The sequence below is a fragment of the Lactuca sativa genome, chromosome 6 (assembly GCF_002870075.4).
Source record: "Lactuca sativa cultivar Salinas chromosome 6, Lsat_Salinas_v11, whole genome shotgun sequence".
Taxonomy (NCBI): domain Eukaryota; kingdom Viridiplantae; phylum Streptophyta; class Magnoliopsida; order Asterales; family Asteraceae; genus Lactuca; species Lactuca sativa.
Window position 1 is genome coordinate 163871332 of NC_056628.2, and position 144179 is coordinate 164015510.

A 144179-nucleotide genomic window follows, 5' to 3' on the forward strand; every position below is an offset into this window, starting at 1 on the left:
TAACAATAGGGACCTTTTAAACCAAAATGTGAAAGTTTGTGGGGCTACGTGACATTTTCCCCAGATTAAACTAGAGAATAGGTTACTATGGAAACACGTGTACAAGTAGTAGACTACGACGATAATGTTTCATGGGAAAAAGTATCTAAGGTACTAAGCACTCTTTTGAAAACCGGATCGGACCGGCCGGTTCGACCAGTTCAACCGGTGCAGGTTCCGGTTCTTTAGCCTCTAAAAACCGGTGGTGCATCAAACCGTAAAAAACCGGCGGTTTTTTGTGAACCGCGGTCGGACAAGGCTGGTTGAACCGGCTTTGGAACCGATTTTTACCCTTTTTTTTCTTTGAACTAATATCAGACAAATGCATTCCCTGATTCCCAATTCCCAAATCGCAAAGACGCAGACGCACAATCGCACACCCAAAGCCCAAACTCCAAACTCGAAACGATAAACCTAATGTTAGATGTCGATTGATTCCAATCATTCCATTCCCTTTTGTTTCTAGTTCTACAATCATAGTGTGCATGTATCCAGTCTCCATCGTCACCTTCGTCCGATCGCAACTCTCCATCCTCTCCATCAACTCCGATTTTTGCTACTGTGCTACACCACTGACGAGGCAACGAGCAATCCATTCCGATGAGTAGAGAAATTACTAATTAGAAGCTTGAATTTCTTGGTTAGTTGATTTCATTCTTTTTTTTTTCTAGGATATTATTCACTATTTCTTACTTTCTTACCCTTTATGCAACTTAACATCTTAATGTCGAAATTCTACACCAAAACACATATATTACGTTGATTTTGGTTGTTAACTTCATATAATTTATGTTGGGAACTAAATTAGTGACATTCATGATCTTTTGAAATATCAGATATGTCAAAGCAATTGGAAGTTGAAAGAATTAAAATTTGTGTTTGTATATGTAGATCAGATTTTTCATTGTCTATTTCTTAATGTTAGATTGTTAGTATTACATTGCCATTTCTTTGTTTCTTAAAGTTAATTGTTAGTATCACTCTAGCATTCAATTTAGGATTTTTTAGATTGTGCATTTATCAGATTTAAGATTAGATTGTGCACTTATCAAATTTTAGATTAGATTTTTTATTAGATTGTGCTCAACTATAACATTGGTTGTTTGTATTTGTGTTTTAGATTATGAGTACTCTTGGTTCAAGTTCCAATCCAAGTTCTAATCCATCTGAAGCACAATCGAATACTGTACCATCTGGTTCACAAGCTTCTACTCAACTAAATCTTCGATAAAAAAAGGATCCAGCTTGGAGGCATATTACTGAATTACGAGATGGAGCGGGAAAAAAGTCATATTTTTGTACCTTTTGTAAAAAAACATACAATGGTGGAGGTATCAATAGAATGAAATAACACCTTCCTGGAGTGCCACGTAGTATTGCAGCATGTCCGAGTTGTCCCGGAGATATAAAATACCAAAAAAGCAAAAGAGAAACATGCCGGTGTGCTCGGTGATACTTCGGGGATGAATGTACATAACTTGTATGATGTTGATGATGATGATGATGAGGTTCAAGTACTCACCCAACAAACAACTCAAAAAAAAGATGGAAAAAGAAAAGCTCCTACCTCCCAAACACAAACTGTGCCACCTTTTTCCAAACGGGGTATACATGATGTTGGTGAATATCTGAGTCCAATGTGGCGAGTTATGCGTGTTTGGTCCAGATCACAGTTACTTGGAGTGCTGTCCAAGTTCTAGAGTCCTTGAGTCATAAGGAAACGTATATTAGGAAAGTGTAGATGTTCCTATAACAGAATCCTAGTTATATTCTATTGTGTTTTGTGTAGTATATAATGAGATAGGATCCTGTAATAAAATTGGAGTTTTTGAGATAGTTTTCTTCAATAATAAAGTTTGCGAGTTTATGCAATTACCTCTTTAATTGGTATCAGAACAAGTGAAACCTGAGATAGTTTCTGTGAAGGAGAAGGAGAACTCGTGAAGGCGAACCAAGACGGAAATCGCTACCTGTTCAGAATTCTCGTATAGAATCCAAGCAGGAAGTTAAATCACGACATCAATTGAAATTCTCATGCATTAAAGATTTCCTATTCGATTATTTTGACCTGTTCACAACTAGTGTGGTGAAATCGACGATTTCTGCGTTAGTGAAATTGGCGATTGCTTGAAGCCCTCGTGTAAAGAAATTGTTCAGAGTTATCGTGTGGAGAAGAATCGCTATTGTTCGATTTCTCGTGTTGAGAATCTGAACAGCAAGAAGCATCACGAAAGCAATTACCTCTTTAATTGGAAGAAATACAAACGTGTTTTTTTCTTCCTAACCACATGAGGCCTATTTGGGTTTTTTCTTTTTTTAATTGGCCCAAAATTTGATTTGTCAATTACAAATCGTGATTTCAATTTTTGCTTATATTAGAAACAAATCAATTTTTCTGATTTGTGGGGAGGAATCAGAAATTGAACCGAGATGTCGGGAGGAGAATCTTCCCAACCACCGGCTAAGGAACATATGTCGTTCACGTTCCAATGTCCGACTTTGACATCGACGGACTACACAATTTGGAGGATGCGCATGGAGGTGCTACTCAGGATTCATGGCATTTGGGATGTAATTGATCCCGGACTAGATGATGTGAAGAAAAACAACATCGTGAAAGGATTGTTGTTTCAATCGATTCCGGAGGATTTAATCCTTCAAATCGGTAATTTGAAAACCGGAAAAGAGATGTGGGAAGCGATTAAAACTCGTAACCTAGGAGCTGATCGTGTGAAGGAAGCCGACTCCAAACTCTAATCACGGAATTCGAAAATTTAAAGATGAGTGATACTAGTACGATAGACGAGTTCGCTGCTAAATTATCCGGGATTGCTTCGAAATCCGCTTCACTAGGAGAGGTCATGACCGAACAAAAGCTTGCGAAGAAGTTTCTTACGAGCCTCCCTAGGCGGTTTGTCCACATAATTGCAGCCCTTGAACAAGTTTTGGACCTTAAAACGATTGGCTTTGAAGACGTGGTTGGTCGCTTAAAAGCTTATGAAGAAAGAATCAAGGGTGAAGAAAAAGTAATCGAGACTCAAAATAAATTACTTTATTCCAAAACCGAATCATCCAACAGAAACACTGATTCATCAAGAGGTAGAGGTCGGGGTTCAAATAACCGAGGAAGAGGACGAGGTGGTGGACGTGGCGGTGGACGTGGTCGGGGTAATACCCAAAATCACGGTCACTCGGAATCCTCTAAAAATCATGAAGATCAAAAGCAAAAAGGAAAACAACGCGAGCAAAGAGATCTCTCAAATATTCAATGTTACCGGTGTGACAAGTATGGTCACTTTGCTTCAAGATGCCCGGACCGAATAAAAAATCATGAGGCTAACCTTAATCAGACACACGAAGGAGATACAAATCATGAAGAAGGAATGTTCTTTATGATGAATACAATTCAAGAAACGGTGTTCTTGAATGAAGACAAATATATCCCTCCAAAAGTTGAAGCAAATGCCGATGAAGACGGAATTTGGTACTTAGATAATGGTGCGAGTAACCACATGACCGGAAACTACTCTTATTTTTCTGAATTAAATAAAAACATAATGGGTAGAGTGAGATTTGGAGATGGATCGTGTGTTAGCATTAAAGGAAAAGGGTCAATTTTGTTCGAAGGGAAAAGTGGTGAGCAAAAATTAATGAAAGATATTTATTATATCCCATCACTTCGTAGCAATGTTACTAGCCTCGGGCAATCTACAATAGCCGGTTGTGATATTCGGATGCGAGGTGATTTCCTAACCATGCGAGATGGAGACGGAAGATTACTTATGAAAGTCCCGAGAAGTGCAAACCGACTCTACAAAATAAAGTTAAAAGTTGGAAAACCACATTGCTTACAAGCCAAGTTTAATGATGAAGCTTGGTTATGGCACGCGCGACTTGGCCACATTAATTTTGGTGCGATAAACTTGATGCACAAGCTAGCTAAAGGGGTACCGGCAATCCAACATCAAGACAAAATTTGTGAATCTTGCATGTTTGGAAAACAAACAAAGCAGTCGTTTGCAAAGAAAGCTAATTATAGAGCTACAAATATTCTCGAGATGGTGCATGGAGATATTTGTGGACCGGTTGATCCCCCCACCCAAGCGGGTAATATTTATATTCTAGTTCTTATTGATGATTATTCTAGATATATGTGGTCTTTTCTTTTGAAGCACAAAAGTGATGCATCCGGGATTATTAAAAGATTCAAGATATCAATTGAAAAACAAACCGGTAAAGAGATCAAGACTTTCCATATGGATAGAGGTGGAGAATTCACATCAACCGAGTTGAATCGTTTTTGTGATGAAGAAGGGATTTCACGTATGTTAACGGCTCCTTATGCACCTCAACAAAACGGTATAGTCGAACGGAGAAATCGGACGCTACTCGAGATGACATGGTGCCTAATGAAAGCAAAAGATATTCCAAACCACTTTTGGGGCGAAGCGGTACGACATGCAACGTTTATCATAAATCGTACACCTACTCGAACATTGATAGGTGCTACACCATTCGAGAAATTTTATGGTGAAAAACCAAATCTTGAAGACTTGAAAGTATTTGGTTGTGTTGCATATGAAAGAGTAGTCTCTAAACACTTGAAGAAGCTTGATGATAGGTCACGACCGTTGGTATATTTTGGAAAGGAACCCAATTCGGGAGGATTTCGGTTATATAATCCGCGAGAAAATAAAATTATTATTAGTGCCCATGTAATTTGTGATGAAAATAAGACATGGCAATGGAATAATGAACCCAAAAATCAAGATGGAAATGGACCGGGTACATTTACGGTCTTGTGGAGTAATGGTCAAGCAACCCAAGATAATGGTGGTTCGAGCCCAACTGCAACAAAAACCGAACAGTTCACTGATCTGGCACAAACCGCCCAAACTAATGACACTTATAGTGATGATAGCATCCCATCACAACCTGTTGATGATCAAAATAATGATGCAAGTTTTGTCCCACTTCGGCGGTCCACTCGAACTTCAGTGTTGCCAAGAAGATTAAATGACTACGAGCTAGATGTGGATCATTTAATGTTGTCATTCGATGAAGAACCGAAGAACTTTAAGGAAGCCAAAGTGAACAAAAATTGGCTCGATGCAATGAAGGCCGAAATTGACTCCATCGAGAAAAATAATACTTGGAAATTAGTTCCTCTGCCTAAAGATGTTAAGCCTATCGGGTTAAGATGGTTGTATAAAATTAAAAGAAATACAAATGGAGTGATTACAAGGTACAAAGCGCGTCTAGTGGCAAAAGGCTATGTACAAGAGCAAGGCATTGATTTTGATGAAGTATTCACGCCAGTAGCTCGACTCGAGACAATAAGATTATTGATTGCTCTCGCGGCCGGGAACGGATGGAAGATTCATCACTTAGATGTAAAAACTGCATTTTTATATGGAGATTTAAAGGAAGAAGTGTACGTTTGCCAACCGGAAGGTTTCGTGAAGCAAGGTGAAGAAACAAAAGTCTACAAATTGGCAAAAGCTTTATACGGTCTCCGAGAGCATGGAATTTGAAGCTTAATAACACGTTGAAAAATATGGGTTTTAAACGGCGCATGCAAGAAAATGCGGTTTATAGAAAGGTTGCAAATGGAGAGTACATAATAGTTGCAGTTTATGTAGATGATTTGTTCGTAACGGGAACAAGCTTAGAGTTTATAAACCAATTCAAGAGACTAATGGCATTACAGTTTGAAATGTCAGACCTTGGTGAACTAACTTGCTACTTGGGTATTGAAGTATTGCAAGAAAATGGTTGTGTAAAGGTGAAGCAAGAGAGTTATGCTATGAAGATTCTAAAAGCGGCAGGCATGCAAGAGTGTAATGCAACTCAATGTCCGATGGAGCCAGGACTAAAGTTGTCAAAAGCTGAAGATGAACCAGAAGTTGAAGCTACCTATTATCGGAAAATAGTAGGTTGCTTACGATATCTCTTACACACGCGTCCAGATTTAGCATATTCGGTTGGAGTAGTTAGTCGTTATATGCAAAGCCCAAGAGAATCTCATGCACGCGCTATTAAGCAAATTCTTCGTTACTTGCGTGGTACTCCATCTTTTGGGATTGTATACAAACGAAGTAAAAATATGAGCTTGATAGGTTACAGTGATAGTAGTCACAATGTGGATATTGATGATGGCAGAAGTACAATAGGGCATGTCTTCTACCTTTGTGACTCACCTATCACTTGGTGCTCCCAAAAGCAAGATACAGTAGCATTGTCATCATGTGAAGCAGAGTTCATGGCAGCTACTGCAGCTGCGTGTCAGGCAGTTTGGTTAAGGGAGTTATTGGCTGAGCTGACAAGAATGAAGAAACAGAAGGTGCTAATTTGCATAGACAACAAATCAGCAATAACATTGTCAAAGAATCCTATCTTTCATGGAAGAAGCAAGCACATTCACACTCGATTCCACTTCATTCGAGAACGTGTTGAAAATGAGCAAGTGATTGTTGAGCATGTTTCAGGAGATAAGCAACGAGCAGATCCACTTACAAAGGCCTTAGCTCGAATAAGGTTCGCAGAGATGAGAGCGTTGCTTGGCATGCAAGAATTACCCTTGACTCAGAAATTCAGGGGGTGATTGTTGGTGAATATCTTAGTCCAATGTGGCGAGTTATGCGTGTTTGGTCCAGATCACAGTTACTTGGAGTGCTGTCCAAGTTCTAGAGTCCTTGAGTCATAAGGAAACGTATATTAGGAAAGTGTAGATGTTCCTATAACAGAATCCTAGTTATATTCTATTGTGTTTTGTGTAGTATATAATGAGATAGGATCCTGTAATAAAATTGGAGTTTTTGAGATAGTTTTCTTCAATAATAAAGTTTGCGAGTTTATGCAATTACCTCTTTACATGATCCATCTCAACCATCAATTAAAGCAGCATTGCAAAGTAAGGAAAGATGGCATGAAACGGATTTATCTCTTGCTATGTGGTTTTATGATTCTTGCATACCTATGAATGTTGTGAATTCTCCCCCTTTTCAAATAGCAATGAGTAAAGTCGCTGGTATAGGTCATGGATACACAAGGCCTTCATATCATGCTATGCGTGTGACGTTGAAAGATGTGAAACAATCTGTACAACTTATAGTTGATTCTATAGACGTTATTGGGCAGAAAATGGTTGTACAATTATGGGAGATGGGTGGCGTGATACAAGACAACGACCCCTTATCAATTTTATGGTGTATTGTGCAGAAGGGATTTCCTTCATCAAATCAGTTGATGCATTGGATATTGAGGGTAATGCCTAAGTGCTATGCAGCTTATTTAGTAAGATTGTTGGTCGTTAGAATGTAGTTCATTTAGTCACTGATAATGCTGCAAACTATAACGCTGCAGGAAGATTGTTATGTGAGAAATATCCGTCTATTGTATGGTCTCCTTGTGCATCTCATTGTATGAAGTTGATTATGAAGGATATGTCAGAGATGCCTCAAGTTGCTGATTTGGTTACACTTGCATCGAGGGTTACAATTTTTGTTTATAACCATAAATGGCCATTAAATTGGTTAAGAAAAAGACCAGGTTGGACTGAGATTATTCGTCCGGGTGCCACTTGTTTTGGTACTGCATTTATCGCATTGAAGAGTTTGTGTGATCACAAACATGATTTGCAAGCTATGGTCACCTCCCCAGATTATAAAAAAGTGATTAGACTTGAAAAAGCAAAAAAAAGTTAAGCTTATCATATTGAATGAAAACTTTCGAAAGAATTGTGGTATCGTAGTAAAAGTGATGACTCCAATGTTGAGACTTTTACGGATTTGTGATTCGGATGAGAAGTCGGCTTTAGGTATAATTTTTTTTTATATTCTTTAATGATGTTTACAAATATATTATCATATTATTATTATTAATGATGTTTTTTATAGGTTATGTATACGAAGGGATGTATAGGGCAAAAAAAGGAATTAAGAAACTTTTTCGCAACAAAGAAAAGAGTTGTACGATCCTTACACTAATATCATTAAAAATCGTTGGGATAGGATGTTGCGTAAGAGTCTTCATGTTGCGGCTTATTGGTTGAATCCGGTCTTTCAATATGATCAAGAAAGTTTTTGTAAGAAACCAGAGGTGGTTGCGGGGGTTATCGATATGATTGAGCGTTACAGTAGTGTTGGTACTGTCAATGGTCTAACTCTTATGGACCAACTAAAGTTGTTTCGTGAGCATGAAGGTAGTTTTGGTAGAACACTTGCTTTTGCTTCTCGTAATGCTACTCGTCCAGGTACATTTTTAAAATTTTTTATTAATAGTGAATTTTAGTAAAAAGATTATAATATTATTTTGTTATTTTTCAATTAGATGAATGGTGGAAATTACATGGTAAAGATGCTCCGGAATTGCAAAAATTTGCAATTCGAATTTTAAGCGAAACAGCTTCTTCTTCCTTGTGTGAGCGGAATTGGAGTGTCTTTGAGAGAATCCACACTAAAAGAAGGAATCGGTTGGAGCATCAAAGGCTTAATGACCTTGTTTATGTTCATTATAACTTGCGTCTACAAAATAGGTAACTTATACTTTCAAACTTTTTTCCCTTTCTTTATTTATGTTTAAAAGTATACTAATATTTTTTTCTAGGCTCAAGGATCACAAAAAGTCTTATGACCCAATTGATTATGAAAGCATTGATAAAACCGAGTTTTGGGTGGTTGATGAAATACCGGAAGGTGAACTAAGTTATACCGAATTGGAGAATATGGTTGAAGATGAGCCACCAAACTACAATGAATCGACAATGTTTGAATCCCAAGTTTCTCAAGGTTATTATTATTATTATTATTATTTTTATTCTATCAATATTATTGTTATTCTTGTTTTTTATTTGAGTTTAAGTTTTGCTAAAATTGAACTTCTGTTTGATATTGAAGATGATGATGAAGTTTCTTTAGAACAAATTGATATGGATTCCTTTAGATGAAGATTAGAAAGTGATTAAAGTTTGGATTTTGATACATTTCATGGTATTTTGATGTTGTGAACTTTGTTTTTTCAAAACTTGAATCAAGATGAGATGAATTATTTTTAGACAAAATTGCAAAAATGGTCCCTATGGTATGCATTTTTTGGGGGTTTTAGTCCAAACCACGACTTTTTTGGATTGGTAGTCTTTTTGAGCTAGTTTACATGTAGTTTTGGTCCCTGTCCAAACTAAAAAGACTATTATACCCTTAATGAATTTATTTTTCATTTTTCTTTCACTTTTTAAAATTATTATTATTATTAAATATAAAACTGGCCTCTCTCTCTCTCTCTCTCTCTCTCTCTCTCTCTTAAATCGAACAAACACTAGATACAAGTCCAGATTAGAAAAGGAAATCAAACATCAAAAATTTATGTTCCAGATCTACCATAGATGAACCTGGTTTATGTTCGATCTAGGGTTTCTTAAAAATAAAGGGGATCAAAATCAAAGTTATGCGAACGATTTTAGATCTAAAATCGATTTTAGTGTTCGTCTTCTTGAATCAGTTTAATTTATGGGTTCGTGTTCCTGGAGTTCTAGGTTTTTTGTAGTTTGTTTTGCCCTGCCAATATGCACCTCGAAAGCCATCATTGACTGCTCAATATTCGAAGAACACATTAGGCGCTGGGTTGAAGGTGGGGGTAATGGAGTGTGGAGGTGTATATCAGGCGTCTTCTCCAAGGACATGTGGTTGATCTCAATCTTCTTTTCTGGCGACCTGTGGTTCCTCTAGCCCACTCTCTCTCTCTCTCTCCCTCTCTCTCTTTTACCCTCACTCCTGAATATGCACCATTTATACATCATCGGTGGTGTGTGGCGTTCTTCAGGTTTCAGATTTGAGGTTTGGATATTGATTGAAACCTTTTCGTTGAAAACAAGACTTTTTCCACCTCCATTTATTGACAGATTTTTTCAAGGTTGGTAGTGAGGGTAATTTTGGCATAAACATCTTGTTTGTGGTATATACAAATGTTTTGAATGTTCTAGCTTGATGAATGTGTTATCAAGAACACCAGGTCGGATTTTTTTATGTGAATTCAGGGCTTTTGGGGAATGATTAAGAAATTGGCTTTTGGGGTCAGAGTAAATTGATAAGTTCTTCAATGGTGATACAACATATTTCTACAATGGTGATACAACATATTGTGGAGATTCCATCAATTCACACCTGGAAAATCGATTTCAGTTCTAGAAACAAACCTGGAAAATCGGTTGTTCATCCGGTTAAGCAAGGAAATATGTGGGATTAGGGTGGAGGAGATAGAGGTGGTTGGCAGCGGATGGTGGTGGCGGTAAACAGTGATGGACGGTGGAGATTGGGGTAGAGGTGTTCTTGAGAATGTGCGTATGTGTTCTTGATAGTGTGAAGTGTGTGTTTTAGAGAGAGAGAGAGAGTGTGTGTGTGTGTTGGGCCCCATAATTTTTATTAATAAAACTTTAAATTAAATAGAAAAAACCATAAAAAAGTGTTTCAGAAGGGCATTTTAGTCTTTTCAGTTTGGATAGGGACCAAAAACATAACGAAACTAGCTCAAAAGGACCACCAATCCAAAAAAAATCGTGGTTTGGACTAAAACCCCAAAAAAATGCATACCACAGGGACTATTTTTGCAGTTTTGTCTTATTTTTATGATACTTTGTATGTTTGATACTTAATGTTGAATTGAACGCACTTATTATTATCGGTAATGTTGTTTTGTAGTTTATTTTTGTATTTTTTTTATTATTTTTTAATTTAAAATACAATAATGATGTAAAAATGACGTCATTTGGTTCGTCCGGTTTTTTGGACCGGTCCGACCGGTTGAACCGGTTGACCCATCGAACCCGTATGGCGGCCGGTTCGATGTCCGGTCCGCTTTTCAAAACATTGGTACTAAGAAACATGGTTTAAAAAACTCATAAATTTATTATCTATTAATTTTTAGACAAAATTAGGTTTATAAAAAATTTGGTTGTTATGGTTTTGGATGGTTGTTGTGGTTTTAATTTCTTGTACGGTTGGTCATTGATCCATATAAAAAAAATTATATCTTTTCTATTATTTCATCTTTTTCTTTAACTAAATTTATTGAGAAGAAAAAGATAAAACAAAATCAGCCCTCGTACCTATTATTGTTCTTATTTTCTCTTTCTTAGCCCTATGACCCACCTGCATATATAGAGGAAGAGGCAGGGAGATCAAAATCGGAACTTCACTCTTAGATGTTGAAATCGAAATCGGATTCTTCATCCTCACCTAATTTTCATTTGTCACTTGTTTCTCGGGATATTTCCAATCTCAAGTTGAGCTAGAATCTTTGTCAAAACAACCCACAAGCCTTCAAAACAAAGACTTATAAAGTTATCTTGTCGAGTTTGAGTATAGTTTAACACCTATGAGTTGAACGAAGAGAAAGTTTATTCGATGCTCAAACGAGAATAAAAAGAACCAAATAGCACCACACCTTTTTAGCCTCCAAACATCGGGACTTGGCAAAGGCAACAAATGGCTAGCTCCGGTGGAAAATGCATGAAATTGGTCGTAAAGATGTACAGATGCCGAATCGAATTTTTCATATCCCCTTTTAATCATTAAATCAAATTCATTACTTCTTGAGCTATCACTTGTAACGGCCCGACTCTCAGGTGATAATTTTATGGCTTTAATTTTCATAAATTGCAAGGTCTACTCGACAAGTTGGATGCCCTGACTCGTCGAGTAGAAGCGGATTGGGCCACATGTTTAAGTGACCTACTCGTCGAGTCCAAGATAGGACTCGACGAGTAGGAGTTAGAGAATGAAACCCTAATTTTCGAGGTTTTGCACCCTATTTAAAGGATCATAAGCCTCCTTTAGTCCCCTTACAACCTCTTAAGAGTCCAGCAAATCCTAAGACGATTGTGTGCTTCATTCTTGTGTGTTTCAAGCTTTGAAAGGTGGATATTAGTGAGGAGAGCTTGGAGAGCAAGTGGCTAGAAGCAAGGAACGTGTGGGGATCTGAAATCTACCTCAGTTAGCATCTTTTGGAAGGTATCAAGTCGTTTCCTTGACCTCATTTCATTCTAGATCTCATTGGGTTAAAGATTTGGATTTTTCTAGCATATGAAGAAGGTATTCTTGGGTATAGGCTAAGATTTGAAGTTGTAACTTCAGATCTGAACTCTCTTTGATCTCTAAGTCCATAAAGCTTTTAGCTTTAGCAAATATGAGCCTCTCCTTAAGTGTAAATGTGACAACCTGAAATTTATTCCGTCGCTGTAACCCATTTCCGTTAATAGAATATTTTTATTATTATTATTGTTATTAAAATTTCCGTTAACATTTGGGTTAGACAAATCAATTAATGTTTTATTTTATTTTAGTGTCGAAATGAAATAAATAAAAACACGTGTAATACCCTCAAAATTATGTGAGAAAAATTTTAGTTTACGACTAAGCCGGATTACGACCATTTAATCGGGTAAAATTTTAAATTCCGTTTAACGACGGTATGGGGTGGATCCCCACCTGGCCGCCAACTCAAGCCCTATATAAGGGTTGAGTGGCTTTCACTTGAACCTTTTCTCACTCCTAGAAGCTTTCTCTCTCTACTCTCTCTCTCTCTCTCTCTCTCTCTCTAAAAGTGGGTTTTGGCCAAGAAACACCCCATTCAAGCTCCAAATTCATAAGTAATCATTCCTAGCTTGTTGTTTTGCTTTGTGTTCATGCAAATTCGGGATTTAACCACCCAAAATACCTTAAAAACTAGAGTTTACGGTTGGGGAACACCTCCCAAAACCGTAAACTCCTATAAGGGGGTTTTGAAGCCCCAAAATCCCTCAAAAACCTTTCTAATGTTTATCTCTGACTTAGAAACTTGCATGCATGAAATTAGAAACCCAAAATCGTGCCTTTAAGGGAGTAAGCATGAGTTTACGGTCCATGAACATTCATGAACCGTAAACAGCAAAACTGTAAACACCAAAAAGGGTGGTTTGGTGTCCCTAACTCCTTCCTTAGCATGTTTAAAGGACTAGAAACTTGTATGAATGAGCCTAGGACCACAAAATACAAAGGAAATGTTGTGCCCAAGGGTTTACGGTTGTAAACCCTAGTGTTTACGACCGTAAACTCCCAAGGAGTGGTCCAAGGACCGCAAACTCCAAGGGAGTACCCCTTTTGAACCCTAATCACTTCACAAGCCTTGGATTTGATCTTAGAACCCTTCCTAATGATACAAGAGACCTTAAAGCACACAAATACACCCCTCCCATGAGTTTACGACCGTGAACTCATGTGGGAATTGGTCCCTCAACCATAAACTCACCTAAGGTGGGTATTTGAGGAGTAAACTCCATAGTGAGGCCATATACACTTTAGAAGCAACCCCTAGCATTCCTTGCACTTGTAACAAAGTGTTTTCATGCACTAAAGGGCCTTTACTTACTAAATTAGTGATAAAATGACTAATTAAACCCATCATGTGCCACTATATGTTACATAGGATCCGTGGGCGTGTTCAAGTCCTCACTTGACACCTAGCATCCTACCCGACATTCCATCCACTCCACTCACTGCAGGTGAGTTCATACCCCTTAATTAACCTTTAAAATGTTTTTAAATATTTTATGGGGGGAATACAAGTTGAATCCAACAATATATAGTATCAATCACATGTGATTTGTAGCTTACAATCATAAGGGATAAGTGTACTTTTAACCGGTTTGCCATCAAAACTGATTTCAATGTTTTCAAACTCATTTTCATGTTAATTTGTTATAAAAACTCTTTTAAAACTTCTTATATTTCTAAGATATATCCACACCAATATGTTTATATAAGTAAGACTTGAAGGACTTAGGACTGATAGCTCGCCTTATTACCTGTTCTTGTTTGACTGGGGTCTTAGGGTATATTGTTATCTGTCCGACTGTCGTTGAATTCTTAGTTATATATTGTATGTATTCGTGTTGGATATGAATACCTTCACTCAGTTTAATACTTTCGAGTATCCAAGAATGACTGCAACATACCAGTTAACTATAATAGGTATAGTTAAGGTTTACCACTCCTCACTACCATTACCATGATACTTACCACGGTTAGTACTGTTATGAGTCTTTACATGTTAAGTACTACACAAGAAGAATACTATATACTATACAAAAGAACATTAAACACATGGTACCGAGAAGCACACTATACACTAATACAAGAGAACATACTAAAACAGAATGTGATACACTATTTCTCCATACGGCACTTTACTGTACCTTCACCGTGTAACCTTAGTCTCCTGGAGGGAGAGCGGGCTCTACATGTATAGATCTATACCGGGCGGATACTCATACATCCTGACTGCTAGCTACAGTCCGAGCCGACTAGGCCCAGGGGTGATAACATGCTACCACACTACATATGACCTGGAGGGTCATGATACATTCAATCGCCTATCCGCATGGTTACATACATATTCACATTCGGAACCCTAATCTAACAAATTACGAATTAAAGGTAAAGTAGACTCCCCGAGGTGTATTAAATACATATCGCTACCTAGAGTCTGCGGTTAATTACCATCCAGTTGGCAATAACACTACTAGAATAATACATTATTTTCCCATTTACTTGGTTCAAATGAAGTCCAAATTATATTTTTATAATTATGAGTCAAATTGGGAAAACTTTTACACCCTCAGAGGATCAAACTTACCACTAACCAAGTCTTGGCAGAAGACTACTTTTATTAGAAAATATAGGATTTTCTAGAGATTCACACTATTTTCAAACTTAATAATAACTTTCATGTTATACGATTGTAAACATTTTCATACAAGAAATGACACTAAATTCTTATGAACTCACCAGCTTTATGTTGATACTCGTTTTCAAAATAACTTGTATTCTCAGGTCGGCAATAGACAGGTACAAAAGCAGTTTTTAAGAAGACGGAGCGCATACCAGACTCCTCTTTATTTTGATTATACTTTTTGGTGTCTATAAATTGTACAGAACACGCATGTATTACAATTACTATATAAAATGAAGTGGATGTTGTTGCTTGTTTTTACTATTATGCATTGTTATGATACTGTACATGACGTCCTCCACCCCAAAACGTATTCCGCCGTTCTCGGTTTTGGGGTGTGACAGTAAAACTCCATTGCAAGCTTGGTTTTGACATTATGAGCCTTGCATGCACGTAAAGTTTGCAACTTTACGTGATAAACATGCCTTGGGAAGCGGGATTTGCAATATGGGACCTTAAAATGGCTTAAAAAGTGTCTGAATGGTTAATGGACTGAAGGGACTTGGCGAGTTGCAAGATCAACTCGGCAAGTCCGATGAAGATTATCGTGCAAGGAATTCTGCATGGACTCGGCAAGTCAGTGGGGTGACTTGGCGAGCCAACTTGGGTTTTCCCGACATTTGGACATGCTTGGACTCGGCGAGTTCCAGGGAAACTCGATGAGTCAGTTGGGGGTTTTCACGACTACTCGGGTTCTGGAAGGACTCGACGAGTCAGTGACTGCACTCGACGAGTCGGGTCAACATGGATTGTTGACCTTGATCATTGACTTTGACTTTGACCAAGGGTTTACCATTTGACTTCTCGGGCATTTTGGGAAGTTGTAAATTCATGATTATAGTTCCATGGTAAATATAGGTGGAGGAGTTTGTGGCGGTAATCCGAGAGTTTGAGCTTATCTTTCGAGTCGACAGTGCGAGGTGAGTTATCCTCACTATACTCAAGGGTCTAAGGCACCAATGCCGACCCTTTTCGGATTGTTATCCTGATATGTTATGCTATTATGATCTCTTAGATTGTTATTTTGGTAGAAAGGATGTTATATGTTGTTATGATCTATTAGATTGGTATTCTGGTATATAGGATGTTACATGTTGTTATGATCTGTTAGATCGGTATCCCAGTAGATAGGATGATATATTCTGTTATGAATCGTTTGATCAATATCCTGGTAGATGGGATGTTATATTTTGTTATGATCCGTTAGATCAGTATCCTCGTAGATAGGAAGTCATATGTTGCTATGATCCGTTTGTAGCACCCGGTTCCTGGTATGTATTTCATTCAAGTATTTTTGCAATTTGGACTGAGACTTGGCGAGTAGATGGCCCAACTCGTCGAGTAGTAACAGTAGGACCCGGGGGTTAAGTGGCGGACTCGTCGAGTCGGCAGCAAGACTCGACGAGTAGGCTCTGGCTGGACAAAACCCTAATATGAGGGTTTGCACCCTATTTAAACGACCTTATACAACCTCCATTGCCCCTTTATGCTCCTAGAACACTCCATTTCGAACCCTAACTGTGTTGTGAAAGATCTAAGGGCTTTTTGGTGGTTTTAGTGTTTTGTGGTGGCAAGAAGGAAGGAAAAACCAAGAGGAATCAAGAGAAGACCAGAAAGAGGCAAGCTTGTGCATCATCTACAATCCTTGGAAGGTATAAAGTCGACACCTTTGCTTCTTCTTCCATTAGATCCCTTTTTGGGGAGATTTATAAGCCATTTTTTTGTGACCAACCATGATTGCAAGCATGGTTGGGGGTTGAGGCTTCAGATCCAGGCTCCTTAAGGAGTTAGAAGGAAGAAATGGATTGCCTTTGCACCCATGGAAAGGCCCATGCAACTCAAGAGCTTCTTTTAGGACCATTTTAGCTCAAAGTCCCATACATGCACGTAAAGTTCGTAACTTTACGTGCTAGATCGATCTTAGGAGCCTAGATCTATCATTTGGACAAGTGTTGTACATCAGAAATCGAGAAATGAGACTTGGACAACCTCGACTCGGCGAGTTGTTCTTGGGACTCGGCGAGTCCGAGGCTTGACTCCCTTTTTGTTAAGGTTCAAAGGAACCCAATTGATTGTCAGAAGGGTTTTAGAGGGTCCAAGGGAGTGACCCAACGTTTTGGACTTAGCCATAGACCTGGAGTTCATAGGACTCGACGAGTGCATGAGCAGACTCGGCGAGTCCAAGGCAATCTCCCAGCAAATGAAGATGAACTCGACGAGTTGTTCATACAACTCGGCGAGTCAAGGTCAGGACTTGTTCAACAGTTGAAGGTGAACCCAGCGAGTTATTCATACAACTCAGTGAGTCGGATGAAGGATCATTCGAGGTTCGTAAAAAAAGAGAACTCGTCGAGTCATTGCTAAACTCGGCGAGTAGAAGCGTGAATGAGGGCAGTTGAAAGGATAGGGACTCGACGAGTTGGCGGCCCAACTTAGTGAGTCAGGTCAACTGAAAGTTGACTTTGACTTTGACTTGGTCAAGGGTAAAATAGTCATTTACCCTAAGAGTAGTTATCAGTGTCTGATTAAGTGTTTTATGGATTTATAGTCGGAGGATCACCAGAGCAGCAGTCAGACATCTGCCGATTACCTTTTCAGCAGTCAGCCTTACGAGGTGAGTTACCTTCCAGTAGCGGTGGGTCTAACGCACCAATGTCGGCCTACCAGTAGGAGTTGTATGTTAGATGACTGTCTTTGTAATATTCATCTAGGTTTGCTACTACTTGATATGTTATGTGCTAGTATGATACGATGTTATATTCTAGTAGCAGTAGGAGATACAGTCCTCAAGATTTCCGGTCGATAGGGCCAAAGGGGGTAGTCATACCCAGTCATGCTAGATAGAATATGATTATACGTTACATGTTATGTGGTAGTAGTAGAGGGGTGAAATAGTCCCCAATATCCGGTCGAGAGGACCGAAGGGGAGGCCAACACCTAGATATGCTAGGTAGTATCCGATCGAGAGGACCGAAAGGGAGGCCAACACCCATATATGCCAGGCCGTATCTGGTCGAGAGGACCGAAGGGGAGGCCAGCACCCAGATACGTCAGGCAGTATCCGGCCGAGAGGACCAAAGGGGTAGGTCGGGCACCCAGATATGCCTGCCAGTATATGCATGTTATGTGATTATATGGTATGTGTTATGTTGGGGGAACTCACCAAGCTTCGTGCTTACAATTCTCAGTTTTGGTTCAGGTACCTCTTCAGCGAAGGGGAAGGAGCTGGCGCGGTAGCTACACATCATACACACACACATTGAATTTCCGCATTGTGAGACTCTTGGGATTGTACTCTGACATTGTTACATGTATGATTGGTTTCAGACATGAGATATTAGTTTTATGAAATGATATGTCTTCACTATGTTTTCTTATGGAAGTTTTATAATTCAATTAAATAAAATAAGAAATGAAAATGAAATTTTTGGGCTCGAAAATTTGGATGTTACACCGTTAGATTAGTATCTTGGTAGCTAGGATGTTGTTATGTTGTTATGATCTGTTAGATTAGTTTGTCTGTCTTTAGACTGTTATCTGTTATATGTGCACATGTTTGTTTGGCGGATGAGGCTTATTTGCTTTATGCGAAAGCCAATAGACCTGGGCATTCCAACTTGTTGGTTATGGGTCGTGAGTATTCCATCCTGATGATGATTGGACTCATAGTATGTGGGCATTACAACCTGTTGGTTGTGGGCCTGGGGTATTCCATCCCGATGGATGATTGGACCCGTAGTATGTCGGCATTCCAATCGGATGGTTGAGGGTCTGGGGAATACCATCCTGATGGATGATTGGACCCATAGTATGTTGTTTGTCATTATATGTGTATTGTTGTGTGTATGGGTATTTTGGGGGCAACTCACTAAGCTTTCGGCCTTACAGTTCCAGTTTATTGTTTCAGGTTCAACGGATGGCCGCGGGAAGGCGAATGTGTGATCGTATATTTCCTCGATTGATGATTATGATTTCTGGGAACTCTAATGTTTAACTATTTTGAAAACAAATTGTAATAACTAAATGGTTTTAAATGATTTAAAAAGTTTTAAATTGGCTCGAATTTTGTGGATGTTACATCACTAACATGACTTTAATAGTTTAATGGGAGTGTGATTGTCACAAAACAACCACATTTCTCATAAATATCAGAAAATGTCCTCGCAATTCGTGAAAATGCCTCCGAATTCATGAGATCACTTTTTAAGCGTGACAAAATGCGATTTAATTGTATTTTAATTATACATCTACAAGTCGTGGGGCTAATTTAATACTTGCCTTGAGGGTAGTACTTATTGAAGAGACCTATGGTTTGTTTCGAAGAACATTATATCTTTTGTAAACTTGTTCACGATTTTCTGACCACCATCTCCCCGCTTCTTTCTCTTTGAATCTCCTTTTATTGTAAATACAATCACAAACATTACAAGCTTCATGATATACATGCATATATATATATATATATATATATATATATATATATATATATATATATACATATATATATATACATATATATATACATATATATATATACATATATATATATACATATATATATATATACATATATATATATATATAAGTATTTCTGTCATCTTATTCATCTATATTTTATAAAGATGTATTGGTTTGCACATTGTGTTGGCACTTCTACACAACACCAATGGTGAGACCATAAAAGTGAGCCCAAAATGTGATTTTCACTACATAAGATTCGAGACATTTTGACTTCTAGAAAACAAGATTTACCTTTGAATGGGTTAGTGGAAAGTATCCTAAATCCTTGAGGTGGTCAAAAATATCAACCCTTCGGCACGAATCCTAACTGGGTCCATGACTTTTAGAAACCAACTCTAGTCTGGTGTGGTTTTCGTTAACACCTTATTTTTAGGGAAAATTGTAGGATTTTGCAATGTAATTTACCTGCACTACTAATATAGGCCATGCACTTTATTGTTACTATAATACCGGCAATGTAATTCATGTCCACTACCAATATGGAGGATGTACTTTTTTTACACATAATAGCAACCCATTTAAATCATTTACCTATAATAGCAACATGCTTATATAAATTTACCGATAGTAGCAACATACTCTATCTTATTTATTTATAAAAGCAACACACTTATTTTTTTCTTACCTATAATAGAGATGTACCAATATGAACAATGTAACTTTTTAGTTACAAATTGCTCGTATTAGTAAAGAAATAAAAGTAGATTGCTATATGGGTAAGAAACTGTAAGTATGTTGTTATGTGTAAAGAAATGTATGTATGTTGTTGTAATGAATTGCATGTCGCTATTATCGATAAAATAACTTCATTGCTATTATGGGTAAAAAAAACTTAATTAAAGTGCCATTTATGGATAAAAACATAATGACAAAAGAGCAAAGTAGATTACAATTTCCTACAATTCCCCCGATTTTAAAGATATGCATGACTTTATGTGTATACCTTAGTGTTGGTACATTTGTTATTATTTTTTAAGAGTGTGTGTGTGTGTGTGTATATATATATACACCTGAAGCGCACTCTTTTGAGATCTCTAGTTCAATCACGGAGAGTCCGTAGGGTTATATACACGCCATGCTGATGTTGTTCAATCCATTCTTGCTTGTAGAATGATACACCAAAGTTCTCTCCCCATGGAGACACAAAATCCTTGCTTTCATCAGCTTCTGTCACATCATTGTTTATTCCCATTTTTACCCCTACTGCATTCAAATACTTATCCTTAGTATGGGTATAAAAGAGTTGTCATGTTGTAAGATTCATCTGGATATTTCTATACGACTGTTTGATATGCAGTTTACATCTCTATTTACCTTCCCATCTCTATTGTGTTTAAAGGATACACACAAATTTAAAGAATTTGACACACAATTCAATAGTAGAATGATATACCAGAGTTCTCTGTGTTGGAAGGGACATGAAACTTATCGGTCGTGCTATTAATTTTTGCTTCTAATGTTTGTACAAAATCAAGATTTACTGCAACCTCAGCCATGTTTGGGTGATGCTTTACATTATTGTGCAAATATACCTCTGCAATCAGAACAAACTCTTTTAAACGTTCGGGATACTTAATAGACAACATGAGTATATGAAATCCTTATATTGTAATTAATGTTCTCCAAAGATGGGATAAACAAAAACATTTTAATAAAATCCAAGAGCTTAATTGAAATACCAAGATTGTTTCCATTAGAGGAGAAGATAAACATACCAAGCATTCTTCCAAATATTGTTTTCCCTGCATCTTGTAACGACCTATTGATTTTCTCTTGTATGGTCATTACAGACTCAAGAGTGACCACAACCTCAGCCATGGTAGGACGCTGCTTTGGATTACCACGCAAACATATCTCAACAACCTGAACAAATTTCTTCAAACATTTTTGGGATATTTCGCCCTTAATACCCGAATCAATTATATGCTTTAAGTTTCCTTCTTTAATACTTTCTTGACCCCATCTTGCTAAATTTTGTTGCTCTTCATCAAGACTCCTATCCAACGCAGGCATCATATAAATCACTTCCAACAATACTACCCTAAAGAATACACATCATACTTCCTTGTCAATCTTCCAGTGAAGGAATAATCAGGATCTAGATACCCAAAAGTTCCTTTCACAAGTGTGTTTACATATGTCGATGGCTGATTCGTTGGGCCTATTTTGGACAACTCAAAGTCTGAAATTCTAGCAGCCCAACTTTAAGTTAACAAAATATTTGAGCTCTTGACATCGCGATGTGTAACTCCGACATCAATTCCTGTACCAGTGTGGAGGTAGTCTAATCCACGAGCAGCTCCGATGCAGATCTTGAGTCGTTGAAGCCATGAAAGAGGGGTGCCGAGTTTATGAAGGTCGTCTTCAAGTGTTCCATTGGGCATATATTCATAGATGAGGATCATTTATTTTTCGTAATTACATTAACCAAACAGAGACACAAGGTGACAGTGATGCAATTTGGAAAGAGTCTCAACTTCTGCCCAGAACTCTGATGCCCCTTGACTTGACATGGAATCCAACCGTTTAATGGCAGCAAGAACAACAGTTGGTCCGTTGATGATGTTACCTTTGTAAACTTTTCCAAAACCCCCACACCCAATTACTAATGATTCATCAAAGTTATTGGTTGCTAAGAGAATTTCAGGAAATTCAAAGTGGCGGCATGGTTGTGACGATCCTTTGGAGGAGGAGGTGGAGGGATGAGTTTAATTGCCATCGATTGTAGCAGCTAACATGATTATTGATGGAGATGAATCAAAGCAGAAAAGTAGAAATTGTGTGAGATGATATTGGGTTTCTTAGTCAACTAAAATATGGTAATCTTCCTGGAAATCGAGATGAAGCATTGAAGCCCAGTGTGACTGTGCTTATGACATTTTGGTATTTTTTTTGTATATATAACTAGTCGGATGCCTGATGGGTTTAAATCCCGTCCCTTCCAAACTTAAATAAATTTGTACATGATTGGTCCCTGCCTCCATAAATATTTTTCAAATTAAATCCAATAATTACCAAATAGCCCTTGCTCACGAATTTCTTTATATTTTAAGTCCTAATGTTACAATATAGACCCCAAATTCTGGAATGATATCATTTAACTCTTTATGGATAACACTGATAAATTATTATGGATTTAAGGCTAAAATAAAATAAAATATAAAATACAACTCGGGTTTTAGGGCTTATTATTTAGTATTTATTTATATTTATTATTATTATTATTATTATTATTATTATTAACGGAATGTTACAAATTAATGCATGGAATTTGTGGTCATAAAGGGCATTTTGGGAAATCTAAGGATAACCACATGATGATTTATATATTAGAAGTGAACGACATGCATAAAAATGAATTGACACTCTAGAAATGATATTAAAACATAAACATGAAGGATCTCTTGAGCAATAAGTGGTTCTAGTGATTGTTTTAGCCTAAAGGGCGATTTGGGAAACATATAATAGAATTGAGGATTCCATGGTTATTTTATGTACTTGCAATGAGATTAATGAATGTTTTATGTGCTTGACAACATTTATTTGAATGTTCAATAAGTTGGGAACAAGCCTTGTGAGCTTTGGAATGTTCAAGTGAAAAATGGACTAGTTTACCCTTCTTTTAAACGCTTGAGGATCATCATGATCTTAAGGTTTCAATGAACACTTAATGGGTAAAGTGGTGTGCTTTAAGATGATAAAACTCCTCCTAAACATGTGTGAGAACCTATACAAATGGTACAAAGTGATTTGGAAAGGGGCCTTCAAGAACTATGCAAGTATAATGTTATTTTGAGAAAAATCGAGTTTTGGGTATGTCCAGAAATGAAAACACGGACCGTATAAAATGCATGTTGTAATTTACACGGCTCGCGTAAATCCCGGATTCAAAGATTTTCTTGTTTTCTTCATAACTTTTGCATACAGACTCGGATTTACACATGGGTTTCGCCTACATTCATATTATGGGGAATAGTATGAAGGAATAAAATTTAATATTTGAACCTTTGAGGGGTATTTTGGTCATTTTATTGAGTTATGTCCATATATGGTGTAGGTAGTGTTTGAAGAGGATTGCTATATGGAAAGGAACTAGAAGAACACTAGCTAACCTATGTGTGATTGAGGTGAGTACATGTGTAACGCCTGGTTCCTGGTATGTATTTTTAATATAAGTTTTGCATTTTTACACCGGGACTCGACAAGTTGGAGGCCCCAACTCATCGAGTAGATGCAAATTTTGGACGCGGGTGGAAGATTCTACTCTCCGAGTCAGAAGCCCCGACTCGACGAGTAGATCTGTCCGGATGAAACCCTAAATTTTAGGGTTTACACCTTATTTAAACAACTTATAGGGTCTTCACTCTAGCCTCTATCACCCTCATACCCTCTTCACAAAACCCTAATCGATTGTTGAGTATTCTTGAGTTTGTTGTGCCATTTTTTTTGTGATTTTGAAGCTTGGGAAGGAAGAAGAAGCTTGGGGATGCTAGAGGAGTCAAGTGGATCCAAGAATTTTGCTTCATTTCCAGCTTATTTGAGGTATAAAGCTGATACCTTGACTATTCATTTCTTAGATCTCTATTTAGGGCTATTTTTTTACATTTTCTAAGTCTTAGTGAAGCCATGTTCGGGATTGTGTGTATCTATGAGGTTATACTTCAGATCTTGAACCTTTGAGGGTTCCCATGGCATAAAGGTGCCAACTTTATGACCATGGGAGTCCCATGCACCTTGTAGACTTGATTTTTGGGTCTTTTGAGCTTGAAGACCCATGCATGGACGTAAAGTCGTGACTTTATGTGCTATATCGATCCTATGAGGTCAGATCTATGTTCTGGATGCATTAAGCCCGACTGAAATCGACTAGATAGACTTGGACTTTGGGGGACTCGGAGAGTTGGGTCAAGGTTCCCCAACCTTTTCTATTTCTGAGCAATCTGGTTGAGTCTAGAAAAGGACTCAACAATATGGACGTGAATATGGACTTGAAGATCAGAGAACTCGACGAGTTCATGGATGAACTCTACAACTTCATCCATGACCCGACTGTATGAAGAAGAACTCGGCGAGTCCAGGACTAAATGTTCCAACTTGCATAAAGCAGGACTCGACAAGTTCAAGGATGAACTCGGCGAGTCATGAGCAAAATGTACCAATTATGTATGAAGGGGAACTCAACGAGTTCTTGAAAGACTCGACGAGTGGGATCGAAGTTCCAATGTAGATGTAAAATTGTAAAAGTCGAATATAGTGTATTGTATAGTTTCGCATTTTATGTTATTTTACTAAGTCATCTTTATGCGAAGTTAAATGTCTAGACTTAGTATATTTTTTGTACACTCATGTTCCCTATAAATAGGGATTGAGGTTAGAAGTAGAAGGAGACTTTTCGTAACAAATATCTCTTTTCTGCTTATGTTGTAATCAGTCTTTATCAATATGAGAGCTGATTAATACTTACTCTTCGTGTTCTAAATCTTCAATTACTAAAATCAAACTTTGCTTTCTAAAATCTTGATAACAATTCTCATCAATTGGTATCAGAGCAGGATTCAAACTGCTTCGATCTGATTTTCGTGTTAGAATCGTTTGCTTTTTGAGTTGCAACTTTACTCAAAATTTTCCGTGCATTTTGGTTTTGAAAATCACATTTGATCTTCAGATTTGAATTGATTATGTCTTTGAATTGTTAAGTCGAGTAATCGATTAGTGATTTGTGATCAATTCAATTGATCAAATTCTCTATTTCATCAAGTTTTTCAAGCTTTCTAAAAATTTCTGTGTTCATCAATGGCGAACTTCAACATGAATACAATGACTTCCTTCTCTCACTTGCTTGGTTCTTCAACCAAAATTCCGATGTTAATTCCAGAATACTATGATCAGTGGGCTGATAGAATGGAAGATTACTTAAATGGAATTGATGAAGAACTTTGGAATTGTATCAATGGAATAGTGCAAGCTCGTGTTAATGTTCAACCAATTGGTTCATCTACTACATCTACTGAAGTTGCTGATCAAGAAAAACGGTTGAAGAATAATGAAAAGAGGTGCATGAGGGAACTAAGAGGTGCTTTACCTCCTGTGGTTTACAATTACATCCGTAGTTGTAAAACAGCCAAGGAGATATGGAACACTCTAAAAGAGAAGAATTTACAATTACATTCGTGCTATTAGACATTCCAAACTTTACAATTACATCCGTAGTTATAATCCATTTTCACTTTTGTCTCCCCTTTTTCAACATTATTATATTTTGATATTTTTTTTCTTCTATTATCAACCCGAAATTTTTAAGATTGTCACATGTTTTCTAAAAAGTTGTTAAAATCAATCAATTTTCTTTATTCTTTCTAATTTTTGTGTATCATATTCTTCTATCCTTTATTTATTTATTTTTTTTTATATTTTTTTAACTTTTATTTTTTGTTTTTCCTAAAAAAAATACCAGTGTAATGCACAAACCTTTTCCTAGTTACATATAAAAAAACCATATCTCATAATAATTATATTTTTAACTGATAATAATAATTATAATTATAATGTGCTTAAAACAATAGTTTTGTGTTTGATTTATCTCTTCCATCGGATACCTTAACATACGCACACAAAATCCAGTAACCCAAAAACTACTTTAAACTTCTATTATATTCTATTAAATTAAAATAATAATTTCACGATAAACGACATACAACGATTAAAATATGTTTTTGTGGAATTATCATTGCCACGTATCAAGATTCCATTGATCCACTATACATCTGGTCCACAGCCCACTAAAATGGTCCATAAAAAAAATACCAAACCGCCTCAAGTAGTTGACTTGTTCCGTGTTTGGCGCGTAAACGCGTAAACCAAACCGACATAGATGCTATTATATATACACTCTCCCAACATACAATTTCGATCACAAATCAAATCTATTTGTGATTTCCCGATGGCTGATCTTTATCTGAAAAGGGTCGTAAGCTCTTCACGAATCTTTAGTTATATTCTTTATTTTGATATTTTGATTTGGAGGATTTGTTTCTTTGATCGATGGTTATGATTATAAAGTCGTCATGGCAAATCTTAATCCACAACGGTTTGCAGGTTCATATACGCTCTCTAATTTAGATTTGATCGGTCAATAGTTTCGATCTCAAAGATCAGATCTTTATCAAAAGTTGTCCAGGTTCTTCCTCTCTTATGCTGTTCTAAGTGGGTTCAGGTTCTTTTTCATAGCATCTTCAATGAGGAGATGCTGGTTATAAATAAAATTTTATCTGCAAATCTACTTGCTGTGGCAGATCGATAGGGTTATTGGTCCAGATCTGCAAGAAATTAAAGATTAGATATTATCATCCAAGCTGTTGACGACGACAATTCTTCGATCATGGTGATGGAAGATACATGAGGTTATTGGTTGATAGGTGGGATAAGTTATGACAAATATTGTTAGCCTTCTTCAATTTTCTACCTTGGATGATAATTTGATTCTGATCTGAATCTGAATTAAGGCTCTGTTTTGCCAGATCCATAGGGTTTTTGGTCTGTAGGTGGGGAGAAACTGTCAACAGATGTTATTATTGGCTTATGGTTTCAGGTTCTTCTACTGGTAGCATCATCTTTTGATAACAATAAAGTTTTTAGGGGCTGGAAATTAAGATCCGATAACAACATCTTTTAAAGAAGTCGTTATATCAGATTCTAGATTTTGATGATCAATTCATGTTGGGTGGAGTAAGATTTAATTGATAGTTGGTTGCTGTTATTCTGCCTTCTCAATTTGGTTTTGGTAAATATCACAATCAAGAAAGGTTAATTAGATCCTTTATTTATTGTGTGTGTAGTGTTATTTTGCTGGTTATTGGGAAGCTGCCATCTGCTCATCATGATTTGACTATTGAATTAGTTCATAAGGTTTGTTGGTAAATGAAAAGCAACATCCTTTATGGAATTTTCTCAATTTTCGTCTGTAAGCTGCCTGATAATATGGGGAAGAGATCTGCTTTTGCTCTTTGTCGATAGGTACTAAAAAGATTCTGATTGTTGTTGATGGAGTCTAAGATTGATGCCAAATAATAGGATTCTGCTTTGTCAATGTAGGTTTGTTTGGTGCCAAAAATCATGATCTAGGCATCTTGATGACCATCTATCTAGCTGGGTTTTCTTCAAATTTTATGATCATATTCTTTTTAAAGTTATTGGTATTCCCTAGTTCTATCATGATGGGAGTTATTTTGTGTTGCTCTCTTGTTGATAGGTCTAAGAAAGCTTGGATATGGATTGGAACAGATGATTTACACTTTCAGTTGATTAGTATTTTTTCATGTTCTATGATCTTTTTTTTCCCTTAGTTCCTAAATGGTCGTCTTCGATTTTATGTTCCAGAAATAAGAGGATTGTAGTTCTGTCGATGTAGGTTTTGATGGGTGCCAAATACAATGGTGCAGGCATCTTCTTTGATCTTTCTGCTGGTTTTTCTTTGATTCTTCTCATCATTTTCATTTTGAAGCTTACTAGTTTTCATCTTTCCAACATGACAAGAGTTTTGTCTTGTTATCTTGCTGATAGGTCCAAGGAAACTTAAACATGGATTGACTACGTTGTGTAATTTGCAGAAAGAACAACACATGAATTGATGACCTTTTCAGTTCGATAAGTCTCATGTGGTCCCATAAAACTTTTCATCCTTTTCTAGTTCTTGCAATGACTGACATCCTTAATTTATAGGTTCCAGAAATACTAAAATTGTGTTTTGTGTATGTAGGTCTGTTGTGCGTCAAACACCATGGTCGAGAGTCCCTTGTGATAATTTTTCTTGTTTTCCTACAATTTTTAAGATCATTTTCTTTTCTAGCTATAACACGATTGGTGTTCCATCCTTTGTTGATAATAAGAATCTTTTGTCTTGTTCTCTTGCTGATAGGTCTGAGAAAGCTCATACATACACATATAAGCCTTGTTCATCCTGGTTTGTTTCCAGCTAGGTCTATTCTGTCGATCCTTTTGTGTAATCTTGCTTTTGTAAATTTTGTAGCAAAGAGGCTACCCTTGGTAAAACATTTGTTTAGTGAAAATTACAAACCCTGTTTCATATTTATGTGTTATTTTGTGATGAAGGTCCTGTAGGTTTTGTTGAAAGGAGCGATACATGGTTAGCATTTGCTCTTCACGAATCTTCAATTATATTCAGTATTTTGGTATTTTGATCTAGAGGATGTTTGTTGCATCGATATAGTTATGATTATAAAGCCATTATGGCAAATCTTCATCTACAACGGTTTCCAGGTTCATTCCCTTGTATCATCTATGTTCTCTAATTTAGATTTGAGAGATAGTAGATATGCTGGATTCCTATCAGGCGTTTCAAGGTTCTTCATATCACTCGTATGTTGGTATAAGAGGTTTCAGGTTCTTTTTCTAGTATCTTCTATTTTTGGGTATGTCCATAGGCCGGATAAGTTATGATTGGGTATTATTATCTGAAGAGATGCAGGTTATAATTAAAATTTTGACTGCGAATCTACTTGATTGATAGGGTTATTGGTCCATATCTGCAAGAAATTATGATTAGATATTATTATCCAAGCGACAAATCCAGGTTCTTTTTGTATGCCCATATATTCGATCATGGTAATATTTGAATAGCAAAGCTAAGCAGATACGTGATCAGGTTATTGGTTGATCTTAGGTGGGTATATTATGACAAAAGATTGGTTGATCAGGTTCTTCAATTTTCTAGCTTGGAATTGGATGATAATTTGATTTTGATATGAAGGCTTTGTTGTGGCACATCTTTAGAGTTATTGGTCTGTAGGTGGGGGGAAACTGTCAGCAGAGATATTATTGGCTTATGGTTTCAGGTTCTTCTACTGGTAGCATCTTCTTTTGACAATAATACAGCTTTGATTGCAAAGCCTGGTGTGGCATAATTAATGGCATGGCTATGTTTTTTAGAGGCCGGAAATTCGGATCTGATAACATCTTCCAAAGAAAGAACTCATAATATCAGATTCTTGATTTTGATGATCAGTTCAGTTGTAAATGTGGGGTGGAGTAAGATTTAATTGATAGTTGGTTTCTGTTTTTCTGCCTTCTCAATTTGGTTTTGGTATATATCACAATCAAGAGAAGGTTAATTAGATCATTTATTGTGTGTGTAGTGTCATTTTGCTGGTTATTGGGAGGCTGCTTTCTGCTCATCATGTTTTGACTATAGGATGGTTATATATATCTCTCTCTCTCTCTCTCTCTCTTCTTTTGTCTGGATTAGTTCATTCTATTTGTTGGTAAATGAAAAGCAACATCTTCTATGGGTTTCTTCCTGAGTTTTCTGGATTTTGATCATCACCATATCTCATTGCTGGTTTCTATAGGCTGCTGATATATTTTTCGTAATTGGGGGAAGAGATCTGCTTGTTTTCTTTGTTGATGCGTACCACAGAGATTCTGATTGTTGTTGATGGAGTCTTAAGATTGATGCCAAATAATAGGATTCTGCTTTGTCTATGTAGGTTTGTTGAGTTGGGTGCCAAATATCATGATCCAGGCGTATTGTCTTGATGACCATTTATTTTGATGGGTTTTCTCTACATCTTATGGTCATATATTTTTTTAACATTACTGGTATTCTGTAGTTCTGTCATCATGATGAGAGTTTTTTTCGTCTTGCTGTCTTGTTGATAGGTCTAAGAAAGCATGTATGTGGATTGGAAGAGATGATTTACACTTGAAGTTGATTAGTACTTTTTCATGTCCTTCTTGGTTCCTAAATGGCAATCTTCGGTTTTATGTTCCTGAAATAATAGGGTTGTAGTTGTGTTTATGTAGGTTTGATTGGTGCCAAATACAATGGTGCAGGCATCTTCTTATTTGATCATTCTGCTGGTTTTTCTTTGTTTCCTATGATCATTTTCATTTTGAACCTTAGTAGAATTCATCTTTCCATCATGACAAGAATTTTGTCTTGTTATCTCTGCTGATAGGTCCAAGGAAACTTGAAGGTGGGTTCAGCCTTTGCGCTTCCTGGTTTGTTGTCACCCATGGCTAGCTGTTATGTGAATCCTTGTTGCGCATATATGGAATAAAAATAATACTATCATATCTGATTCGCATATCAGTTTGTGGTAAAGATTAAAAAAAAGTTTGTGCATTTTTGTAGCATAGTCAGTCGTCTTACTGTCTGATTTAATTTGGAAAGCTCAATCATTCATGGTGTAATTTGCAGAAAGAACAACTCATGGATGAAGCTTGCAGTTCAATAAGTCTCATCATGTGGTCCCCTAAAAACTTTTCATCCTTTTCTAGTTCTTTCAATGACTGACATCCTTAATTTATAGGTTCCAGAAATACTAAAATTGTGTTTTGTGTATGTAGGTTTGTTGTGTGCCTAACACCATGGTCCAGTCCCTTGATGACCATTTTGCTGGTTTTTTCCTATAATTTTTAACATCGTTTTCTTTTCTAGCTATAACATTATTGGTATTCCATCCTTTGTTGATAATAAGAATTGTTTGTCTTGTTCTCTTTCTGATAGGTCTAATAAGAAAGCTCATATGCAAATAGGCCTTGTCCATCCTGGTTTGTTTCCAGCTACTAGGTCTCTTCTGTCAATCCCTTTTTGTAATCTTGCTAATTTTGTCAATCTTTTTAGTAAAGAGGCTAGCCTTGGTAAAGCACTTGTGAAGTAAAAATTACAAGCCCTGTGATGAAAGTCGTGTAGATTAGAGCAATGGGGTTTCATTGGTGTATAATCGCCTCATTGTCCAGTCTAGTTTGTAAGGCTTAATGATTGTACATGGTTCTATTTGTAGGTTTTGTTGAAAGGAGCAATACATGGTTGACATTTGCAGTTCGATTAGTATTTTGTCTTGTCCTAATTTTTTTTTTTCATTCTCATAAAAAGAGTCTTCATTTATGTCTGAGAACTAAGAGGATTGTAGCTTTGTCTGTGTAGGTTGTTTTGGTGCCAAATACTATGGTTCAGGCATTTTGATGACCATTCTTCTCTGGTTTTTCTTTGATCCTATCTGCCAACTTCCCATTCTTTCCTAGTAGTTCCTTTATCAACCAACATCCTTAATTACTTGGTTCCTGAAATAATAGAATATATCTTGTCTGTGTAGGTTTGTTGGGTTCCAAAATGCCATGGTCCAGGCATCTTGATGGCTATTTTTCTGGTTTTTTCTTGATGTCTTATTAGCATTTTTTGTTTTTGCATTATTGGTATTCTGTAGTTCCATCATGATGTGAGTATTTTGTCTTTTTCTCTTGCTGATAGGTTCAAGAAAGCTTGTACGTGGATTGGGCCTTTGTCCTTCCTTGGTGGCTTTTCCATGAATCCTTTCTGTGATCTTTTAATTGTAAAAAGCAAAAGCCTCGTACAAATTTCAGATGATACTTTGTGAAAAGATGAGGTTTATTAAATCTATGGGTTTCTTAGTTGCATAATTGCGTCATCGTCTGATCTAGTTTGGAAGGCTTGATGATTTGACCTATTTCTACATGCAGGTTTTGCTCAAACAATAAACAACACATGGTTGGCATTTGCAGCTGATTAGTATTTTTTTGTGTCCCAAAATCTTCGTATCTTTCTCTTAGCTCCTATATTGACCGTCTATAATTTTATGTCCTAAAAATAGGAGGATTATTGTTGTCTATGTAGGTTTGCTGGTTGTCAAAAGCTATATTAATCCTGGCCCTTTTGATTTTCCTTTGATTCTTACAATCCTTCTCATTTTATACATTTCTGGGTTTGAGTATTCCCATCATGACATGAATTCTTTGTCTTGTTATCTTGCGGATAGGTCCAAGGAATGATGTGCGTGGATTGGACCCTTATTGTTCCCGGTTTGTTGTCATCTGTGGCTTTTCTTTGAATCCTTTCTGTTAGATTGCTTTTGTATAGTAAAAAAGAAAGGCATCTTTTTGGTTTTATATGTGATATGACATGTTCATGTATGTAGGTTTCACAGAAAGAACAACCAATGATTAACCATTTACTTGGCTGGGTTCTCTTCACATCTTATGATCATATTCTTTTTTAAATTACTAGTATTCCGTAGTTCTATCATGATGGGAGTTATTATTTTGTCTTGCTCTCTTGTTGTTAGGTCTAAGAAAGCTTGTATGTGGGTTGGAACAGATGATTTACACTTGCAGCTGATTAGTATTTCTTCATGTCCTATGATCTATCTTTTTTCTTAGTTCCTAAATGGCAATCTTCAATTTTATGTTCCAGAAATAAGAGGGTTGTAGTTCTGTCTATGTAGGTTTGATCGGTGGCATATTAAACGGTGCAAGCATCTTCTTTGATCATTCTACTGGTTTTTCTTTGATTCTTATCATCATTTTCATTTTCAACCTTCGTAGTATCCATCTTTTCATCATGACAAGAATTTTGTCTTGTTATCTTGCTGATAGGTCTAAGGAAACTTGAACGTCGGTTCAGCCTTTGTGCTTCCTGGTTTATTGTCACCCATGGCTTTTTTTGTGAATCCTTGTTGCGAACGGAATAAAAATAATACTATCATATCAGATTTGCATAATAGTTAGTGATAAAGATAAAAAGAAGTTCAATGCACATTTTTGTAGCATAGTCAGTCATCTTACTGTCTGATTTAGTTTGGAAAGCTCAATCATTTGCGATGTAATTTGCAGAAAGAACAACTCATGGATGAACCTTGCAGTTTAGTATGTCTCATGTGGTCCCCTAAAAACTTTTTCAACCTTTTCTAGTTCTTACAATGAGTGATATCCTTTATAGGTTCCAGAAATACTAAAACTGTGTTTTGTGTATGTAGGTATGTTGTGTGCCAAACACCATGGTCCAATCCTTGATGACCATTTTTCTGGTTTTCTCCTATAATTTTTAAGATCGTTTTTTTTTCTAGCTATAACGTGATTGGTATTCCATTCTTTGTTCATAATAAGAATTGTTTGTCTTGTTCTCTTGCTGATAGGTCTAATAAGAAAGCTCATACGCGAATAGGCCTTTGTCCATCCTGGTTTGTTTCCAGCTAGGTCTCTTCTGTCAATCCCTTGGCATAGTCTTGCTTTTGTAAAAAAAAAAAAAATAGTAAAGAGGCTACCCCTGGTAAAGCATTTGTGAAATGAACAAGCCCTGTTTCAGTTTTATTTGTTACTTTGTGATGAAAGTCCGGCCTGTAAGATTAAAGCAGTGGGGTATCATTGGTGTATAATCACCTCATTGGCCAGTCTACTTTGGAAGGCTTAATTAATGATTGTATATGTTTTTACTTGTAGGTTTTGTTGAAAGAAGCAATACTTGGTTGACATTTGCAGTTCCATTAGTATTTTGCCTTGTCCTAAAATCTTTTTATTTTTATTTTTTTTTCTTTCTCATAACGAACGTACGTCTTCATTTACGTGTGAGAACTAAGAGGATTGTAGCTTTGTCTGTGTAGGTTGTTTGGGTGCCAAATACTATGGTTCAGACATTTTGATGACCATTCTTCTCTGGTTTTTCTTTGATTCTATCTGCCAACTTCCCATTCTTTGCTAGTAGTTCCTTTATCAACCAACATCCTTAATTACTCGGTTCCTGAAATAATAGAGTATGTCTTGTCTATGTAGGTTTCTTGGGTTCCAAATACCATGGTCCAGGCATCTTCATGGCCATTTTGCTGGTTTTTCTTGATGTCTTATTAGCATTTTTTGTTTTTGCATTATTGGTATTCTGTAGTTCCATCATGATGTGAATATTTTGTCTATTTCTCTTGCTGATAGGTCCAAGAAAGCTTGTACGTGGATTGGGCCTTTGCCCTTCCTTTATGGATTTTCCGTGAATCCTTTCTGTGATCTTTTATATGGTAAAAAGTAGAAACCTCATATACCATTTCCACATGAAACTGTGATAAGAAGAGGTTTATCAAATTCAAACCTATGGGTCTTTAGTTTCGTAATTGCTTCATCGTCTGATCTAGTTTGTAAGGCTTAATGATTGTACATATTTCTACATGCAGGTTTTTCTGAAACAACACATGGTTGGCATTTACAGTCGATATTTCCATGTCCTAAAATCTTCATCTCTTTTTCTTAATTCCTATAACAACAGTATAGTTTTATGTTCCATAAATAGGAGGATTTTTATCTATGTAGGTTTGCTGGTTGTCAAAGCTATAATCCAGGCACCTTGATGCCTCCTTCTGATTTTTCTTTGATTCTCACAGTTGCTCTCATTTTATACATTACTGAGTTAGAGTATTCCCATCATGACAAGAATTCTTTGTCTTGTTAGCTTGCTGATAGGTCCAAGGAAAGATGTGTGCGGATTGGACTGTTGTCATACCTGGTTCCTGGTTTGTTGTCATCTTTGGCTTTTCTGTAATTCCTTTCTGTTAGATCCATATTTTATCCAGTAAAAAACAAACGCATCTTATTGGTTTTATACGTGATGTAGCATGTTCCTATATGTAGGTTTCATGGAAAGAACTTCCAATGATTAACCCTTGCCGTTCGATCAGTATCATATTATCTTATTTTAGTCTTAATTCTTTATTTTAAAGTCCTTATCCAAAACAAATAAAGAGTATTTTCTTTTGTCTATGTAGGTTTGTTGGGTGCCAAATAGTGTGGTCCTGGCATCTTGATAAACATTTTACCGGTTTATCTTTGATTTTTTTTATCTTTCTCCTTTTTAGCTTCACCAGTTTTCTATCTTGCCTTTCATGATGAGTGAGATTCTTATGTCTGGACTAGTTTTGGAATGCTTGATGATTGTATGGATCTCTACATCCAGGATTGGAGGAAAGAGCAACAAATGATCAACAGCTGCAAGCTGATTAATTTATTTTTTCGTGTCCCAAAATCTTCCTTTCTTTTTTTTCTTCCTATGCTTTGATTTTATATTCAATAAGTAACTGATTTATAGTTTTGTGTATGTAGGGTTGTTGGGGTTACAAATCCTCTATAATCCAGGCATCCTGATTTTTTCTCTGTTTTTCTTCTATTATAATGGTCATTTTCTATTTAAATGTCACTAGTTTTCAGTCTTTCCATCATGACAAGAAGTTTTTGTCATGTTATTGTGCTTATAGTGATAGGTTTAAGGAAACTTGTTGGTGGATTAATTGGATTGTTGTCCTTCCTTGTGCATTGCCGGTTGCCACTCATGCCTTTCTTTGTTGCGGGTTTGCTTATGGAGTTAAAAAAAATACAAGCGTGGCTTGATTGTTTGAGGTAAAAGATAAGAGGAGCTTTAACGGGTTTTTCTTAGCATAATCACCATTTATTGTATAATCTGAACAGCTTCATGACACATGGTGCACCCTTTTTGTTTCTAATTAACTGCAGTTCTTGCTGAAAGAATAGTAGATTGTTGACCTTATTTTGCAGTGCAATTAATGTCATGGCATCTCCTAAAGCTTTTCATCGATTGCTTGGAGTTCCTATTTAGGTTCAATATATATAATAGTGAGATTGTGTGTTGTCTATGTAGGTATGCTGGTTGCCAGACTTCTTGATTAGTATTTTTCTTCTGTTCTAGTCTTTTTTTTTTTTTTTCTTACTTCCTAAAATTATGGTGTCCAGTATTATTTTCCAGAAATAAGACAATTGTAGTTTTGTTAATGTAGATCTGTTGGGTTCCAAATACAATGGTCCATGCATCTTCTTGGCTGCTGGTTTAATTTTTCTTTGATTATTATAATCATTTTCATTTTAAAGCTTGCTATCTTTTAATCTTTCCATCATGACAAGAATTTTGTATTCTTATCATGCTAATAGGTCTAAGGAAACTCGAATGGGATTGGACCATTGTGCTTCCTGGTTTGCTGCTATCAATGGCTGTTGTGTGAATCCTCATTGAGGTCTTGTTTTTGGTTTAAAAAAAGTATTTCCTTCTGTTAAGTTAGCCGAACAAACGAACGAGCACAAACTGATAAACGAATGAGTTTTCTTGTTCATGTTCGTTTCATGTGCGTTCGTTTATGTTCGTGAACATGATAAATGAACATAAACGAATGATCGTAAATGAACAAATATAAACAAACATATATATGAACATATAATATAGTAATGTAATCAAACACAACTAAAAAAATATGAACATAAAATGAACTTATATGAACGAACATGAACATATGTTCAAACGAATGGGACCATTGTTCATGTTCATTCGTTTAACTAAACAAATAAAAATTTCTGTTCATGTTTGTCCATTTATTAAATAAACGAACTTTCCACGTTCATTTACAATCCTAATTTCTATACTAGATTGCATGATACTTTGTGATAAAGTTATGAGTTTTAAAATTTACAAACCAAACACACAATAAATTTCAAATCATCAAAAATAATTTTAACACATTTAAATACCCCCCCCCCCCCCCCCCCCCCCCCCCCCCCTTCTCTTTTCTATATATTCTATTAGATTAAAATTATAACCGACAATCAAAATATGTTTTTGTGGAATTATCATTGCCACGTATCAAGATTCCATTGATCCAATATACATCTGGTCCACAGCCCACTAAAATAACAAACCACCTCAACTAGTTGACTTCTGTGCTTGGCGTGTAAAACACGTTAACCAGACCGACATAGATGCTATTATATATACACTCTTCCACCATAAAATTTTCCATCACATATCAGCAAAAAATTAAGATGACAGTTCCAGGTTCTTTTTGTATGATCTTATCTTCGATCATGGTAATATTTTGATAGTAAAGCTAAGCAGATACATGATCAGGTTATTGGTTGATCGTAGGTGGGCTATGTTATGACAAGATTGTTAGCCAAGGATATTATTGGCCTATGATTCCAGGTTCTTCATCTGGTAGCATCTTCCTTTGATAATGATACAGTTTTGATCGCAAAGCTTGGTGTGGCATAATGCCTTGTCTATTATGTTTTTAGGGGCCGGAAATTAAGATCCGATAATAACATCTTCCAAAGAACTCGTTATATCAGATTCTAGGTTTTGATGATCAACTCATGTGGGGTGGAGCAAGATTTAATTGATAGTTGGTTGCTGTTTTTCTGCCTTCTCAATTTGGTTCTGGTATCACAATCAAGAGTGGTTAATTAGATCATTTATTGTGTGTGTAGCGTCATTTTACTGGTGTTATTGGGAGGCTGCGTTCTGCTCATCATGTTTTGACTGTAGGATGGTTATCTCTCTCTCTCTCTCTCTCTCTCTCTCTCTCTCTCTCTCCTTTTGTCTGGATTAGTTCATTCTGCTTGTTGGTAAATGAAATGCAACATCCTTTATGGGGTTTCCTCAATTTTCGTTGTGCTTGCATATGATCATATACAAGACCATGTCAAATTGCTGGTTGCTGTAGGCTGCTGAGATATATGGGGAAGAGATCTGCTTGTGTTCTTTGTTGATAGGTACTAAAAAGATTCTGATTGTTGTTGATGGAGTCTAAGATTGATGCCAAATAATAGGATTGTGCTTTGTGTGCTTTGTCTATATAGGTTTGTTGAGTGCCAAAGATCATGATCCTGGCATCTTGATTACCATTTAATTTGCTGGGTTTTCTTTACATCTTATGATCATATTCTTTTTGTAAATATTGTTATTCCCTAGTTCTATCATGATGAAATTGTTTTTGGTCTTGCTCTCTTGTTGATAGGTATGAGATGTAAGAAAGCTTGTATGTGGATTGGAACAGATGATTTACACTTGCAGTGCATGCGTATTGTTTCATGTCCTAGGATCTTTTTCTTCTTAGTTCCTAAATGGCTGTCTTCGATTTTATGTTCCAGATATAAGACAATTGTAGTTCTGTCTATGTAGGTTTGATGGGTGCCAAATACAATAGTGCAAGGCTTCTTCTTTGATCACTCTGCTGGTTTTTCTTTGATTCTTGTGATCATTTTCATTTTGAACTTTACTAGTTTTCATCTTCCCATCATGACAAGAATTTTGTCTTGTTATCTTTGCTGATAGGTCCAAGGAAACTTGAACGTGGGTTCAGCCTTTGTGCTTCCTGGTTTGTTGTCACCCATGGCTGTTATGTGAATCCTTGTTGCGTATATATGGAATAAAAATAATACTATCATATCTGATTTGCATATCAGTTCGTGGTAAATATAAAAAAGAGTTCATTGGGCATTTTTGTAGCATAGCCAGTCGTCTTACTATCTGATTTAATTTAGAAAACTCAATCATTCGTGGTGTAATTTGCAGTTCAATAAGTCTCATCATGTGGTCCCAAAAAAAACTTTTCATCCTTTTCTAGTTCTTGCAATGACTGACATCCTTAATTTATAGGTTCCAGAAATACTAAAATTGTGTTTTGTGTATGTAGGTTTGTTGTGTGCCAAACACCATGGTCCAGTCCCTTGATGACCATTTTGCTGGTTTTTCCTATAATTTTAAGATCTTTTTCTTTTCTAGCTATAACATGATTGGTATTCCATCCTTTGTTGATAACAAGAATCCTTTGTCTTGTTCTCTTGTTGATAGATCTAAGAAAACTCATACACGAATAGGCCTTGTCCATCCTGGTTTGTTTCCAGCTAGGTCTCTTCTGTCAATCCTTTTTTGTAATCTTGCTTTTGTAAATCTTTTTAGTGAAGAGGCTACCCTCGGTTTTATGTGTGTTATTTTGTGATGAAAGTCCTATAGGTTTTGTTTGGAAGGAGCAATGTATGATTGACATTTGCTCTTCACGGATCTTCAATTATATTCTATATTTTGGTATTTTGATCTAGAGGATGTTTGTTGGATTGATATAGTTATGATAATAAAGCCATTATGACAAATCTTCATCCACAACGGTTTCCAGGTTCATTCCCTTGTACCATCTATGTTCTGTAATTTGGATTTGAGAGATAGTAGATATGCCCAATCTTTATCGGTGTTTCCAGGTTCTTCTTACCTCTTGTATGCTGCTCAAAGTGGTTTCAGGTTCCTTTTGTATGCTCTTGTCTTTGATCATGGTAATATTTCAATAGAAAAGCTAAGGAGATACATCAGGTTAGTGGTTGATCTTAGGTGGGCTATGTTATGACAAGATTGTTAGCCAAGGAGATATGGGTAACATATCGATCTGGTTCTTGAATTTTCTAGCTTGGAATTGGATGATAATTTGATTTTGATATGAAGGCTCTGTTGTGGCAGATCCGTTGGTGGGGAGAAACTGTCAGCAGATATTATTGGCTTATGGTTTCAGGTTCTTCTACTGGTAGCATCTTCTTTTGATAACATTACAGTCTTGAATTTGCAAAGCCTGATGTGGCGTAATTAATGGCATGGCTATGTTTATAGGTGCCAGATATTAGAATCTGATAACATCTTCCAAGGAACTCGTAAGATTTTGATGATCAGTTCAGCTGTAAATGTGGGGGTGGAGTATAGTTGGTTGCTGTTATTCTGCCTTCTCAATTTGGTTTTGGTATATATCACAATCAAGGGAAGGTTAATTAGATCATTTATGCTGTATGTAGTGTTCTTTTGCTGCTTATTGGGAGGCTTCCATCTACTCATCATGATTTGGCTATTGGATGGTTATATCTCTCTTCTTTTTCTTTTGTCTGGATTAGTTCATTCCATTTGTTGGTAAATAAAAAGCAACATTCTTTATGGGGTTTCCTCAATTTTGGTTGTTCTTGCATGATTCAAACTGCTGGTTTCTGTATGCTGCTGATATATGGGGAAGAGATCTGATTGTGTTCTTTGTTGATAGGTACTACAGAGATTCTGATTGTTGTTGATGGAGTCTTAAGATTGATGCCAAATAAAAGGGTTGTGCTTTGTTTATGTAGGTTTGTTGGGTGCCAAATATCATTATCCAGGCATCTTGAGGACCATTTCTTTTGATGGGTTTTCTTTACATCTTATGGTCATATTTTTTTTAACATTACTGGTATTCTGTAGTTCTGTCATCATGATGAGAGTTTTTTTCTTTTGTTTTTTTGTCTTGCTTTCTTGTTGATAGGTCTAAAAAAGCTTGGATGTGGATTGAAACAGATGATTTACACTTGCAGTTGATTATTAGTGTTTTTTTGTATCCTAAGACTTCCTTTTTTCTTAGTTCCTAAATGGCCATTTTCGATTTTATGTTCCAGAAATAAAAGGGTTGTAATTATGTCTATGTAGGTTTGATCGGTGGCATATAAAATGGTGCAGGCATCTTCTTTGATCCTTCTGCTGGTTTTTCTTTGATTTTCTTTTTGATCCTTTCCATTTTGGTCCTTACTAGTTTTCATTCCTCCATCATGACAAGAATTTTGTCTTGTTATCTTGCTGATAGGTCTAAAAAAGCTCATATGCTAATATACCTTGTCCATCCTGGTTTGTTTCCAGCTAAGGTCTCTTCTGTCAATCCCTTTGTGTAATCTTTTGCTTTGGTAAAAAAAAAAAAAATCAGTAAGGAGGCTACCCACAGTAAGTCTTTTGTGAAGTGAAAGTTACAAGCCAATAACTTCCCATTCTTTGTTAGTAGTTCCTTTAACAACCGACATTCTTAATTACTAGGTTCCTGAAGTAATAGAATATGTCTTCATTTATGTAGGTTTGTTGGGTTTCAAATACCATGGTCCAGGCACCTTGATGGCTATTTTGCTGGTTCTTCTTGATGTCTTATTATCATCTTCTTTTTTTACATGTTCTTCTATAGTTCCATCATAATGTCAATATTTTGTCTTCTTCTCTTGCTGATAGGTCCAAGAAATCTTGTACGTGGATTGGACCTTTGTCCCTCTTTCATGGCTTTTCTGTGATCTTCTTTTATGGTAAAAAGTCTTATATATACACTCTTACAACATACAATTTCGATCACAAATCAAATCTATCTGTGATGTCCCAGTGGCTGATCTTTATCCGAAACAGGTCGTATGCTCTTCACGAATCTTTAATTATATTCTATATTTCGATACTTTGATTTGGAGGGATATTTGCTTCTTTGATCGATGGTTATGATTATAAAATCATTATGGCAAATCTTCATTCACAACGGTTTGCAGGTTCATCCACTTGTACCATCTATGCTCTGTAATTTAGATCTGTCAGGTCGATAATTTCCATCTCAAAGCTAGTTGTTATGTCAGATCTTTATGATCAGGTGCTTCCAGGTTCTTCCTCTCTTATGCTGTTCTAAAAGCGGTTTAAGGTTCTTTTTCTAGTATCTTCTATGAGGAGATGCGGGTTATAAATAAATTTTTATCTGTGAATCTACTTTCTGTGGCAGATCAATAGGGTTATTGGTCCATATCTGCAAGAAATTAAAGATTAGATATTATTATCCAAGCGTTCATGATGACAATTCCAGGTTCTTTTTGTATGCCAAAGATTCTTACAGTGACTGACATCCTTAATCGGTTCCAGAAATACTAAAATTGTGTTTTGTGTACGTAGGTTTGTGTGCCAAAAACCATGGTCCAGTCCTTGATGACCATTTTGCTGGTTTTCTCCTATAATTTTAAGATCATTTTCTTTTCTAGCTATAACATGATTGATATTCCATCCTTTGTTCATAATAAGAATCTTTTGTTTTTATCTCTTGCTGATAGGTCTAAGAAAACTCATACGCGAATAGGCCTTGTTCATCCTGGTTTGTTTCCAGCTAGGTCTCTTCTGTCAATCCCTTTGTGTCTTCATTTACTTTTGAGAACTAATTAAGAGGATTGTAGCTTTGTCTGTATAGGTTGTTTGGATGCCAAATACTATGGTCCAGGTATTTTGATGACCGTTTTTCTGGTTTTTCTTTGATTCTATCTGCCAACTTCCCATTCTTTGCTAGTAGTTCCTTTATCAACCAACATCCTTAATTACTCGGTTCCTGAAATAATAGAGTACGTCTTGTCTTTGTAGGATTCTTGGGTTCGAAGTACCATGGTCCAGGCATCTTGATGGCTATTTTGCTGGTTCTTCTTGATGTCGTGTTATCATCTTCTTTTTTTACATTGTTCTTCTGTAGTTCCATCATGATGTCAATATTTTGGCTTCTTCTCTTGCTGATAGGTCCAAGAAATCTTGTACGTGGATTGGATCTTTTCCCCTCTTTCGTGGCTTTTCCGTGATGTTCTTTTATGGTAAAAAGTCTGCATGATAATGTGTGATAAGAGGAGGTTTATTACACCTATGGGGTTTTTTAGTTGCATAATTGCTTTTTTTTGTCTATACCTTTACATCTTGGATCAGTTTGCGTCGTGTTGAAAACTTTTTTGTCTTGTTTTCTTGCTTTTAGGTCTGGATTGGACCTTTTTCCCTTTGACTTTTTGTGCAAATCCTTTCTGTGATCTTTTTATGGTAAAAGGTAAAAGCCTCATGCCAGTTTCACGTGAAACTATGTGAAAAGATGAGGTTTATTAAACTTATCTGTTTCTTAGTTGCATATGCTTCATTGTATGGTCTAGTTTAGAAGGCTTGATGATTGTATATATTTCTACATGCAGGAATGCAGGTTTTGCTAAAACAACAACACATGGTTGGCATTTGCATGCAGTTGAATAGTTCTTTTCGTGTCCTAAAATCTTTATATCTTTTTCTTAGTTCCTATAATAACCGTCTATGATATGATTCTATGTTCCTGAAATAGGATGATTGTTGTTGTCTATGTAGGTTTGCTGTTTGTCAAAAGCTATAATCCTGGCCCTTTTGATTTTCCTTTGATTCTTACAATCCTTCTCAATTTATACATTACTGGGTTTGAGTATTCCCATCATGACATGAATTCTTTGTCTTGTTATCTTGCGGATAGGTCCAATGAAAGATGTGCGTGGATTGGACCCTTATTGTTCCTGGTTTGTTGTCATCTGTGGCTTTTCTTTGAATCCTTTCTGTTAGATTGCTTTTGTATAGTAAAAAATAAAGGCATCTTTTTGGTTTTATATGTGATGTGACATGTTCATGTATGTAGGTTTCACAGAAAACAAACAATGATTAACCCTTGCAGTTTGATCAGTATCATATTATCTCTTTTAAGTTTTAATTCTTTGTTTTAACACCCTTTATTAAAATAAGAGTGTTTTCCTTTGTCTATGTAGGTTTTTTTGAGTGCCAAATAGTGTGGTCCTGGCATCTTGATACCCATTTTACCGGTTTATTTTTGATTTTATTATCTTTCTCCTTTTTAGCTTCGCCAGCTTTCTATCTACCCTTTCATGATGAGATTCTTTTGTCTGGACTAGTTTTGGAATGATTGATGATTGTATGGATCTCTATGCAACAAATGGTCAACAGCTGCCAGTTGATTAGTATTTTTTTTGTGTCCCAAAATCTTCCTCTTTTTTTTTCTTCCTATGCTTTGATTATATGTTTCAAAAGTAACTGGATTATAATTTTGTGTGTGTAGGATTCTTGGGGTTCCAAGTACTCTATAATCCAGGAATCTTGATGATCTCTCTCGTTTTTCTTCTATTTTAATGGTCATTTCCTATTTAAATGTCGCTAGTTTTCAGTCTTTCCATCACGACAAGAAGTTTTTGTCATGTTATTGTAGTGATAGGTCTAAGGAAACTTGTGCATGGTTTGCGTATGGAATTAAAAAAAGAAATACAAGCTTGGCGTGATTGTTTGAGGTAAAAGATAAAAGGAGCTTTAATGATTGGATCAATGGGTTCTTCTTAGCATAATCATCCTTAATTATATAATCTGGACAGCTTAATGACGTGGTGCACCTTTTTTGTTTCCAATTAACTGCAGTTCTTGCTGAAAGAATAGTAGATTGTTGACCGTTGCAGTTGATTAGTATTTCCTTCCGTTCTATAGTCTTTCTTTTTTCTTACTTCCTAAAATTATGGTGTCCGATATTATTTTCCAGAAATAAGACAATTGTAATTTTGTTTATGTAGATCCGTTGGGTGCCAAATACAAATAAATGGTCCATGCATCTTCTTGACTGCTGGTTTAATTTTTCTTTGATTTTTATAAATCACTTTCATTTAAAAGTTAAAACCATACTAGCTTTTAATCTTTCCATCATGATCACAAGAATTTTGTATACTTATCTTGCTGATAGGTCTAAGGAAACTCGAATGGGATTGGACCACTGTGCTTCTTGATTTGCTGCTATCAACGGCTGTTGTGTGAATCCTTATTGAGGTGTTGATTTTAATTGGTTTAAAAAATATAATTTCCGTACCAGATTCGCATTATACTTTGTGATAAAGTCAGATAAAAAGAGTTCTAAAATTTACAAACCAAACACAGAATGGATTTCAAATCATCAAAAATATGTTTAACACATTTAAATTCCCCTCCCCCTCTCAAAAAAAAGTCCATTAACCAAAAGCTTCTTTAAAATTTCAATTATATTCCATTAGCTAAGTTAAAATAATAACCAACAATCAAAATATGTTCTTGAGGAATTATCATTGCCACGTATGAAGATTGATCCATGCATCTGGTCCACAGCCCATTAAAATTGTCCACAAAAATACCAAACCGACTCAACTAGTTGACTTCTTATGTGTTTGGCGCGTTAACCAAACCGACATAGATGCTATTATATATACACTCTTCCAACATACAATTTCGATCACAAATCTTTTGCGATGTTGTCCTGATGGCTGGAAACGGGTTGTAAGCTCTTCACAAATCCTTAAGTATATTCCATATTTTGATATTTTTATTGGGAGGATTTGTTTCTTTGATCGATGGTTATTATTATAAAGTCGTTATGGCAAATCTTCATTCACAACGTTCTACCATCTACGCTCTCAAACCTAGATCGATAATTTCGATATCAAAGCTAGTTATTATGTGAGATCTTTATGATCAGGTGTTCATCCTCTCTTATGCTGCAGTTCTAAGCGGTTTCAGGTTCTTTTTCTAGTATCTTCTATGAGGAGATGCTGGTTATAATTAAAATTTTATCTGCAAATCTACTTGCTGTGGCAGATCAATAGGGTTATGGGTCCATATCTGCAAGAAATCAAAGATTAGATATTATTCAGGTTCTTTTTGTATGATCTAATCTTCGATTATGGTAATATTTCGATAGTAAAGCTAAGCAAATACATCAGGTTCTTGGTTGATCGTAGGTGGGCTATGTTATGACAAGATTGTTGGCCAAGGAATTATGGGTACATATCAGGTTCTTCAATTCTCTACCTTGGATGATAATTTGATTTTTGATATGAAGGTTCCGTTGTGCCACATCCATAGGGTTATTGGTCTGTAGGTGGGGAGAAACTGTAAGCAGATATTATTGGCCTACGATTCCAGGTACTTCTTATGGTAGCATCTTCCTTTGATAATAATACAGTTTTGATTGCAAAGCCTGGTGTGGCATAATGCCCTGTCTATGTTTTCAAGGGCTGGAAATTAAGATCCGATAATAACATCTTCCAAAGAACTCGTTATATCAGATTCTGGATTTTGATGATCAATTCATGTTGGGTGGAGTAAGATTTAATTGATTGTTGGTTGCTGTTTTACTGCCTTCTCAATTTGGTTTTGGTATGACAATTAGATCATTTATTGTGTGTGTGTGGTGTTATTTTGCTGGCTATTGGGATGCTGCCATCTGCTTATCATGTTTTGACCATGGGATGGTTACCTCTCTCTCTTCTTTTGTCTGGATTAGTTCATTCTGTTTGTTGGTAAATGAAAAGCAACATCTTCTATGGGTTTCTTCCTGAGTTTTCTGGATTTTGATCATCACCATATCTCATTGCTGGTTTCTATAGGCTGCTGATATATTTTTCGTAATTGGGGGAAGAGATCTGCTTGTTTTCTTTGTTGATGCGTACCACAGAGATTGTTGATGGAGTCTAAGATTGATGCCAAATAATAGGGGTTGTGCTTTGTCTATGTAGGTTTGTTGGGTGCCAAATATCATGATCCAGGCATCTTGAGGGCCATTTCTTTTGATGGGTTTTCTTGACATCTGATGATCATATTCTTTTTAAAATTATTGGTATTCCCTAGTTCTATCATGATGGGAGTTATTTTGTCTTGCTCTCTTGTTGATAGGTGTAAGAAAGCTTGTATGTGGATTGGAACAGATGATTTACACTTGCAGTTGATTATTCTACTGGTTTTTCTTTGATTCTTATCATCATTTTCATTTTCAACCTTAGTAGTATCAATATTTTCATCGTGATAAGAATTTTGTCTTGTTATCTTGGTGATAGGTCTAAGGATACTTGAGCATGGGTTCAGCCTTTGTGCTTCATGGTTTGTTGCCATCCATGGCTTTTATGTGAATTCTTGTTGCATATGTAATAAAAGTAATACAATTATATCAGTTTTGCATAATAGCTTGTGATAAAGATAAAAAGAAGTTCAATGCACATTTTCGTAGCATAGTCATGTTGAACACGACTCTTTTATATGGGAAACAACAAGACTTTTATTAAGACACTTAAGGAGAACTTACACTTTGTGAGACTACTACACACTTTGCTTTCTTTGAGGCTTTCTTGGATGGTTTGGAGCAAATGAGCTCCATACCTATTTATAGGCCTCTCAGGAAGGTTCTAGATACTAGCATACACTTACTACATACTAGATAACTCTAGAACTATCTAACATACTCTACATGCTTCCATATGTTTCTAGAACATTTTACCATGTTCTGGAGAGGTCTAGGTTGCTCCAGTGTCTTCTAGAATGATCCATATCCTTCCAGGGTCTTCCATGTCGTTCTAGAGTATTCTAGACTCTTCCGGTATATTCCAGAGTCTTCCATAGTCTTCCATAATGTTCTAGAATCTTCTAGAGCATTCTAGAACAAGCTAAAGTCTTCTAAATAATATTTGTTTTATTGGGCTAGTGATGATCTTTAACACTCCCCCTCAACACTAGCCCTCATTCTTCGTACCATGTTAAGCTGACAGCGAAAACCTTCACATTTTCCAGTACTCAGCCCTTTGGTGAACAAGTCTGCTATTTGATTATCGGTCTTGATCTGCCGCATCTCAATTTCTTCCATCAAGACTTTCTCTCTGATAAAGTGATAATGCACTTCCACATGCTTTGTTCTAGCATGAAATACTGGATTTTCTGCCAGCCGAATTGCAGACTGGTTGTCACAGTGAAGTGGTACTGCATAGTCAACTTTTTGATGTAAGTCCTCCATTAGGAGTACCAACCATGTACTTTCTTGAGCTGCTACGGCCGCTGCTTTGTACTCCGCTTCCGTGGTTGACAATGATACTGTTGGTTGTCTTTTACTACACCATGATATTGGTCCCGACCCAAGCTTGAACACATACCCAGTGGTTGATCTTCGGGTATCATGGTCTCCTACATAGTCAGCATCACAATATCCAACCAACTTGCAGTCTTCTCCTCTTTTATACAAGAGACCATAGTCAATCGTACCTTTGACATATCTCAAGATCCGTCGGGCAGCATCCAAATGAGGTTTCTTCGGACTTTGCATGTATCGACTCATAACTCCAACTGCATAAGCAATGTCAGGCCGAGATAAAGTTAGGTAGATAAGACTACCTACTAGTTGTCGATACATCGTTCCATCGTCCAACTCTTTTCCTTCATGAGCACATATCTTGGCATTTGGCTCTATTGGTGTTGATATTGGCTTACACTCCAACATGCCAAACTTTTGAAGTATATCTCTTGTATACTTTTGTTGGCAGAGAAACAACCCTTCTTTTGTACGATCAACTTCTAACCCCAAGAAGTGTTTAAGCTCCCCCAGCTCTTTCATTTGGAATCGTACCGATAGATTTTCTCTTGTTTGATGGATTTCTCTTTCGTCATCCCCGGTGATGATCAAGTCATCCACATAAACCAACACAATTGCCAACTTCCCTTCTTTTTCTTTGATGAACAGGCTTGAGTCTGCATGTGCAACTGAATAACCACTTCGGGTAAGAAATTCAGCAATCTCACCATACCAGGCTCTTGGTGCCTGCTTCAATCCGTAAAGAGCTTTTCTCAGCTTGCACACATGAGTGGGATTAACTGCATCCTCAAATCCCTTTGGTTGGTTCATGTAGATCTCCCGATCTAATTCTCCATGCCAGAAAGCATTCTTCACATCCATCTGTCATAATTTCCAGTCTTTACTAGCCGCAAGAGCTAGCAGCACCCGTACAGTAGTTATCTTCGCCACTGGACTAAATGTTTCATCATAGTCCAGTCCGTATTGTTGTGAGAATCCTCGAGCCACCAAACGAGCCTTGTATCTTTCAATTGATCCATCTGTGCGTCGTTTTAATTTATAAACCCACTTGCAGGAAATCGGTTTTATATCTCTTGGTCTTGGTACCAGTTCCCACGTTTGATTCTGCTTTAAGGCTGTAACTTCTTCTTCCATTGCCTTCTGCCAAGCTTTATTCTTAACTGCTTCTTCATATGTCTCCGACTCTTTAACACCGTCTTCTAAAATGGCTGCATTAGCATACTTGGGATTAGGCTTTCGAATTCTTTCCGTCCTTCGAAGTTGTGGAGGCGGCGGCTCCCTTTCACCGGCATCACTTGTTTGAGTTACTTCTTGCTCAATGACATCAGTGTCGCTCGTATCTTCAGGTGTTTCAACACTTGACCAAATATGTGCAGTTTGCTCCCCCATCTTTTGTTTTAAAACTTCTTCAATATTTTCCGAGTCTGGTAGTACTTTCTTCTCTGAGGACCACCATGAAGTTGCTTCATCGAACACTACATCTCTTGAAGTGTAGCATCTTCCACTTGTTGGATCACAACATCTCCACCCTTTTCTTTGATTCTCGTATCCAACAAATATACACCTGACTGCTTTCTTGTCAAACTTGCTACATAAATGACTAGGCACATGTGAATTGATGACGTATACCACATTCTTTTAGATAGCGATTGAATTCTTCTGAGGTGTATTCTCCTCCATTGTCTGAGCGTAGACACCGAATCTTCTTTCTCACTTCTCCTTCGACCGTTGTCTTGAATTCTAGAAACTTTGAGAATGTTTCATATTTTTCTTTCATGAAGAAAACCCACACATATCTCGAATAATCATCAATGAACGTCACCATGTACCACATCCCGCTAACTGATGTCTGCTTGACTGGACCGAACACATCTGAGTGAATTAACTCTAGTGGCTTCTTTGCTCTAAAATTTGACTCCTTGTATGGTAATTGATGAGCTTTACCATACTGACATCCAGCACAAACAACATCTGTTTTAACTTCAAGTTGAGGTAAGCCATTGAGCATGGATTTCTCCATTATTACCTTCAACTTGTGATAACCAGCATGTCCCAGCCGTGCATGCCATAGATCTGCTGTCTCATTCTTACGAGTCTTATCTACATAGGCAGACTCTGCGGAGAGCACATAAACGGACTCCACTCTTCGTCCTTCCATTGTTGGCGTTTCTGATATTTTAAGATCTCGATAGACCTTCACATCTTGTGGGCCAAACAAGACGTAGTTGCCTGACGATGTTAGTTGCGATACTGACAACAAGTTCTTCTTCATACCTGGCACGTGATACACATTATGTAGTGACACCATGTCAGATTTATTACCAGGCATGATCGTCGTTTTTCCAATCTGAGCAATTGGAAGTCGTGCATTGTTGGCTGTAAGTACCATGCGACTCCCTTTGTACTCCTTCACGTCTTGTAGTTTGTTCTGATCGCCAGTCATGTGATTGGAGCATCCTGAATCAATGATCCAGTCATTTTCATAGTTGATACGCTCTCCCATCATTGTCATGAGTGCCAACTCATTTTCTTCTATGACACATAATGCCTCAGCATCCCATTCATCCTCTATTTCCTTTTTGGAAGTTACTACATTGCTTTCCACAGACTTTTTCTTTGACCAACAATCCTTGGACATGTGGCCCCACTTTCCACAGTTGTTGCAGTTGCCTTCGAACCTCCTCCCCCGAGAACTCTTATTGTCGGTCTTTTGAGATCTCCATGGTTGTGAGGTTCCTGGTTGACTCTTCCCTTTGTCAGCATTTTTGTATCCTTCTTTAGGAGGTGGCTTAAAATTCCTCCGACTTTTACTTGTGTAGAGTGCTTCTTCTTCACTCTTCAGCGTGATGCCTCCCATTTGCTTAGCCATAGCTTCTTGGCTAGCCAGCAAATTCTCAAACTCTACAAGTGATGGTTGAGCGGGCCATCCTTGTACAGCAGTAACAAAGCTTCTATATTCCGGCCTCAGTCCATGGATAATGATCCTCTTCATTCGAGCTTTTGCAATGACGGATTGCGGATCTAGTTCAGTAATCTCTCGACATATCGACTTGACCTTGTGGAAATATTGAGCAATCGTCATGTCACGTTGTGAGATTGATAATAGCTCGTTCTCCAAAAGTTGTAGTCTCGTATCATTCTTCTTTGAGAAAAGCGTCACAAACGTATCCCAAGCTTCTTTCGGGGTGTTCTCATCCCGAATATGCTCCAACATCTCTTCTTCGATTGTGGTCTTCAAGGCAAACATTGCTTTGCCTGCTTTGATTTTCCATTTACGTAAAGCACCATTAACGTCTTCCTCTGGTGGCGTAGTTTCGCTTCCACCAACGACCTCCCATAGATCTTGTCCTTGTAAGTAGGACTTCATACATGTTTCCCACGTTTTGTAGTTGTTGTTGTTGAGTTTCTTGATTCCTCCGACGACTTGGAGATTACCCATCGTGTTGGCAGTACCTCGGTAATACCAAACAAGCTAGTTTCGATACTAAACTTGCAGAGTCACAAACTACTCACGATACAACGAGAATCACTCGTTCTCACTATCAAGAAACCTTGCTCTGATACCAGATTGTTGAACACGACTCTTTTATATGGGAAACAACAAGACTTTTATTAAGACACTTAAGGAGAACTTACACTTTGTGAGACTACTACACACTTTGCTTTCTTTGAGGCTTTCTTGGATGGTTTGGAGCAAATGAGCTCCATACCTATTTATAGGCCTCTTAGGAAGGTTCTAGATACTAGTATACACTTACTACATACTAGATAACTCTAGAACTATCTAACATACTCTATATGCTTCCATATGTTTCTAGAATATTCTACCATGTTCTGGAGAGGTCTAGGTTGCTCCAGTGTCTTCTAGAATGATCCATATCCTTCCAGGGTCATCCATGTCGTTCTAGAGTATTCTAGACTCTTCCGGTATATTCCAGAGTCTTCCATAATCTTCCATAATGTTCTAGAATCTTCTAGAGCATTCTAGAACAAGCTAAAGTCTTCTAAATAATATTTGTTTTATTGGGCTAGTGATGATCTTTAACAAGTCAGTCATCTTACTGCCTGATTTAGTTTGGAAAGCTCAATCATTCACGGTGTAATTTGCAGAAAGAACAACACATGGATCGATGACCCTTTCAGTTCGATAAGTCTCATGTGGTCCTCTAAAAACTTTTCATCATTTTCTAGTTCTTACAATGACTGATCACATCCTTTATAGGTTCCAGAAATACTAAAATTGTGTTTCATGTATGTAGGTTTGTTGTTGTGTGCATGGTCCAGTCCTTGTGATCGTATTGCTGGTTTTTCTATTAATTTTAGAATTGTTTTCTTTTCTAGCTATAACATGAATGGTGTTCCATCCTTTGTTGTTACTAAGATTCTTTTATGTTGTTCTCTTGCTGATAGGTCTAAGAAAGCTCATACACGAATTAAGCCTTTGTCCATCCTGGTTTGTTTCCAGTTGTCTATTCTGTCAATCCCTTTGTGTGATCTTGCTTTTGTAAATATTTTTATTAAAGAGGCTATCCTCGGTAAAGCTTTTGTGAAGTGAAAGTTACAAGCTCTATTTCAGTTCTATGTATTATTTTGTGTTGAAAGCTCTGTTTCGAGCAATGGGGTTTTATAGTTGTATAATTGTCCGGTGTAGCTCGCAAGGCTTAATTATTGTACATGTTTCTACTTGTAGGTTCTGTTGAAAGGAGAAAGTACATGGTTGGCATTTGCAGTTTGATTAGTATTTTTGTCTTGTCCTAATTTTTTTTTTCATTCTCATGAGGAGTGTCTTCATTTATGTTTAAGAACTAAGAGGATTGTAGTTTTGTCTTTGTAGGTTGTATGGGTGCCAAATACTATGGTCCAGGCATTTTTATGACCATTCTTCTCTGGTTTTTCTTTGATTCTATCTGCTAACTTCAAAATTCTTTGCTAGTAGTGTTAAAGATCATCACTAGCCCAATAAAACAAATATTATTTAGAAGACTTTAGCTTGTTCTAGAATGCTCTAGAAGATTATAGAACATTATGGAAGACTATGGAAGACTCTGGAATATACCGGAAGAGTCTAGAATACTCTAGAACGACATGGAAGACCCTGGAAGGATATGGATCATTCTAGAAGACACTGGAGCAACCTAGACCTCTCCAGAACATGGTAAAACGTTCTAGAAACATATGGAAGCATGTAGAGTATGTTAGATAGTTCTAGAGTTATCTAGTATGTAGTAAGTGTATGCTAGTATCTAGAACCTTCCTGAGAGGCCTATAAATAGGTATGGAGCTCATTTGCTCCAAACCATCCAAGAAAGCCTCAAAGAAAGCAAAGTGTGTAGTAGTCTCACAAAGTGTAAGTTCTCCTTAAGTGTCTTAATAAAAGTCTTATTGTTTCCCATATAAAAGAGTCGTGTTCAACAATCTGGTATCAGAGCAAGGTTTCTTGATAGTGAGAACGAGTGATTCTCGTTGTATCGTGAGTAGTTTGTGACTCTGCAAGTTTAGTATCGAAACTAGCTTGTTTGGTATTACCGAGGTACTGCCAACACGATGGGTGATCTCCAAGTCGTCGGAGGAATCAAGAAACTCAACAACAACAACTACAAAACGTGGGAAACATGTATGAAGTCCTACTTACAAGGACAAGATCTATGGGAGGTCGTTGGTGGAAGCGAAACTACGCCACCAGAGGAAGACGTTAATGATGCTTTACGTAAATGGAAAATCAAAGCAGGCAAAGCAATGTTTGCCTTGAAGACCACAATTGAAGAAGAGATGTTGGAGCATATTCGGGATGAGAACACCCCGAAAGAAGCTTGGGATACGTTTGTGACGCTTTTCTCAAAGAAGAATGATACGAGACTACAACTTTTGGAGAACGAGCTATTATCAATCTCACGTGACATGACGATTGCTCAATATTTCCACAAGGTCAAGTCGATATGTCGGGAGATTACTGAACTAGATCCGCAATCCATCATTGCAGAAGCTCGAATGAAGAGGATCATTATCCATGGACTGAGGCCGGAATATAGAAGCTTTGTTATTGCTGTACAAGGATGGCCCGCTCAACCATCACTTGTAGAGTTTGCGAATTTGCTGGCTAGCCAAGAAGCTATGGCTAAGCAAATGGGAGGCATCACGCTGAAGAGTGAAGAAGAAGCACTCTACACAAGTAAAAGTCGGAGGAATTTTAAGCCACCTCCTAAAGAAGGATACAAAAATGCTGACAAAGGGAAGAGTCAACCAGGAACCTCACAACCATGGAGATCTCAAAAGACCGACAATAAGAGTTCTCGGGGGAGGAGGTTCGAAGGCAACTGCAACAACTGTGGAAAGTGGGGCCACATGTCCAAGGATTGTTGGTCAAAGAAAAAGTCTGTGGAAAGCAATGTAGTAACTTCCAAAAAGGAAATAGAGGATGAATGGGATGCTGAGGCATTATGTGCCATAGAAGAAAATGAGTTGGCACTCATGACAATGATGGGAGAGCGTATCAACTATGAAAATGACTGGATCATTGATTCAGGATGCTCCAATCACATGACTGGCGATCAGAACAAACTACAAGACGTGAAGGAGTACAAAGGGAGTCGCATGGTACTTACAGCCAACAATGCACGACTTCCAATTGCTCAGATTGGAAAAACGACGATCATGCCTGGTAATAAATCTGACATGGTGTCACTACATAATGTGTATCACGTGCCAGGTATGAAGAAGAACTTGTTGTCAGTATCGCAACTAACATCGTCAGGCAACTACGTCTTGTTTGGCCCACAAGATGTGAAGGTCTATCGAGATCTTAAAATATCAGAAACGCCAACAATGGAAGGACGAAGAGTGGAGTCCGTTTATGTGCTCTCCGCAGAGTCTGCCTATGTAGATAAGACTCGTAAGAATGAGATAGCAGATCTATGGCATGCACGGCTGGGACATGCTGGTTATCACAAGTTGAAGGTAATAATGGAGAAATCCATGCTCAATGGCTTACCTCAACTTGAAGTTAAAACAGATGTTGTTTGTGCTGGATGTCAGTATGGTAAAGCTCATCAATTACCATACAAGGAGTCAAATTTTAGAGCAAAGAAGCCACTAGAGTTAATTCACTCAGATGTGTTCGGTCCAGTCAAGCAGACATCAGTTAGCGGGATGCGGTACATGGTGACGTTCATTGATGATTATTCGAGATATGTGTGGGTTTTCTTCATGAAAGAAAAATATGAAACATTCTCAAAGTTTCTAGAATTCAAGACAACAGTCGAAGGAGAAGTGAGAAAGAAGATTCGGTGTCTACGCTCAGACAATGGAGGAGAATACACCTCAGAAGAATTCAATCGCTATCTAAAAGAATGTGGTATACGTCATCAATTCACATGTGCCAACACACCTCAACAAAATGGTGTAGCTGAGAGAAAGAATCGACATCTTGCAGAAATTTGTCGAAGCATGCTACACGCGAAGAATGTCCCAGGAAGATTTTGGGCTGAAGCAATGCAAACTGCTGCCCATGTGATCAATAAACTTCCCCAACCAAGGTTAGGTTTCATCTCACCATTTGAGACACTATGGAACATGAAACCTACTGTTAGCTACTTCCGAGTATTTGGCTGCGTTTGCTATGTATTTGTGCCTAGTCATTTACGTAGCAAGTTTGACAAGAAAGCAGTCAGGTGTATATTTGTTGGATACGACAATCAAAGAAAAGGGTGGAGATGTTGTGATCCAACAAGTGGAAGATGCTACACTTCAAGAGATGTAGTGTTCGATGAAGCATCTTCATGGTGGTCCTCAGAGAAGAAAGTACTACCAGACTCGGAAAATATTGAACAATTTTTAAAACAAAAGATGGGGGAGCAAACTGCACATATTTGGTCAAGTGTTGATACACCTGAAGATCCGAGCGACACTGATGTCATTGAGCAAGAAGTAACTCAAACAAGTGATGCCGGTGAAAGGGAGCCGCCGCCTCCACAACTTCGAAGGACGGAAAGAATCCGAAAGCCTAATCCCAAGTATGCTAATGCGGCCATTTTAGAAGACGGTGTTAAAGAGCCGGAGACATATGAAGAAGCAGTTAAGAATAAAGCATGGCAGAAGGCAATGGAAGAGGAAAGTTACAGCCTTAAAGCAGAACCAAACGTGGGAACTGGTACCAAGACCAAGAGATATAAAACCGATTTCCTGCAAGTGGGTTTATAAATTAAAACGATGCACAGATGGATCAATTGAAAGATACAAGGCTCGTTTGGTGGCTTGAGGGTTCTCACAACAATATGGACTGGACTATGATGAAACATTTAGTCCAGTGGCGAAGATAACTACTGTACGGGTGCTGCTAGCTCTTGCGGCTAGTAAAGACTGGAAATTATGACAGATGAATGTGAGGAATGCCTTCTTGCATGGAGAATTAGATCCGGAGATCTACATGAACCAACCAAAGGGATTTGAGGATGCAGTTAATCTCACTCATGTGTGCAAGCTGAGAAAAGCTCTTTACGGATTGAAGCAGGCACCAAGAGCCTGGTATGGTAAGATTGCTGAATTTCTTACCCGAAGTGGTTATTCAGTTGCACATGCAGACTCAAGCCTGTTCGTCAAAGAAAAAGAAGGGAAGTTGGCAATTGTGTTGGTTTATGTGGATGACTTGATCATCACCGGGGATGACGAAAGAGAAATCCATCAAACAAGAGAAAATCTATCGGTGCGATTCCAAATGAAAGAGTTGGGGGAGCTTAAACACTTCTTGGGGTTAGAAGTTGATCGTACAAAGGAAGGGTTGTTCCTCTGCCAACAAAAGTATACAAGAGATATACTTCAAAAGTTTGGCATGTTGGAATGTAAGCCAATATCAACACCAATAGAGCTAAATTCCAAGATATGTGCTCATGAAGGAAAAGAGTTGGATGATGGAACGATGTATCGATAACTAGTAGGTAGTCTTATCTACCTAACTTTATCTCGGCCTGACATTGCTTATGCAGTTGGAGTTATGAGTCGATACATGCAAAGTCCGAAGAAACCTCATTTGGATGCTGCCCAACGGATCTTGAGATATGTCAAAGGTACAATTGACTATGGTCTCTTGTATAAAAGAGGAGAAGACTGCAAGTTGGTTGGATATTGTGATGCTGACTATGCAGGAGACCATGATACCCGAAGATCAACCACTGGGTATGTGTTCAAGCTTGGGTCGGGACCAATATCATGGTGTAGTAAAAGACAACCAACAATATCATTGTCAACCACGGAAGCGGAGTACAAAGCAGCGGCCGTAGCAGCTCAAGAAAGTACATGGTTGGTACTCCTAATGGAGGACTTACATCAAAAAGTTGACTATGCAGTACCACTTCATTGTGACAACCAATCTGCAATTCGGCTGGCAGAAAATCCAGTATTTCATGCTAGAACAAAGCATGTGGAAGTGCATTATCACTTTATCAGAGAAAAAGTCTTGATGGAAGAAATGGAGATGCGGCAGATCAAGACCGATGACCAAATAGCAGACTTGTTCACCAAAGGGCTGAGTATTGGAAAATGTGAAGGTTTTCGCTGTCAGCTTAACATGGTACGAAGAATGAGGGCTAGTGTTGAGGGGGAGTGTTAAAGATCATCACTAGCCCAATAAAACAAATATTATTTAGAAGACTTTAGCTTGTTCTAGAATGCTCTAGAAGATTATAGAACATTATGGAAGACTATGGAAGACTCTGGAATATACCGGAAGAGTCTAGAATACTCTAGAACGACATGGAAGACCCTGGAAGGATATGGATCATTCTAGAAGACACTGGAGCAACCTAGACCTCTCCAGAACATGGTAAAACGTTCTAGAAACATATGGAAGCATGTAGAGTATGTTAGATAGTTCTAGAGTTATCTAGTATGTAGTAAGTGTATGCTAGTATCTAGAACCTTCCTGAGAGGCCTATAAATAGGTATGGAGCTCATTTGCTCCAAACCATCCAAGAAAGCCTCAAAGAAAGCAAAGTGTGTAGTAGTCTCACAAAGTGTAAGTTCTCCTTAAGTGTCTTAATAAAAGTCTTGTTGTTTCCCATATAAAAGAGTCGTGTTCAACAAGTACTTCCTTTATCAACCAACATCCTTAATTACTAGGTTCCTGAAATAATTGAATATTTCTTGTCTATGTAGGTTTTTTGGGTTCCAAATACCATAGTCCAGGCATCTTGAGGGCTATTTTGCTGGTTTTTCTTGATTTCCTATTAATATTTTTTATTTTTGCATAATTGCTATTCTGTAGTTCCATCATGATGTGAATACTTTGTCTTTTTCTCTTGCTGATAGGTCCAAGAAAAGCTTGTATGGGGATTGGACCTTTATCCTTCCTTTGTGGTTTTTCCCTGAATCCTTTCTTTGATCCTTTTTATGTTAAAAACTAGAAACCTCATATGCCATTTCCACATGAAACTGTGATAAAAGAAAACATTTATCAAACCTATGGGTCTTTAGTTGCATAATTGATTCATCATCTGATCTAGTTTGGAAGACATGACGATTGTACATATTTCTACATGCAGGTTTTGATGAAACAACAAAACATGGTTGGCATTTGCAGTCGATTAGTATATTTTCGTGTCCCAAAATCATATCTTTTTCTTAGTTCCTATAACGATTATATAGTTTTATGTTCCATAAATAGAAGGATTGTTGTCTATGTAGGTTTGCTGGTTGTCAAAGGCTATAATCCATGCATCTTGATGACCCTTTTGATTTTTCTTTGATTCTTACAATTGTTCTCATTTTATACTTTACTTGGTTAGAGTATTCCCATCATGACAAGAATTCTTTGTCTTGTTATCTTGCTGATAGGTCCAAGGAAAGATGTGTGGATTGGACCGTTGTCACACCTGGTTCCTGGTTTGTTGTCATCTGTGGCTTTTCTGTGATTCCTTTCTGTTGGATTGCTTTTGTATAGAAAAAATAAAGGCATCTTATAGGTTTTATACCTGATGTGACATGTTCATGTTTGTAGGTTTCACAGAAAGAACAGCCAATGATTAACCCTTGCTTTTCGATCAGTATCATATTGTCTTCTTTTAGTCTTAATTCTTTGTTTTAACGTCCTCCAAAATAAGTAAGACTATTTTCTTTTGTCTATGTAGGTTTGTTAGGTGCCAAATAGTGTGGTCCTGGCATCTTGATAACCAGTTTATTGGTTTATCTATGATTTTTATTATCTTCCTCATTTTCTAGCGATACCAGCTTTCTATCTTGCCTTTCATGATGAGATTCTTTTGTCTGGACTAGTTTGGGAATGCTTGATGATTGTATCGGATCTCTACATTCAGGATTGGTGGAAAGAGCAACAAATGGTCAACAGCTGCCAGATGATTAGTATTTTTTTTTGTCCCAAAATCTTCCCTTTTTTTTCATCCTATGCTTTGATTTTATATTTCAAAAGTAACTGGATTATAGTTTTGTGTATGTAGGGTTGTTGGAATTCCAAATACTCTATAATCCAGGCATCTTGATTTATCTCTCTCGTTTTTTTTTTTTTTTTTTTTTTTTCTATTTGAATGCTCATTTTCTATTTAAATGTCGCTAGTTTTCAGTCTTTCCATCATGACAAGAAGTTTTTGTCATGTTATTGTGCTTATAGTGATAGGCCTAAGGAACCTTGTGCGTGGTTTGCGTATGGAATTAAAAAAAATACAAGTGGCTTGATTTTTTGAGGTAAAAGATAATCTTTGACAGCTTAAGGACATGTGGTGCACCTTTTTTGTTTCTAATTAACTGCAGTTCTTGCTGAAAGAATAGTAGATTGTTGACCTTAATTTGCAGTGCAATTAATGTCATGGTGTCTCCTAAAGCTTTTCATCGATTGCTTGGAGTTCCTATATAGGTTCAGTAATAGTGAGATTGTGTTTTTTCTATGTAGGTATGCTGGTTGCCGAATTTCTTGATGTGCATTTTGTTGGGGTTCCAGTAATTCTTAACTTTTTATGATCAATCATTTTTTGTTCCAACACTATTTGTGTTGTGCTCTGTTCCTTCTTCATGATGACAATTGTTGTCTTGTACTCTTGCTGATAGGTCTAAAAAAGCTTATAAGTGGATTTTAGTAGTTTCCTTCTGTTCTATAATCTTTGTTTTTTCTTACTCCCTAAAATTACGGTGTCCGATATTATGTTCCAGAAATAAGACAATTGTAGTTTTGTTTATGTAGATCCGTTGGGTGCCAAATACAATGGCCATTCATCTTCTTGGCTGCTGGTTTAATTTTTCTTTGATTTTTATAATGATTTTCATTCTAAACCTTACTAGCTTTTCATCTTTCCATCATGACAAGAATTATGTCTTGTTATCGTGCTGATAGGTCTAAGGAAACTCTAACGGGATTGGAGCATTAATGTGCTTCCTGGTTTGTTGCTATCAATGGCTGTTATATGAATCCTCATTGAGGTCTTGTTTTTGGTTTAAAAAAATTAAAATCGTTGTACTAGATTCGCATACTTTGTGATTAAGTCAGATAAAAAGAGTTTTACCTGTTAGATTAACGAGTCTGATTAAGTTTGGAAAGCTTATGGTGCATGGTGTATTTTGCAGAAAGAACAACACATGGTTGAGCCTTGCATTTTGAGGAGTCTCATGCGGTCTCCTAAAAACTTCTCATCCTTTGCTTGTAGTTCTTACAATGACTGATAATATCCTATGTAGGTTCCAGAAATAATAAGATTGTGTTATGCCTATGTAGGTTTGTTGGGTGCTAAATTCCATGGCTTTTTATGAGTCCTTGTTGTGATCAGAGGCAAGGTAATTAAAAGGATTTTCATTGAATAAACTTTTATAGTTAATTGTTGCTCAATTGTCTGATCAAGTTTAAAAAAGGGTGATGATACATGCTTTATATGTCCGCGTGTATATGTTTTGCAGAAAGAACAACCATTTTAGACTCTTTGCAGTTCAATTAGTTTCATATTCTCTCATTTTAAACAAATTCTTTTGTTCTTGGTTCTTAAAATGGACATCATCCTTTCTAGAAGTAAGAGTATTGTCTTTTTTCTATGTAGGTTTGTTGGGTGGTAGGATCAGAGTGATTGCCATTTTGCTGGTTTTCCTTTGATTCTTATGATATCTTTCATTATTAACATCATTGATTTTTTGCTTTCACTTTTTTTTTGTCTGCTGATAGATATAAGGAAACTTGTACTATTAATTATGTCTGGGGGCTTTGCTGATTGGAAGTAAAAATACAAGCATCATATCAGGTTCACATGATAACATGTGATGAAAGATTAATGGTATTCTATTTAGTGAATTAATGTCTTTTTCATAGCATAATGACTCTTTTACTTTTTCTTCGATTATTAATGATCGATCATTCTCATTTTAGACATTAGTGGCTTCTTGTCTTTTCATCATGACAATAAACATTTTTTTGTCTTGTTATCTTGCTGATAGGTCTAAGAAAACATGCGATGCGAGTGGATTAGACTCCAGTCCTTCCTGGTGTGTTGCCACTCATGCATGGCTTTTCTGTTAATCCTTGTAGTGGTAAAAGATGAAAGGAGCTCTATGATTTTGATCAATGTTTCTAATTTTCTTAGCCTAATCACCTTATGGCTGATTTAATTTGAAAGCCTAGTGGTACGTTTTTTAACATGTTTTGCAACAAAAAGAACACATGGTTGACCCTCACATTTCAATAAGTAAATTTCAATCCTTTGCTAGGTTCTAGAAATAATAGGATTGTGTTGTCTCTATGTAGGTTTGTTGGGTGCCAAATATCATGGTCCATCCATCTTGACAATCAAAATTCTGGTTTTTCTTTAATTTTTATTTACATTTTGTTTTTTAGGTTCTGTCATGATGAACGTTTTGTCTTGTTCTCTTGATGATAGTTCTAAAGAAGCTCGTATGTGGATTGGAGCTTCAGTGTGTTTCCATTGTGAATCCTTTCTGTAAGCTTCCTAAATAGAGGCATCATATCAGTTTAACAGGCTTTGTGATCATAAAAGGCGAAAGGATTTTTATTTGATTAATTTGATGGTTTTTCCATAGAGTAATTGTCACAATGTCGGATCTAGTTTGAAGGGTCGATGATATTTGACCTACATGTTCCTGTATATATGTAGGTTTTGCAGAAAGAACAACCAAAAATAGTCGATCAATCCTTGCATCTGGATTAGTACCATATTGCTGCCTCCTTTAAACCTTAATCCTTTGTTCTTAGTTCTTATATATATATATATATATATATATATATATATATATATATATATATATATATATATATATATATATATATATATATATATATATATATATATATATATATATATATATATATATATATATCATCCTTTCTAAAAGTAGAGTATTTCCTTCCGCCTATATATGAAGGTTTGTTGAGTGCCAAGTGGGCCGGCCATGCATGCTTCCTTTACTGGGTTGTTGTCATCTTTAATTTGACTTTTCTGTCTCTCAGGGCTTGCTTTGATTGGAAGTAAAAATACAAGCATCATATGATCAGTTCCATATGATAATTTGTGATAAAACAAAAATAAATCGTGTATTATGTATTAAATTAATGGTTTAATTAGCAGAAAAAATGACAGAAGGTTGACTCTTGCAGCTGTAATAGTATCAAATACCCTAAAATTCTTTGTTCTTAATTCACCTAATTAATGACTATGACTCTTTTTAGGGTTGAGAAATAAGAGCGTTGTGTTTTGATTATGTAGAGGATTATATTGTTGGGTGCGAAATACTATGGTCCATGCATCATCTCGATGACATTAATTTTCTGGTTTTCCTTGACATCTTATGATACATGCAGGTTTTGCAGAATGAAAAACTTAAGGTTGACACACCAGCAGATGATTATTAATTTTTTTTCATGTCCTAGAATCTCTTTTCTTCCTGATCATTTCCGATATTATATTCCAAAATATTAAAGAAGGATTGTAGTTTTGTATATGCAGGGTTGTTGGGTTCCAAATACTATAATCCAGGTATCTTGATGACCCCTTTCTGGTTTTTCTTCGATTTTTATGATCGCTTTCATTTTAAACATTACTGTTCTTCGTGACTCTTTTATTTATTTATTTTTTTGTGCTGATAGGTCTAAGGGAAACTTGTATGTGGATTGGACTGGTTAATTAATTGGTTGTCATCCATTCCTTTCCTTGTTAGGGGCTTTCTCTTGGAATCATAAAATACAAGCCTCCTATCAGATTGCATATTTGTTTGTGGTAAAAGATAAGAGGCGTACTATTAATTGGATCAATGGTTTTTTTTTCTCGGCATAATCACCTTAATGTCTGATTTAGTTTTGAAACCTTAATGATACATTGTGGATCGATCTACGTTCCTGTAATGATCATAAATCTTTCTTTTTGTAATTCTTGTGATGTTTTTCTTTTTTGACATTACTGGTATTCCATTCTTCCCTCATGATGAGATCTAGTTTGTCTTCTACTGTTGCTGATATGTCTAAGAAAGCTTGTACGTGAGAATCAGACTACTGTGTTTCCTGGTTTGCTCATTGCTGCTATCATATTTGTAGCTTTTTAATTTGTGAAAATGAAAATGAAAATGAAAATGGCTTGGCTGTTCTATGAATACTTTCTAGGGGCTTGCTTTTGGTATTTAAAAATGCAAAGATCAAATCTGAATCTTTCTTTTTATTTTATTGGGTTCAATAGTATGTCTACGATTTATGTTTGCGCAATAAGGGAATTTTATGTTTTGGTGTGAATCACTATGATTTTGATGGCCCTTTTGTTGGGTTTTCATTGATTCTTATGATCTCATCTTCACTTTAAACTTTACTGATTTTCGGTATTCCCATCATGACAAAAGTATTTTGTCTTGGTCTCTTGCTGATAGGTCCAAGGAAAACTTAAAGAGAAAATAAGTTTTATTGATTTGAATATGTGTTGTTTCGTAGCATAATTTTCGTAATTAGTGTGGTGTTCAGTTTGGAAAGTCTAATGATACGCACAAGACATCCTTATGTACAAGAATCCTTATTGATTTGAATACTAGTTTTGACATGCAGGTTTTTCTGGAAGAACAACAGATGGTTGACCGAAAATCCGATTACTATTTTGACATGTCCTGAAATCCTTCATTTTTTTTCTTTGTTCCTATAAGGACCATCTGTTCAAGAAATGAGGTATTTATATGTAGGTTTGATGGGTGACAAATACTATTGTCCTTCTTGGTTTGTTGCAATATTATATGCCTGTTCTCTGAATCCTTTTGACCTGGGGGCTAAAAGTAAATGTAGAAGCATTATACCAGTTATATGTAATATTTCATCAAAGTAGTGATGCGACATATCATCAGGCGTACAAGGTTCGATCTGTATCAGTTTTTCTTATCATAAACTGTATAATGGCTGTTTCATGGTATCTCTCTGGATGGTGGAATTGGATAACATTTCATCGAAACTGCTTGCAAGTTGCAAATTAATAGGGATCGGGATTATTTTAAAAGCACGCTTAATGAGTGTATCAATGATCACACATACTTCTTTCCTGATTTGATGCATGCTTATCATCCACATTTGAATCATCTGGACTGTTTGACTACATTAAGAGGGGATGTTACACTACCAATCATTGGCTATAATAATCTTTGCTTGAAGTTACATGAAATATAGTATTATAGGCCTGGGGATATATATACTCTAAAGGGAAATTTCATCTATCATGTATTGCTGGCCTTGTGTTATAGTTGCAGACTTCTGTTAATTCAAGGTGTGCATTTGGTGTGCTGCTAATGCTTTGATTCATGGTTTGTTTTGTTTTGATATTTTCAAGTTTTAACTCTGCCTGGGTTTGGCATCATAGACCCAGCCGGTCCCAAGCCCGGAAAAAAGAGAAGGGTTTCACAAGGTATAAAGAGGCCTTCACTAAAACTTGTTTCTGCTTATGGTTATCTGCCACTTGTGTGGTTTTCAGTAATTTTTATTATCGTTTTTTACTGTTTTAGCGTTTGTCGTTTTAAAAAATTTAACGTTTTAGGGTTTAATCCTAGAAGACTGGGAATTTTTCCATGGTCAAATCCATGTGAATTTTGTGGGTAAAAGGTAAACAGCCGCAGAATTACCATGAAACACACTTGGGGGCAAACGGTTGGGTAATTATTTCCCACGGAACTTGTAACATACCCAGGGCCGGCTCAACGAGTTTGGGGGCTCTAAGTGAACCAAAAATTTGGGGCCCTTTGACATTTACTATACTTAATGTTATAAACCCTCCTCCTTTATCCGGGATTGGGACCGGCAATAATAAACTAAAAAGTTTACAAATGGCGGAGTTAAAATTTTTTTTTTATGTATATGTTTTTTGTGAATATATTTTATGACGTAAAGTTAATTTTTCTAGCTTTTTTAGATGCAAATTCTTTAATGAAATTTTCATAATCAATTTCTTTTACTAACTGTTTTTCAATTGATAAAATTGCTAATCCATTTAATCTTTCTTGTGACATTGTAGATCTTAAATAATTTTTTAATAGTTTTAATTTAGAAAAACTTTTTTCGGCAGAGACAATGGTTACAGGAATAGTTAACATAATCCTATAGGCAACATATGCATTAGGAAAAGAACTAAACTTTTTAATGTAATTAAGTATATTAATAATTGTATCACGTTCTAAATGTACAATATGTCTTAATAGTTTTAGTTCATGAAATAAATCTAAACCATTAATATCTAAGTTATCATCATGCTTTAAAGTTTTTTCAAGATTTAAACAATGTTTTCTTAAAGTATTTTCATCTAATGATTTTAATTTTTCCATACTAAATAGAAAACCAAAAATATTTTTGAACTCATTAAATTGCTCAAATCTACTTTTAAGTGAAGTAATGGCTTTATCTACTATATATAAAAAGTAATCAGTTTTAAATAACTGAATAAGAGTTTTAATAGTTTCATTAGCAACATTTTCATCATATCGTCTATTTCTTTGAATGATACGCTTTTCACGAAATTCTAGTTTTACATTCATTTCTAAAGCCAATTCTTTTGCATAATCTAAAGCCTTTTCAAATCCGTTTTCTCTATATTCTTCAAAGAAACACAAAAGTCCATTTAGTTGATCTATAGCATCATCGATACACATATCATTTGATTGCAAGCTTTTACTAACAGTGTTAATAGCAAACAAAACATCATACCAAATAATCATTCCTAATAAAAATTCATAGTTTTCAAGTTCATATGTAGCTAAACATTTAGCCTCACTTTTAATTTTTGGATCTCCATAATTTTTAGATAATTGTAAAAGTGCTTTTCTTAATTGTGGTGCTTGAAATCTAATTGCTTTTACACTTTCTACCCTACTTTCCCAACGAGTTTGCGATAATGATTTAAGTGTTAGGTTTGATATATTATCTTGTAATATTTTCCACCTTTGAGTTGATGAAGCAAATATTGTATATATACGTTGTATAACTCCAAAAAATTCACTAGCTTTTTCACACGAATTAGTCATATCACAAATTACTAAATTTAAACTATGACAACCACAAGGAGTGTAGAATGCTCTAGGGTTAATATCTAACAATCGTTTCTGTACACCTTGATGTTTTCCTTTCATATTTGAACCATTATCGTAACCTTGACCCCTAACATCATTTATATCTAGTCCTATATTTTTAATTTCATCAATTATAGCATCATATAAGCCTTTACCGGTTGTATTATCTACAACTAAAAATCCTAGAAAGTACTCCTTAACTTCTATTGGAGTGGTTGAAAGATCTAAACATCGTAAGATAATTGACATTTGTTCCTTATGACTTGTATCAGGAGTACAATCAAGTATTATTGAAAAGTATTTAGCATCTTTTACTTTTTTAATAATTTTAGTTTTAACTTCTTCTCCTAATAAACTAATAAGTTCGTTTTGCATATTATGTCCAAGATAATGATTATGAATTTCATTGTCATTAATTCTCCTAATATGTTCTTGCATAATAAGATCAAATTCTGCAATCATTTCAATTATAGTTAAAAAAATTACCATTATTTTCTTCATAAATCTTTTCATTTGTTCCACGAAATGCTAAATTATTTTTTCCTAAAGTTTTTACTACAGCAATGATTCTTATTAACACGTTTTTCCAATGTTCTTTTTCTTTATTTATTTGTTCTTGGATTTGCTTGTCAATTGTTTTATTATTTGCTAATCTAGTTTCTAAGTCAATCCATGACCTCATATTAAGAATGTGTCCATTACTTGCTTCATGTCTTTTTAATATACTAGAAATATTGTTCCAATCATTATTACCTTTATGTGCTAACGAACATGTAGATGTATTCACATTAAATAATTTACAACAAAAACAAAAAACTCTATCTACATCTATGGAATAAACCAACCATGTTCGTTCGTATTTTTCTCCATTTGGTATTTTTTGCATATAAAGAGATGTACTAAAGCTTCTTGAATGTTGATCTTTTGGAAATTTAAAATCATAAATCTTAATAGGACCATTTTCTACGATTAAATCTCTTAAGTTAGTACTAATATTATTCCATCTACTTGGATCATATATGTTTAAAGGTGTGTTATCATCTTCACTATTAGTTTGTTCGTTATCAATTTCAATATTACTTTGATCGTTATCATTTTCACTATTAGTTTGTTCGTTATCAAATTCAATATTAGTTTGTTCGTTATTATTTTGACTATTAGTTTGTTCATTACCATTTTCAGTATTAGTTGGTTCATTATCATTTTCAAGATTAGTTGGTTCATGATCATTATTATTAACATTAGCTTGTTCTTGTTCATAATCAACATTAGTTTGTTGTTGTTCATTATCAATGTTTTTGTTTGTAGTTAAATATTTTAAAAACGACCCTTTTTGTTTATCTATAAAAGCTTCTTCTTGCATTTTTCGTTTCCTTTTTGAAGCACCGGATTCGTATTTTCTCTTTGACATGGTTACTAATTATTTGATTAATAATAACTATAAGTTTATAAGATATGGATTAGGATTATACCGCCCCTGAGATAATGGAAAGCTCAAAAACGATGAAATCTGTTAATCTGGAATCAGTGAACGACGGAATCAGCCAATCTGAAATTTGTGAACAATTGAATCTTCCAATCTGGAATAAAAAATTAGAAATTGAAAAGATTAACAACTTTGATCATTCATGCAATTTGGATAAAACCAAAAACAATTAAAATACAAATCTAATTGAAAACTTTTTCTATTTTGTATACTATATTTATAATGACATCAATTATATACAAATGTAATTGAAATCTTACATGCAATTCCACATGATTCTGTCAATAATTAGGAACCAAACATTGTCCAATACTATCACATATTATGAAGAAAAAAAAATCATTCATTAGATTGCAAATAAGGTTGATCTATTATGAAAAAAAAAACCTTCTTATGTAACCCCAATTAAATAATTAATTGGTTATTATTCTATTAACCCCGATTAGATTCTACCCTACAAAATAAGAGTTGATAACCTTTTATTTAAAGCAAAAGATACAAGGCACCACTAGATTTCTACCCATGGGACCTCCCTCGTTAGTACTTCAATTCATCCCTTATGTCTCTTTTAATTCCTCCAAACATATATATTTTTGAATAAATATATTAAAAACGGAAAAGTTAGGAAACTAATTATGTGTTTATAATGGTGTTTAAAGCATTTCAAGAATCAAGAACACAGTTGTTTAGATTAATGAAGACAGGAATGGTTCAAATTCGTTTATATATATCTTGAGCAAAAAAAACTATTTCATCATGAACTGTGTATTCCTTCCTTCACCTTGAAGGTTGAACTTTGAAGCAACCTGATGGAATATATTGTTTAGCACAATAGCACATATATATTACATAAAAGTATACAAAATTTACTGCATTCATAAGAAAAACGTAAAATAAAAACAAGCATGTTTCCTAAATGCAGCATAATTGCATATTAATGTATTACCGTGAGTCAATTAACGATTGGAGAAGTGAGACAGCAGCGATAACTTGATTGAAGACAGCAGCGATAACTTGATTATTGAAGCCCTTGAATCGATAACCCTAGTCCCTGCTAACCTGCTTCAATCGATTGGAGAACTAAGAAGCAAGAAGCCGGCCCTGGATTGAAGACTTGAATTGATTGGAGAAGGAAGAAAAAGAAGAATTTTAATCGTCGTGTGCGCGATGTGCTGTATACCGATCGTGATTTCTAGCTTCTGCGATACAACTTTTTTTTTTTTTGGAAAATCGAACATTGGATTGAAATTAAAGGGGGCCCTATCAATTGGGGGCCCTAAGCCCTATCCTAACATATAATACACTAAGGCCGGCCCTGCATACCACCCATGGAATTGCCATGGATAACTTCCTTGATTTTTTTGTAGTTGAATGCCCACAAACATTTTGTGATTCCATTCCCATGGAAATGTTTGTAATGGAGTTCTCATGGATTTCTATCGGACTTTCTACAAAAATTTTGTCTGGTTGGTAGCAGGGGCGAACGCAGGAATACATAGTAGGTGTTGTTGATATATGAAAAATAGGTAAAAAAATTTTAAAAATAAATCGAAATTTTTTCCACTACGGACAGAAAAAAACAATTTTTGCATCGGGACCAGGCTAAATTTGCCCCTACCTGGTAGCCATCCAACAAATAGGGAAAATCATTCAAAATCCAAATTTTTTCTTAATATTCCACAAAACCTACACATAAGACTTAAATATATATATATATATATATATATATATATATATATATATATATATATATATATATATATATATATATTAATTGCCAAATAGATATATTTTTTTTTGAAACGACAAACTAACTAAGCTACTTCTAAATAACCATCTACTTCTCTCTCTCTCTCTCTCTCTCTCTCTCTCTATATATATATATATATATATATATATATATATATATATATATATATATATAGAATTTTTTTTTTTTGAAATGGCAAACTAACTAATCTACTCCTAAATAACCACCTATGTCTCCACCGAGACTTGAACCCCAGACCTTTCATATGAGATGGTCACTCCATACCGTTAGGCCATTGGCCCTTTGGTTGCCAAATAGATGATATGGGAGCTTTTTACTATTCATTTCCTTTTACTATGTATAGAGTCATGTCTAAAATCAAATTAAGTTATATATTTTGATGCATTTAAGACAAAATTAAAGATAAAAGTCTTTTAAAAATAGAGATTTAGTATTTGGCTATAGCAAATTCTCATTTTTATTTTCTCTCCTCAAAAAAATTTATCCAATTGTTTCATCCTTTATAATTTTAAAGTTAAATTATTTGTATTTTACAAGTTGCGATTTGGTCCCTCATTATATTTTGAAGTTACGGTTTTAGTCTTACATAGAACTTTTTATAGTTTTCAATTTTATTAATATTATTTTTTATTTAAACGTTATAAATTTTTACAACACTATTAATATTTGTAAATTATATCTATCATACATATTTATAAAGCTAACATTTTTCCTTGAACCTCATGCATTTGAAACCCCCATAAAAATTTGCAAGCACCTCATGCATTTGAAACCTCCTAATTTTAATGAATACCACTCAAAAGTTTCTTAATAATTATTAACAATTCAAAGGTTTTATAACTTATATAATATATTTAATAAACAATTAATGGATACTCTACTATAAAAAGGTCGATCTTTTTGAATAGACACATAAATACAAATCACACACAAAATTCACAATGAAAACAAGTTTAAAGTTTTTTGTGTTGGTTTGAAGGCTTTGAACAATTTTTCGATCCATGTTATTATGTTGAAGTTTTTAATTTGTAAGTTTGTTATATATATATATATATATATATATATATATATATATATATATATATATATATATATATATTTTGTATTTTCTTGATTTAAGTATTCTTTTAAGAATATCGTTGTATGTATGTTGTGAATTTTAATGTGAATTAGATTAGATTCATTTTATCGATCATATGTTATGGAAGGTGATATATATAATATTTAATTAACTATTGTATATATGTTTGTATGTTCATAATGCTTCAAAACAATAATTAATTAAAAATCATGGATATGTCATATTATCCATGTAAGCCTTTTTTATAATGCAATTTGTCTATCTTATCACTTTATATTTTAGTATATGTTTAACATTTTAATTATAATAGTAAGTTTTTTTTAAAAGTTTCTTTCACTTATTAATAATAACAAGTGATTTTAAAATAATAAGCAATAATTATAAATAATAAAATCAAATTACATGGATATGTCATATTACCCATGCAAGTCTTTTTGAAATGCAAATTGTCTATCTTATCACTTTATTATTTAGTGTATGTTTCATATTTTAATAATAATATTAAGTGTTTCTTAAAAGTCTTCTTTAACTTATTATTAATAATAAGTGAGTTAAAATTAATGAATAACAATTTTAAATGATAATACCATCAAATTATAAATTACATTTAGCTATAAATAAATTGTCTTTTAAATGATCATCCTTATTGAAATTAGAAAATGATTGCATAAGTAAAAATATAATTAATCAATAATAATATTTGTTAAAAATAATGCTAAATAAATAATTATATTTAATTGTATTAATGAGGAATGTGGGTTGATGTCAATGAATATTATTATTTAAAATAATTGAGATTATATATATATATATATATATATATATATATATATATATATATATATATATATATATTAGTGTAAAAATATTATCTCAAAGTTAATGTCAATAACATAACCATTTTAAATATATATTTTTCAATATTTTAATAATATATTTTTAATCTTCGCTGCGCAACGCGCGGAAATTCGTCTAGTATATCAAATACAAATGAGTTACTCTGTGCATTAAAGTTACTTTTTGTTTCATTACGTAATTTTCTTGGGCTATGGTTGAAAGCTGTCTTAAAATTTCTCCACAAACATTATCCATGTCGTGCTGCGTTTTTCAATATATCGGGCTTCCGCAACATCGCGCGGACGGTCCAAACCGTAGTTAACATTAATGTTTCAAAAATGTATAAACCATAAAATATAAAACTAGAATGATTTAGGTGGGTTTTCGAGTGGTCGGACCCGGTGTTGCTTGAAGTGCTTCATGTGCTTTTTTGTAACATCCCAAAAGTACAGGCCAAAATTTCATTTTTAAATATGTCATTATAAAACCAACAGTGTAATAAAACATTTGTAGTATCATGCCATGTCAAATCCAAAGTAGAAATAATTAAACATGTTATCATAAAACAATATCAGAGTGTAATCCCAAAGATCTCATGTGTAGAAAACCATAGTGTGATGCGTTGCGATCGAGCCGGCTCATTTCCTTTGAAAACGAAGTACCTGAAACCAAAACTAAAAACCGTAAGCACAAAGCTTAGTGAGTTCCCCCATCATACCACATACCATATAATCACATAACATACATATATTGTCAGGCATATCTGGGTGCCCGACCTACCCCTTCGGTCCTCTCGACCGAATACTAGCTAACATATCTGGGTGCTGGCCTCCCCTTCAGTCCTCTCGACCGGATACTGACTAGCATATCTGGGTGCTGGTCTCCCCTTCGGTCCTCTCGACCGGATACTGGGGACTATTTCACCCCCTACTACTACTACATAACATATCACATAATCTATCTAGCATGGCTGGGCATGACTACCCCTTTGGCCCTATCCACAGTACTCTGGGGACTATCTCCCCTACTGTTACTAGCACATAGCATCATATCATACTAGCACATAACATATCAGGTAGTAGCAAACCTAGATGAATATCACATAGAAAATCATCTAATCATACAACTCCTACTGATGGGCTGGCATTGTGGCCGTAGACCCACCGCTACTGGAAGGTAACTCACCTCACACCGCTGAAGTCCCGTAGACATAACCCCACATTGCTGAAGTCCCGCAGACTTCACCCCAGCTGCTAGATGACAGATTCCCGAACTGTCAACACTAAAATAACACCCAATTAATAATTGGGTTCCAACACATAAACATAAATACATACTTGGGTAAATACTACTTTGCCCCTAACTCAGCTTTATCTAATCCAAAGGTCCAATCCAAAGTCCTAAAAGTCAACTATGAGTCAAAGCCCAACATATGACCCAATTTTCTAAAGTGGGCCCAAACCCTTACAAGGTCATACCATAAAGCCCAACCATTTAGTCCAGTCCAACATTGAACATTCTAATGGCCCAATATCACATAATCATAAAGGCCCAAACTATGGCCCACCTATGGCCCAATTTTCCAAATTAGGCCCAACTCCTCATATGGGCCTTACCATAAAGCCCATTAATCATTCTAGTCCATTTGCTTGATCTTGAATGGCCTATTTATAACCCAATCATCAAGGCCCAAATGAAAGGTCCAATAATAAATCCAAGTGAAATTAGGGTTTCACATGAAATGATGATTAGGGTTAAGTTTCATACTTAACCCATTAAGGACTTAATCCTCTAAGGACTTAATCCATTAAGTCCACTATCGCTTAGATTAATCTTGCCATTGTTTATTACTTAATATTTCAAGTTATTAAATAATTTTCATGTGTCCCGATTAATTCCTCAAATTAGGCTTTCATTGGCATTAGGGTTTTCCAATCCAAATATTAGCCCATTTATCAATTTTTTGGGCTTTTAGGTCAATTAGGGCTTTATTGGGTCCATTAGAGTCCATTAGGGCCTCCTTAAGCCCATTGATCACATGTTTGAGCTTTTATGTCCATTAAGCCTCATTGGGCCCATTAGGGTTTTAGTCCCTTGTCCAAACATCCCCAAAATAGCAATCCCAACACAACTAAGCACACCACCACCCGACACGGCGGCTGGTGGCGACAGCCACCACCATATGGTGGTGGTTGACTTTTCCTTTTCATTATTTCATGATGGTTACAGTTTACAATGCTAACTCTCGAAATAAACACACACTAACAAAATAAACACACACAGCCACCCTATGGTGGCCGATGGTGGCTCTTCTCACAATTTCCGGCCAAAAAGTTACACACTACAATCGGAACACACACACCCACACGTTCCTGCTTGCAAAGTGAATCCAACACCCACCTGTGGTGGATAGCGACGACAGCAGCACCCTAACGGCAGCAGTGGCGTGACAGCGACGGTGGTAGGATACATATCGCGATAATAGCCACACTACACGAATCTGAAACATTAGCGTCCTTGAACCCACGTGAGACACGAACTCGGCCACCTCTCGGGTGGCAAACGGTGACTGGAGCAGCAACGCGTTGCACAGGTGGCAGCGGTGGACCTGTGACAACGTAACAGAAGAAGAACGAGGAAGGAAAGGGAGTCACGACTCCGACTGGTGAACGGAAACAGCAACAACTCACGTCCCCCAACTGTCCACGGCCCCGACGACCAAGGAGCAGTCTTCGTCGGCAAAGGAAGGAATGCATCGGCGGCGTTTTCTGGTAGTTCTTGGCGGAGGAAATGGATATGGCGTTCTTGCCAACGGAATGTAACAACGGCGGTTCACAACCTGAACGTCGGCGATGCAGCAGCGGAGATGGTGGCGACCGGAGGTGAAGGAGTGGGAGTGGCGGCCGATGGTTAGGGGATATAAGGTGGAGAGATGGCGGCTGGTGAGAGCCGCTAGGGTTAAGGTTAAAACCGGGGGTGACGGGTTTATATACCCTGATCCCCCAAACTTGTTTCCATAATGGCAACTTCAGCCCCTCCTTTCCATTTTCTTTAAAAATGTGATCCAATATTTACACTTTCAACCCAATCCATGGAGATCCATTACAATTTATGTCCCATAAATTATCAAACAGCCCCCAATATCTTAATTATGAGATAATCAGCCCTTCCACCTCATTTCCCTTTAAATTAAATTCAATTTATTACCACGGTGCCCCTATCTTCATAAATATTTATAAAATGAGCCCCAAACTCACGCTTTTAACCCCCGACTTCTAAAAATGTGGCAACTAACTCCTCGAACCCAACACTCTGCATATATAATTATTTATTTTAGGCTACCATTCGTTCATTAACTTATTTACTTAACTAATAAATAAACGAGTGTTACAACTCTCCCTGTCACACCCCAAAACCAAGAACGGCAGAAACGTTCTGGGGCGGAGGACGTCATGTATAGTATCACAACACAGTAAATGTAAATAAGCAAACAACATCATCCATTGCATTAAATATATAATTTTAATACAAGCGTGTTCTGTACAGTTATAGACACCAAAAATAATGTATAACAAAATAATATGAGATGAGTCTTGAATGCACTCCATCTTCTCAAAAGCTGGCCTCGGTACCTGTCTACTGATGACCTGAGAATACAAGTTATTTTGAAAGAGTTTATCAGCATAAAGCTGGTGAGTTCATAAGTATTTTAGTGTCAATGTTTCTTGTAAAAATGTTTGAACCTGTCTCAATGTATAAGTTGTAAAAATGTAAGTAAATGTTTGAAAGTGTTTGTAAAAGTTTGAATCACTCAGAAAATCCTATATTTTCTATAAAAGTAACCTTCTACCAAGGCTAGGCTGTTTTGTAAACTTTTCTGTTGTAAAAGTATGTAATTACCCAAGTATAACTATCATTTGTTAAAAATATAGTTTGTACACTAATGCTTAAGTGAGATTATCACTAAAATATGTAATGGGTAAATCATTGTAGTACTGTAGCTTTGTATAATAAGACTACTGCTGTACTAAATACTACTACCTTAAACCGGATTTATATTAAGGCATAATGTGATAAATTGTACCATGCTATCGACTGGAAATCAACGACATAATGAATGGTCGTAATAAGAAATGACGTTTGGCACCCGCAGACCTGTAGGTCCGGCTGTAGCTAGCAGCAAGGTGTAGGATAGTCAATCCAGTATAGATCTATATGCAAACTCACGCTCTCCCTCCAAGAGAATTCTGGCTACAACTCGGGCCATGACATTTAAGGCATGCCCGATACAGTGAATCACAATTATTACGTATTTATGTATATGTATTGTTTCTCGTATATCTGTATATGAATTGTTTCTCGTATATCTGTATATGTATTGTTTCTAGTATATCTGTATATGTATTGTTTCTAGTATATCTGTATATGTATTGATCCTGCGTTACCCCGATGGTAACCAGCTAATGATGTACTGATGAGTATGAATATAGAAGTACTTTTATGTCCATATATGTATGTATGATATATAAGTAATATTGAAACGACCTTCGGATGGTCACCCGAAATCCCACCAGACCACATCCAAATCGAGGAAAAGGAAATAGGGCGGATGGCATTCCTAAGCCCTTTGAACATTATTTATATATCTATACATATATGGGCATGCAATTGAATATATATATAAGGTATAAATAAGTTTTCATAAAACATTTGAAGCATAAATATGATTTCAAGAGGAGATCGACTTGATGTCGATCTATTAAACAATTTGAAGGCACAAGTTAATAAAACAGTTTAAGTACAAGAAGCATTTGTTTAAATCACAGTCTATAAGTAAGTTTGGATAGTAAAACAGTTTGTAAAACCTTTCAAAGTAAGGCATTTTGATAAACAGTTTGAACAGTGGTAAAAATCGTTGTTTTCCTAGTTATTAATCACATGTGATTAAACACAATCACATGTGATTGAAGTAATAACTTATAAGTATTTGACTTGTATCCCCCCCCCATAAAGTGTTATAAAACATTTAAAATCATTTCAAAGGTTGATTCAAGGGGTATGAACTCACTTGTGGTGAGTCGTTTGAATTGCAGTGTCGGCTACCGTGCTAGGTGGCAAACGGAGACTGGTTTACACGCACGAGCCTAGTTATCATATAATAAGCATATATATAACTAATTAGACAAATAATAACTTAAATAAATAAGTTAAGACACTTAGAAAACATTTAAACACTTTTATGAGTGTTTAAGGTTCAAATGGTTGCATCTAAGTTGCTACGGGACAAGGCAAAAGGGTTTGAATCATCAAAGGGCCTTGTATAGGAGTTCACCATCCAACAAACCCCACACCTTGGAGTTTACGGCCGTAAAATCATGGGTTTATGGCCGTGAACTCCTCAAATGGTGTTTTTGGGTGTTTTGTGGTGCTATCTTGATCCTAGAACACTCCTAGCTTTATTGGAATAACACATGAAGTAGTTTAAGGCTTTAGAACACTCCATATGGGAGTTTACGGCCTAAGGTACTTCACCTTAGAGTTTACGGCCGTAAACTCTAGGAATTAAATTGATTTGAGGCACTTAAACATCAAGGATTTCTTCCATGAATTTATCTAAGGCTAATGGGGACAAGAGGCACACTTTGGTGCCTTCACTTGGAGTTTACTGCCCAAGTCATGTTCCTTGGCCGTAAACTCCTTTCAAGGAGTGATTTCTATGTGTTCTACCCTCCATTCTAGTCCCAAAGGTGCAAGGTAAATTGTCTAAAGGCTTAAGGGTTGCTTGGAATGATTTTTGTCCCACAAAAAGGGGTTTACGGCCCAAGAAGAGTTCTGGGCCGTAAACTCACTTTCTTTTGTGTCATTTGAAGTGGTTAAGACCTTAAGCTAATTGGGGAATAAATCTAGATGCAAGCCTTAAAGTCCTTAAGTCCAAAAACCACCATTTAGCCCTTTGAAATGGAGTTTACGGCCTAAGAGAGTTCTGGGCCGTAAACTCCCAATCTTGGGTGGTTTTGTGTGTGATTTCATGTCCCTAATGTGTTTACCTAATGTCCTAAGGCCTTATTCTAGCATCAATGTCGGTTTTGGCCTTGTTTCGGGAGTTTACCGCCCAAGAACACCTTGGGGAGTAAACTCCTAGATCTCATGATTTAGCCACCTAAATCATGTTATTAGCATTAAATATGTATTCTAACATTACTAGAAAAGGGTACTCACAATTTGGGATCAAAACCCGAAGATCCGTCAGAGAGAAAATGGCTTTTCTCTAGTTGGAATTGTGAATAATGAATAAATTAACTTTAGAAAACTATTTATAGTCCTGGAATATTTTGACAGAAAATATTTTTATTCTCAAACTTGGACTGTAACATTATGAAACTTGAAATGCCCAAATTTCACAAACTCAGGAGTATCCACTCTCCTGATATCTCCTAAAGTGTAAACCCTAAGGTACACAAATTTGTTCGGAAAAGCTTGAAAATCACAGAAACTGAACTTGCTTCTATTGAATAGATGAGGTTCATACAATGGAAATTTCGGTTGTCACATCATCCCCCTGTTAGAGGGAATTTCGTCCCGAAATTAGAATTTAAGCAAATAAGAGTTACAAACAATTAAGCGAAAAGATGAGGGTATTTCAACTTCATCTGATCCTCGCGTTCCCAAGTGAATTCCGGTCCTCGCTTGGCGTTCCAGCGAACCTTCACGATAGGGATACGGCTTTGCTTCATCTGCTTGACCTCACGGTCCATGATCTCTACAGGTTCTTCCACGAAGTTGAGGCTCTCGTTGATCTCGATCTCGTCGAGTGGGATTACGAGAGTCTCGTCGGACAGACACTTTTTCAAGTTAGATACGTGGAATGTAGAATGTAAGTTACGCAGTGTGTCGGGTAGATCAAGTTTGTAAGCTACGGGGCCGACTCTGGCAAGAATCTCAAATGGCCCTATGTACCTCGGATTAAGCTTCCCACGCTTGCCGAAGCGTATCAAGCCTTTCCAGGGTGAGACTTTGAGAAGGACTCGGTCTCCCACCTGAAATTCCAAAGGTTTTCCTCGTTTATCGGCGTAGCTCTTCTGTCGGTCTCTAGAGGCTTTCAATCGTTCACGGATTTGAACGATCTTCTCTGTTGTTTCCCGAATGATTTCCGGACCAGTGAGAGTACTGTCGGAAGCTTGCCCTCTTGCTAATTGGGTATCACCAACCTCAGCCCAGCACATAGGGGATCTGCACTTGCGGCCGTAGAGAGCTTCGAATGGAGCAGCCTTGATGCTCGTGTGATAACTGTTATTATAGGAAAATTCGACAAGGGGTAAATGAGTATCCCATGCCTTCCCAAAATCAATCACACAGGCTCGCAACATGTCTTCCAATGTTTGAATGGTCCTTTCACTCTGTCCGTCGGTTTGTGGATGGTAGGCTGTGCTCATGTCCAGCCTTGTGCCCAGGGAACGTTGTAGGGATTGCCAAAATCTTGAAGTGAACCTACTATCTCTATCGGAGATAATGGAAATAGGTACACCATGCAACCGTACAATTTCCTTAATGTATGTTCTCGTAAGTTTCTCCATCTTGTCGGTTTCTTTGATAGGCAGGAAGTGTGCAGACTTAGTCAATCTATCAACGATGACCCATATGGTGTCAAGTCCACCCATTGTCTTGGGCAACTTGGTTATGAAGTCCATAGTGATCCGCTCCCACTTCCACTCTGGGATCTCTGGTTGTTGCAGTAAACCAGAGGGCTTCTGGTACTCGACCTTAACCTTCGCGCAAGTAAGGCATTTACTCACAAAGGTAGCAATCTCTGCTTTCATATTAGGCCACCAGTATAGCTTTTTAAGATCCAGATACATCTTATCTGAGCCTGGGTGGACGGAATACCGAGTGTTGTGCGCCTCGGTCATGACCAAGTCTCGGAAACCACCGTGTTTCGGTGTCCAGATCTGGTTCATGAAATATAAAGCTCCGTCACCCTTGGCTTCGAAGTTCTTGTCCATTCCCCAAAGGGATTCACTCGACACATTTTCAGGTTTCATGGCCTCAAGCTGAGCCGCCTGAATTTGCTTAGTCATGTGTGAATGGATGGTTATTGATAATGACTTGACCTTGCGACCAGAATATTCTTTCCGACTTAGGGCGTCTGCTACTACGTTGGCTTTACCCGGATGATAACGAATATTGCATTCGTAGTCACTGAGTAGCTCGACCCACCGTCGTTGTCTCATGTTGAGCTCCTTCTGATCGAAAATGTGTTGTAAACTCTTGTGGTCGGTAAAGATAGTGCTCTTCGTTCCATACAGGTAATGTCTCCAGATCTTTAGAGCAAACACTACTGCTCCTAGTTCAAGATCGTGGGTCGTGTAGTTAACCTCATGTGTCTTCAACTGTCTCGAGGCGTAGGCGATGACCTTACCTCGCTGCATCAGAACACATCCGAGTCCTTGATTGGATGCATCGCAATAGACAACGAAGTCTTCTATTCCTTCTGGAAGGGATAGTATTGGTGCGGTGCACAAGGCTCGTTTGAGCGTTTGGAACGCTCTTTCTTGCTTCTCTTCCCAGTCAAAGGCCACGCCTTTCTGGGTCAGGGTCGTAAGAGGCTTCGCTATTCGGGAGAAGTTCTGAATGAACCTGCGGTAGTAGCCAGCGAGACCTAGAAATTGGCGAATTTCTGTAGGTGTCTTTGGTGCTGACCAGTTCTCAATGGCTTTTATTTTGGATGGGTCCACGTGGATTCCTTCCTCGCTAACCACGTGTCCTAAGAATTCGACTCTTCGGATCCAAAATTCACATTTCGAGAACTTCGCATAAAGTTTCTCCTTTCGTAGTGTCTCTAGAACTTGTCGTAGGTGATCACCATGCTCCTTCTTACTTCGGGAGTAGATCAGGATGTCGTCAATGAAAACGATGACGAACTGATCTAAGTAAGGTCGGCATACTCTATTCATCAGATCCATGAAGACTGCGGGCGCATTGGTCAGTCCGAATGGCATCACCACGAACTCGTAGTGTCCGTAACGAGTTCGGAAGGCTGTCTTCGGCACATCCTCCTCAAGCACTCGTAACTGGTGATATCCGGATCTCAGATCAATCTTGGAAAAATAGTTCGCCCCTTGCAGTTGGTCGAATAGATCATCTATGCGTGGCAGAGGGTAACGATTTTTGATCGTCAATTTGTTGAGTTCTCTGTAGTCAATACACTTACGGAATGATCCGTCTTTCTTCTTAACGAACAAGACCGGTGCTCCCCAAGGAGAGAAACTTGGTCTTATAAAGCCCTTGCTGAGCAGTTCGTTAAGTTGACCAGAGAGTTCTTGCATCTCGGCTGGTGCTAAACGGTAGGGCGACTTGGCTACTGGGGTAGCTCCTGGGACTAAGTCTATTCTGAACTCGACTTGTCGTTGCGGAGGTAACCCGGGTAGTTCTTCTGGGAAAATGTCGGGAAAGTCGCTCACTACTGGGAGGTTCTTCAGTTCTTTCGTTTCTAGGTTCGTGTCGACGACGTGAGCAAGGAATGCGCGGTATTCTTTGCGTAGATATTTCTGTGCTTGAATACTAGTTATAATGCGAAGACTCGCACCAGGTTTGTCGCCATAGACTATAAGAGTTTCATTAGACGGGAGGTTTAGTCGGACTGCTTTCTCGTAGCACATGATGTCGGCGCGATGAAGACTTAACCAGTCCATGCCGATAATAACGTCGAAACTTCTTATTGAGACCGGCATAAGGTCAATTGGGAATGAATGGTTATCTAAGGTTAGAAGACAACCTAAGTATATGCTATTAGTACTTTCAGTTTTCCCATTGGCCATTTCTACTGTGAATTGTTCAATAAGTGCGTGTGGTTGTTGCTTAAGCATGCGAGCAAATTTGTGGTTTACGAAGCTTCGCTCCGCTCCACTATCGAATAGAATGCATGCATAGGAGTTATCAAGGAGGAACGTACCAGTCACCACTGTCGGGTCAGCAACTGCTTCCCCGTGGCCTATTGCTAGTACTCTCCCTGCTCCCCCAGCATTCCTCGCCTTAGGGCAGTCCCTTTTAAAGTGGCCTGTTTCGCCACATCCATAGCAAGTTGGGCTCACGCCAGAGCCAGGGAATTGGGAGATCGGTTGCGCCGGGAACCTACAGAATCGGACGGTGTGTCCTTTCCTGTGGCAGTTAGAACACTGCATTTCACGGCAGGCGCCGTTATGGTGGAAGTTGCACTTGTTGCACTTCGGCAAACTTCCAGAATACTGCTTCCCCGTAGTAGTAACAGCAGTAGGGGCTACCGCAGCATGTACTGCTACGATTTGCTGTTTCTTTGAAGCACGCTGCTTCTTCTTCTCGTCCCAGAACTTCCGCTTGTTGCCAGCGGGTTTAGAGGGTTCCGGGATGGCTAGGGTGGTTGTTGTTGCAGGGGTCTTGACTCCATGGTCAATAAGTCTTTGTGCCAATCGCTTGGCACTGTCGAAGGTAGCAGGGTTGGATGCTAAGACGTTCCCCTGGTACGGAGGCACTAGCCCCCATACATACCGCTCAATCTTTTTCCCTTCAGTGGGAACCATGTTGGGGCATAGGGCCACCAGTTCGCTAAAGCGGGCAGTGTAAGCGATCACATTGGTGCCCTTCATTGTCAGATTCCAGAGTTCATGTTCCAACTTCTGGACTTCGCCCCTAGGGCAGTATTCCTCCGTCATCAGGTCCTTCATCGTTGCCCAGCCCATGGCGTTAGCCACGACGAGAGTCAGGGCTTTGACGTGGCCGTTCCACCACGTTAGGGCTTTATCCTCGAAGGTGCATGCGGCATATTTCACTTTGAATGCTGCAGGGCACGAACAGATTTCGAAGACTGATTCAGTCTTCTCGAACCATTGCGAGAGAGCAATGACTCCGCCGGTGCCATAGAAAGGCTTCGGCTTGCAGTTTGTAAAATCCTTGTAAGAGCACTCTCTCGAGCGCACAGGGATTTCAACTGGGATTGATTCAACAGGGGTTCCACCTCTGCTAGCATCAGATGAGTGATACTGAGCCATGGCAGTTGCCACTGCTGCAGCTACGGCAGCATTCAGGGCTGCAGTATCGATGACTGCAGGTGGTGGAGGCGGTGGAGGTACAGGATTATTCCTATTCCTGGGAGACTTGCGAGGAGGCATCCTTCAACTATAAGTTTATAAAGACAAGAAGGATGATAAGAATCAATTTGTAAGAAACGTGAGAGTGACCCATGGACTAATTACCCATAGCCCAACAGTTGAATGAGTGTTTGAAATCACAATAAGGAATATTAGTAGGAATACACAAGTGTACAAGTTTTTCCCACACAATAGATTTCAATAGTACAGGTATTACTGATGCAATAAGTTCAAGGAAAATCGACCTAACAGTAGGTCTTACATCATACCATAAGGACAATACTGACAGTCCTAGATTCCTAATTAGAGTACTGAAAGTTAGGAATATTTTACAGACAAGTGCCACTTAGTGCACATAAGTTCAAGGCTATCCCTAAATCAAAAGACAGAGATGTACTAGACATCCTCTAATGGCGATGGGAATTCCTCGGGCGATCCCTGAGGTCAGACACTTGGAGAAACACCTCTTGAAGGTGTCGGTCCTGAGCTCTTTGACGAGCTCGAAGTTCTAAGACTTCAGCACGGGAGGCAGCCAGCTGTTGTTGTAGAGTTTCGTTGGTTCTCCGGGTCCGTTCCATGTCTTCTTCAAGACGGCGAATGCGGACTGTATTGACGCCTGAATTGGCATCAATCTCCATGACCCGGTCGATGGCTGCTCGACCTTGCTCGACATTACGAGCTATTCTGCGGATGATTACCGGCAGAGCTCTATCAGCAGAGCCACCATCGCTAACATTGTAAAAGGTTCGGTCCCCAAAATATGGTAAGGGCTGACCCTGCTCATCACTCCAGCGATTCAGATTGTTTGCCCACATGGGTGTAGGACCTGGAAACGCTGGTCGAGGGTTGTTGTTCGGGGCTTGACCTACAAGCGGTAGGTTGTTGACTTCAGGCTCGGAGTCAGATCCATCTGAAAAGCCTTATGCGAGGTGATCATCCAAAGGGATTGGATGGTCATCTTCGGGCTCTTCATCGATCCACCCGACATTGCCTTCAATGGGGAAGTACGGGTCGCCATGATGGAATCCAGCCATTTAGATCTACGCGTGAAGAGAGGTATAAGAATATAGTATACGTGTAACTAATAGCACAAAATACTCCTATAGTATTTTAAGGTTAAGTTCTACTGATCTTCTTGTGGTATTGTTGGTAAGTTTTTAGACTTGTTAACATATCACAACCATTCTAGGGCATATTCTAATCACTCCTAGGACCAGCATAGTTGATCAGGCTATGCCATTCCCAGGACTGACCATACATCCCCGAGCTCACTTGTGATATTCAACAATCGTAATACTTTTGTTCTTGTCATTGTGACACTGATTTTAGTATGAATGCAGACTAGTATACTTAATTAAATATTTTATTATTTAAAGTATAGACTCTTGGTCAGAGTGTTTTAGTCCCTTTTGGGTTTATAGATTAGTATATCTTTTATGGGTTGATATACTTGATTCACTATAAACAATGCTCTGATACCAATCTGTCACACCCCAAAACCAAGAACGGCGGAAACGTTCTGGGGCGGAGGACGTCATGTATAGTATCACAACACAGTAAATGTAAATAAGCAAACAACATCATCCATTGCATTAAATATATAATTTTAATACAAGCGTGTTCTGTACAGTTATAGACACCAAAAATAATGTATAACAAAATAATATGAGATGAGTCTTGAATGCACTCCATCTTCTCAAAAGCTGGCCTCGGTACCTGTCTACTGATGACCTGAGAATACAAGTTATTTTGAAAGAGTTTATCAGCATAAAGCTGGTGAGTTCATAAGTATTTTAGTGTCAATGTTTCTTGTAAAAATGTTTGAACCTGTCTCAATGTATAAGTTGTAAAAATGTAAGTAAATGTTTGAAAGTGTTTGTAAAAGTTTGAATCACTCAGAAAATCCTATATTTTCTATAAAAGTAACCTTCTACCAAGGCTAGGCTGTTTTGTAAACTTTTCTGTTGTAAAAGTATGTAATTACCCAAGTATAACTATCATTTGTTAAAAATATAGTTTGTACACTAATGCTTAAGTGAGATTATCACTAAAATATGTAATGGGTAAATCATTGTAGTACTGTAGCTTTGTATAATAAGACTACTGCTGTACTAAATACTACTACCTTAAACCGGATTTATATTAAGGCATAATGTGATAAATTGTACCATGCTATCGACTGGAAATCAACGACATAATGAATGGTCGTAATAAGAAATGACGTTTGGCACCTGCAGACCTGCAGGTCCGGCTGTAGCTAGCAGCAAGGTGTAGGATAGTCAATCCAGTATAGATCTATACGCAAACTCACGCTCTCCCTCCAAGAGAATTCTGGCTACAACTCGGGCCATGACATTTAAGGCATGCCCGATACAGTGAATCACAATTATTACGTATTTATGTATATGTATTGTTTCTCGTATATCTGTATATGAATTGTTTCTCGTATATATGTATATGTATTGTTTCTAGTATATCTGTATATGTATTGTTTCTAGTATATCTGTATATGTATTGTTTCTAGTATATCTGTATATGTATTGTTTCTAGTATATCTGTATATGAATTGTTTCTCGTATATCTGTATATGTATTGTTTCTAGTATATCTGTATATGTATTGTTTCTAGTATATCTGTATATGTATTGTTTCTAGTATATCTGTATATGTATTGTTTCTAGTATATCTGTATATGTATTGTTTCTAGTATATCTGTATATGTATTGATCCTGCGTTACCCCGATGGTAACCAGCTAATGATGTACTGATGAGTATGAATATAGAAGTACTTTTATGTCCATATATGTATGTATGATATATAAGTAATATTGAAACGACCTTCGGATGGTCACCCGAAATCCCACCAGACCACATCCAAATCGAGGAAAAGGAAATAGGGCGGATGGCATTCCTAAGCCCTTTGAACATTATTTATATATCTATACATATATGGGCATGCAATTGAATATATATATATATATATATAAGGTATAAATAAGTTTTCATAAAACATTTGAAGCATAAATATGATTTCAAGAGGAGATCGACTTGATGTCGATCTATTAAACAATTTGAAGGCACAAGTTAATAAAACAGTTTAAGTACAAGAAGCATTTGTTTAAATCACAGTCTATAAGTAAGTTTGGATAGTAAAACAGTTTGTAAAACCTTTCAAAGTAAGGCATTTTGATAAACAGTTTGAACAGTGGTAAAAATCGTTGTTTTCCTAGTTATTAATCACATGTGATTAAACACAATCACATGTGATTGAAGTAATAACTTATAAGTATTTGACTTGTATCCCCCCCCCCCCCATAAAGTGTTATAAAACATTTAAAATCATTTCAAAGGTTGATTCAAGGGGTATGAACTCACTTGTGGTGAGTCGTTTGAATTGCAGTGTCGGCTACCGTGCTAGGTGGCAAACGGAGACTGGTTTACACGCACGAGCCTAGTTATCATATAATAAGCATATATATAACTAATTAGACAAATAATAACTTAAATAAATAAGTTAAGACACTTAGAAAACATTTAAACACTTTTATGAGTGTTTAAGGTTCAAATGGTTGCATCTAAGTTGCTACGGGACAAGGCAAAAGGGTTTGAATCATCAAAGGGCCTTGTATAGGAGTTCACCATCCAACAAACCCCACACCTTGGAGTTTACGGCCGTAAAATCATGGGTTTATGGCCGTGAACTCCTCAAATGGTGTTTTTGGGTGTTTTGTGGTGCTATCTTGATCCTAGAACACTCCTAGCTTTATTGGAATAACACATGAAGTAGTTTAAGGCTTTAGAACACTCCATATGGGAGTTTACGGCCTAAGGTCCTTCACCTTAGAGTTTACGGCCGTAAACTCTAGGAATTAAATTGATTTGAGGCACTTAAACATCAAGGATTTCTTCCATGAATTTATCTAAGGCTAATGGGGACAAGAGGCACACTTTGGTGCCTTCACTTGGAGTTTACGGCCCAAGTCATGTTCCTTGGCCGTAAACTCCTTTCAAGGAGTGATTTCTATGTGTTCTACCCTCCATTCTAGTCCCAAAGGTGCAAGGTAAATTGTCTAAAGGCTTAAGGGTTGCTTGGAATGATTTTTGTCCCACAAAAAGGGGTTTACGGCCCAAGAAGAGTTCTGGGCCGTAAACTCACTTTCTTTTGTGTCATTTGAAGTGTTTAAGACCTTAAGCTAATTGGGGAATAAATCTAGATGCAAGCCTTAAAGTCCTTAAGTCCAAAAACCACCATTTAGCCCTTTGAAATGGAGTTTACGGCCTAAGAGAGTTCTGGGCCGTAAACTCCCAATCTTGGGTGGTTTTGTGTGTGATTTCATGTCCCTAATGTTTACCTAATGTCCTAAGGCCTTATTCTAGCATCAATGTCGGTTTTGGCCTTGTTTCGGGAGTTTACCGCCCAAGAACACCTTGGGGAGTAAACTCCTAGATCTCATGATTTAGCCACCTAAATCATGTTATTAGCATTAAATATGTATTCTAACATTACTAGAAAAGGGTACTCACAATTTGGGATCAAAACCCGAAGATCCGTCAGAGAGAAAATGGCTTTTCTCTAGTTGGAATTGTGAATAATGAATAAATTAACTTTAGAAAACTATTTATAGTCCTGGAATATTTTGACAGAAATTATTTCTATTCTCAAACTTGGACTGTAACATTATGAAACTTGAAATGCCCAAATTTCACAAACTCAGGAGTATCCACTCTCCTGATATCTCCTAAAGTGTAAACCCTATGGTACACAAATTTGTTCGGAAAAGCTTGAAAATCACAGAAACTGAACTTGCTTCTATTGAATAGATGAGGTTCATACAATGGAAATTTCGGGTTGTCACACTCCCCCACTTAAATTAGATTTCATCCTCGAAATCACTCCTTACTATTTCTTATATGCCAAACCACTTCTAGTAACATGATCACCGTCTTGGGCTCACCCTAGCCTTCCCACGGTAGTTGTGACCAATCTTCGTAAAGCCATAATATCCTCATATGAACGAATTCCTCGCAACAGGATCACATCTACTTCATCTGAATCTACTATCTCGAGATGGTCTGATTCCCCGACAGACCACTCATATTGAATCATTATCATTGAATCCAGTTCGTTCATCCATCAACATGCTACTCAACTTTTGATAGCTTTAGGTTCTCACTATAAAACAGGTTCACATACCCAATTATCCCTGCATATCACTTATACTTGGCCAAGGCTCAGCTGATCCCGCTGTGAGTGATAAATACTAACACTGCCCAAACGCAGAAACTGCCTGAACACTGAACTGTCTGAAGCAGTATGTTGCCACAAGACTGCCTTCCAAAATCTACTAAGACCTCCCCGGTCTCAATTTGTTCACCCATCATCTGAAATAACGGGTTCTGACCCGGCTGCGGAGCCAAAGGACTCCCACTTAGTCGCCTCACACGACTTCTAAACGAAATCCTTCTCTGGAACTGGTAGCAACTAGTTATCATGCCACTGTGACTCTAACAACTTTCTGATCTAACCAATCGGATCCATACGTCGAATCCTGTCATCATCAAATCCAAGACTAAAAGTGATTGCTACCCGACCAATGGTAGCCTTATCTCACACATCCTGAAGCAGTCCATTGCTTCTCTGATCTCATAACTGTAGTGACGTCCCTACAGTCTCATTACTAGCTTAACCAGATCTAATCCGTTTGGGTAAATCCGAATTCCAATCAGTGGATTTCCATATCCTCACTGCTACACCCAAATTGGTGCGTACTGTTGTTCCTTCCGCATCCTAACAACGCACCCATGCTATCTACCAACCTAGTGAATGCTACGGCTACCCGCAGTCTTACAACACTTCCCATGCTAACTGGCCACTAGTGAATGCTACGGCTACCCCCGTAGTCTTACAACACTTTCCATACTACCTGACTACTAGTGCATGCTACGGCTACCCCCATAGTCTTACAACACTTTCCATACCACCTGACTACTAGTGAATGCTACGGCTACCCCCGTACTTTTGCAACACTTTCCATACTATCTGACTATTAGTGCATGCTACAGCTACCCCCGTAGTCTTACAACACTTTTCATACCATCTGACTATTAGTGAATGCTACGGCTACACCCGTAGTCTTACAACACTTTCCAAACCGGGTCGAAACACGCACTCGCCCTAACACATTACTGAACTAGAGTCCTAACCAGAACTCTAACCTGGTTCCCGAAACCTGCTATCATGTGACCCCACTGCATCAGTATCGCATCCATACCCGTGGTCAAAGCGTCACAATAAACCATGAAATCATCTACACCCTCTTGTAGGGTGAGAATCGGTGCCTCACACAACCGCTGTCTGAGAGCCTCGAAGGCTGCCTACTGCTCGGCCCCCAGCGAAAGGCCAGCGACTTCTTGGTCAGTCGGTTCAAAGGAACCTCAATCTTGGAGAAGTCCCATGTAAATCTCCGGTAGTAACCTGTTAGACCCAGGAAACTCCGTATCTCAGATGGAGACCTCGGAATCTCCCTCTGCATCACAGCCTCTATCTTGGCCGGATCCACTAGAATACCCTTCTGGTTGACAAGGTGCCCAAGAGATTGCATCCCGCGCAACCAGAACTCACATTTGGAGAACTTTATAAAAAGTCTCTCCCCCACTTAGATTCGACTAAGTCTTCACTGCACGCAAGAATTGAAGGATTTCCAATCCTTCTCGCTTCCTAGTATCCCCTTGATGACAACCTGTACTTACTAGTGCTAGCAATCCATCACCAATCAAACCTTAAGATCGCCTATCCTCAGAAATCTTGAAGAGTACTCTTGAAATCTAGTCCAATCTAATGCCTCAATCCATCTCCCATGCTGTCAATTGAAGGTCTCAATCTTCACTCTGGTTGACGAATCCTCGTTCTCATTTCTAATCTTGCAGTACCACTAAACTCTAACCGAACACAGCCCATGCGAAAGTACAATTCTCTTGAACATGCAATGACCAACCACTTATACATCTAACACCCGTGACTGACACTACCCTTTTCATGTCACCAGCTCTGTCCTAGTAACGTTAGTGCCTTGAACTCCAAAGTCCATCCATAGATAATTACCTACCATACCTGAACAATGATAAAACCCCTGAACCCTGAATTCACTGGAGAACTATCACTCTAACCCTAACCGAGGATCTTCCAAACAACACTCCTGCACAGATCTCGACAAAGGTTCGTAATGATAATGGTACGTGCGGAACCCACTCCGCAAGATGCATCCCTCTGAAGGTTCATCAACGACTTTTTGGCATGCAGGATGGCATATATGATCCTTGATAACCCAAACACTAGCAAGAAACCGACCCGAGATCTAACTTATCCAAACTTACTCATAACTCCAACGCAATACGTATCCCCAACATCCATCTAGTAGCACTAGAAGATGACATACCCGCAACATCTGGAGGAATACTAATCACCTTCTGCTGACATGATCAACCCTGCTACCCTGAAGCAGCCTAAACCCTTTGAGTAACAAACTCCCTCATGCACTTTCTCGTACGCGTTGCACTGACTCCGGCCCTGCTGGCCTTTCACCCGATGATCAAAAGTCATGGGTCTCTTCTCGGGACCCTCTACTATACGCACCTGGCACAAACCTCTCCTTCCAAGGTGCTCCCAAATCAATCCCGCATTTGCAACTCTTGGAAATCATATCCTTTAGGGTCTGACACCCTATCACGCTCACTAGCTCGCTTGCCAATGGCTAAGATGCAACAATTGGAACATCCTCTGTCCCCAAACTGGGTCACAAACTCTTCCATGAAGCTTCTTAGATTCTCCAAGACTCTCACTGATTCGAGTATGGATCCTGTGCTTTCAGTAGTACGGGCCCAATACTACCTTCCACACCTATCCATATTTTCCTCAGCAATCCTCCCGAATCCTCCAAGTCACTTCCTCAAACTGATACTCCTAAGTCTCAATCATCATCACTACTAACTCACTGAAACATATCCTAGGCTTCCCTAGGTTCCCGAACTCACCCAGTCCTCAGCTGCTGAAAGATTCCCAGTAATGGCAACTAGCTACCTCATGAATATAGCCACATGCAACAGAGATCAGATAATCCTTCAAGTAACAGAATCATCCCTATAATGGTTAGACTCAAACGAGAGCTGCGCAATAGGGTCAAATCTATCACTCTGAGATTATCCAGCCTGTGCCACATGTGACTTAGCATATTCACTTAATAGCTAACTCGCATTACTAAGAGTCCACAAAGCACAAAGCAAGCAGCATTCAGACAATGGAAAATCTAACCATCATATTCCATTCAAATCATTTTATCCTCTATTCAGGAATCTGTACATGCAATTCAAAGGCTCATACAATCAGGTATAACCTATACAGGCTATCCTTTCACTGACTGATCAGTACTAGCATGCAAGTCTACAAGCATATATAATAGGCATATAAGGCATCCTCCTAGATCCTTAGCCCTAATCTAGCATGCAGTTCTCATAAGCATATCATATCATAACATCTCATAACATGTATGGATATCTTGGGGAAGACTTACTTGAGCTCGGCCGATTGCACGCATCACACACCTTGTTCTTTTCAAAGTTCTTTTCTCTTTTCAAACTTCTTTTATAAAATGATTTTACTTTTGAAAATTTTCATACCAAGTCCTTAGTTTGAGTTCAGACACACCCGAGAGTGTGCCTGAATCCCTCAAACTAAGGCTCTGATACAAACTTGTAACATCCCAAAAATACAGGCCAAAATTTCATTTTTAAATACGTCATTATAAAACCAACAGTGTAATAAAACATTGGTAATATCATGCCATGTCAAATCCAAAGTAGAAATAATTAAACATATTATCATAAAACAATATCAGAGTGTAATCCCAAAGATCTCATGTGCGGAAAACCATAGTGTGATGCGCTACGATCGAGCCGACTCCTTTCCATTGAAAACGAAGTACCTGAAACCAAAACTAAAAACCGTAAGCACAAAGTTTAGTGAGTTCCCCCATCATACCACATACCATATAATCACATAACATACATATATTGTCAGGCATATCTGGGTGCCCGACCTACCCCTTCGGTCCTCTTGACCGGATACTAGCTAACATATATGGGTTCTGCCCTCCCCTTCGGTCCTCTCGACCGGATACTGACTAGCATATATGGGTGTTGGTCTCCCGTTCAGTCCTCTCGATCGGATACTGGGGACTGTTTCACCCCCTACTACTACCACATAACACATATCACATAATCTATCTAGAATGGTTGGGCATGACTACCCCTTCGGCCCTATCGACCGGTACTCTGGGGACTATCTCCCCTACTGTCACTAGCACATAGCACCATATCATACTAGCACATAACATATCAGGTAGTAGCAAACCTAAATGAATATCACATAGACAATCATCTAATCATACAACTCCTACTGATGGGACGACATTGTGGCCGTAGACCCACCGCTACTGGAAGGTAACTCACCTCACACCGCTGAAGTCCCGTAGACATAACCCCACATTGCTGAAGTCCCGCAGACTTCACCCCAGCTGCTAGATGACAGATTCCCGAACTGTCAACACCAAAATAACACCTAATTAATAATTGGGTTCCAACACATAAACATAAATACATACTTGGGTAAATACTACTTTACCCCTAACTCAGTTTTATCCAATCCAAAGGCCCAATCCAAAGTCCCAAAAGTCAACTATGAGTCAAAGCCCAACATATGGCCTAATTTTCTAAAGTGGGCCCAAACCCTTACAAGGTCTTACCATAAAGCCCAACCATTTAGTCCAGACCAACATTGAACATTCTAATGGCCCAATATCACATAATCATAAAGGCCCAAACTATGGCCCATCTATGGCCCAATTTTCCAAAGTAGGCCCAACTCCTCATATGGGCCTTACCACAAAGCCCATTAATCATTCTAGTCCATTTGCTTGATCTTGGATGGCCCATTTATAACCCAATCATCAAGGCCCAAATGAAAGGTCCAATAATAAATCCAAGTGAAATTAAGGTTTCACATGAAATGATGATTAGGGTTAAGTTTCATACTTAACTCATTAAGGACTTAATCCATTAAGTCCACTATTGCTTAGATTAATCTTGCCATTGTTTATTACTTAATATTTCAAGTTATTAAATAATTTTCATGTGTCCCGATTAATTCCCCAAATTAGGCTTTCATTGGCATTAGGGTTTTCCAATCCAAATATTAGCCCATTTATCAATTTGTTGGGATTTTAGGTCAAGTAGGGCTTTATTGGGTCCATTAGAGTCCATTAGGGCCTCCTTAAGCCCATTGATCACATGTTTGGGCTTTTATGTCCATTAAGCCTAATTGGGCCCATTAGGGTTTTAGTCCCTTATCCAAACATCCCCAAACTAGCAATCCCAACACAACTAAGCACACCACCACCCGACACGGCTGCCGGTGGCGGCAGGAGGCGGCAACCACCACCATACGGTGGTGGTTGACTTTTCCTTTTCATTATTTCGTGATGGTTACAATTTACAGTGCTAACTCTCAAAATAAACACACACTAACAAAATAAACACACACAGCCACCTTATGGTGGCCGGTGGTGGCTCTTTTCATAATTTCCGGCCAAAAAGTTACACACTACAATCGGAACACACACACCCACACGTTCCTGCTTGCAAAGTGAATCCAACACCCACCTGTGGTGGGTAGCGACGACAGCAGCACCCTAACGGCAGCAGTGGCGTAACAGTGACGGTGGTAGGAAGCATATCGCGATAATAGCCACACCACACGAATCTGAAACATCAACGTCCTTGAACCCAAGTGAGACATGAACTCGGCCACCTCTCGGGTGGCAAACGATGACTGGAGCAGCAACGCGTTGCATAGGCGGCGGCAGCGGACCTGTGACAACATAACAGAAGAAGAACGAGGAAGGAAAGGGAGTCACGATTCCGACTGGTGAACGGAAACAACAACAACTCACGTCCCCCAACTGTCCACGGCCCCGACGACCAAGGAGCAGTCTTCGTCGGCAAAGGAAGGAATGCATCGGCGGCGTTTTCTGGTAGTTCTTGGCGGAGGAAATGGATATGGTGTTCTCGCCAACGGAATGTAACAACGGCGGTTCACAGCCTCAACGTCGGCGATGCAGCAGCGGAGATGGTGGCGACCGGAGGTGAAGGAGTGGGAGTGGCGGCCGGTGGTTAGGGGATATAAGGTGGAGAGATGGCGGCTGTTGAGAGCCGCTAGGGTTAAGGTTAAAACCGGGGTGACGGTTTTATATACCCCGATCCCCCAAACTTGTTTCCATAATGGCAACTTCAGCCCCTCCTTTCCATTTTCTTTAAAAATGTGATCCAATATTTACACTTTCAACCCAATCCATGGAGATCCCTTACAATTTATGTCCCATAAATTATCAAACAGCCCCCAATATCTTAATTATGAGATAATCAGCCCTTCCACCTCATTTCCCTTTAAATTAAATTCAATTAATTACCATGGAGCCCCTGTCTTCATAAATATTTATAAAATGAGCCCCAAACTCACGCTTTTAACCCCCGACTTCTAAAAATATGGCAACTAACTCCTCGAACCCAACACTCTGCATATATAATTATTTATTTTAGGCTACCATTCGTTCCTTAACTTATTAACTTAACTAATAAATAAACAGGTGTTACATTTTTGTTCACATTCCTTTTCATTTTGAAGAAACAAACATATCGAATTCATAATCGTAATTCAAGAGTTCGTCAGAGCATTTGAATGTTGAACAAAATCAATTTCCATACATGAAGTCGTATTCAAAAGAAATTGACGAGTCGATGGCAAGTGATGCTATCGTAGCTGAAATCAATTCATTTCGAAATGACGAACAAATTGATTTAATTACTTCAACTTATCAAAATCAACATCGAGACCTTCAAAATACATCGGCGCTCAAGGTAAAAATAATTAGTTTTAATATTACATATTACATTATAATTTAGAAAGTTCATTCTAATTTTTACTCAGTCGTAAACAAAATACATAATTGATCATGTGTTAATCATATGTTACACTGCATAATCATAAACGATTGTACGATTGATCATATATTATAAATATACAAATATTAAATATATAATGACTAATAATATGTTTTTACAAATTGTAATATATGATTAATTATATGTGATTATGCAATCTAATACATGATTAAACATATATGACAATGTATAAATACAAATAACTAATGATACATGATTATACAATATGAAATATGATTAATAAATATTACAATGTATAATCATATATGGTTATACAGTATAATATGTCATTAGTCATATATTACAATGTAATATTATGTAATTAGTCATATGTGACAATGTACATACACATGATTGATAGTTTCATTTTATTACTTCTTTTCATAGTTTTATTAGTTAAAACCATCTCATTTTAGTTAATATTCATACATATTTTCTCTTTTGTTATTTTTCACCTTTATCGGGTGCTTTCCAGTCTTTTCAACTTATTTGCAGGATTTACCGAAGACTATTTGTCATTAGAGGTTTGGAAGGAGTGCAGGACTATTGGAGGCTTGCAATTTGTTTGTGGACTTGAAGTGGTGCAATTAGGCTTGGTGTCAATATAAACAAGGAGCGCGTTGGAGTTAAATTTTGGACGAAACGACGATGACTCGAGCTAAGGAAGATCAAAGTAGCATTGGATCGTCTTTGAAGGCTTTGGAAAAATATAAATGGGCTCCCAAGAGGTTGTGCAAATGGGCTGGAATGTTAATGAAAAGATTTGGGCTGGTTTATTAATTAAATGGGCCAAGGCACCAAGTTAGCGAGACCTATGCAGTCAGCGTGGATCCAGCGGTGAAGAATCCAAATTTTTGGCTTTAGTCCCTACTTTGAGAAGTTTGGTGGATTGCTTTTGGCCAACTTTTAGATCCGGAAATGAGTTCCTTTTTACTGAAGATTTGCAATAGAACTAATTGAGAACACTCTCAAGAACAACCCATTTTTCTCTCAAGAAGGCTTTGGAAGAAATTGAAGATTTAGAAGATTGGTGTAACTTCTTTTCATCTTGCTACTTAAACAATGTTTGGTACCTCTAAACTACTTTACATTTCTTTTATTTTGGCCATGCTTGGCTAGATTTACATTTGGTTAACTAGGGTTTAGCCCATGGATGATTGGTTGTTTTGAAGACTTATGTTATCTTGTGTTTGAAGTTTATGGAAATGTTTTCTAGTCAAACATCTTCTTGTGTTTATTTATCCTTGATCATGAGCTTTGATGAATGAATACTTATTTTTGTTGACTAATGTCTTGTTTAAGTAATGGACCCTCAAATTAGTAAGCAACAAATGGTTTTTATGTTTGTTTTCATTTCAATTAAACCATGGGAATGTTTCCTCCATAATGATAATGTAAGCATTTGATTATCTTTTGGACTTGGTAACTCTTTGAACTTAAAGCTAATTGATTTTCACAAGATTATATGCTTCATTAATTTTTGTGACTTTAATTAAGGAAATGTGTTAAGAGCTCCTCTTACCATTTTAATAACAATGAAGAATTGAGGTAATTTGTGTTTAAGAATTTCTATAGCCAAGTTAAATTAATTCACAAGTGTTGTTCCATTTAGTCTAATGATAAGTCAACCATGTCATCTATATGGTGTATCCCAAAATCAACCAATTTCACTTCATTGAATTTAATCAAATCTTTTACTTGTTTACTTGTCATCTTTATATTCGAGCTTCGTTTTAATTTTCTCAAGCAATCAAAAAGAATTAAACCCCTCATTTTACGTTTACTCTTGTTTTATAAGTACTTGAACAAATGATCTACATAGAGATTTAAATTGAACCAATCTCCACGGCTACGATCCATTTACCGCTATACACTATTCAATGTGTAATATTTAGGGTATTTATTTTGTTGGCCTCTACAACCACAAAATTTTGGCGTCGTTGTCGGGGATTGGTTTATTTTTAATCAATTTGTTTCTCTATGCCCAGATCTCAATGTACAGATGACTTGATTTATAACCCGGAAATTGAAAAAGAAGCAAGGTGTTTGGCGAAGGAAAAAAGAATAGAACGTGGTCAAACTTCAAATCCTCGTGGGGATCCGGAGGTTGAAACCGCTTCATCAAGTGATACGGAACCCGATTCTAGCCCCGACCCTCGCCAAGAAATTCCCGAAACACCGCCCTACAACAAAATCCACCCATTATTGAACCAAATGCAATGGGGGATGTCGGAGAAGCTCTCGAAAGAACCTTCAGGCAAATAATGGAAACCGATGTTACCCAAACTCCAATCGGTATCAATTACCCTGTTTTGGAAGAAGGTTCGGAATTGAAGTCAAGTTTAGTTCATCACCTTCCAACTTTTCATGGATTGGAGGATGAAGACCCTCATAAGCACTTGAAGATGTTCCCCATTATTTGCACTAGTATGAAGCCACAAGGGTTGACAGATGACCAAATCAAATTAAGGGCATTCCCCTTTTCATTGGCCGATAGAGCAAATGATTGGTTATTCTATCTTCCCCCGGGGTCAATCAACTCATGGATTGACATGGCAAGAGCTTTTCTTGACAAGTTCTGTCCCACTTCAAGAGTCTCAAGTCTTAGAAATGAGATTTGTGGAATCCGCCAAGGTCAAAATGAGACTTTCCATGATTATTGGGAGAGGTTCAACAACTTGTGTTATAGTTGTCCACAACATCAAATTTCAGAACAACTCCTTATTCAACACTTCTATGAGGGATTGTTGCCAATGGAGAGAAGACTAATTGATGCCTCAAGTGGTGGAGATGTCTTTAGCAAAACTCCACAACTAACAAGACAACTCTTCAACACCATAGTCGCAAATTCACAGCATTTTGGCCCCCGCCAAGATATGAAGAGAGAAACTCAACAAAAAGTCAATGAAGTGGGGACGTCGAATCTAGAGTCTCAAATCAAAGATTTAACATCCGTTGTTCAAAACTTAGCCATGGGACAAAATCCACAAGTGATGGTTTGTGGAATAATTGCAACAATGGGATATCCTACGGATATGTGTCCCATTCTCCAAGAAGATACGGAACATGTGAATGCTACGGGAGAATTCCAAAATTACCACAATAAACCATCTTGTTACCAAAATGCCTACAATTCAAGTTGGAAGCCAAATCTCAATATGAGCTACAAACCAAGACCATTGCCACAAAATGTATTGGTTAGACCTTCCTATCCACCACAACAACCTCATTACCAACACCCACAACCGCATTACCAACCCAAACCGCACCCTCCACATCATCATCAACAACCTCCTCAATCCCAACCGAGTAGCTTTGGAATGTCTCTTGAAGACATTGTCAAATCCTTAGCCACTAGTACCCAACAGTTCCAAAAAGAGACAAGGACTAGTATCTCCAACCTTGAAGCACAAATAGGAGATATAGTTACATTCATAAGCAAGTTGGAGTCTGTGGCAAACTCTCTTCTCAAACCGAAAAGAACCCAAATGTCAATGTGGTGACCTTGATAAGTGACAAACAAACCGAAGAAAGTAGTTCAAATGTTTGGGTTTGAGGCAGTTGGGTCATCGAGGTTAGGGTTCAATTGTTGAGACTTGCCGGTTCAATGTATTGATTGTTATCAATACTCCAGGAGGAGCATCAACTGATTTGCCAATTAGTTTCATAGTTGGTATGAGTAGCTATGCATGGGTTTTGATCAGTAAGAGGATGGGGTTTCGGATGGTCATCGACGTGTTCTCAGTCATCGACTATTCCTCTATGTTTCAATTTGTGAGTGGAGTACTTCAAGGTTACGATTTGTGTGAGAGGAAGATCTATGGTCGTAGCAAGACACGGTGAGATTCTGAGACGGTGTATTGCGGTGTCCGAGTATGATGTCGTGAGTAGAAGATCAGTAGTTGAGGCAAGCGAGTGTGAAATGATGTGATGGTGTATCGGGGTATCCGAGTACGATGCCCTAAGTTGCTGGATTATTTTGAGACTCGAGTTTATGAGATGGCAAGTGGAGTACCGAGTAACTATTGTTCCAGTGGGAACCCATCAGCAAATTGTCATCGGATGGGGATTATCCAAGAATGAGAATCGTATCGAGGGAAAGTGCGTTGTGCGCCAATTGTTGTCAGGAGTAGTGATGCTCAGTCTGGGTGGTTGGGTGCACCTGTCCATAATAGGCCATGGAGCATGAGTTTAGTAAATGCAATATGGTGATGGCTTAATAATCAGATTGTGGGGTAGTAAGAGAGTGGAAGGATCCAGGTGAGAGTAATCACTTTGGAATATCAGGGAAAAACCATGGGGAGAGACCATAGCGAGTGAGTGAGTAATGTATGCTTGCGGGGATCCATAGCATTCACAAGTCAATGAGTGAGTGATGCAAGCCTGCACGGAGCCATAGCATTCCCAAGTCAGTGGGAGAGTGTTATAACACTGTGGGGAGCCATGGTATTTACTAGTCAGAGCATGATGTAGAGGGGTTATTAGGCTTGGGTAGCCATACAAATTGAATCTTTGGGAACCTAATGGCCGAACCAAGGATGAGACTAGGGTCTTCGTGATGGTCAGTGACCATTATATCTCGAGTTAGGGAGGTGTTGATGCAAAAAAAGGGATTTGGGGGGAGTAATGTACGCATGGATTCGCGAATCACGGGTCGTGTGTTGGCTGTCATATTAGAGTTGAGTGATTCCATTTCTGCTGTTGAATCAAAATCTCGAGGTTGAGTTTAGCTTTATTGTGTAATGAGTAGGCAGGATGAGGTTCCATATTTTCAGGTGGATTTCATTTTTGAGGAAATGGTTTCCATCTGATATTTGTGATCTGAGTGGGTCAATTCGTTGGTTTGGAAAGGACCACAAGATGCATGGAACTAGTGAGTGATAGACGACAGAGGTCGGAGACGAGGCAACTTCAGATGGGTTGTCGTAATCGCTTGGGGTAAGGCGAACCTCGTGACTTTGTGTGTCATATGATGGGCAGAGATAACTAATGTGAGAAAGAAGACTGTAAAGTCGTTTTATTAGGTGTGTAAGGGGTAGCCTTGGAAGCTCAACTGTCGGGACATATGACAAGAAGCGGAGGCTTATGATTATAGATGTCAGAGGATTGTTCTGAGCGGGTAGGAACATTTTCTTGTGTCTGAGGACAGAATATTAAGGTTCATTTTCAGATGGGTTCTGATAGCAGTATAGGTGGAGAATCTTGGGTGAGATGTGACTTTTCCGTTCCCTTCGAGTTACGAGCTGGATTGATTAGTATATCTGACATGAGTGATCAGGAGCCAATTATGGACAACGAATTGTCCCTATCTGTCGCAACAAGATAAAAAGAGTTGGAAGCGTTTAATCAGTTCTGTTATTCGATGAGCGATTAACAGGGTGATTTTCTGCATGAGCAGTCTGTCGGGGAGACAGACCACTACAGTTTATGAGTTCTCGAGAGTCAGAGTTGGTACTGCAACGGAAAAGGGGTCCATCCTCCTCTAGGTTGGAACTTCTCGATGGGTTTTTTTTTATCTTGGGAGATCATTGTATGTTATGAGATTTCTGGTTTTGCTTTTTGGGGTATTTAATTCGATCTACGTGAAGACAGGAGCAATTTCGAGGGTGAAATATAATCTAAGTGGGGGAGAATTGTAACATCCTGATTGATCATTTATGAATTTTGAGTTTTATTCGTGGAGCTTTGAGGCTGTGATGTGTTGCTAGAAGTGTAGGGCTTCTCACCACCTTTCCATGGATCTAAGGTTCGTTGGAAACAGACTTGTAACGAAGAAGTTGCGATAGTTTGAAGTTTTGGTAAATTTAGTCCTCATTGTGAAATGTGTGGCAATTGAGTACGCGAGGTGTAATTATATGTACGCTCAGCGTACTCATGTGCGTGGAAGGAACGCGAAGGCCACCTAGTATGTTGCGTGTACTAGGTCCAGGAAGAAACCCTAATATTTTGGAGTGTCCCTATTCAAGGAACATTATGTCGTCATATCCAGCCACCATTTCCAGACCTCAACCCTCTCAAAACCCTAATTTCCTTCCCTTGAGCTAGAGTAACCATTTGTGAGCTTCTATGTGTTCTTGTGGGATTCTTTGAATGAAAAAGGAGTATTGAAGAGAATGGAGTTAGAGTCCAGGCTTTGGATCTGATCTTTTCTGTGGTTGGAGCATCATTTGAAGGTATAAAGCTTAGCGCTTTCTTGTCCTTTTTGATTTGTGCATAATATGGTCTATTTTAGGGTTTTTGGTCCCAAAGCTTGAAGCTTTATGAGTTGTTGAACTCCAGAGCCTAATATTTGTCCCTTTGAGTGTTTTATTGGAGTGGATTCATAAAAATGGAGTCTTGGACGTCAAAACCACCCCATGCATGAGATATGAGCATTTTTGGGAATAAAGAGTGAGATTTTTTGTGTTTGGGACTTCCTCAGCCGTGCAAAGGCTTAAAGTCATGAACTTTACAGAGTATGAGCCTTTAGGGAGTCCAGATCTGAGAGTATAGCTATGGTCTTAACGGTTTAAGACCAAGAGAGTGGATTAAGCAAAACTGGGCGTACGCCCAGCGTAATTCCAATACGCCCTGCGTACTGATCTAGTGTCCCCGATTAGGATCCGCGTGTATGCTGTGTACGCCGAGCGTACCAAGGGAGGTACACCCTGCGTAATCTAGTTGTGGGCTTTTTGGGCTAAATCTCATATTAGGCCTTTAGTGTTGGCCCTGGATTTTGGGCTTGTTGTGCTGGAGATTTTGATCAGAGAAATATATGTATATGTCTTGGGCCTTTGTGTTGGTAATTTCTGAGTGGTAATTTCTATGTTACCAGAGGGTCTTTACTGGGATACAGGACCGGAGGGTCCAATCTGAGCTGTGAGACCGAAGGGTTCTCACTATTAACCAGAGGGTCTTATTTGTTTATATTTTGATATGTGCATACTGTCTTTGTGACTTATGATGTTATATTATTCTGCGTATATGTTGATCTTGTGTGTTTATACTGAGATATGTGATATTATGCATTTTGTCTTGTGGTTTATGTTGTATATTATCTTGTGCATTATTGAGATAGGACCGAAGGATCCAACCCGAGCCGTGGGACCGGAGGGTTCCACTGAGATACATTGACCGAAGGGTCTTATTCGAGTATAGCCATGAGAGGCTAATTATTATGTGTGTTATTTTAGAGGACTCACTGAGCTTCATGCTTACCGTGTTGTGTGATATGCGTTTCAGGTACTTTTTCAGAATCACGAGAAGGCATCGACATGATTGTACACATGAGATGGAGTTATGTTTGAGGATCCTGGATTTTTATAATGGATGTGTTTTGATAATTTGATACTTTTAGATTTTTGTGAAATGTATTAATGAGAATTATGTGATTTTAAAATGAAAATTTTGTTTGAAAATTTATGGTGTTACATATCCACACCACTCGCTCGTTTAAGAAAAAATCATCATTAGATGAAAACCATGAATTGATACCAACATGTTTAGAAAAACTCTCCATAGCTTTCACATCCCTAAATTCCAAAGATACCCAATGACCTCCCAAGTATCCAAACTTAATATCTTCAAAACCTTCATTGTTACAAATAACCCAAAGATTAGTAAGAGATTGGAATTCCTTAATTGTCCAAATTAGAAATAACTAATAATTATGTTTGATTGAGTGATCATCATCCAATACTAAAGCAGAAACATCATTAGTATTGACAACCATGTTGACAGTTTCACCATATAATATCGAGGCATAAGAAGGTTGTTTCATGGTAAAAGAATTTGTTATAGCATGTTCCCCTTTACTCCTACCACCTCCATCCTTATTTTCATTGATTATTTCTATGAAACCTTGCGACATTTGCCAGAAGTTTTCGTTTACCAATCTAAATGATACATAAGTTTGATATCAAGGAATTAATGTTAATTGACTTAGAAAACCTGACAAACACATAAGGTTTCCCCATATTTGATAATCTAGAATCAATGAAAACATCCAACACATTCCCAAAACATTCACATATCTTCCATAATTCTCTTTTTTTAAAGTGGGAGGGAAAGTTTTTCAGATTACATCATGAGAATAAAATTTTCAAAAAAGCATTTGAATTTCTTGAGGCGTAGCCTGCCCTAAGAAAATTGCCACGATCCATCCAGTGTTGAGGAAGAGAGAAAAACTTATTGGTAGTCGATCACAAGAATCTCTACCAATGTTTGATCTCGTAGGAAGAGAGGGGTTGAGACAATGATCGCCATTGTGATCACTGAAATCGTCAGACTTCTACCTGAAACTTGTCTACAATCTAAACACTTTTTATTTTCATGATGGCTCTCTTTCTAGTAATGAGTCATTAAAAATTATAATATTTTCCAAAGATCAATTCTAATATTTCTTCCAACATGTATTTAATAATATTAGTGTTGTAAGCCAAGATCTTAAAGAAAGTGAATCCATGGTTGACATAAATCATTTATAAAATCCAATTACATTATTTTTGCTCAAATTCGGTGAATAGTAAAATCAAGTTTGTTAAAATCTCGATTTTAATCTTACGGTCTTACAATTTTACAATCCTACAAGTGAAAAAATATCTCGTCCTCACTTCTTTAGTTTTATTATACAGATGAGTATCAAAAATTTGTCTATTCAACTTGAAATCGGGTGTCACAAGTTGCAAGAAGTCTTCTAGAGTATCACCATTTTATCAATTCATCTTAATGTGGAAAAAAGTAAGCTTTTTAGGAATATGTGTTTATGAGGATGATCCCAATGATATGGTTGCAGTGCTAGGATGCGGGGTTTCAGGTTTTCTTTTTTACTTATCTTGGGGTTCCGATTGGTTATAATATGTCACGGATTGCCAATTGGAAAGGGGCTGTAGATAAATTTAAAAATAAACTTTTAGATTGGAAGGCTCATACCCTCTCTATTGGAGGTAGAATGACCCTGTTTAAAGCTGTTCTTGGGATTCTCCTGACTTACTACATGTCCATTTATAAGATGCCGGTTACCGTTGAAAAAATATTGGAGTCTCTTTGAAATAATTTTTTCATTAGTGGTGATGAGGAAGATAGGAAGATGACTTGGATTGCTTGGAGAAAATGTTTGGCAAGTAAAGAACTTGGGGGCTTAGGTATTGGAAGTATTTTTGCGCTAAATATTTCTCTTTTATTTAAATAAATTTGGAGGTTTATAATGAAGTCTAACGACTTATAGGCTATTTTGTCAAAAATATTCTTGGGGTTGATGGTTCTATTGATAACCAGCCCTATCACAGATCTTTACTCTCATCATGGAATATGACTATCGACGTAGTAAAAAAACTATCAAAAAAAGGTGTTGACCTTTTTGCTTTGTGTAAGCGTGAACTTGGTAACGGGTATTCTACTTTATTTTGGGAGGATGTTTGGTGTAGTGAGCTTCCCTTAAAATTTTGGTTTCGAGAGGTATTGATATTGGCTAATATTTTCTTGTGGAGGTTGTTTTTGAATAAAATTCCCACCATAATTAATTTAGATAGATGAGGTATTGATATTGGCTCTTTGTTATGTCCTATTTGTGGCGTCGATGATGAAACTGTCAACTACCTTTTCTTTTCTTGTGGGATGGCATTGGATTTATAGAGTTTTCTTTCGAGGTGGTGGGAGTTAGATTTCCTTTTCTTTTCTTCCTTTTTTGAATGGTTATCTTGGCGTGATTTTGTTCGCTTATCTATCAAGATCAAAAGGTGTTTGGATGTGGCAGTTACTACTATGTTCTGAGCGATATGGACTTTACGAAATAGATTACTGTTTTCGAAAGTTAAACCTCTTAAGGCGGTGATTCGGGATTCTATCCACTCTTAATCTTTTAATTGGATTAGCTGATTGATTTGGTGAAAACCCCATCTTTTGTAATCTCTTAATGTACTTTTTCTAGCTTTTGCTATTTTTTATTGTTTAATGTCGTCATTCTAAAAAAACTCATCTCGAGTTAGGTAGAGGACACCCATAATTATCACTTTATAATCTTATGTCTTATTTGTACATAATCAAAATGATCTTATTTCTAATTAAGATGTTTTATTTTTAATGTTTACGGTTTATAGCAGCAAAAATTATAGATGGTGTTTAAGAAGATAAAGTTGATTACGCTATCTTGTGAGCAAATTTCAATATGAGTTCATTTTGATAGGATCTTATGATCCTTATCCGATTTTACGATACGATCTTGCAAAATGTAATACGATTTGAAGTAAAATCTTGATTTTGACAACCTTTAGTAAAAATCAAATATGAATCATTTAGATACAACTCGGATATAATAAATCCATGAATTTATCCTTGATATGTGAGCCCATCATCCACCATTTCAAATATATTGGTTCAAAATCATATCGGAAGAAAAACATCTAATTACAATTACTCATTCAGTATGAAAACATAATGAATAAAAGAAATATTCGATTAACAAATTCTAATCCATTTATGTTCGAACTCTATGAATGCTAAAATACTACATCCAAATTTAACTTCTTAAGAAATTATGATTTATTATATAATGAATTCATCCTCATATGAACATCCTTATGACCTCTCAAATGGATTGGCTCAAAATCAGATCGAAAGGTGAATATCCGATAAGGATGATGACTCGTTAAAACCTTTTTGATATGATCACCGCCTTTAAACCTGTAAAATGCAATTGCCTCGTACTCTCTCATAACTCTTGTGTCTGAATCATATATTGCATCTAGTGAACTTATTCCATTATCTTCTGATCTCGTGTCAAAAACATGAACTCTCTCCCATGATTCGTCGTTAGTAAGAACCCAAAGCTCCCAAAGATGACTTGTTGTCCTGTAAGCAAACCCCAACTTTCTTTCAAACTTTATGAGATGGCTTGTAGTGCCAAATGGATATTCGAGGGTTTGAATAGGCAACGAAAAGGTTGTCCACTTTTCAGAATATGCCTCAAACTTTAAGACATCGTTGTTACTCAATGGCATGTAGATTGATCCCCTTGTGGTGATCGCTTGTTGGTTAGTTAGGAAGACACCAAAAGGCAATATTACAAGATCTAGTAGTCTCCATTCCCATGTCATTGAGTCGAAGATTTCACATTTATATGTCGTGTATAGCTTATCACGTCCTCGTAAGACACTGAAAGAAAGAAAAAAAAGAATCCAAAAAGCACCATTAGAATAATTGTGTTGAACATAATCTTAATTTGTTATAATTAAAGAAAATAGAAAACCCACAAATAAAACAAGAAAATATATGCAACTAACTTCAAAACAAAGTTCTTTAATCACATAAATAATGTAAACATGTATGTAGGTACTTACGGTTTCTTGGGTTCAGATAATCTCACGATCTTATAGTGCAATGGCTTTGAACCCACCACAAGGATGGCAACATTCTTGGTTAAATACCTGGTTTTGGGATTTGGCAATGTCAAAACCTCCTTGGTTGTAGGTTTACAAACATGATATGAAACCAGCTTATAATCCCGTGGATGAGGACTCTCGAAGACAATAAATCCTTGCTCTGAAGATGCTAGGATTTTAGCGTTGGGTGGCAGAAAACCAAGATCAAGACTGTGGGATTCACATGATGGTGCAAACTCGTTGATGTACTTGCACCCCTTTCTAAGGTTTTGTACGAGGAAACCAGAAACAATGTTGTTTCTTTGCTTGTACAAATTGAGAAAATACGATTCATATGTGAGTTTCTCAAATTCTGTGTTGGTACAACGCATGGTATCAAGAGTTTTTAGTGTTGTTCTTGAAAGAATCTCCATGTTCATGTCGTAAGAGAACTTGGAATCCATTGAAGAAAATTTAGGTTAAAGCTAAATTACAGGTGGAAGAAGAGGGGGTTAAAGCTAAATTGCAGGTGGAAGAAGAGGTTGTTTTTCTGCGGATGAAAGGTTTTTGAAAATACATATATATTATATATACCCATCGATATAGAGTATGATTCGGAGTCTGTTCAGTTCTTATAATATTTTATTATGTTATATGGATGGAAAGTTCAGAAAAGGAAATCAAATATCCTCACTACTAATTCTTCTATCCCACTTAAATTACGACTAGTGTCATATTTCCTTCTCCTACCCCACTTAAAATTGACTTTCCTTCTCCTATTTCCTAGAACAAATATATGGTTTTTTTTTCTCCATGCATTGGTCAATATAAAGTAACATGTAAAAAAAAAGGCAGCTGATCTTTTTGAAAACTTATGCATAGATAATAATAATAATAATAATAATAATAATAATAAGTAATCAATTAATACTTTTAGTTTTAAATGTAACGATTTAACATTCTAACCAATTTTATATAGTTCAAAAGTGAAAAGATTTTGGAAACAGATTGTTATCACAATGTTTCCTTAAAATGTAAATTGTGTATTATTGAAGTCTTACTATTTTATGTGTGTATTGTATGCTATGTATATATGTAAATTAACAAATTTGTTACGACAATTATAAGGTAATATCATTAGACAAAATCATACAAATAGTCTTTTTTTTTCTTTTTTATAAGGTATTTCTGTTTAAAATTGACAAATAAAATTGACAAAAGTTGAAGTCGGATATGAGTTGTAGTAAATTCTCGTAAAACATGGTCGAAGAATAGAAGCAGGGGTTGCAAAAGGGCCTATTCATTCGAAGCATCCAAGGGTGGGTACCTTGTTATTTATTGACTAATTTGGAAGACACTTTTGTATATAAGGCCTAGATTTTCCACTTCTAAAGAATAATGGAATTCTTTACTGCCACGGACCACGAGAAGTTTGTTGTTAATTGGACTATTGGAGCCCTAAACATCTTATGAGTTAGTTGTTAACCGAAGCCAATTTGTTTCAAACATCCAAGAATAAATATATTACTTTTGGTTTGATGGAAACAAGGATGAAAGTATGTTAGAGACAAATGTTTCACGTTAGTTGCTATTGACCAAATAGATAGATATTATTTCCTAGTTTTTTTGGACAAAATTGTAGATGTTTATGAAATATATTGGTTATATGTAACTTAATATTGTTTTTAAATAAATTGTGAATTTGGTTAATGCCAACTAAATGTAACATATGAGACTGGTATTAATAAAACCTTTTATAACCTACATGTTTCAATTTTTCATATATTCGTTATGATATTTGCTTGGTAAAATACGATATAACCTAAACACCATTATTAGTATAAAAATGTACTATTTTATAACATTTGCTAATCGGATTGAACGTGTACATGTTACAATGATTTCCCTACATATTCCACAAATATCTATCACTTTCTTCAAAGATCTAGGAATGGATAACTAGCTAATTCTTGTATAACGGCAACCTGCGTTAAAGATCAATCCTAATACACTTTCAACTGAGGTGCCATCAAACCTATAAGTAAATACGATTTGCTAGATCTCAAGGATCTTAATTATATCCAAGTTTTCCTTCTACTCGACCCAGTAAATATTTTGAATGTTTATTTTGGTACGAAGCTCATGATCATTGCTTTAATCATTCTTGTATAACAAAGAACAATGAAGTTGTTTCTTGGTACTACATCATCTTTTAGATGCATGTCACTTCTTTATTTAATGACAACTCTGTGAAAACTAAGGTAACTAGAAGCACAATTAACTTGATGGGAAAAACGCAGCCACAACGGTAAACAACAATGCGGAAGAATACTTCGTTTGACTAAACTATTTCCGTCTTGAATGAACCTTTTTAGGATGTAAACAGATAGGATAATTTCACTTGCAACAAATCAGCCCCAATGCAAGTTATATGATCAAAATTAATCAACCCAAAACAATAAGTAATCAACCAATAAAGATACCGGAATTTTAGCGTGAAAACTTCTCAATAATGGAGAGTAAAACCACGGGACTACTAGAGTCGCTTCAAATCCACTATCACCAATATTAGAGCAATACAAAGTTTTCTCTAGATGTACTAGAGGCATACAATAATCATCATATACTTCGAACTAAATCACATCAAGCATATGGAATCAAATAAGCAAAGACAAAGAAGAATATCACCAAAAATGTTCCTGATTTCCAGCAGCAAACAGAAGCGATGATTCCCGAGTCTCTGGAGCTGATCTCGACAATTCAACCGTTGGATCTGAAGGCCTCGATGTTGGGAAGCTGCTGTCCAAAAATGAGTGAAAACGGACCGTTGGATATCTAGGAAATTACCAAACAATGCAGGTGTATCTTCAAAAATGGGAATTGAGAAAAAACCCTCTTTTGCTTCTTACTCTCTCTAACTCTCTTGGTGGCTGAAGAATATTGTGTGTTATTGAAATTAGGGCATGTAACACATGTATATACATGGGCTAAAGAAGTGGGCTTTCCTCATGGGCTAAAAAAACCCAAGAGAAAACCCAACAAATCTCCCCCTTTTTGGCCTATGAGGAAGAGTTCGCCATCCCGACGATCAAGCAACATATCTTTAACTTCTCCCTTGCTAAAGCTTTAGTCAACATATCGGAACCATTATCATCAGTATGAACTTTCTCAAGTTCAAACAAGTTGTCTTCAAAAGCATCTCTAATCCAATAATACCTCACATCAATATGTTTTGCTCTTTTGTGAAACATAGAATTCTTAGCAAGGTGAATGGCACTTTGATTATCACAAAGAACCACCTAGCGTTTTTGTATAAATCCAAGCTCTTGCATAAATCTTTTTAGCCACAATAACTTTTTGCATGCTTCTGTTGCAGCCATATACTCAGCCTCAGTGGTGGACAAGGCAACACATTTTTGCAGTCGTGACTGCCATGACACAACTCCCCCTGCAAAAAGTCATCAAATATCCAGAAGTGGATTTCATGTTGTCCTTATTTCCTGCCATATCAAAATCTATATAACCAACAAGCATAGGTGCTCCATTTCCAAATGCTATACCCAATTTGGAAGTACCACGTAGATATCTAAAAATCCACTTAATTGCTTCCCAATGCTTCTTTCCCGGATTTGACAGAAACCGACTAACAACACCAACTGCATGGGTAATATCTGGCCTTGTACACACCATGACATACATAAAACTCCCAACGGTTGATGCATATGGAACTCTATCCATCTCTTCAATCTCCTTCTTAGTAGAAGGGCAATCTCTATCAGTCAGCTTAAAGTTGGTAGTTAGAGGCGAACTAACCACTTTAGCTTTATCCATGTTGAATCTGCAAAGCACCTTCTCAATGTATTGCTCTTGTGACATATGCAACTTCTTTGAAGCTCTATCTCTAATAATCTGAATGCCAAGAATTTGTTTTGCCGGCCCCAAGTCTTTCATAGCAAAAGACTTGCTCAGTTGTTTTTTCAGCTGAATAATTCTCTCCGCATTCATGCCAACAATCAACATATCATCAACATAAAGCAACAAAATGATGAAATCATCATCACCAAACCTCTGGAAGAAAACACAGTGATCTGAAGTAGTCTTGTGGTAGCCTTGCTCACCCATGACTGACTCAAATTTCTTGTACCATTGTCATGGTGCTTGCTTCAACCCATAAAGACTTTTCTGAAGCCTACACACATAGTCTTCTTTGCCATTAACCTGAAAACCTTCAGGTTGCTCCATATAGATTTCCTTGTCTAAGTCACCATGAAGGAAAGTTGTCTTGACATCCATTTGCTCAACCTCAAGATCAAGGCTAGCAACCAAACCAAGAATCACCCGAATGGAACCTATCTTCACGGCCGGAGAGAAAATCTCATCAAAATCAATACCCTTTCTTTAACTGAACCCTTTGACCACCAATCTAGCCTTGTACCTAGACCATGAGGTATGTTCTTCAGTCTTCACTTTGTATACCCACTTGTTCTTCAAAGCTCTCTTGCCTTTAGGCAACTTCACCAACTCAAAGGTATTGTTTTCATGCAAGGAATTCATCTCATATCGTATAGCTTAAACCCACTCTCTTTTATGATCATCTTCCATAGCTTCTACATAACAACCAGGTTCTCCCCCATCAGTGATTAAAACATACTCATCAACAGAATAACGAGTGGAAGGATGACGATCTCTCGTAGACCGCCTAAGTGGGACAAATGGTGGTATATCAGGTACCGGTAACTCTGGATGAAAATCCTCATCCAACCTCGACTGCTCTAGAACATCATTGTCATCAGTACCATGTTGATCATCATTCTGAACATCTTCATTAGTTGGCTCAAAATGTTGAGGGGGAATCAGATCCAAATCAACACGATCATCATTAGATTGAGGAACTATCTTTGTCTTCTCAATATCTTTTAAACTCTGATCTTCAACAAATACAACATCACAACTCCTTACGAGTTTCTTCAGAACTGGATCATATAACTTGTAACCGAACTCATCTTGACCATAACCAAGGAATATACATGGCTTGGTCTTCACTTCAAGCATTGATCTTTCATCTTTGGGAATATGCACAAAAGCCTTGCATCCAAAGACCCGCAAATGACGATACAAAACATCTTTTCCACTCCAAACCTATCAGGAGCATCAAAAGACAAAGGAACACAAGGAGTAAGATTAATAACATGTACCGGTGTATTCAAAGCTTCTCCCCAAAAAGAATCAGGTAATCATGCATGTGAAAGCAAACATCTAACTCTTTCACCCAATGTTCTATTCATCTGTTTTGCTAAACCGTTCAATTGTGGTGTCTTTGGAGGAATCTTTTGGTGCCGAATACCTTGCTCTCTACATAAGCATCAAAAGGACCAATGTATTCACCACCATTATCTGTCCGAACAGACTTCAATTTCTTCCCAGTTTGTCTCTCAACCAATGCATGAAACTGCTTAAACACATCCAATACTTGATCTTTAGTCTTCAAAGTATAAACCCATACCTTCCTTGAATAGTCATCGATGAACGTGACAAAATACAAGCAACCCCCAAGTGTCCTAGTCTTCATGGGACCACATACATCGGAATGTACCAGATCAAGTATATTCTCCCTCCTGGAAGGAGGATGACTCTTAAAGGAAACTCTATTTTGCTTACCTGCCAGAAAATGAGAACATCTCTTCAAATTCACATCATGCACACCAGTCAACACATTTTTCTTCAACAATAAAGAAATCCCCTTTTCACTCATGTGACCAAGTCTCTTATGCCACAAATCGGTCATGTCACAATGTATCGATGCATGGATCGATTCTTTGGAGATCTTCGGATGTGTCATGTATAACTTTGAGCTTCTTTCACCTCTTGCCACAATCAAAGAACCACGAGTGAGTTTCCAAATGCCACCACCAAAGGTATTATGGTAACCGTCATCATCAAGTAAGCCAGCAGAGATCAAACTAAGTCTAATATCTGGAACATGTTTTACATTGTGTAAAACTAACTCCATCCCAGTCTCAAACTTCAAACAAATATCTCCGACTCCAACAATCTTTGATAACCCATTATTACCCATCTTAACATTCCCAAAATCACCAGGAGTGTAAGATGTGTAAAAATCCCTTTATGATGTCACATGACAAGTAGCACCATTGTCAACAACCCAACTCGAATCATCATGTGCAAGATTGACCATATCATAATCACAACAAATAAAGCACTCTTCGATAGCAGTGTTAACTTCAGCAGTATCATTACCACCATCATCTTTCTTGTGGTTGTTCTTTTGATTGTTGTAATTTGCCTTCTTGTTCTCCCTTTTCAACTGTCTGCAGAATTGTATTGTGTGCCATTTTCTACCATAATTATTGCACTCATAGTCAGTAAACTTTTCTTTAGATTTACTGTGATGCTTCCCTTGGTTATTCGGACCTATACTTTGACTTCTCCCCCTGCTTTCTGTGACCAAGACATCTGAATGTGAAGAGGAACCTTGTGAATTTCTTCTCATCTCTTCATTTAAAACACTGCCTTTAGCCAATTCCATGGTGATAATACCATCTGGTGCAGAGTTGGACAAGGATGTCCTAAAAATTTCCCAAGAATCTTGTAAAGTGCCAAGGAGCCATAAACCTTGTAATTCATTTTCAAACTTGATACCCATTCCTGCAAGCTGATTAATAACTCCCTGGAAAGAATTCAAACGATCACTTATAGGATTTCCGTCTTGGTACTTCAAGCCAATCAATTGCTTAGTCAAGAACAATTTATTGTTCCCGGTCTTTCGAGCATACAACTGCTCAAGCTTGTTCCACAAAGTACGAGCATGAGTCTCGGTGCTAATATGGTTCAAAACATTATTATCAACCCATTGCCGAATATACCCACAAAACTTTCTATGCAGAATATTCCACTTTGCATCTGTTTTATCTTCAGGTTTTTCAGTATTAAACATAGGCATATAATAATCCTTCACATAAAGAAGGTCTTCCATCTTGCCTCTCCAAACTTGATAATTAGAACCATTCAAGTTCACAATCCTATTTGTATTAGCTTCTATTGTTCAAACAAGTAACCTAATAACAAGAACCAGGCTCTGATACCAATCTGATGGGAAAAACGCAGCCACAACGGTAAACAACAATGCGGAATAATACTTCGTTTGACTAAACTATTCCCGTCTTGAATGAACCTTTTAGGATGCAAACAAATAGGATAATTTCACTTGCAACAAATCAGCCCTAATTCCATTTATATGATCAATATAATCAACCCAAAACAATAAGTAATCAACCAATAAAGACACCGGAATTTTAGCATGGAAACCTCTCAATAATGGAGAGTAAAACCACGGGACTACTAGAGTCGCTTCAAATCCACTATCACCAATATTAGAGCAATACAAAGTCTTCTCTAGATGTACTAGAGGCATACAATAATCATCATATACTTGGAACTAAATCACATCAATCATATGGAATCAAATAAGCAAAGACAAAGAAGAATATTACCAAAAACGTTCCTGATTTCCAGCCGCAAACAGAAGCGATGATTCCTGAGTCTGTGGAGTTGATCTTGACAATTCAACCGTTGGATCTGAAGGACTCGATGTTGGGAAGCTGCTGTCCAAAAATGAGTAAAAACGGACCGTTGGATATCCGGGAAATTACCAAACAATGCAGGTATATCTTCAAAAATGGGAATTGAGAAAAATCCTCTTTTGCTTCTTACTCTCTCTAACTCTTTTGGTGGCTGAAGAATATTGTGTGTTATTGACATTAGGGCATGTAACACATATATATATATATATATATATATATATATATATATATATATATATATATATATATATATATATATATATATATATACATGGGCTAAAGAAGTGGGCTTTCCTCATGGGCTAAAAAAACCCAAGAGAAAACCCAACACAACTTGTATCTCATGATTACTCCCCAAGTTACTTAAGGTTGTTTCCTAGATTGACCAACGTGTTAATCCTTTTAATTGTTAAGTTGTTTCTTGGTCTTTCTTCCATCTTCCTACTATATGCCTCTTAATCGTTAAGACATATTCATATTGACCCGCAAGAAGATTTTTCAAACCATGTGATTTTGTGGTCATTGGCTTGCAACTCACACATGACCTTTTGATTGATAAGATGGTAATTCTTGGTTGGATGACAACTTGGAAGAAAAAAACCTTCATTTAACCATTGCATATTTTATACTAAAATTATATGTACAACATGAAATGCATATATATGGTCCTATGTAAGAACCTTCTTTTGTTGATAGGGAAATTGATACTATAACATAATGATGTTTAGTTGTCTCAGATTGATCAACTATGTTTTTTGCTCATTACACCATTAGAGTTTAAATTTAACTGTTAAATTATTCATTTTTTCACAGGCAACACATTTTTGTCGACCAATTGTTGATGTAGTAACTAAAAGGTGAAAAGTACATACTCCCTCCGTCCCAAAATTATTGTCTACGTTTAACTTTTTAAGTCTCTTTTGTTCAGTTTTGACCTTAAATAATTTACTTTTTGTTATACTACAATTTTTCATGCAAGATATATGAATAAATTGTTTTTTAAATGTATTTTCATTGTTATAAATTTCATCAAAAATTATTGTAACATCTCCCTTCGGCACGTATCACAATATTGTCCGTTTTGGGCTCCCGACATAAAAACTTCCCAGGGGGTCACCCATCCCTGGATTGCTCTCACCCGAGCACGCTTAACTACAGAGTTCTTATGGGATCTGCTGCCCTCACGGCTTTAAAATGCGTTGTGACAGAGAATATATACACACCCCTTTTAAGGAATGCTTAGTTCTCCTTCCCAGCCGATGTGGGATCAGGTGCAGCTAACCCGACCGCCTTCACCCCCCCTATTTATAGGTTTTGACGTCCTGGTTAAACACATCGTCTCATGCCCTGACTCTAATACCATTTGTAACATCTCCCTCCGGCACGTATCACAATATTGTCTGCTTTAGGCTCCCGGTGTGAAAACATCGTCACATGACCTCACTCTGATACCATTTGTAACATCTCCCTCAAGCACGTATCACAATATTATATAACACAAATAAAATTATTTATGGTCAAAGTTGACATAGAAAGACTTCAAAAGTCAAACGTTGACAATAATTTTGGAACAGAGGGAGTATAAACTTGCCATGTAGGTTTAGAAGTTAAACATAAATACATTCCTTATCTTGTTCTTCCCAGTAAACAAAAACAAACCGAAAAACAGGGCTAGGGTTTTTATCGATCTTCTCGTCTTCAATCTTCAGTATGTCAAGATCTAACTAACCTTCTTGCATAATCTAGTGTCATAACCCCGACCGGCGGCAGAAAAGTCGGGTTGTGCGACGTAGTCATAGATCACAATTATTGAACATACATTGAACAATACAAAATCAATATGAAAATATAAAATTCTATTATTATCGAAATAGATGTTACGTTTTCGTTGTCTACTAGTACCTTATCAAAATACAATACATGCCTAATAGTTTGGCATTTACGAAATATATAGTACGATAAGCAAAAGTTTCATAGGTCTTCAGTGTGCCTGTTCTTCCAGCTGCTTATGATCCTGGGAATACATGTGTTTTAAAGATACGTCAACAATAATGTTGGTGAGTTCCACAGGTTTTGACTCCATGTGTTTTTATGTGACAACCCGAAATTTCAAGCCAATGTAACGAATTCCAGTCGAACCTTGTAACCCGTTTTAAGTTAATAAAATATCTTCGAAAATAAAATGTTCAAAAAAGTCTCAATTAGGTTGTCTAAATGACAGATATCGTGTCAAGGTTTTCAGAGATATCCAGAACACTCGAATCCGAGTTATAACGAAGAAGTTATGACCAACCGAAGATTCGTGTAAAAACTGGTAAAACCCTGCTAAACGTAAAAACGCGAAATTTCAATAAAATACTTATTAGCATTAGGTATCTAAATAAAAGTCGTAAATATCATTAAACCGTGAACATACATAAAAAGAACGCTCAAATCTGATTTCGTATGAGGAAGTTATGATTTTTCGAAGTTTCGGATATATCAGTAGACAGCTAAAAACTCGAAATAGAGATCGAGCGATTTTTAGCCGACACAACCTAAACGAGAATCGAATTTCTCATCAATGGTAGCACAACGGTAAAAAGTCTGACAAAAACGAACATCGGATGAACAAGTTATGGATTTTTAACGGACTTTTCCAGTCCTGGCCTGTTAAAAATATATTATTAAAAATAAACTCAAAATTAGCCGATGGAGTCTAAACGAGAGTTGTAGAGTATATTCTCACCTTCGCGTGCATATAAAGAACATCGAAAACGGAGCTCGTAAACGAAAGTTACACATTTTACAAGATCGAGGCACAAAACCCGAGGTAAGTCTGAGGGAACGCACTGCGTTCCCCCATGGAACGTACTGCGTTCGGGGCACAGGGCCAGTCCCATCCATCTGTCCAATCAAGAATACATAAGCCATGATGACTAAGGGGAACGCCCTGTGTTCGTGATGAATCCCAGCAAGTATAAAAGGGAGGCTAGGGTCCAGGTTTGGTTGCTTCTCTCTCCACTCTTTCACCTCGACCCACCTCGCAAGCCCCTCTAAACCACCCCGAAGCTCCGATATTATCCCTAGCACGCAACGCAAGTCCCGACGCTCTCGAGAATTCCCGAGAATCCCGAGAAATCAACTTTTCTAGTCGAAGTTCTGCCCGATTTTTAGTCTCAACTTCTTCAAGCCACCACTTCTACCAAGTGAGTTCATACCACTACAAACACACTTTAAATACATTTTAAATGCTTTTTAAATACTTTTAAAGGGGGGGAATACAAGCAAACACCCGGTTATTATCCTGTGAAAATATCTATCCTTTGTTATGCATTTCATACTGTTATTTTAACTATCATTTGAAAAAGTTCGCATGCAACACATATTACGATAACAACTTGTCTTTTCAGAATAAAAACATCTTGTTATATAATTTTCAAACACTTTAATTATATTTTGAGTATAAATGTTCAATAATGTTATACTTTACATACAAAGTCGACACTACACTAGGGTTTACCATACAAACAAAACATACTTTTGGCAAAACTATAATAGGTATAGTTTACAAGGAAATCATGAGATTTTACATACTATAAGTACTATATCAAAGAAATACTTTCATATACAAGAACAAATGGGCTTTTCATACGTAAATCTATTTGATACTAAGTTTTGTGAAACATTCAACTTCACGTACTTTCAAGTATGCAGTTAAAGTCTTGTATTATATATCATAATCTCTTGTAAGGAGAGTGTGATACTTGTTTATAGATCTATACGAGATTGACAATCCCGCACCTAAACTGTTAGCTACAGTTAAACTGGCAGGTCTGGGGTGACAAACATCATAACCTTCCAACGCCTGAAGAACGTTGTAACAGGCAGTCTAGGTCAATAGCATGGTTATAAAACTCACATGGAGTATTAAAAACACGTTGATTTACGGGGTTATCAAATGCCTTAGTGATTTTATATACATAAATCTACTATCCTAGGCATAAAAAACACTATTGCATTACAGTTTTAGAACTTTTCAACTACCACAAACATATGGAAAAATATTGGATTTCTAGAAGCAAACATTCAAAAACAGTCGGGTCTTGGTAGAAGACTACTTTTATACTAGTAGGAAATATGGGATTTTATTGGAGTTTTCAAACATCTACAAACAATTTCATTCAAATTTATACAAACATTGACATTAAATACTTATGAACTCACCAGCTTAAACGTTGATCAACTCTTTCAAAATAACTTGTATTCTCAGGTCATCAGTAGACAGGTACCAATGCCATGTTTTGAGAAGATAGAGCTCGTTCAAGACTTATCTCTTATTTTGTTTTACATTTTTTTGGGTGTCTTATAAACTTCACAGAACACACTTATATCAAATTATATTATTAATGCAATGGATGATGTTGTTGCTTGTTTACTACTATGCTTTGTTGTGATACTGTACATGACGTCCTCCACCCCCGAACGTTTCCGCCATTCCGGTTTTGGGGTGTGATATTTTATAACCAAAAAGTATCTAAGTGCCTACCTGATTTATAAAAGAAAATGATACTTACAACCCTACAAGTATGTGTACATTGTGTGTAGTTGTTTACCTAACTTATTGGCACTTGCCAACCCTAAAAGTGTGTATGCATGTTTACTTGATTTGTATATTATATAAAAAAAATATACTTGTAAAGCTTTCATTGTGAAAATCTTAAGTATAAGTTCTTATGTTACTTACGTGAATACGTTCTTGTAACCCCGTACAAGTGTGTGTTGTGTATAAGTTCTACCTGATTTATATGAATTTGTGCTTGTAGCCTTATACAAGTGAATGTGTTTTTTATAATTATATACTTATAAAAAAAATATAAGTTTTATAACAACAATAGTTCTCGGGATTCGTATAAATATATAAGTATTTATTTTTACTTATATAAAATACCGATATTTATCTATCATTCTAAGTATGTGATCATGCTACATATAGTCATATTTTAACTCATATGAGTGCTTAACTTAAGCCATATTTGAACTCATATGAGTGTTTAACTTAACCCATATTTTATCTTTTAGGTTATAACCGTTCTATAAGTGTGACCGTGTGTCCTTAATTTAAGGCATATTTCATCTGTTAAGTTCAAACCGTTCATTGTATAAAATTTTTAATAAATTTCTAACGAAAATTGAGCAGCATAATGGCTATAAATTGACCAAAACTAGGTTTTACCTACTTTAAAACCAACAATACCAATATATGTGTAAATCCAAAATATAAGTATATATATTATTTTTAATGAATAAATGACGATAACAACGATATAACTATATTAACTAAGTTTTATATATAGTTATACAATCTTATTTAACATTTATAAATAAAATAAATATTAAATATAGACAAAACATGTACTCTCCTCTGAACGCATTAAAAGTTTAAAAGGGGTCGTAGAACTCACTTCCGCTGAATGCTTTGTATTGCATTGTTCGGATCAAAACTGGGATTCGAACTGTCACTCAGGATCTCATGAACGGAACCTCGTTTTCACAAAGTGACACTCCAAGGTTGTAGATCGTGCAAAAGCAAGTTAAAAACTATTCGAATTCGCTGGAAAACTGCCCGGAGGCTCGCCGGAAAATTCCCAAAAATTATTTCGTTGAAAAAAAAGATGGCTGGAAAAGTGGTTTTCCGGCGTCGGATAGAGTTGGGACCTGAAGTTTCTTGTAGGGGGCTTATGGGGGTCAAGTGTGATTTTAGTGGCTGGTGTTAGTGGTTGATGGGGACAGTCGGTGGCACTGCAATGGTTCTTGGTTGTCGGAGTTAATTTTAGTTGGATTATTGATGGTTGGAGGTAGGGGAGGTGTTAGAGGGTGGCTGGAGTGCTTTGGTGGTGGTGGTACATTGTGGTGCAAGGCGGAGGAGTGGTGGACGGCGGTGGTTCTGGTCCTCGGGAAAATAAGAGAGAGAGAGAGAGAGAGAGAAAAAAAAAGCTAGAGAGATTGAGAGAGATGTGAGGAGGGAGGGAGGGAGACCTCTTCTATTTATAAATATCAAGAAGCTACACAATCATAACAAGTTCCGCTCTCAAAACGCCGCAAGTCGCACCACCAGAAACGCGACACGTGTCGCATTCTCGAACCACGTGCTAAAACCCGACAAAAAACTACTTCGTTTAAATTTTCTAAATATACTAGTCAGATGTCCTAAATGTGGTGTTTTTGAATATTCTCTCAAAACTCCCAAACGAAAGGCGTTACTATGTTAAAAACGTGTCAGAAGTTATTATCCAATTATATTTATAGTTTTATCGCTTCAACAGATTTCGCAACACGATTATAATTTCGTGATAAAAATATTCCGAGAATGAAATAAAATAATAACGTATACTCAGTCCAAAAACATGCTCTAAAATACTTAACGAGATGTGTAGCTAACCGAACAAATTGATTCAACGTTCGTTTACGGAAAACTTAGTTATACAACTGATTTGTTTCCTAAAAAAGGGTGTAACTTACGTATACGATCTTCGTTTTCAACATTCTTTATATGCACGAAATTGTATTCTTAGGCTCTATCTATTTAGATTATTATTTGTTCATAAGTATACATAACACATAAATCTTATTTTCAATGTATTAATTAGATAATTATATATTGTGAATAGTGTTTTGTTCGTTAACGATTAACATTCATCAAAGACAAAAAGGGTATTCCGTAAGTATGAAAACTTTATTTGCATGAAGATGATGAAATACAGTACATCACGTCTATTACCAGGGGTGTTCACGGTGATTGAGACCGAGACCGGTGAACGATGACCTAATTTTGTCGTTTGTTACATCTAGTCGTGGTAACATGTAATATTTAGGAATTTGAACTACATATAGTAACGTCTGTGTTTCCGGGCTTGCCATTTTTAGCAATGTAATAGTCTAGGTTAACCTTTGTAACCCATTTTGAAATAATAAGAGTGTATTATTTGAGTATTATGTGTTTTGTGCTTAATTGCTTAATTATGTGGTTTGATTAATTAAGAATAAAAATAAGCGTCAAAATTAAAGTGTGAGATAAGCCCGACATCTTTTCATAAAGTTGTAGTGGTCGAAACAAGGATTCCGGAGATATAAGGAATGCTGAAATCCGAGTTATAACCAAGAAGTTATGACCTGTCGAAGTTTCGCGACAGAACCGGCACGACCCAGCGCGACCCACCGCGACGTAAATAGTGAATTTAAGGTAGATAGATATCAATCCTTAGTGATCTAAATGAGAATTTAATATCTCATCGTTAGTAGTGCAACGACGGAAAGACGGACGGAATCGGAGTTCAGATGAAGGAGTTATGAATTTCGAACGGAGTTTTCCTGTCCCGGCCTACTAAAGATAATATATAAGTAATATACTTATAATATATTAAAAAATAAAGTCAAAATTAGCCAATGGAGTCTAAACGAGAGTTGTAGAGCATAATCTCACCTTCGCGGCGATATAAAGAACGTCGAAAACGGAGTTCGTATGCGAAAGTTATGAATTTCTGAAGTTCGGGGCGCGAAACCCCAAAACTATCAGAGACCACGACGTGGCAAGCAGTGCCACGACGTGGAAAGTGTCCTGACACCTCCGGGAGGCCCCCAGATGCAACTTGGGATGACGCATGCAGTGACGACCAAGCCCACGACGTGGAAAAAGGTTGTCACGACGTGGCAAGGGCCAAATTTGCCCTATAAATAGATTTGAAGGGCCAGCCGTTTAGGGTTGCTATTTTCTCTCTTCTCTCTCCCGTTTTGCATCGATTTGCGTGCCAGAAGTACCCCAAAGCCCCGGTAATATTCCCGAGTCCCGAAGCAAGTCCCGAGATCCCGAAGATCCCGAGAAGTGTGGTTCCCGAGCCGAAGCTCTGCCCGCGAGAAGTTCGATTTTTGTAGAGATCTTCCAGATCTGCTGAGGATTACTACTTTTGCAAGTCGTAGTGCTGTCCGATCATCTTCTGATCAAGTGAGTGTATACTACCTTTCATAAACACGATAATAATACAAGTATGGTTTGAGTGTATTAAGTATATTGTTGTTTATATGTGTGAATGTGTATTCACTTTCTTCTAACTCATAGATATGATTTATTCTCTATGAGATACGTGTTATGTGTGTGTGCGTGTTGATTAAAGCATGCTATACAGGTTTTTAAACTATGTATAAAATGTATATTTTTATCTACTAATATGTTGGGTAGAACATGGGTAGATAGTTGGTGTGTAATAAACAGATGAGAGGCCTCGTTGTTGTTTGATTTAGTCATCTAGCGGAGTTTAGATGACGACCACGGACTTTTCTAGATAGTCTTGTGGAACATTAGCAGGTTCGCCACCTGTAGGTGTTAATGAACTTGGGTGTTCATTCGCTGTACTCCATCCCCCTCATGGTTGCCTTATTTGACTTATATTGCTAAGGTACCCCCGAAGCATGTGTTGTCGCCCCGATGAAATATTCTTAGACTAGGTCCCTTATGTTAGTTGTCTTAGGGAGATAAAGTGAGAATAACGGGAATGGGTAATTAGGTTATTGTTGGTTTGTGGAAATTAAATATAACTATTTATTGTGGGTTGAAAACCCTATATGCTCACCAGGCTCCCAAGCCTGACCCACTCAGTTTTATTTGTATTACAGGAAGTGGCGCGAGGGCATAAGATGGATGAAGCATCAAGTTGTTTTGTTTACAAGTCTGTATATGTATATATTTGTTGAGTGACTTGTAATGTTATCGTTTATGCTTATTGATCTGTATCGGAACATGACACCCCAAGTTTTGATTATATAATGAAAATACATTTCTTTTATGAAATGCTTTGGTAAACATTGTTTTATCATGTTTTGTTTTTGGGAACAAATTCCGCAACTCTTTCAAATCAAAAGGATTTACTCTGAAAATATTTTGAAAGCATAAATGAAAATCGGTCTTTTCTGGCCGAGATTTTGGGGATGTCACAGTTGGTATCAGAGCATTAGTTTAAGCGAACTAGGAATTTGTAGGATTTCTAGACTTAAACTTAGAATGCTAAGTGAAATTTTGAGATGTGTGTCTGTTATGTTTTAGACACGAGCACTAGTTTATTTTAGGAAACTTGCCTAAAATGCTTTATGTGCTAAATGTTATATGTTGCCATATATGATATTGTTTGTTCGGATCTATGGTCTGTTGCCGACCGGATCTAGAAACTTTATGTGTGTAGGATTCTAAGCGTACGTCTACGATATTAGAACTAGCATGTAAACCTTTCGGAGTGATAAGGATAATTTGAATATCTATCGTGATTGAGGATCTAATTTCACCTTATTCGGTGTGTAGATCAAAAATGGTGAGAACAAGAAGTGGAGTTGGAAATGCTGATGAAAACAGGAATCAACCACAAGTGATTGAACAAATACCTGTCGTAGCAGCAGCACCTGAGCCACTAACCATGGCTGGTGTGCAAATGATGATTCAAACGATGTTGGATCTTCAGATGGATGAAACTAGACGGTTGCTTCAACAGAATCGTGAAGAACTGTCAATTCGTGTGGAAGAGCCTGAATTAAATGAAGGGCACTCGGAAGGTGGAAACTTCAGTGGGTCTATTGGTCAAGCCAACCCACCGATAGTTAGGTAAGATAACCATGATGGAAGGAATGATGGAATGGGATGCAAGTACAAGGACTTTCTAACTTGCAAACCATCTACCTTCAATGGGAAGGAGGATCCGATTGGGGTTATGGATTGGATCTCCGAAATGGAGTTAGCCTTCATGACTTGTGGCTGCAGAGGTAAGTTGCAGACTATCTATGCAGTGCGTCACTTCCGAGGTGGAGCCGTTCGTTGGTGGAACACTCTAGGGAAGACTTTAAGCCCTAATGAGCCACTGCAATTGACATGGGTAGAATTCTTGGTGCAATTCAAGCGCAAGTTCTGCTCGGCTCAAAATCTGTTGGAACTAGAGAACAAGTTTTTGACATTGACGAAAGGCAGCATGTCAGTTGATGAATACACCAATAACTTCACCGATAAGATGGAGTTTGCCTTGCGTATCGTCCCAGACGATCTGACAAAGGTGGACCGGTATGCGAAGGGACTCCCATGGGGAGTACGAGGTGCCAGTACGTCAGACACATACTCTAGAGGCAACTATCTGGGCTGCCAAGTCTGTTGAGAACATGATTAAGGGGAGAACCACCGACAAGGTTGATATTGGTGAGAAGAGAAAGGTTGAGGGAACATCTGGTTTCGGTAAGAAAGGAAAATTTTCGAAATCTGATTCGAAAAAGTTTGGAGGGAAAGGAGGCGAAGCGAAGTGGTGTGATAAGTGTAAGAAAAAGCACTTTGGGAAATGTAGCGAGGATGTAACCTGCTACAAGTGTGGGAAGGTTGGAAATTTTTCCAATGAATGTCCGAACAACAAAAGGATGTGTTTTGGTTGTAATGAAGAGGGGCATATTTTGAAAGACTGTCCGAAGAAGAAGGAGGCAGCTAGGCCCAACATTCCACCAAAGCTGAAGGCGAGAGCCTTCCAGATGACACTTGAGGCCGCGAAAGATGAAGCTGATGTCGCTTCAGGTACCTTTCTCGTAAACGAATTATCTGCTCGAATTTTGTTTGATTCTGGAGCCAACTACTCCTTTATTTCGCATGAGTTTGGTAGAAAGCTAGCTTTGCCTGTTGATAGACTAGATAATGCTTTATTAGTCGAAGTAGCTAGTGGCAAGTTTGTACCTGTTAGCCATCGTATGAAAAACATCTTAATCGACCTTAATGGGAATAAGTTCCACGAGGAATTATTGCCTATCGAACTTAATGGTTTCGACATCGTGTTGGGAATGGATTGGCTTAGCGCCAATGATGCCGAAATTTTATGCAAGAAGAAGATAGTTAAAGTAACCCGCCTGGGAAAGATTCGTTTATGGTGTATGGGGACAAACGCAGAGTGAATTCTGGAATCATTTACCTAATGAAAGCTAGAAAGTGTTTGACCAAGGGGTGTACATCATATTTAACATTCGTGATTGATGCTAAGAAAGAAAAGAAGGTGATGCAGAGCATTCCAGTGGTGTGTGATTATCTGGAAGTATTTGCCGAAGATCTTCCTGGATTACCACCTGATAGACAAGTGGAGTTCAGAATTGACTTGTTGCTAGGGACCACGCCAATAGCAAAAGCACCTTATCGATTAGCACCGACGGAGATGAAGGAGCTGATGATGCAACTTCAGGAGTTATTGGACAAAGGTTTCATTAGACCTAGTTCATCGCCCTGGGGAGCTCCGGTGTTATTTGTGAAGAAGAAAGATGGAAGTATGAGAATGTGAATCGATTACAGAGAGCTGAACAAGGCAACAATAAAGAATAGATATCCGTTGCCGAGGATTGATGACCTATTTGATCAATTGCAAGGTTCGAGCTATTTCTCGAAGATCAATCTAAGGTCAGGATATCATCAGCTAAAAGTAAGAGAGCAAGATATCGAGAAGACTGCATTCGGAACTAGATATGGACACTACGAGTTCTTGGTTATGTCGTTTGGACTAACCAATGCTCCGGCAACATTCATGAATTTAATGAATAGGGTTAGTAATCCTTTCCTTGATAAATCTGTGATAGTGTTCATAGACGACATTCTGATTTATTCGAAAAGCCAGGAGGAACATGGCAGACACTTGCGAGAAGTGTTACAAGTTTTGAAGAAGGAGATGTTGTATGCAAAGTTCTCCAAATGTGATTTTTGGATTCGTGAAGTCCAATTCTTGGGTCGCGTGGTCAACCAAGAAGGGATAATGGTTGATCCAACAAAGATTGAAGCTGTGATGAAGTGGGAACAACCGAAAAGTCCCACAGAGATTCGAAGCTTTTTAGGATTAGCCGGATATTACCGAAGGTTTATCCAAGGTTTTTCCTCGATCGCTACTCCATTGACAGCTTTGACCCACAAAGGAGCTACTTATGCTTGGAGTGATAAGCATAAAGAAGCATTCGAGAAGCTAAAGAAGAAGTTATGCGAGGCACCGATACTTACTCTACCCGATGGAGTTGAAGACTTTGCTGTTTATAGCGATGCATCTGGTGTTGGATTGGGTTGTGTTTTAACCCAAAGAGAAAAGGTGATAGCATATGCGTCTCGACAGCTAAAGGAGCATGAAAAGAATTACCCGACTCATGATTTGGAGTTGGCAGCGGTAGTTTTCGCTCTGAAAATATGGAGGCATTACCTCTATGGCACGAAGTGCAAACTTTTTACTGATCATAAGAGTCTCCAATATCTCTTTAATCAGAAAGAATTGAATATGAGGCAACGACGCTGGCTGGAGTTACTTAAAGACTACGACTGCGAGATACTTTACCACCCCGGTAAAGCTAATGTTGTTGCTGATGCTCTCAGTTGGAAAGTCAATCTTGAAAGGAAAAGGCCAAGAGCGTTGAGAATTGAAGTTGTCTCGACCATTGTGGAAAGTATAAAGAAAGCTCAAGAGGAAGCTTCTGAAAAGAATGACCGAAAGGGGGAACGTTTGGGCAAAATGTTGGTGTTCGGTGTAAACAGCCATGGATTGAAGGTGTTCCAAGATCGGATTTGGATACCTAAGACAGGAGGAATCAGAGATCTTCTGATGGAAGAAGCTCACAAGACCATGTACTCGATTCATCCCGGTAGCACTAAAATGTATAGGGACCTGAAACCCTACTACTGGTGGCCGACGATGAAGCTTGATGTTGCAAAGTATGTGGCTGAGTGTGTGACTTATGCGAGAGTAAAGACACAACATCAGAAACCGTACGGGAGTTTAGAACCATTGAATGTGCCTATGGGTAAGTGGGAAGAAATTGCTATGGATTTTGTCACTAAACTGCCCAGAACAAAGAATGGTCACGACATGATTTGGGTGGTCGTTGATCGATTCACTAAGAGTGCGCATTTCATAGCAGCCAAGGAGAAATGGTCTATGGAAAAGCTTGCAAATTCTTATGTGAAGGAAATTGTGAGGCTTCACGGTGTTCCGTTAATGATTGTATCGGATGGTGATAGCCGTTTCACCTCAAGGTTTTGGAAAAGTCTACAAGAGGAAATGGGTACCAAGTTATGTTTAAGTACAACTTACCATCCGCAGACTGATGGTCAGAGTGAAAGAATGATACAAACACTTGAAGATATGCTAAGAGCATGTACCTTGGAATTCCTAGGTAATTGGGATGAACATTTACCATTGGTAGAATTTTCCTATAATAATAGTTTTCACTCGAGCATTAAGATGGCACCCTATCAAGCTTTGTACGGACAGAAGTGTCGTACGCCGTCTTGTTGGCTTGAGGCTGGGGAAAAGCAGTTTATGGGACCGGAGATGGTTCATCAAACTGCTGAAAAAGTTGAAAATAATTAGGGAAAGAATGTTAGCAGCTCAAGATCGTCAAAAGAGCTATGCTGACAAGAAGCGAAGACCGATGACTTTTGAGGTTGGAGATTCGGTTTTGCTTAAAGTCTCGCCGTGGAAGGGACTTATAAGATTTGGTAAAAGGGGAAAGTTGAGTTCAAGGTTTATTGGACCATTTAAAGTTCTTCAGAGGGTTGGGAACCAAGCTTACAAGCTCGAATTACCCGAAGAACTGAATGGAATCCACAACACTTTTCATGTGTGTTATTTGAGGAAGTTCACGGGAGAAGTTCTAGACATAATTCCAATTTCTGAATTGAGAATTGATGCGAACAAAAGGTTGATTGAAGAACCAAAGGCAATTGTTGACCGAAAGACTAAGAAGTTACGACGCAAAATGGTTGGGTTAGTGCTTGTCCGATGGAAACACACGAATGGGCCGAATCTCACCTGGGAGACAGAGAGTGACATGTTGAGTCGCTATCCACATTTGTTTGTTGATGTGTGATTCCGGGGACGAAATCATTCTAAGGTGGAGAGAATTGTAACGTCTGTGTTTCCGGGCTTGCCATTTTTAGCAATGTAATAGTCTAGGTTAACCTTTGTAACCCATTTTGAAATAATAAGAGTGTATTATTTGAGTATTATGTGTTTTGTGCTTAATTGCTTAATTATGTGGTTTGATTAATTAAGAATAAAAATAAGCGTCAAAATTAAAGTGTGAGATAAGCCCGACATCTTTTCATAAAGTTGTAGTGGTCGAAACAAGGATTCCGGAGATATAAGGAATGCTGAAATCCAAGTTATAACCAAGAAGTTATGACCTGTCGAAGTTTCGCGACAGAACCGGCACGACCCAGCGCGACCCACCGCGACGTAAATAGTGAATTTAAGGTAGATAGATATCAATCCTTAGTGATCTAAATGAGAATTTAATATCTCATCGTTAGTAGTGCAACGACGGAAAGACGGACGGAATCGGAGTTCAGATGAAGGAGTTATGAATTTCGAACGGAGTTTTCCTGTCCCGGCCTACTAAAGATAATATATAAGTAATATACTTATAATATATTAAAAAATAAATTCAAAATTAGCCAATGGAGTCTAAACGAGAGTTGTAGAGCATAATCTCACCTTCGCGACGATATAAAGAACGTCGAAAACGGAGTTCGTATGCGAAAGTTATGAATTTCTGAAGTTCGGGGCGCGAAACCCCAAAACTATCAGAGACCACGACGTGGCAAGCAGTGCCACGACGTGGAAAGTGTCCTGACACCTCCGGGAGGCCCCCAGATGCAACTTGGGATGACGCATGCAGTGACGACCAAGCCCACGACGTGGAAAAAGGTTGCCACGATGTGCCAAGGGCCAAATTTGCCCTATAAATAGATTTGAAGGGCCAGCCGTTTAGGGTTGCTATTTTCTCTCTTCTCTCTCCCGTTTTGCATCGATTTGCGTGCCAGAAGTACCCCAAAGCCCCGGTAATATTCCCGAGTCCCGAAGCAAGTCCCGAGATCCCGAAGATCCCGAGAAGTGTGGTTCCCGAGCCGAAGCTCTGCCCGCGAGAAGTTCGATTTTTGTAGAGATCTTCTAGATCTGCTGAGGATTACTACTTTTGCAAGTCGTAGTGTTGTCCGATCATCTTCTGATCAAGTGAGTGTATACTACCTTTCATAAACACGATAATAATACAAGTATGGTTTGAGTGTATTAAGTATATTGTTGTTTATATGTGTGAATGTGTATTCACTTTCTTCTAACTCATAGATATGATTTATTCTCTATGAGATACGTGTTATGTGTGTGTGCGTGTTGATTAAAGCATGTTATACAGGTTTTTAAACTATGTATAAAATGTATATTTTTATCTACTAATATGTTGGGTAGAACATGGGTAGATAGTTGGTGTGTAATAAACAGATGAGAGGCCTCGTTGTTGTTTGATTTAGTCATCTAGCGGAGTTTAGATGACGACCACGGACTTTTCTAGATAGTCTTGTGGAACATTAGCAGGTTCGCCACCTGTAGGTGTTAATGAACTTGGGTGTTCATTCGTTGTACTGCATCCCCCTCATGGTTGCCTTATTTGACTTATATTGCTGAGGTACCCCCGAAGCATGTGTTGTCGCCTCGATGAAATATTCTTAGACTAGGTCCCTTATGTTAGTTGTCTTAGGGAGATAAAGTGAGAATAACGGGAATGGGTAATTAGGTTATTGTTGGTTTGTGGAAATTAAATATAACTATTTATTGTGGGTTGAAAACCCTATATGCTCACCAGGCTCCCAAGCCTGACCCACTCAGTTTTATTTGTATTACAGGAAGTGGCACGAGGGCATAAGATGGATGAACCATCAAGTTGTTTTGTTTACAAGTTTGTATATGTATATATTTGTTGAATGACTTGTAATGTTATCGTTTATGTTTATTGGTCTGTATCGGAACATGACACCCCGAGTTTTGATTATATAATGAAAATACATTTCTTTTATGAAATGCTTTGGTAAACATTGTTTTATCATGTTTTGTTTTTGGGAACAAATTCCGCAACTCTTTCAAATCAAAAGGATTTACTCTGAAAATATTTTAAAAGCATAAATGAAAATCGGTCTTTTCTGGCCGAGATTTTGGGGATGTCACACATATTGTACCCACATGTGTTTGTTGGCATCTTCAAGAGTTGCACTCGAATTGTCGACGACAAATTAATAAATTAAAATCCTTATTTTGTTATGATAAGCGCTCTTAAGTGTGTTTTGCCAAAAAGATCACATGGTTGTGGTTCTTGATCAATGTACATGTAATGTATAGTGTTGTAGTGCTATGGGAGAATCCTTCTTTTTTAAACATCTCAATGTTGTACTCAGTGTGGAGTAGTATGAGACCGTATTCCAATGTCTCACCACATATCAATAAGCACCAATTTACCTTCGTATTAATCTCGAGTACACCTACAATGTCTTCGAGTGTTTGTGGAGTCAACTTATGAATGTTGACAGGGCTGGTCCATTAGATTTCTATCCCCCGGGTGAAAAGGTTTAATAGTGCCCATATATTTGTACCGATCCCATATAAAACTTATGTTTATAAAACAAAAACACAACATTTCATGTTATTTGAAAAATCTATATAGATACAAACTAGAACTTGTAAAGTTGCAATCAGCTAAAATGATGCATGTATTTTTATGCAGCAAAAACATTAGTTACATCTTATAATATAAAAGAGTAAATTACACGAATGGTCCCTATGGTTTGGGGTAATTTGCACGTTTGGTCCCTAACTTATTTTTTTAACTCGGAAGGTCATTAATGTTTGTTTTTGTTACGCGTTTGGTTCCTACTATTTGTTTTTGTTACGCGTTTGGTTCCTGTCTTACCTAAAAATACTATTATTTAAATAGAGGAAAATGGTGGGCTAGGTAAGGTAAGGTGAGGGGGTGGAGTTGGGGTGTGTTTATTTAAATAAATTAAAAATTCAAGGGAAAAATAGACTTTTTAGGTAAGATAGGGACCAAGCGCGTAACAAAAACAAACCATAGGGACCTTCCGAGTTAAAAAAATAAGTTAGGAACCAAATGTGTAAATTACCCTAAACCATAAGGACCATTCGTGTAATTTACTCAATATAAAACTATACTTGGCATAGAAAGGATTAAACTTGGAATAAGTTTCTGTTTTAAGTTGTTAGTGGAAATTGCTTGAACTTTTGAAGCAAATGGTTCTAAAAAGTGAAAAAAAACAATAATTAGTAGATAAATGACACTAGACAAATTCTGACATAAAACATCTAGTTCACAACAATAGCCTATCAAATCCATGGAACTAAACATAAAACAACATTTAATTTTCAAACATCAATCTGACTTTTGGTTACTTGACAAATTTTGTAACACATATAAAATTCTTGAAAATTGTAAACTTTTAAAAATAAACCCCAAACCATCATTGTTTACAAATAGTTTTCAGAATTGAATTCAATATCAGAGTAATCCTAAAATCATGAAGCAAAACATGAGAAGGTGCACGATCATGCCTTAGCCTTCCTACGATCCTGTGAAATACCTGAAACATAATCCAAAATTGTAAGCCCAAAGGTTAGTGAGTTCCCCCAAAATACCAATACATAACAAATAATACACAATACAATAACAGCATGTAATGGGTACACAGCTTAATAGATTGGATTACCCCTTAGCCCATATCATAAGTTTCGCTTGCCCCACGGGCCCACAGCTTATGTTTGGCTTGCTCCCCGACCTGATCAGTCAACAGATTGAATACCACTAAGCCCTCAGTACGAGTCTGGCATGCCCTACCCGACCCTCAGCTCGTATCTGGAATGCTCATGAGTCCTCAGTATGAATCTGGCATGCCCTCCTTGGCTCTCAACTCATATCTGGTGTAACACCCAAAATCAGGAAGGCCAAGAAAGGAAAGAAAATCCTAAGTCAAAGGGTCAACTCGTCGAGTCCAGGGAGGAACTCGACGAGTCGGAGCGAGATCCGGGAGATCAATTAAGTAGCTGACTCGGCGACTCGGCTAAGGGGACTCGTCGAGTCTGGTCTGAACAAGGAAAACCCTAATCCCGGGAGTTGTATCCTACATAAAGGGTGTTATGTCCCTTCCTCAGCCTCCATATCACCCTAGAGAGCCTGTAAACCCCAGATTTTCGTGTGAGCTTCCATCATTTGAGAGAAATAGCTTTGGAGGAGGGAACCTTTGAAAGGAGCTTGAAGATCAAGAGGGTTGCATCAAAGGAGAGGTGTAGATCCGAGATCTACTTCGGTTTGTGTTCATCTTGGAGGTAATAAGCTGTTATCTTCCCTCCTTGGCATCTAGATCTATTTTTGTTATGAGATTTAGGGGTTTTAAGGTTGTTTGAGACCCAATTCGGGTTTGGGGCTTAGATATGGGGTTGCCACTTCAGATCTAGTGTTGGGATGGTCCAATATGTCGTAAAGCATCAGATATTGAGTATTGGTGAAGCCCTTTTGTCCTAAAACCTAGCCCTAGAGTGTTTTGAGCCTAGATCTCTTTAGTTATACGTAAAGTTTGTAACTTTACGTAAGGATTGAGCTTTGGAAGTATGGATCTATGATTTGGAGCCCCTACATGGCTCGAAAAGCCACTGAATGGATTAAGAACTGGAGCGACTCGGCGAGTCACATGGGTGGACTCGGTGAGTTGGATGAAGTTGGGCAGGAACTCGGCAAGTTGGAAGAACAACTCGGCGAGTCTGTTGATAATTGCCTTGGACTCGGCGAGTCTGTTCTTGGAATCGGCGAGTCAAGTCGCGAAACCCCAAACCCTTCGAGTTAAGACTCGGATCAGTGAGTCGAGTGGGAACTCAGTGAGTTGGTCAGGTTAGGACTCGAAAATCGGTAGACTCGGCGAGTCGGAGGCTGTCTCAGCGAGTCGAGTCGCGAATGAAAGGATTATGAGTTAATGAACTCGGCGAGTCAGTAGGCAGACTTGGCGAGTAGGGTTGATCTGGAAGGTTGACTTTGACCAGGACTTTGACTTTGACCAGAGTAGGGATGGCAAAAAAACCCGAACCCGACGGGGAAACCCGATCCCCGAAGTTTTCGGGCCGGGCCGGGTCGTTCTTATCGGGTTTCGGGTCGGGTATCGGGTCCTTATCGGGTATTTTTTTCGGGTTCGGGGCAGGGAGTGGGGAGTGCCTACCCCGACCCGACCCGCCCCGAATATATATATATATATATATATATATATATATATATATATATATATATATATATATATATATATATATATATATATATATATATATATATATATATATGCCCCTGGAAGACTAACCCTAAAATCACACATTCAGTCATTCTCGCAGTCACGCTCCTCGTATCTCTTCTAGTTCCAGCCGACTTCAATATTCCAAATCAACAAAATCAAATGTTCACTTTTTCAGCTTTTGGTCCGATGGCGATGATCGGTCGATCGTTTTCAAATCCATCCTTCACAGTTTCAATCGACTCCTGAAGTTCCAGCCGACTCCTGAAGTTCCGTTTCACCGGAGAACGTCATCTCCATGCCCTAGGACAATCGCAGGCGATTTCATTCCGATTTTATTAGCTTAGAGGGACTTCAGTAATATCAGTTATGACTTCAGTTATACTGGTTTCGACTTCGACATCTTAGAGTGGTTTCATTCCGATTTCAACATATTGGAATTAACACGTTTGAAAAACGATCAGAAAAACCCAACAAATCAAGGTAAGTCTACTAGCCGTTCATTGTTTTCACGATAAACTTTTTCAGCCATTCTCCTACCAAGTCAAACCAACATGCTTTTAGGTAATAACCATTGAATTTCCCAGTCCCAACATCCATTTGTTCTTTAGGATCGATTCAATTGGTGCATGAACTAGGTTATCTAAGTATGAAGCACATCAATTAGGTTCGATTCAGTTAAAGAAACTGATGCAATGTTTTTGTTGGGTTTGGTATCAGGAATATATAGGATTTAATAAATTACCCAAACCGTAGATAATCAGTAGTCTTTTCCTTCGTTTTTCCTCATCTTATATTGATTTTCTAAATTCTGCACCTCTTGTGTTAGCCTTGATATCATGTTAGATATAATAAGGGATTTAGGACTCTAATATTCAGGTAGAGCATATTTAGTATTGTGGAGCTTGGACATGTTTGATCGGCTTAGACTGATTTGTTGAGTGAATTTGATCTGTTCTGATTTCTAATTTATATAGACAGATTTGTTGAGTGAATTTGATTTGAGTTGTTTTGTGATTTCTAATCTATTTAGACAGTAAGACAGATTTGTTGAGTATAATATGACATTGGTTTTTATTTTTCAGGAAATATGAATTCAAAAAGTCAAAATCATGCTCCAACTACAAGTAGTCAAGATGCGGGACAACAAGTTTCGATGATCTTGTTAGATTTTGAGTTTGTTTTAATGCTAAGTGGTAATGTATTATTGTGACGAATTAGTTTTTCATGTTGTATACTTGGATGTTTTGGTTGGTTGGTTGGTTGTTACAACATTAGACTACTAGTAATTTCTATTTGGTTAAATGATTAAAGAACTTATTTGGTATTTTAAGCCTATGCAACTTCTTAATTTATCATTGTATTTATAGTTTTTCCTTCTTTTTTTTCTGCCATATTTCGGGTTTTAGGGTCGGGTTTTCGGGTAATTATCGGGTTTCGGGTTTCGGGTCGGGTTCGGGAAAATTTTCAGTCCCGACGGGGCGCCCCGATAAGAAACCCGTCGGGTTTCGGGTCGGGTTCGGGTACACATTCAAAAATCGGGTTCGGGTTTGGGAAGCCATGCCCCGCCCCGAACCCGCCCCGTTGCCATTCCTAGACCAGAGTTGACTTAGTTGACTTTTGGAGATCAGTTAAGCTAAGTGATATATGTTTTGATATTGGTAGCTCGGGGAGCTAGTGGAGCAGTGGTTCAGGGAATTGTCGGTCAGCATCCAGAGGGGTTATCAGCAAGTTCAGCAGTACCAGGTGAGTTTCCCTTTGTGTGAATGGGTCTAAGGCCACAATGTCGGCCCATGTAGTTATGAGTAGAAGACCCGGGGGTTAGCCCTAGGCACAGTATGCTAGTAGGATACTCAGGACGAGGTCCAATGATAGCAGGCGGGTGCCTAAGGAATGGTTTATATGATAGTCTATACTTGTTGTCTGTGTGATACATGTATGTGCCTGGTAGGGAGGTGAGCATGGGCGAGGTCCCGTATCTTACCAATAGCAGAGTGTGGATGGAGTTCCACATCTCATTAGCAGCAGGACAGGGGCGAGGCCCAAGTTAGGGAAAGAGTGAGTGTGGGCTGGGCCCGTAACTCACTATCAGTAGGAGCGTGGACGGGGTTCCATGACTCATCGGTAGCAGGACAAGGGCGAGGCCCAGGATAGGCAAGGCCTTAGGATAGGATCCATTAGTATATGTGTAGCTTATGTGTTATGATATGCTTATGTGCTATTATATGTTAGCGGGCGAGGCCGAGTGACAGGCGAGGCCTAAGTGAAACAGATCTGTATCCGAGCGGGGCTCGAAGCCAGGCGAGGCCTGGAGCGGCGGGGCCATTGTAGCGGGCGAGGCCCAAGGTAGGGGGCGTGGCCCAGTATGTGCAGTATGTGGTTATGCATGGTATGTGGTAGGGTGGGGAACTCACTAAGCTTCGTGCTTACGGTTTTGAGTTTTGGATTCAGGTACTTTCGGTAGCGGAGGGAAGAGCTGGGGGGATCGCATGGCACACACCATAGATTAGACAGCTTGGGAATGTTTTACTCCAATAATGAACATGTGTTTTGGAAATTAATACTCTGGTTATGATATGGATTGATAATTATGCTTTAAGTAATGTTTTATAAAAGAAATTTTTAGTCTTGAATTTTGGGACGTTACAAGTTGGTATCAGAGCCTTGGTTTGAGGGATTCGGACATGCTCTTGGGTGTGTCTGAAGTCAAACTGAGGAATTGGTATGGAAGTTTTCAAAATGAAAAGGCAGTTTTGTAAAAAGAGAGTTTTTAGAAAGAAAGCAGTTTTAGAAAAGCAAAAAGAATTCAGGAAGAAAAGAATTTTGAAAAGAGAAAAGGGGTGTGGTGCATGCAATCAGCCGAGCTCAAGTAAGTACCCCAAAATACCCATACAAGTTTATGTTATGTTTAGCAGTTAGTAGAACAGCATACTAGACTAGGACTAAGGATCTACGGAGGATGCCTTATGTGCCTGTTATATATGCTTTTGAGCTACATGATAGTGCTGGTTAGATAGTGGTAGGATAGCCTGTTTAGGTTATGCCTGAGTTTATGAGTTTGTGTTGCATGCTAGTACAGATTCTTGATATGAGATTATGATTGCTTGAGTATGTTATGGTTAGATTTTCCCTTGTCTGAATGCTACTTGCTTTGTGCATTGTGGGATTCCGAGTGATGGGAATTAGTCATTAGGTGGATACGTCACGCCACATGTGATTAGGGTTGAATAATCTCAGAGTACTAGATTTGGCCCTATTACGCAGCTCTTGTTTGAGTCCAACCGTTGTAGGGACGAGTCTTTTACTCGAAGGATTATCTGAGCCTCGTCACATGTGATGGTATCCAGGTAATTGCTAATTGGCATCACAAGGAGTCCTTCAGCAGCTGAGGACTGGTTTGGTTTGAGTCAGAGGTTTCCCTAGGGCAAGCCTAGGATGAGATAGTGTTGAGAGCTATAGTGGTAGAAAAGGGACCTGGTGGAGTCGAAGCAGTTCTTGAGGAAAGTACGGATAGATGTGGAAGGTAGTATGGGCCTGTACTACTGAAAGCAGAGGATCCGTACTCAATTCGGGAAAGGCCGAGACAAGACCGGGAACCTGGTAGTGCGTGTGTTTGGTCTCGCAGCAGTGATAAGTATTCTGATAGTGGTTGTGTTATATCTTCATCATGGTGACGTTGCGAGAGAGACCAGTGGGCGGATCAAGCGCCGGAGAGGGATCAGGCTCGGGTTCAGGAGCCGAGCAGCTCGAGGAGCGGATGAGGGAGTTGATATCAGCGGAGGTTACGCGCAGCATACTATACCAGACTCCTGTGATCTTTGGCATGGTCAAGGAGGGTATACTGGAGATTTTGGATGAGAGGCTGGGAGCCTTCCATACGGAGATGATGGTTGTGATGGGAGCTCGTACGTTGACATTTCGAGAGTTCAGGGCTTGCGGGGCACCAGATTATCATGGAGCTAGGGACCCCATTGCTAGCAGCAGGTGGTTGGCTGATATTGCCAACGCGTTCCGTACAAGCCGGTGCCCCGAGGGGGACAAGGTCAGGCTCGCTTCTTGTCTTCTGAAGGACAGAGCGAGGGATTGGTGGGAGGAGATTGGTCATGCCATTGGTGATGATGCCGCTTTGGACGCGATGACTTGGAGCGATTTCTCGGCCAGGTTCAGCGCGGAGTTTTCGCCGATTATTGAGGTGCAGCAGTTGGCACGGGAGTTTCAGGATTTGACGCAGACTACTGAGACTGTAACGGAGATCACCGCCAAGTTCAGGGAGAGGGCCCTTCTTGTTCCGCAATATGTCGCGGATGAGGAGATGAAGAAGGCCTGATACCATGAGATGTTGAGGGCTGACATCAGGGAGTTCGTGAGCAGGTCCAGCTGCAAAACGCTGGAAGATATGATCTCTTGGGCTAGAGAGAGGGAGATTGATTTGGAGCAGATCCGGAAGAGGAAGCCGGATGAGGTTCAGGTAGCCACAGGCACGGGCAAAAGGCCCAAGGGATCAGATTCGAGATCGAGGGATTATCAGGACTGCAGCCGGTGTGGGAAGTGTAGCAGGGCGCACGGGGGCACGTGCAGGAGTGGTAGCGGTGGTGAGTCTGGCTGCTTCAAGTGCGGTCGGACGGGTCATTTTAGCCGAGATTGTACTGCGACCACCACTCAGGGATCCAACCTTATATGTTTTCACTGCATTCAGCGGGGCCACAAGAAGGCCCAGTGCCCCAGTTTGCTTCCGGCAAGACAGGTGATGGCACCTGCCCCTGCAACTTTGAGGATCACAGATGGTCGTCAGGGTCGTGCAGAGGCACTTGCGGTGGGAGGCAGGGCTTTTCAGATGACTACCTTGGAGACACGAGCAGCGTCGGACGTTGCAGATATGCAACTTCCGTTTTCAGTTCTTTTATTTGTGCATGATTATATTGTTATGGTTCTGCATCATTATCGGTATGAGTATTTTAATTTTGTGCGGCTTGCTTGTGATCGGGTTATATGCCATCTGCATGCCTTGGATATTTGAATGGTAGTTAGGGGATGTGCTCTATTGGAGAAGGTTACTTAGGATGTAGTAACTATAGCATGTCTGGGAGGGACTTGGTATGTCTCGCTAGTTCGAAGTTGTATAGTTTTAGGAATGGACTGGTTAGATCTCTAGTTATGGTAAGCTTGGGGTTCCTCAGCAGATTGATTATGGAATGGTAGCACGGATTGGGATTTCTTTTCGAGCGTTGAGCAACAGGGGGTAAGCAGGATTGAAGTGGGGGAGAATCCTCCGAGTGTATAAGGGTAAGAGCACGCAAATCCAAAATGAGTACGCGATCTCTGAGAAGGAAAAGAAGTAGTACAACGTTTGATGGATTGAGGAGTTCAGGGTTGGGAGTTTGAGAAACTCCCCATCAGTTAGTGCGTGTAATGGTAATGATTAGTATGTGGTTGGGAATTCAGGTTGGAGGATCTCCCGTAGGACTCGAGTGAGTTGGAATGAAGATCTTGAGGACTGATAGCATGGGGTGCTCTCGTATTAGCAGTCAGTGGTGGAAAGTGTTGTAAGACTACGAGGCAGCCATAGCATTCACTAGCAGTCAGTGGTGGGAAGTGTTGTAAGACTACGGGGCAGCCATAGCATTCACTAGCAGTCAGTGATGGAAAGTGTTGTAAGACTACGGGGCAGCCATAGCATTCACTAGCGGTCAGTGGTGGAAGGTGTTGTAAGACTACGGGAAAGCCGTAGCATTCCATAGTAGCTTCGTTAGCAGAGTTGGGGCGAGGCCCTTATCTCCTAGTGATCAGATAGGGATCAGGAATGGGTAGTGGATGAGAATAGTAGGGAGCTTACCTGTATAGCCCTAGAGAGGTGAGACCTTGGGAGAGGTGGCTCCAGGATGTAGTGGGTGAGACCTATGGGCGAGACCCGTATGAGAGTAGTAGTATAGGTGAGACCTGAGAGCAGGGTTGCTCAGTAGTATGGTTGGGTGAGACCCGTGGGCGAGGCCCATGCGAGAGTGGTTAGACAAGTGAGACTAGAAAGATGGAGGCGGGTGAGACCCGTTGGCGAGGCCCGTGAGTGTTAGTAGCACACGTGGGACCTGGTAAGGACCTTAGTGTCAAGGTAGGGGATCAAGGATCCCAGGATGGTAGTGCCTGAATGGCAGAATAGATTGAGCGGTTATAGGTAGTCGAAGTTTCTTCGAAAGTCGCTAGGGGTGACTAGGAGTTGTGTTGGGGCTAGCGACCGGTGGGAGCCGGTAATCCAGATATTGATAGATTGGTAGGGACCAGGGTGGTCTCGGTTCATCCGGAAGGCAGATAAGGAATAGCAGAAATTTTCCGTCAGTAGCAGTGTTGGTAAGCGGTCTATGGTGTAATTCAGTTACTTGATCGTGGGGTGCTCGGTACCAAATTATAGTAGAGAGAAATGCCCAGTGGATACTGGTGGTAATGACCCGTACTGGAGGTAGCAGGAGTAATGGATTTGTGAAGGATGGGGATTTCACAGTGTTAAGGGAAATAGTTGGTTATGGAACATCGCTTTGGGAAGGCAAGAAAACGCACAAGGATAAGGTGGGGGTGAACCCCTATGGGTCCAGTGCAGTATTCGGAAAGTACCATCAGGATTGTCAGTTGAGTAAGTTGTGTTTCTAGAATGTTCGGGGTCAGGGTTGACCCGAGATTATTATCCCCAAGGATTAATGTTAGTCGGAATGACCGGGCGAAAGGCCAGCGAAGGTAGGCAGCTGGTGTTGGATTAATAAGGAGAGTATTGAAAGCAGATCGCAGGGCGGTTGGCCATAGCAAACTTCAACGACGAAGTTTAGTTTAAGTGAGGGAGAGTTGTAACACCCAAAATCAGGAAGGCCAAGAAAGGAAAGAAAAACCTAAGTCAAAGGGTCAACTCGTTGACTCCAGGGAGGAACTCGACGAGTCGGAGCGGGATCCGGGAGATCAATTAAGTAACTGACTCGGCGAGTCGGCTAAGGGGACTCATCGAGTCTGGTCTGAACAAGGAAAACCCTAATCCCGGGAGTTGTATCCTACATAAAGGGTGTTATGTCCCTTCCTCAGCCTCCATATCATCCTAGAGAGCCTGTAAACCCCAGATTTTCGTGTGAGCTTCCATCATTTGAGAGAAATAGCTTTGGAGGAGGGAACCTTTGAAAGGAGCTTGAAGATCAAGAGTGTTGCATCAAAGGAAAGGTGTAGATCCGAGATCTACATCAGTTTGTGTTCATCTTGGAGGTAATAAGCTGCTATCTTCCCTCCTTTGCATCTAGATCTATTTTTGTTATGAGATTTGGGGGTTTTATGGTTGTTTGAGACCCAATTCGGGTATGGGGCTTAGATATGGGGTTGCCACTTCAGATCTAGTGTTGGGATGGTCCAATATGTCGTAAAGCATCAGATATTGAGTAGTTGGTGAAGTCCTTTTGTCCTAAAACCTAGCCCTAGAGTGTTTTGAGCCTAGATCTCTTTAGTTATACGTAAAGTTTGCAACTTTACGTAAAGATTGAGCTTTGGAAGTATGGATCTATGATTTGGAGCCCCTGCATGGCTCGAAAAGCCACTGAATGGATTAAGAACTGGAGCGACTCGGCGAGTCACATGGGTGGACTTGGCGAGTTGGATGAAGTTGGGTAGGAACTCAGCAAGTTGGAAGAACAACTCAGCGAGTCTGTTGAAGATTGCATTGGACTCGGCGAGTCAAGTCGCGAAACCCCAAACCCTTAGAGTTAAAGACTCGGATCAGTGAGTCGAGTGGGGACTCAGTGAGTTGGTCAGGTCAGGACTCGAAAATCGGTAGACTCGGCGAGTCGGGGGCTGACTCGGCGAGTCGAGTCGCAAATGAAAGGATTATGAGTTAATGAACTCGGCGAGTCAGTAGGCAGACTCGGTGAGTAGGGTTGACCTGGAAGGTTGAATTTGACCAGGACTTTGACTTTGACTAGAGTTGACTTAGTTGACTTTTGGAGATCAGTTAAGCTAAGTGATATATGTTTTGATATTGGTAGCTCGGGGAGCTAGTGGAGCAGCGGTTTAGGGAATTTTCGGTCAGCATCCAGAGGGGTTATCAGCAAGTTCAGCAGTACCAGGTGAGTTTCCCTTTGTGTGAATGGGTCTAAGGCCATAATGCCGGCCCATGTAGTTATGAGTAGAAGACCCGGGGGTTAGCCCTAGGCACAGTATGCTAGTAGGATACTCAGGACGAGGTCCAATGATAGCAGGCGGGTGCCCAAGGAATGGTTTATATGATAGTTTATACTTGTCGTCTGTGTGATACATGTATGTGCCTGGTAGGGAGGTGAGCGTGAGCGAGGTCCCGTATCTCACCAATAGCAGAGTGTGGATGGTGTTCCGCATCTCATTAGCAGCAGGACAGGGGCGAGGCCCAAGTTAGGGAAAGAGTGAGTGTGGGCTGGGCCCGTAACTCACTATCAGTAGGAGCGTGGACGGGGTTCCATGACTCATCGGTAGCAGGACAAGGGCGAGGCCCAGGATAGGCGAGGCCTTAGGACAGGATCCATTAGTATATGTGTAGCTTATGTGTTGTGATATGTTTATGTGATATTATATGTTAGCGGGCGAGGCCTAATGACAGGCGAGGCCTAAGTGAAACAGATATGTATCCGAACGGGGCTCGAAGTCAGGCGAGGCCTGGAGCAGCGGGGCCGTTGTAGCGGGCGAGGCCCGAGGTAGGGGCGAGGCCCAAAATAACGGGCGTAGCCCAGTATGTGCAGTATGTGGTTATGCATGGTATGTGGTAGGGTAGGGAACTCACTAAGCTTCGTGCTTACAGTTTTCAGTTTTGGTTTCAGGTACTTTCGGTAGCGTAGGGAAGAGCTCGGGGTGATCGCATGGCACACACCATAGATTAGACAGCCTGGGAATGTTTTACTCTGATAATGAACATGTGTTTTGGAAATTAATACTCTGGTTATGATATGGATTGATAATTATGTTTTAAGTAATGTTTTATAAAAGAAATTTTTAGTCTTGAATTTTGGGACGTTACATCTGGCATACTCCATGGTTTGTTAGCTACATCACAAAGCAGTACTACCTCAACCCCCCATCCCCCCCACCCACCCACACACATAATATGTCGACATATAACAGATATTATCATATATACAGATAAACATACAATATTGCAGGTAGTCCTACAGACCTACCAAACTAGCATATCAAATCTAGCATGCATATCTATTCCATACTCCGCATATCAACAAATATCAGGTTATCAAACCAATGGGTCGGCCTTGGTGCCTTCGACCCAAAAGTATAGTGAGGAAAACTCACCTCATAAGTAGTGCAGAACTGATGAGGTCTAACTCTGAATCTCAGATCTCGACTCGAATGCTTACAACCACCATGTGACCATTCCATCAAAATCCGGAAATACCCAAAAAATGCCCTTAAAAGCCCAACTTGGTCAACCATGGTCAATAGTCAAAGTCAACGGTCAAGTTCAACAGTCATGTTGACCCAACTTGTCGAGTGCACCTATGAACTCGTAGAGTTTCTATAGTACTCAGAAAAGATCAGGAAACCCCTAGCCAACTCATCGAGTTGTCTGGACAACTCGCCGAGTTTTCCCCAGCTTAACACATACAACTGACTCTTCGATTCTAGGGATTCCAAGGCTTAGATCTAAACTCCAAATGTGTCTAGGAGGATAAATTTTCCAACTTTATCCTTTAGGGCTACTCTAAATGCTCAATAACCCATCCACAAGGCTTGAAAGCTCAAGGGATTAACCATTAAACACAAAATCCTTGGGATATGAAACCCAACTTTTCCAAAAGAGATTCTAGCCTAAAAAATGTCCCAAAGTTTGATGCTTTATCGACATGCATGTCCAATGCATGTCTTGAACCCAAAATGGGTCTAAAAGGGAAAATATGACCTAAACTCCATGCATGGAATCAAAGCTTGGCTAAAGACCAGATCTAACCCACTATAAGGTCACCTTGATTTGGAGATTCATAAAGTTGCAAAATTTATGAAGTCCATCCATTGCAACATCCAAGAATAAGGAGAAAATGGACAAAACTCAAGATCTAGCTACATAGATAGATGAAAATCAGATCTTGAATACTTTCAACAATCCAAAAGAATGCCAAACTGAATATGAGAGCTTAACTTGTTAGATCCTTGTTTCCTTCTTCCAACTTCTTCTCCTTTTTGCCCCAAAAGAACCATACTAAAACATAAAATGAGAGGGAAGGGTGATTAGGGTTAATTAGGGCTGTAAAAAGGGTTTGGAGGCTGATAAAGGATCAACCCTAAGAACTTAAAGAGATTAAATAGGGTGCAAAACCCTAAAATTTAAGGTTTCTCACCCAGCCGCCAACTTGTCGAGTTTTCCTCACTAACTCGTCGAGTTTGTCCAAAAAGATATGCGGCCCAAAAGCCTTCAACACGTCGAGTTGAGGCCATCAACTCACTGTGTCCCAAGGGAAACTTGCCTTTTAAAGAATAATGTCATACTTAGAAATCGGGATGTTACAAATTTAATGGTCATTACAAATCAGAACATCTTTCTTCCATGTTATTAGATTAACACATCAAAACCATGAAATTAAACACATATTTTTTTTTTGAGAAAAGTCTCTTTAAATACTATAACAATGGTAAAGTGGTAAAGGCATGTGACCTAAATTTTCAACCTATATATCATCATAAAATATGCACACTAGATTTAAATTTAGAATTTTTGTTCTTTCCAAAAGATATTATGACCTTTTTCTATAATCAGACAATTAAAAATTTGAACTCTAACATTTTTAAAAAACTTTTATGTTGACAAATGCAACAGATAATGGAAACTTTCTGTAATATTTTTTATAACTTCAATCAACATCATACAACCATTAGATAACCCACATCTACAAACTGATTTTGCTTGCAATTTGCTTAAATTCTACTTACTGCATAATAGACAATAACTAACAATGGTGAAGGGATGTGACAATGTTCCACGAATGGTAGAAAAAAAAAGTTTTTTTGTACGAAATTGAATTTAGAAAACTTACCTCAATGCTTATTGCCTTCATCTATTGTAATAATAATAATAATAATAATAATAATAATAATAATAATAATAATAATAATAATAATAATAATAATAATAATAACTAGAAAGGTTACCCCCACTACGCGGGGGCCAGAAGCATTCAATGTTGTTTCTGAATCGATAAATATGACAGACGTAGAAAGTGCAAGGATGAAAAACATGGGCTTTGCCCCGGACCGTTTTTTTCATGTTTTTATGAAAAAATGTAAAAGTTTTTACTGCAATGACCAGAAGTGTCAAAATGACTAAAGAATTAAAGGGGTAGGAATTAGCAACTTTTTAAAAAAGGGATCAAAGTTGTCAAACCGTTAAAGTTTTGTGGTCAAACTTTTAATATTAAAAGGTTCTTAAAAAATGTAAAAACATTGATTGCAATGACCAAAAGTGTCAAAATGGCTAAAGAATGAAAAACAAAGTTGTCAAAAAAACATTCAAATTTACTATTCATTGAAGCCCAACAATAATATAGGGACCAATTCTGCCAAAAAAATAGCAAGTTCACTATTCCTAAGATTCATTTCTTTTATATATATATATATATATATATATATATATATATATATATATATATATATATATATAATAGTAATAATAATAATAAAATAAAAATTAAAAATTCTTTTGGTGACTACTTTACAACCAAAATTTAGAAATCAAAAAACTTTTATAATTTGAGAAAATGAGAAAAATAATATCATAAATCAAAATAATTACCTCAGTAAAGAAAAAACATATTCAAGAATTTGCTTGCCCTATACCGACTTGTTGCTTGCTACCGGACAAACCATGATCAATCTCCATGAAATCTCGTT

General features: G+C 37.9%; 4 protein-coding genes across 5 annotated transcripts; 1 reads left to right on the forward strand and 3 right to left on the reverse strand.

Annotated features, from left to right (window-relative positions):
- Nucleotides 1-7053: 7053 nt before the first annotated feature.
- On the forward strand, nt 7054-8986 carry LOC111891608 (uncharacterized). Its single transcript, XM_023887669.1, has 8 exons — nt 7054-7305; nt 7356-7688; nt 7777-7858; nt 7938-7956; nt 8052-8293; nt 8371-8575; nt 8647-8805; nt 8902-8986. The coding sequence occupies exons 1-8, from the start codon at nt 7054-7056 to the stop codon at nt 8984-8986; spliced, it is 1377 nt and encodes a 458-aa protein (XP_023743437.1).
- Nucleotides 8987-20159: 11173 nt separating this feature from the next.
- Nucleotides 20160-22199, reverse strand: LOC111891604 (uncharacterized). Of its 2 annotated transcripts, none has more exons than XM_023887663.3 (3): nt 21039-22199; nt 20717-20857; nt 20160-20523 (listed from the first exon to the last, which is right to left on the reverse strand). In XM_023887663.3, the coding sequence occupies exons 1-3, from the start codon at nt 21337-21339 to the stop codon at nt 20363-20365; spliced, it is 603 nt and encodes a 200-aa protein (XP_023743431.1). In that variant the 5' UTR covers nt 21340-22199; the 3' UTR covers nt 20160-20362. The 2 variants fall into 2 exon arrangements, with proteins under 2 accessions (XP_023743431.1, XP_023743430.1); XM_023887662.3 differs by having other exon boundaries at nt 20160-20526.
- Nucleotides 22200-65140: 42941 nt separating this feature from the next.
- LOC128126916 (uncharacterized) lies at nt 65141-67305 on the reverse strand. The gene is made up of 3 exons (XM_052765090.1): nt 66381-67305; nt 65207-66346; nt 65141-65154 (listed from the first exon to the last, which is right to left on the reverse strand). Exons 1-3 carry the CDS (start codon nt 67303-67305, stop codon nt 65141-65143), a joined length of 2079 nt encoding a protein of 692 aa, XP_052621050.1.
- A 55-nt stretch (nt 67306-67360) lies between these two features.
- LOC111891610 (uncharacterized) lies at nt 67361-106039 on the reverse strand. Its single transcript, XM_023887672.2, has 3 exons — nt 105555-106039; nt 104871-105369; nt 67361-67474 (listed from the first exon to the last, which is right to left on the reverse strand). The coding sequence occupies exons 1-3, from the start codon at nt 106037-106039 to the stop codon at nt 67361-67363; spliced, it is 1098 nt and encodes a 365-aa protein (XP_023743440.2).
- Between the last annotated feature and the right edge of the window lie 38140 nt (nt 106040-144179).

Coding starts and splice junctions, on each gene's coding strand:
- LOC111891608 (XM_023887669.1), top strand. CDS start 7,054: ATGAGTAAAGTCGCTGGTATAGGTCATGGATACACAAGGCCTTCATAT. Junction 7,306..7,355: donor TGATGCATTGGATATTGAGG/GTAATGCCTAAG, acceptor GTTGGTCGTTAG/AATGTAGTTCATTTAGTCAC. Junction 8,294..8,370: donor TCGTAATGCTACTCGTCCAG/GTACATTTTTAA, acceptor TTTTTCAATTAG/ATGAATGGTGGAAATTACAT.
- LOC111891604 (XM_023887662.3), bottom strand. CDS start 21,339: ATGATGCCTGCGTTGGATAGGAGTCTTGATGAAGAGCAACAAAATTTA. Junction 20,858..21,038: donor AATATTTGGAAGAATGCTTG/GTATGTTTATCT, acceptor TTCTGATTGCAG/AGGTATATTTGCACAATAAT. Junction 20,527..20,716: donor TTCCAACACAGAGAACTCTG/GTATATCATTCT, acceptor ATTTGAATGCAG/TAGGGGTAAAAATGGGAATA.
- LOC128126916 (XM_052765090.1), bottom strand. CDS start 67,305: ATGTCAAAGAGAAAATACGAATCCGGTGCTTCAAAAAGGAAACGAAAA. Junction 66,347..66,380: donor GATTTATGAAGAAAATAATG/GTAATTTTTTTA, acceptor AAATGATTGCAG/AATTTGATCTTATTATGCAA.
- LOC111891610 (XM_023887672.2), bottom strand. CDS start 106,039: ATGGATTCCAAGTTCTCTTACGACATGAACATGGAGATTCTTTCAAGA. Junction 105,370..105,554: donor TTATCTGAACCCAAGAAACC/GTAAGTACCTAC, acceptor TCTTTCTTTCAG/TGTCTTACGAGGACGTGATA. Junction 67,475..104,870: donor GCGGTGATCATATCAAAAAG/GTTTTAACGAGT, acceptor TTTTTATTCCAG/ATTGGAAGATTCAATTGTTC.